Source organism: Palaemon carinicauda, chromosome 9 (assembly GCF_036898095.1).
Source record: "Palaemon carinicauda isolate YSFRI2023 chromosome 9, ASM3689809v2, whole genome shotgun sequence".
NCBI classification, from domain to species: domain Eukaryota; kingdom Metazoa; phylum Arthropoda; class Malacostraca; order Decapoda; family Palaemonidae; genus Palaemon; species Palaemon carinicauda.
In genome coordinates, this window is record NC_090733.1 from 113,578,737 (window position 1) to 113,718,736 (window position 140,000).

At 42.2% G+C, this 140,000-nt stretch overlaps 2 protein-coding genes across 6 annotated transcripts in view; both read right to left on the reverse strand.

Moving 5' to 3' along the window:
- Window positions 1-39,143: 39,143 nt before the first annotated feature.
- On the reverse strand, window positions 39,144-112,935 carry LOC137646835 (putative nuclease HARBI1). 2 transcript variants are annotated; one of them, XM_068379913.1, is made up of 7 exons: window positions 112,779-112,934; window positions 102,532-102,573; window positions 101,724-101,833; window positions 100,967-101,115; window positions 83,234-83,372; window positions 40,696-40,841; window positions 39,144-39,902 (listed from the first exon to the last, which is right to left on the reverse strand). In XM_068379913.1, the coding sequence occupies exons 3-7, from the start codon at window positions 101,733-101,735 to the stop codon at window positions 39,206-39,208; spliced, it is 1,143 nt and encodes a 380-aa protein (XP_068236014.1). In that variant the 5' UTR covers window positions 101,736-101,833; window positions 102,532-102,573; window positions 112,779-112,934; the 3' UTR covers window positions 39,144-39,205. The 2 variants fall into 2 exon arrangements, with proteins under 2 accessions (XP_068236014.1, XP_068236015.1); XM_068379914.1 differs by lacking the exon at window positions 102,532-102,573 and having other exon boundaries at window positions 112,779-112,935.
- Window positions 112,936-131,771: 18,836 nt separating this feature from the next.
- LOC137647056 (asparagine--tRNA ligase, cytoplasmic-like) overlaps window positions 131,772-140,000 on the reverse strand; it is an 18,381-nt gene continuing 10,152 nt past the window's right edge. For all 4 annotated transcript variants that reach the window (XM_068380214.1, XM_068380216.1, XM_068380215.1 and 1 more), the window contains 5 exons: window positions 139,813-139,970; window positions 139,288-139,440; window positions 136,140-136,336; window positions 133,370-133,958; window positions 131,772-132,780 (listed from right to left, as the gene is read on the reverse strand). In XM_068380214.1, the coding sequence (XP_068236315.1) occupies window positions 132,649-132,780; window positions 133,370-133,958; window positions 136,140-136,336; window positions 139,288-139,440; window positions 139,813-139,970 (1,229 nt within the window). In that variant the 3' untranslated portion in view covers window positions 131,772-132,648. The remainder of the gene's footprint in view (window positions 132,781-133,369; window positions 133,959-136,139; window positions 136,337-139,287; window positions 139,441-139,812; window positions 139,971-140,000) is intronic.

Here is a 140,000-nt window from a genome sequence, read left to right on the forward strand (position 1 = left end):
TGAAGGAATACAATGTGGAATGTCTTTTTAATGTGTGAATGATTGGTGTGATATTTGTTTTCAATTAAAGAGGGTTTATGAATCTTTATATCAGGTTAGACAAGATAACTATTTTTTCTTCCTAAAGTTTACGTATAAGAAAAAAATCCTTAATATTGAATTATTTCACTATGATTTATAAATTTTAGTCATGAGTTTTACGTTGTAAATAGTTAATGCTTTAGAAAATATTTTAAGGAATCAGAAGTCCGAAAGTCTTTACCTTTGTTCCTGCTTTCTTTCGCCCTGCTGTCCAACAACTTGACCTTTAACTTTAAAATGCCACTTAGGGTTTCCCAAGTGTACGTGGACGCTGACTAGCCTCCCAGGTTCCCTAAAAGTAGTCGACTTTGGCCTGGACTCCAGTCCCAAGTAGATATTCAATGGAAGGGAAATCCGTTTTTATAAGTTTTAAATACAGTAAGAAAAGGAATACTTTTTATATAAATTTTAGATACAGTAAGGAATAGAATACTTTTTCTAAGTTTTAAATACAGTAATGCAGGGAAATAAGTTTTCTATACGTTTTAAATTTAGTAAGGAGGGGAAATACGTTTTCTATAATTTTTTAATACAATAAGGAAGGGAAATACGTTTTCTATAAGTTTTCTAAGTTTTAAATACAGTAATGAAGGGAAATACGTTTTCTATACGTTTTAAATTTATTAAAGAAGGGAAATACGTTTTCTATAAGTTTTGAATACAATAAGGAAGGGAAATACGTTTTCTATAAGTTTTCTAAGTTTTGAATACAGTAAGGAAGGGAAATACGTTTTCTATAAGTTTTAAATACAGTAAGGAAGGGAAATACGTTTTCTATAAGTTTTAAATAAAATAAGGAAGGGAAAAAGGTTTTTCTCAAGTTTTGAATACAGTAAATGAGCAATCGATTTTCACGTTTTAAATACAGTAAAGGATGGGAAATATATTTTCTCGTTTTAAATGCAGTGAAGGAGTGATGATAAATTTTCACAAGTTAAATACATTAAAAGAAGGGTATAAATAATTAACTCTGGCCAAGTCAATATGTCGGTCGTAAGTTTATTTGACAATAACTTTAGTAGAATTCATTAATACAAAATAAAATTTTTGAATATTCTAATACTGACCCTAACTTTCATCGAGAACTAATAAGATTAGAGAATAATCATAAATTAATTCCATTTAAACCAAGATGTTCTCTGGCAAATGCCTTTTAATGGCAAATTTATTCCTTTCTATTAAACCTTAAGAATGTCATTTTAACAATTCAGAAATTATTTAGTGTAATAGAATTATTTAAAAGTATACTTTCAAATTCAAATATAATTTACAAAATATAATCTACTAACAGGTTTTTACAGACTCTCTCTCTCTCTCTCTCTCTCTCTCTCTCTCTCTCTCTCTCTCTCTCTCTCTCTCTCTCCTCTCTCTCTCTCTCTCTCTTTCATATATATATATATATATATATATATATATATATATATATATATATATATATATATATATATATATATATATATATATATATATATATATATATATATATTAATTTTCTATAAGGACTTTCGAAGTCGAATTAGGAGAGTACTTATCAAAAAGTTCAATAAGATTTTGTGTATAGATAGTGTTTTTTTCATGCGCAAATAATGAAATGCATCATATTTAAGAAAAAGTAACTTTTCCATAGATGTCATAAACTCGTGACAGTTATACTCATTTCAACTATGAAAATAATTTCATTTCTAGATTGCAGCTTTGTTGTCTTCATACATTAGGCTATTTCATTATCATTTTTAGTTGTCGCCGATCTGATAACTTGGGGGTAAGGAAACGGTTTTCCCAAGATTTTTTTTTTCAGTCGTTGGTAAATAAAAGGAACAAGGCTGTATATAGATAATTGTATTATTGGAGAGAAATGCGTGTTCTATATAGTAAAGAAAGAGATATACGTTTTCTTTTTCTTAACTTTTAAATACTTTGGGTAAGGAAACCGCTTTTCCAGGAATTAATTTTTCCATTCATGGGTAAATATGAGGAACATAGCTGTATTTAGGTAATTGTATTTTAGTCCTTTTTAATTAACTTAAAGTTAGTGTATCCTTAAGGGTTGGGATTTGAGACTTATTACACAGCAAAGCTAATGAATGATCTAGTGGTGGTCCACGTACAAGGTGAATGTGTACTTCGGTCCGATCTGACTTATCTGCTGGGAGCGAAGCATAGGGTAGTCAGGGCAGTAGTCTTGTATGTCTCATTTCCTTTAATCTGACTTAATCATGTGCAAAATGGGACGGGATCAAGATAGGCCTAATGGACCTTCGAGAATCTTCGTCTGCTTTTGAGAGAACCTCTGGTGTCTTGAGTTTTGGATCGTGCTGGAATTACACGTGAGACTGATGGTGACCCTCTCTTTTTGGAGTTTCATATTTGTTTCTCCTAACAAAAGTTAATCATTCTCAATCAGATGTAGATAGCCTTTTGCTTATTCCATGTAAATATTTTATTAATGCGTTATATACTCAGTGATGTAAAGTTAAAGTACGTTGTGGTAATGACAAATGTTTTAGGCTTAGCATTAACTTCTAAAAATTTTGATACTATTCTTGGTGTCTTTAATCACAATCATTGCATAATTCGATGTAAAAAAAATGAAATAAAGCAAAAAAAAAAAAAGGATATGGAAAGCATTCAAGGACCTAGTAACTTTGCTTCTTCAAAAAGAAAAAAAAAGTTAAATATTTTGTTACTAGGCGGGATAGGGGATGGCCTTGGTGGGCTTTCCATTTCCTTTTTATTTATTTATTTCATTTCTTTAAATGAAAGCACTACTTAAATCACACAACCATGACTCAAGTAATTTCGACTTCTGAACTTCAAAAGCATTCCAAATTTTAAAATGATGAAGAAAATAGTCAAGTCCATCCTTCAATGTTTTCATTGTAGGATGGAAACTTCCGTTTTCTGTAAATTTTGGTGATTGGAGCTTACAGAAAATGGTGTTCAGAATGATGTTACTCATTTTCTGTCATTGAATTTGATGTACATTCATATTTCTAATGTATGACAAAATGTATGTATTGTACTAAAAATAATTCTTGTGAATGACATTAACTCTTCTACAATAAAAGATGTTAAGAAAATTTGCTTGTTTCCTTCAGTAACATTTTGTTGATAGCGAGCCCTAAATATGTATGACATGAGTCTACTCACGTAGAAGTCCAAACTAGAAAGTCCTTAGATTATGAATTTGAAAATTTCCTAAGTTTTAAAATTTGAAGTTTTAAGCAATTATAAAATTAAGGCATAAAACTACCATTATTGCCATGACTTTGGTGGTCAGGATAAAGCATGATTAGCAAGCAGCTGGATACAAAAATTGCATACAATATAGTTGTCCAAAACTGAATACAAGGATACAGGTCAGCCATTTTGACAGTATAGTACTTATTCATTATGCACGTTATGGAACGGCTCTCCTTCCATCAGTGGGAAAATGAGCAAGCTCTGTATATGTGGATAGAAAAAAAAACAGCCTTATATGGACATGTGTGACCAGTTAAAAGTGGGGTCTATTTCGTGGGTCCTTTGGCCCTTTCTTGGTGAGGACACTGGCATTTCAAGGTGCTAGAAGAGGGAGGGGGGCCGACTAGGGAGAACACTCTGTCACATGAACGTTGAGTGGGGAGAATACTATGAGCAAGATATTTTTTCTTTTTTTTTAAATAATTTTTTCTTCATATTTTTGTAAACTATAACTTTCTTTTCCGCGGTGTAAATAAAGCAATGTTCTTTTACTTGTATTTTATTTTCTCATAACTTACAAAATTGTTTACAAAAGTGAAAATAAAAACTTTGTTCCTACATATCTTGAATTGATAATTAATGTATTCCATATTTAAACTACTCGATAATGTATATTGCCTATGGAAAATGGGTAAATGAAACTCAGCAATGGGGAGCGGCAATGAGTAAATGAAACTAAGCAATGGGGAGCTGATAAACTATGTCCAAAGTAAATCTTTTAAGTCACTGACTACTCTTCCTCGATGGCTAATAATAAATAGTGAAACTAGAGAACAAATCCTAGATTAACCAAAGATTGGCAGTAAAAAAGTGACATCTCGTGCGATAAAACTAAACTTAAATGCAAACTGTAATTAAGAAACTGATATTTATCTTTGGAGATTATTAGTCTGAGACAAATTTTGGACCAGTAAAATCAATTTCTTGATTACAGTTTCCATTAAATTTAAGTTTGGCTTTATCGTATGAGATGTCGCTTGTTTACTGTCAATCTTTGGTCAATCTAGGATTTGTTCTCTAGTTTCTCTATTTATTATAATCCATCCAGGAAGAGTAGTCAGCGACTTCAAAGATTTACTATGGACATAGTTTATCAGCTCCCCATTGCTTAGTTTCATTTACTCATTGCCGCTCCCCATTGCTGAGTTTCATTTACCCATTTTCCATAGGCAATATACATTATCGAATACATAAATCCTGTCTAACAAAATACATAAAAAAAAAAATTAGCTGAAAAGAATCTTTTGGCAAATTCTAACGTTCTGCTGGTTTATATTATATAATGAATTGGTATTTACAATTTTGAGTAGTAAAGTGGGTAAGTTATACATATATAATCAAGATAATGCAGAATTTACAGAATGGCTAAGATATGCATTAGAAATTGTTTACAAAAAGCAAAATACTTGAAATGGCAAAGCTAAAATAGCTAGGCGACGAACACATTTAATATACTGTTGGTTTTTAGCACTATATAATTCCAATAGTTTTACAAAATCTAATTATCCACTCTCTCAACACAATTGCCTTACACTTAAGAATTTGACCTATATGGAAGGTGCAACGGGTAGGAAGAACACCCCCACCCCCACACACACACAGAAAATCCTTAAAATCTGTATTTTAAATACTTTAAAAACTACAACCCTATTATCAAAACTCCTTCAAGCCTTATGAATAAACTATCCCTCTTTTACCTAGAATCTTTTACTAAGCATATTTTTAACTTTGAATAAATAGCCCTCCTTTCATTAAGCATCCGTTATGCTTTGTGAATAAACTAGCCCTCTTACCAAGCATCCATCCTTTAAGCCTTATGAATAGACAAGCCATCTCTAACCAAGCATCCTTAAGCTTCATGAATAAACTAGTCATCTTTTACCAAGCATCCTTAAGCTTCATGAATAAACCATCCGTCTTTTACTTAACATCCCTTATACCTGATGAATAAAGTAGCCTTCTTTTATTAAGAATCCTTTAAGCTGTGAATAAATTAGCCCTATTTTACTTAGCATCATTCAAGTTCCATGAATAAACTACCCCTCCATTACTCATCATCCTTCAAGCTTAATGAACTAGCCCTCTTTTATTAAGCATCTTTTATGCTTTATGAATAAACTACCACTTTTATTAAGCACCCTGTAAGCTTTATGAATGAACTAGCCCTCCTTTACTAAACATCTTTAAGCTTTATGAATAAACTAGACTTCTACTATGCATCCTTTAAGCTTTATGAATTAGCCCTCTTTTACAAAGCATCTTTTATGCATAATGAATAAACTAGCCATCTTTTATCAAGCATCCTTTAAGCTTTATGAATAAACTAGACCTCCTTTACTAAGAATCCTTTAAGCTTTATGAATAAACTAGTCCTCCTTTCCTGAGCATCCTTTAAGCTTTATGAATAAACTAGCCCTCCTTTACTAAGAATCCTTTAAGCTTTATGAATAAACTAGTCCTCCTTTCCCGAGCATCCTTTAAGCTTTATGAATAAACTAGTCCTCCTTTACTAAACATCCTTTAAGCTTCCTGAATAAACTAGCCTTCCTTTACTAAGAATCCTTTAAACTTTATGAATGAACTAGCCTTCCTTTACTAAGAATCCTTTAAACTATGAATGAACTAGCCTTCCTTTACTAAGAATCCTTTAAACTTTATGAATAGAATTGCTCTCTTTTTCTGCCAAGCATCTTTTAAGCTTTATGAATGAACTAGCCCTTCCATACTAAGCATCCTTTTAGGTTTTATGAATAAACTTTTCATAGGGTTCCATCAAGCTTTTGAAAACTACTTTTACCGAGGTTCCATCAAGCTTTATGAATAAACTATCCTTATTTTACGAAGTATCCTTTCTATTTTGAATAAAATATCCCATTTATTAAAATGCTTCCTTTAAGCTTATGAATAAACTAGCCCTATTTTTCTATGCATCCTTTAAGCTTTATGTATAAAAAGTACTATTTTCCTAGAGCGCCTTTAAGCTTTATAAATAAACTATCCTTTTACTAAGCATCCTTCAAGCTTTATGAATAAACTAGCATTCTTTTATCAACCATTTTTATCAAGCATTCTTTTATTAACCATTTTTATCAAGCATTCTTTTATCAACCATTTTTATCAAGCATTCTTTTATCAACCATTTTTATCAAGCATTCTTTTATTAATCATTTTTATCAAGCATTCTTTTATTAACCATTTTTATCAAGCATTCTATTATTAACCATTTTTACCAAGCATCCATTTAATTAACCATTTTATCCATTTAATTATTAACCATTTTATCAAGCATTCTATTATCAAGCATCCATTTAATTATTAACCATTTTATCCATTTAATTATTAACCATTTTATCAAGCATTCTATTATCAAGCATCCATTTAATTAACCATTTTTATCAAGCATTCTTTCATTAACCATTTTTATCAAGCATTCTTTTATTAACCATTTTTATCAAGCATCCATTTAATTATGAATTAACTTTCCCTCCTTCACTAAGCATCCCATAAGTTTTAAGAATAACCCAGCCCTCCTTCACTGAGGATTCATTAATCACTTTTACTTAGCATACTTTATGCTTTATGAATAAACTAACCCTCTTTCAATTAATATTTCTAAAACTTTCCTCTTGAGCGTTACATAAAACGCACTGGCTCAATCCTATATTAATTCTTCCTCCTTAACAACATCGTTATGACTAATTTTTTGTTTTAATTCTATTTTTTTTTAGACTACAAGTCTTCCATTCAAGAAATTCTTCTTTCTTCTGAGTTTATTTTTCTGTTTCTATGCGTTTATTCACAAAGCTATCCTAATTGCTCCAATTATATTAGACTGAAAACTTTATATATAATAATTCAGGTTTTTTAGCAGTTCATTATATGTAATTCATCTTTACCTAGAGAAAAGTAAAAACCAGCAGAAAACTGGCATAAAAAAATAGGTATAACATAAGTTTATCATTCAATGGCAAAATAAATTCATGAATATTATAAATTTTCTATAAACAAGAGTTTAGCATACTATTTGTGTAATGATGAACGAACAGTAAATTTACAGCGAATCACTATACCATTCTGACGGTTAGTTGGGATCATTTGAAATTACAACAATGCTTTTAAGAAATGTAGCAAATGTATAGGCTTCATGAAAAATAATATAATAAATTCTAACCTTTTGATACTTTGTGAAATAAATATACCCTCAAACTCGTGGTTTTCTATAAGGCTCTATTTTAAAAACAAATTTCCTTTTATTTTGTAGGATAGCCGAAAATTAGGTACCAACATTTCCATAAAATTTAACAAGAACAATCTTTTAATTTCTGTTGCAAGGTTCTGGATATTTCCTGGTAGTAATGTGGCTCTCATGCACTAAGAGGTATAAACTTACTTGAATTTCAGATTGTATGCTGAACAACCTTTTGAGAAATGTGTCCACCACAATTTATTACAAAAAAGAAAATAAATTAAAAAAAAAGAAAAAAAAAAGCCGAGGAGGAACATGGTTGTCCATGGAGCAACTTGTATTGTTGCATAAGGAAAAAGACATTTACTTAAAGGAAAATGTATTACATGAAGGAACTTTTACAAGAATATTTCTGAAATATAAATTATAACCTATCGTCCTGAGAGATATGAATTATAACCTAACTAGTCAACACGGGAAAGAGCAGATACTCTATAGGCTACTATAATTCTGCAGGTATCCTTTACCCACTGTTTGGGCTTCTGGTCTATGATCATATTTGAGGATTCTTCGTAACCCTGTCCGGGGTTTAAAGAGGAAATCAGTCTCTCTCTATACAGTATGCGAAGACTGGAACCATAGTCAGAATCCAACACTGCAGTGATACTGCCCTTGCAGCAAAATCACTTTGTATAATGATTAACAATCCCGTTCTTGGTTTATAATCATTACTGGACATTTCAAAACAAATGTTTCAAATATCATGTAGGTTATGTGTTATTTACCAGAGCATTTCAATATCTTAGTAATTTAGAAAAGTTTCTGGCTTTATTCTAACCTATACAAGCATTTACATGTAATTTGTATCCTTGCAGAATGGTGAATGAGCTACATCATCAGGCGTGTTGCCAAGCAGTCAATCTGAAGCCCACTAATTCCCTCTTTGCAAAGTAAGACACTGAAAGATCTTTTTGAAGGTACACTTCCACGCAGCAGTGAGGTGTAGTTTGAAAAACAAGTAATATTACTGGAGGAAATTTACTGAAGGTTTTAGTAAATGATCAACAAGCAGAGTTGCTTTTTGACCAAAGGACAGTACCTGTTTCAGAAGTCATAGCATTGCTAACTTGTAAATGCACACTTTTATATAAAGGGTTCCTACATTAATAGTGGGCTTTGGTGAGCAGATTTTCATATGACAACTTGTTATTAACTAAGAAATACTAGCTGAAAACTTTTTATATTTAAGTAATTATTTATGGTTGTTCGTTTATGTTAAGGATATAATTACTATTTAATGTTGCTTTATGCCAATGTGTAAATGCCTCACTGCTGAAATAAAGTGCTCTAAAATTACTACAATCAACATTTCTATAGTTTTATTTTAATACGGTTGTGCTAATTTTGATCAAGTGTCTTCGTTTTAATACGAAATTACAAATTCTCACACCTTTTTTATCTCTTAATTGGGGACATTTATATTTTGATAATGCAATATAGTTATATTACATATGGGATAAAGATTCTGAAACATGCATCCCTACTTGAATTATCCAAGTTTAGCAGGAAGGGGCGAATAAAAAATATATACAAAAAAAAAAAAAAAAAAAACTGAGTAACCTATTTATAAAGCTTCTGTATTATCCAAAGATGTTAAACTGATATCTATGGATATACGAAGTGTTAATTTTCAAACAAAGGTGGAAATGTTTTTACAGTAAGTTTTTATTTCTATGGTTACAACTGAAATCAGTCAATTGGCCATGTATAAAATTCTGCTGCAATTCAGAATCCTCTACTGCACATTTTTGTAAAATCTGTAAAATCCAGCTTGATACAAGGAAATATCTTTCAAATTACTTAAAAGTAAATGGAAATGTTGATACCCAAACTGGAGATCTGAAGGGCTAGTTTAATTCCTATTTGATCCTTTACTGGGCCTTATCAGACAACACAATCTCCATTTTTTTTATTTGCTATCATCGCTGTCTGACAAACTTATTCAAGTTGTGAAATGATTTACCTGACCTTGAGGAATAGATTGGAATCTAATGTATATAATTCGGAAAAAAAGGTAATCTTTCATTATCTATGGAGACCATTATATTCATAACCCTTTTAAAACATGTGATGCTATTTTATGTGTTGGTTATACATAGTACGAGAAAACTTCCCCAAAAATACACTGGGAAAAATAGTAGTTTTTAACCAATAACTAACATACAAGTAGTTTGGGAAACATTTGCCCGATCGGATGAAACTAAGCATTCGGCTCATATGAACATCTATTTTACAATTTTTCTTTAAAGATCTAACGAATTGTGAAGCTGTAGTATGAAACTATAAAACAGATGCTATGATCAGATAAAAAAGGGGGGAACAGATGCAATGGTATAGAAATAAGTTGTAAACAAAAGATATAAATTGAAATTCCATTATTAAATTCAAAATTTTCACAATAAGCTACAATCTATTTACTTGTCAATCACAATTTGATATCTTGTTTATAGCATTTAAACAATTTAACAAAATTACCAATAGGAAATAATTTTCCCGTAGTCATAAGGAAATTGAACTTTTATTCAATCATTTTAAGGATAAAGATCAGCTATGGAAAACTCAAGTGGCAAAGATCTATGAAGATATTTTTGGCTAGCAATAGTTTCTCAAGCTGATCATTCTTATGTTCAATTTCCTCATCTAACAGACATTCAATTTCCTCATCTGACAGACATTAATAAGAATAAATAAAGCAAATCAGTTATTTAGCTTAAAGGTTTTACATTCAAAAGACTAAATTGCAAAGTTTTTCACAGCAAAATTCTAGTCAGTTTTTGAATGATAGATAATCTGGTCTGAATATTACGCTCCAACAATTTACTCTGTCAATATGCTTCGAATTACTGAATATTTATTTTTCTCATTTTTGTGATTAGGATTAAATATTGATCATCAAATAGGAAGTTGCTTATTGATTGTTTTCAGAGAAAAAAAAAGGATAAAAAGTTCCTGCTTTAAAAAACCTACATGCAAAAATGGTAAAGCAAAAATGGTAAAAACCTAATGTACTGTTTAGATTATGAACTTATGGAAATTCTTACACCCACAGAACTCTGAAAACCTAACTTAAAATTTTTTCCAGACTTCAACTATTTCTGTTATGGATAACGTGGTTACATCCATACTATAAAATGTTATTTTTTAATAGTTATCAACTTAAGATTTTTGTTTTGCATCATAATAATCCGCTGATATGACAAGTTCAATTTAGCGAATGTAACTATGGCCCAAAAAGGACTGAGGTAAGATTAAAGTAATTAGAATGAAATTTGTGCGCTATTAACACTATCGACAACTAAAAAGGTATTGTTATATTATGTAATAGCTATTTACCTAATTATGGCCTTAGTGAAAAAGTACAAGTGTGTTTTTTTAGGCATCAGATATATAATATTCGTATAGTAGATAAAATATAGTTTCAAAGGAGATGGAGCTTTGATAATTCTCAAAAGTACATTATTATACCAAAGTCTGATACACTGGATTGCCAGTTGCAACAGGAACAATGTAGGGCTTCATGTGGTGTTATTTTCAAATTAACGCCAATCCAGTGGTGATTATATCTTCATTCCCCTGAGGAACTCTTCAGGATGTTTCTTCCAAGGTAATTCACGGGTTGTCTATTTTTGTTGATCTTTTGTTCTCAGGAGCCCCTTCATTATGAGCATCATTATCTGTGAAAAGAAATAATCATCTTGAGACATGCTATTATCCTCATTACAGACATCTTAATCTGCTCCCAATTACAAAATTAGATGCAATACTGGCATGTAGCCTATATAATATGAAGTGCATAAGCATTAAAACTATTTAAAAATCTTTTTAGAAATATGGCATTCCCAGAATGCCTTACAAGTTCATACAATATTATATGCAAGATTAACATGTAGCCTATTCAGTATGATGAAATGCCAGTACATTGAAGAATAGTTAATTACACGAGTACTTATATTGCTCCAGTATTTATGAGCATTAACACGAATACGCTAACCTGCCTACTTTACACTAAACTACTAACCTATGGGCTAATCGACATACTGTACTAATAAGGGCTACCTTAATCGTTCAGCTTTTCTATAAAAACAGCGATAATCTTAATCCAATTAAAATACAGAACTTTATTTACTGAGTAACCAGTGCTATCTTGCCCGATAGACTAACCTGTCCTACCTAAATACAATGAATTATCATAGACCTTATCCTGCTGACCGAGTACCCAACTTGAATAATTGACTGCCATATCCTATCTCAACACATTTGCTACAGCTTCGTATAATAGCCCATGAACTAGTTCACCTCCACACTATATCCTAAATTAAACCACCGATTGAAAAATCTATTAAAAAAAGTGACTGACTTAAGCAACTGTTCTAATATCATCCACTTATATATCACTCTTGATTAAATGAGATAACCTTAATACTCAGATTAACCTTAACCTGATCTACCTACCTTATGAATGATTTCGTGTCTTCTGTCACAGTGACCAAACTATTGTCTGAGGACAACTGCTTTTTACTGACAACCGTAATTCAAGCTTCTTTCATACCACCTCCAAACTTCCAATTACTAAATCTCAAAACCAGTCTTTACAAGGCATGGAAACCACTTAAGACATCTTGTGGTAATGATTGAAAATATGCTACCTTTCAATCTTTAAAGAAATAGTTTATGCTCTGCTGATTGTAGATCAATTTTTGTAACTACTATATTATCCAAGTTTTTAATTCCTGCTGTCAAAGTATGAATGCTAATGCTGAAAGTAAACATATGCTCCCTGGCTTACTATTTGACTTTTGTAAGAGGCATGGATACTTGAAAGGGCCTTATCTCAATCTCTAGAGGCATATATAAATCCATAGACTTAAAGGGGTACTGTTAGGTGTGTTAACACTAAAGGCATAGTATTTTCAACTGAAAAAAAAAAAAAGTGTGGAGAGCAAGTGATAGACATTGTGGTCACTAAAATATAATGTCTGGAGTTTCTGGTTGCCCCAATTACCATCTATAATAAACATTTTATAGCTTTGCTTTTAAGCTTTTACTTATAAAGATTTGGCTACTTATTTTCCACCTAAATTCTTCCCCTGACTAGATATACTGTCACCGATTCGCTTAGAGATTTTGTTTAAATTAGTGAATGGCAAAAAATATGGTGAATTAAGTTAAATTCTAGATAACAAATCTTTAATTTTAGTGGGGTTAGGACAGTGTATCCCACTTTTATGTTCTTTACACTGACATTACTACTACAATCACACAAAACTCGTAATGAGGTATGGCTATTGACTTAAAACTCATTATCTTACGGTCAATCCCATCTTCAATTGTAGAAAAAAATGGTACATTGGCGTACCTTTCAATGTCCTTTTTTATTTACTGTAAGGGAATTATATTTACCACGCTGTTCGAATATTTCTCCCTGGATTGGACACCAAAAGCTGGCCAGAAATTTAAAAAGATCAGAGTTCCATTAAATTATTTACCTAAGACCTTAGTATCAATCTCTGGCAGTCATTCAGTCAATTTGTTATGACTGCTTTATAGAAAGGATTTTTTTTTATTATTGTGACTATCCTATTGCATTAAGATCCCAGATTATAACATCCAGATAATTCCTCTATATACATTAATTTCTTAAAACATTAACTTTCCTTTCAGAAAGCTCCTAATCCAGACGAGATTCAAAAGTCTAAATTTTTAATGTGATGGTTTTTATATTATAAATCTCTAATTTCTATTATGTAATTTCATTTCTAAATTTGTTTTCCTTGCTGGGGTGTTTTCCTCATTAAGCCCCTGGACTGTAGCATTTGTTTTCGAGTTCCAGCTTTTATTATACTAACAATTAAACATATCTACTGTAATATTACATTATCATAATTTAAAGATTATAAATGTCTAGCCCTTTATTCTTGTTGGTTAAGATGTGTGGCAACCTCTAGACGTTCAACATGTGTTCAGGAAAGCTATCAACTTGAAAATACAGATATACAATATAGAGGAGTTTAACAAAGAAAATGATAGTTTGGGACTGGCTTGCAATAAGTGAATTTTCCAGAATTCTCAGATACTGATAAAAACATTTAATTTCTATTTTTTTTTAACTTCAATGGAATAATTAGACTTTAAATATCCTTTGCTTTAATTCTTGAAAATTCTAAATTTCCACCACTTTATCTGCTTAATATTTCTATGTATGACTACTACGGTATGTTTGATTGGTTGTTTCTTGGCAATCAACATAATTAGCATGTTAAATATTTTAATCTATGTCAAATTTATTTTCTATTGTATTCCTGTAATAAACAATTTATATACACTTTTGTTTCTAAGTGTTATGGACAGCAATAGGGCAACAGTGGTCTGGTGACTGCAAATACTTGTTACGCATACGATGCTTCTGCTGGTAAATTGCTCCACTGTTCTAATGCTTGCGTGTGCTTCCAGAAAACTGTACTAACCCATTTGTTTCTTAATCAATCAGTTTATTTCTACTTATAACAAAACTAGCATATGTTCAACCACTCATTACGCTATAAAACTTATACATATGTTAAGCTACCAAACATTTTAAACAAAAACGTTGGATACCATAGTTTAGCTTATAAATAACCATTTCACTTGGGAAACGTACCGTAATTTTCATTCTCTTACCTTAAAGAGACAATAGTTCCCGCACCAACTGTATTCTTGAGAGGAATTCGGCTCTTAGTAAATGGCTGGAGAATTTTAGTCCTATATTTTATTCTTCTAGATGAGATTTCAACATAACCTGAAAGAAATTATCCTTTAATAAGAGTTAAATCATAACTAAATACGGTAATTAGATTTTACTAATATTCTTATCAATTCTCAACATACAGTGCAGTACCATTAGGTGAAAAACTGAATATTCTTTGTTTAAACAGGGCATATAAAAAAAGTTTGCTACTTATTGATTATACTGAAAAGAAATTATTATTATCATTACGTGCTAAGCTACAACCCTATTTGGAAAAGCAGGATACTATAAGCCCATAGGCTCCAACAGGGAAAACAGCCCAGTGAGGAAAGAAAACAAGGAAAAATTAAATATCTTAAGAACAGTAACAAAATTAATATTTCTTATATAAACTATAAAAATTTTAACAAAAGAGGAAGAGAAATAAGACAATAGTGTGCCCGAGTGTACCCTTAATCAAGAGAACTAACCCGAGACAGTGGAAGACCATGGTATAGAGGCTATGGCACTACCCAAGACTAGAGAAAAATGGTCTGAGTTTGGAGTGCCCTTCTCCTAGATGAGCTGCTTGCCATAGCTATAAGAGAGTATGAAGTTTCATAAACCAGGATATAACTGATATTTTCTACTGGACACAGAATATATTAGCCTTTTATCACCATCGGCGTAACCTTACGAAACTAACAATAACTGGTTCTCATACCATGAGCTAATAATAATGCTAAAAAAGTTAATTATTTTACACTAAGTTAATATCCTCTCTATAGTTAAGATGCATTATTATTGTTTTAAGCAAATGACAAGCTAACCTACTTCCAGTGAACAATTTACCAGAGGGTTTAAGAATCACAAAACCCAAATATGGCAAAAGCTCAAAAGTCAAAGTTTCAGAGTTTACAGCATTTAAGAATTTTTCTTCCACAAAAAAATTAAAAAGGACATTTTAATCATTAAAATTAATTTTTCATTTACCATTGATTTTTTGATAAGATTGAAAACCAGGACTTTTCACTATTTCAAAAGACTGGGTACTATCAGTAGTTTCTATTCCTAGTTATAGTCTACTATTGAAAAACCATCAATGAAAATTTATTATCAAAGGAGCTTCGGAGTGAATAGATTTGTAAACCCTACAGTGCAAAAACTTTAAGGTAAGGATTATTGAATTTGGTCGGGTGATATTTTAATGATCTGTGCAGGTAGAAACTTATATCACAAAGATTTTCAATATCCTCTACAAAACCCATATGAAATTTACATTACGGCATCTTTGCTGATACTAACGCTAGCAAAAGGACAGCCTTGAGAGTCAAATCTGTCAAACTACCTCCTCAAAGGCCTGAGTGGGGTATGCGTAAGAGACTAGGACTAAAGTTACATCCAACTAAGGGTGCCCGAGATGCAAGGGGGCCAAAGACTGCTCGAAGCTCCTCACGAACACGGACAACTCCCAGAAAACCTAGGCGCCTATACTGTACCATTCATTCTAAACTTTCGACTGAATGCTACAGTATAGTCTTGAGACTAAAGACTATACTGAAGTCTCAGTGTGTGCCTTTGACGACTGCGACCAAGATCGCTTCTCTTGGCAACGGCGGACTAGAGAAATCCGCCATCTGGGAGCATCCAAAAACCTGATGTAATCAACATCGCCCGGATCAGGCTGAACGGTGTTAAAGCATAGACATGCAGGTGAACCCACGAGTGTTACGAGGAGTCTTCAAACACTACCCATAGGTCAGGAATGCGGGGAGCAGAACATGAGGGGCTTCATGCTTAGCCACGTGGCAAACAGGTCAATCCACAGGCAAGAAGTCTTCTTGCTACCACAAGATTTAGAGACCATTGCTCCTACAACATATCGCTACTACATTCCTCTTGCCCATAATGTATCTTGCTGACAACTCCATGGCATGAAGTGCTGCCCAAATGTGTATCTGCTTTGTCAATTCACAAAGTGGGTGAGAGACCTTGCTCCCTTGCTGTTGATGTAAGCCACTACTGTGGTCGTGTGACTCATCACTACCTACTGTCTCCTCTAACATTCTTGGAATTCTTGCAACCCTAGGAAGGATGCTTACATCTCTAGGACATATGCATATTTATGCCTTCCTTGCTCTATAACCCCTAGACGGCTAGGTCATTTAGGTGTGCTCCCAACCCCTCCTTCGAAATATCCAAGAACATTAGCATTTCCAGAGGTATTAAATCGAGTGGGACTTCCCTGGTGAGGTTGACTTCGTCAAGCCACCGGGACATAATCCAAACCCCTTGTCCCACTGGAACAAAATGGAACTAGGAGATCCCTATCTGCATACCATTGATAATGAGACACCATGAAAGTTATTTCAGGGAGGCGCTAGTGTGGAATGAGCTTCTCCAAGAAAAGGTGACCAAGAAGACATTACCAGTGCCGAGCTGGTACTTCTGTCCTAAACAGGAATGGTCGCACAACCTAACTGACCATGCTGATCTGATCACCTATTGGGAAGACTCACTGTTGCAATGTCTATCAGATGCCCGAGTACTTCAAACCTCTGCTGCGAACCGTATGCAGTCTGAGCCACACACTCTTGAACTGATACACAGTATCTTAGAGAGAAAAATAGAAACTTTCAAGAAAACTGATGAATACACACTGAAAAGGACGCATCCCTGTCTACTAATAGGATGAAGTGAGTGAGAAAAGGGCACAGACTGTCCAGTTTCCATCCTGAACTTTGATAAATAATCTTGTTCAAAGGAGAGAGGTAGATGACCAGACTCCAGCCCCCTTGTCAGCTAGAAGAGTCAAAAGTATTATCCCGGAGATTCATCTAGGGACTTCGAGCATGTGGTTCTCCAACATACTGAACTTGCCACTTCTTCCAGCAGGGCCAAAACTTTCGTGGGTGTCTGGTGCTTCACCAGGAACTCAATCTGAACTAGGATAGGATAGAAAAAGTAACAGTCCCAAAGGGCATTTTCTACCCTAGACTCAGAACGTGCCATGGTTAAGTCGTCTAGTGGCAAGAGTCATCCCCTACTCTTGGGAGCAGGAGGGGGGGGGGGGAATGCTGCAATCAGTGTTTCCCCCATTCCCACCATCACCAACTAAGGGGCTGAGGTGCTTAAAAAGGCTGTGCTCACACAGGCTCTGTTTGGGATAAGGCCATGGGAATTGCGGATAGGTGTCTCCGAATGGGTGCTGGGCTCTTCCTCAATACCAATCCTACAGACTTGGCTGAACTAGGTTTGGCTGCACTTAAAAAGACAACGCAGCGGATCAAAGAGTCCTGCAAAACCGTTCTCAATTATTCCACTTCTGGAATCCTACAAGGAGGAGGAGGACTAACTACTTCTCCTGATCTTACTCCTGGCAATACAAGAGCAGCAATTGAGGTCTGCGTAACCATCGACAACAATGTAGCTCACGAGGGAAGAAACCACAGGTTGCTCCAACAGTAGTCACAAAACTGGGACACTTATCACAGAGTGAGAGGTAGGTGTACAGACAAGGTCCTGAGACTCCACAATGATTAGAGCCAGAGGCACAACCATTGACTTCAGCAGAAGGATAGGGTGAGACTGGCACCGGGTCAGTGATCGAGGTATCCTTGGGGATATCCAGGTCAGTGATCGGGATATCCCTGGGGACAGGGGCAGTACTTTTATTCCTCTGCCTTTACCGGCTCCTGACTGGCACATTCCCTGTTGGGCCGGAAACTAATTTAATACACTTACCATGCATTTTTGTTTATGCTTATGGGGAACCACCATGCCCTTCACCACAGGACTCACCGGGCACATTTGTTTAAGTTAAATACTCCTGTGGGTATCAAGGGAGTGGTAATATTAGCTACCAACTCCTCAAAGCCATGAAGGGCCTACATGAAAGACCTAAGGAAGCCCAAGACTTCCCGAGGTCAAACTCTTCAACAACAGACTTCTACCAAGTGGTACATGGATGTGATGTGCACATCACCTGCATGGATCACTATCAATGTATCAATTATCTATGATTTATAATATCCCTCTAATGGCTTTTGCTCCACTGTGGCTTTATTCGTTGAGATACTACCGCTAGAGAGTTATGGAGTCCTTTGACTGACCAGACAGTACTACGTTGGACCCTTCTCTCTGGATACGGTTCACTTTCCTTTTGCTTACACATACACCGAATAGTCTGGCCTATTCTTTACAGAAACTCCTCTGTCTTCATACACTTGACAACACTCAGATTACCAAAATTATTCTTCACCCAAGGGGTTAACTACAGCACTGTAATTGTTCAGTGGCTACTTTATTCTTGGTAAGAGTAGGAGACACACTTAAGCTATGGTAAGCAGCTCTTCTAGGAGAAAGACACTACCAAATAAAACCATTATTCTCTAGTCTTGGGTAGTGCCATAGCCTCTGTACCATAGTCTTCCATCGTCTTGTGTTAGAGTTCTCTTGCTTGCGGGTACACTCGGGCACACTATTCTATCTAATTTCTCTTCCTCTTTTGTTAGTTTTTAGTTTATATATTGAATATTTATTTTAATATTACAGTTCTTAAAATATTTTTTTCCTAGTTTCATTTAATCACCGCGTTTTTTCCTTGTTGGGGCCCCTAGGCTTATAGCATCCTGTTTTTTCCAACTAAGGTTGTAGCTTAGCAAGTAATAATAATAATCATTCTCATTGCTCCTCTGGAAAGTGATACACACCCATGCCATCCACACAAGTCATTAAAATATTACGTATAATTTATATGTCCTTCTATTGGTCTTTGCTCCACAATAGCTAGTCTCTCAAATAAACTTTCCTTATAGAATAGTGCAATGTTAGTTAGGACTTAGGAATTTATATAATTGAGTAGTACTTTGCAACTACATTTTTGCAATACCATATACTACTCGCAGAAACCTGCATGAACTAAGTTAATAATACTAATTTTTTTAAAAATCCCGTTTTGCTCATTTTGTCATTTGGCACCTTCCACAGGAGCCTCCTTCCTCCCAGTAGTAAGGAAAAACTAGTAGTTGGCGCTTCGGTTGCAAGTTAATTTTTCAAACAAAATGGTGGGCCAAAGTACTTGATATTTTAAACCTCTGTTACAGAATATGTAAGATAATTACCTTACTGATCATGTCAATAATGAATGACTAGGGTAAAAACATGTGGTATTTACTGTGATAATGGGAAATTGAAGCCAAATCATGTTCAAACAGCTGTGGCACAAAGCTACAACAGACCCCTTTGTTAAGTGAGTATTCACCCGTTTGTATATCTTATTCAGTCACTTATACAATATTTCAGGTATTATGATATAAATGTATTGCAGTTTGTGGTTCTGTTTAGTGTTTTGTCCTTTTCACGTCAACCAAAATTGAACTTGGAACATATCTTTTTGAAGTAAATTAAGATAACAAAAAAAAATTGAAGATAAAAAAAAGCTAACTCATGGGGAAAATTCTTGTAGTGAAACATTCCGCTTGCCAGAACAAAGAATGTTAAATTGAGAGCACAGAGCTACAACGGAGCAAAAACCAATTGAACTAAGTGATAAGATTCAAAATTCAGTAATAAAATGCGATCGAACCGGGGAAATTCACAGCGTCCATATTCGCTTACCATTAAACAGGCACAATAAATACTATGAGGGGCACTCAGAGAGCAGACATTCGCCTCAGCAGTTTATTTCTCGATTTTTTGCTTGACCTTGACCTTAACTTGTATTAACTGGTATGGATTTTCATACACTCAAATATGAACCAGGTCTTAAGTCTCTTTGACAAGGATGTTCAAACTTATGGTTGAATATGTGATATGGACGTTTTGATCTTCCAACATTTAATCATTTCCAGCTCTTTGCACAAGTTTAAAATCTCTGCAGGTTTCATTACTTTACGATTAAAATTGTGGCCGTAGGGTTGATGACCAGAATTTTACCTTTTGCTAGACCTTAACCGACTTGACCTTGACTTTAATATGTATTAATTGGCGTGGGTTTACATATACTAATATGAACCAAGTTTGAAGTGGGACATGGATGGCCAACCTTACGGCTGATTACGTGATATGAACGTTTTGTTCGTCCATGATCTTGACATTTGACTTTCTTCAATTTGATAATTTCTAACTCTCTACATAAGTTTAAAATCTCTGCAAGTTTCATTACTTTACAATTAAAATTGTGTCCATATGGTCGATGACCGGAATTGGACCTTTTGCTTGACCTTGACCTTCGACCTTAACATTTATTAAATAGCGTGGGTTTTCATACACTCAAATATGAACTAAGTTTGAAGTCTGTGACAACGACGTTCAAACTTATGGCGAATTACGTGAATTTGACATTTTGCTTGACCGTAACCTTGACCTTCCAAATTTAATATTTTTTTTTTTTTTTACATAACAGTTAATCCCTGTAAGTTTCAATACGATTAAAATTGTGGCCTGGAAGGTGTTTACTAACAAACACAAACAAGAGGTAAAACAACCTCCTTCCAACTTTGTTGGCGGAGTTAATGAGAATTTTAAATCGTAAGGTGTGGCGTAACAAAAACCAATGAATAATTATTATTAATTTGGCGTACTAACCTACAGGTAATGATTTTTTTTTTTTTTTTTTTTTTTGGGGGGGGGGAGTTGTTTACGATGCATACAGCTACGAACGACTATAGAAATTAATTAAAAAATCCTGTTTTCTAAGCACTTTTGTCTTATTTCCTATGCGTCCGTTAGTACTGAAAACCACGAGCCCGTGTTTTACGGTAAATACTTTTGTTTATTACGGATGCCTAGCTTTTCGTGATGATGATAGGCAAAAACATTTAAAAAAAAAAAAAAAGTAAATTTAGATATATAATTAGACTTAATACACTATACTCTAAGAAATTTCCAACGATATTGACTATGTTTAGCGCAAACCCATAGCTTTCAAGTTTTGGTAGTTAACCCACACAAATATCAGCCAATAGTACGTCAAAAACTATGGAATTCCACCAGAATCTATTATAAAAGAATTTTTTAAAAAGACATCACAAAATACAGGCACACTTATTTTCTACAAACCATCCATTGCACTATTCTACAATTAATTATTATATACTTTTATTACGGTACGAGCGAAACTGGATTTCGCTAGTTTGTCATTTTTTCTCTATGTTTAATTGGGGCTGGGGCATAACTTAAGTATCGGTCAATTAAAATGTTTAGTCTTTCTCATCCAGTCCATTGTTTACTCTTGAGACAGATTAGGAGTTAATGCACATACATTGTTTGCATTAGTTTTTGCTAGATGTTCTGCTTTTTGTAAGAAAATAGCTGGCTTTAACTAATTGCGAGCATCAAAAGATTTTTGCACAAATTCCACGGGATGTTTTTCTACAATAGTCATTTTATTTTACCCTCCCTTTCAGTTCCACACTGACTATCACAAAAAAATAAATCTTCTAGAGAGAAGTGCAATGTAAATTTTCAATATTTAGTATAATTTCATCTAATCAACTAATTTATATGTTGTAAACGCTCTCCGTTCAGCAGGCTATATAGAAAGTTAAAAAAATATATCCCTCAAAATTAATAACCAGCGGGGTTTATGCGCGCTTACGAGAACAGCAGCATTTAATATAATAAGGCTTAAAGGTCGCTCATGAATGGCAGAGGCAAGGGGCAGTGACATTGCCCTATTAAGTACGACAATGCCCTAGAGACTAACCATATATACATATGATCAGCGCCCAAGCCCCCTCTTCAACCAAGCTAGGACCAAGGCGGTCCAGGCAATGGCTGCTGATGACTCGGCAGATAGACCTATTGGCTCCCCCAAACATCCCATCCTTAGATCACAAGGATGGCGAGGTTGCAGCGACCACAGGAACTAAGGAGTTTGAGAGGGACTAACCCAGTCTGGCTATCACCTGTCAGGGACGTTGCCCCATCGGCCACCACAACCCAAATTGAGGTAATTTTAATTTTGCTAGCAAAAATCTTTAAAAGGACGTGATATGAATTAGACAATTATGGCACTAATATTTCTTATAAACTAGTTATCTTAGTGTTTATAATGCATTTCCGGCCACCATTATTGATGCAAATAACTTTTGGGGAGTTTCCCCACACGAAACCCCTATTTCCCATTGGGATCCCCAACATCGCTTCATGGTGGGTGGGGCGGGTATAAAAACTAAGTGGCGGTTAATAATGGGGAAAAAAAAAAATACCCAGACAATTTTCGGCATAGAATTGGCCAATCTATCAGGATAAATTTCCTAAATACTAAAAATTTAAGAAAAAAAAATAATAAACTGCCGAATATAAACCTTAAATCAGGTTTGTTTTGATACCGTGCTGGATTTCATTGAATATACTGAAAAAGACCATTCAGAGTAAACGGTATTGGCTATAATTCTAGTATTCAGACAAATTAACTGAAAATTTGAGATGGAGGAAAACCAAGTTTAACACCAATTGGCCAATTCGTTCAAGAATACATAGAAACACGGCTAGGTATAATATTAAGCATGTAAATGACGGTAACGATAACAACACGGTAATAAGCCACTTCTACCGTTCTACGGTTTTGGAAATATGGATTAAATTATAAGTACTTCACTAACGCAACTCTTGTCTTTCAAGAATACTTTATTTAGCCTACATTAGCTCTTATACCCTCTATGTGGACAAAGCACTGGTTCACTGTCAAATACCATATATTTGTCTCCTTATCAAATATCCTTAAGCAATTCTATCCAACTCACTTCATATAAAAGACAATTAGAGTAGCAAATACATCTTGAAAGACAAGGATACCGTAAGATGCACGACTATAATCACATTTTTTAGAGATCGCCACTAGGAGCACTATGACAAACTGGGTTAAATTAGGTAAAAAGTAATATCACTGGAGCATAGATAAGTTTTGATGACCTCTTCGACTTCGACTTTTATGAAGTTTTAAGCCCATTAATATAGAGAGGTGTACTGAAAAATTCGGTTATTTTTTTCCCCAGCACTTAATAACATTGCCGGTGATGATTTCGAATATTGAAGCAAATTAGTTTTTAATCCTTTGAAATTAACAACTATAATATCAACTAAATATTACCTTTATGTTACATGTAGGATGATGTCACCGAGGGTCACCAAAGTAGTGTAAATCATAATCAAAATAGTATCCATTTTGGGCAGCTACCACGTCCTTCCACCGTCGTCTCGTCGAACTTCACTGTCAAACACCAACTCTCAATTTGTCTCACTACCCGAAAATAACAAACGAGGAACCACGCCCACTCAACAAATGTCACGTCATAGCCAATTCGGTAATTACCTCGGTTAACAGGACAATTAAGGAAAAATTATCTAATTAAAAATTCAATCAATAAGATTTTTTTTTTCTAATTTTCTGAAGATTTTATAAATGAGTTGGGTATGAGTTGAATCAGAGCATATTTTAACATACATAGTTTGGGCAACCATAAAATTGTCGCCCAGAAAGAATTTTTGACGACTGGGCGACCAAACAAATCCCCATAATTGACAGGAATTATTAAGATATAAAATAGAAAAGTTACTCTTGCAGTAGATAATGATGCCCAATTTATTTAAAGAAAATTTCGTTAGTGCTATCATTTTCGTCTTACTTGTTTAAATACTAATGCAAATATATTTGTAAGTTTATTATTGCATAACATTATTGGAACCAAGATATATGTCTACTGTAGGTTTTATAGCTTTCAAATAAGCGACCCCAAGACTATACAACAAACTCCCATTTTAGACATCCGAAAGACTGAAGATATTAAGGCTTTCAAGAGGAAAAACGGAAGACTTTCTTGTTTGCTAAGCGCTTCGATAATATGGGTTGGACAATAAATGAGGAATTCTGTTTGGAATGCTGAATACCTTGTTATGTATAAGATAAACTCATTCATGAAAGCTCTTATAGAGAGTAGGGATCCCTTGCAGTATAGGACCTGGAAAGGTAGCCCTTAAAGTCAAAGACATTCTATCATGCCTATTGTCAATAACGCCTCCCAGTATTAGTTCTCGGCGGGCTGCTTAATGCAATATACCATTATCAAAAGGTCCAAATAATCAAGCAATTAACAGCCAGATTTATATAGCCTACTGGCGTGGTGTGGCAAAATTTCTTAAAAAAAAAAAGAACCTATAGACAAAATTTTCTAGAAAATTTTATCAAGATAGACCTTTCAATTAAAAAATTTTCTTTTTTGCTGAGCAATGTTCGGTGTGAAAGATGATTATGAAAGCTTCGATATCATTCTTTTATTTTATTTAGTCCACCATATTTTTAATTCAGCATGTAATTTTTGTTGTATTTATTTTCATACTTTTAATGAAAGCAGCACAATTAATCTTTATGTTTTATATAGTATATTACCGTTTTTACAACTTTATTGATTGAGGTTACGGAAAATCCTATTAATGATATAAGATAATTTAGTTAGTTTCTCCTGTATTGCGTATAGTCTACTTTATTCTTTTAATGCACTGATCAATATATTTCATATTGTATAATTTTTCAATTTTTCGCAAAGAAAGGGGAACTTCTATTATATCATGAGGTTTTTTTGTCTTTTCAAATGTATTGGTTTACTATTGGCTGAACCCTAATTTAAAGGTAAATTTTTTCTGTATTTTCGTGCATATTCTAAAGATTGTACACATTTGAAAATGTAAATAAATTTCTTTATTATTGAAACATTTCTCGGTAAAGAGGTTTCCTATTTCTTTCCATTGAATCAGTACAAGACAGTTGTAGACTTATATATTTTTTTCTTGTGTAAATAATGCCTACGAATAAGACTTGATAATGTTGAACAATTACAGTTGAAATTTTGACGATTGAAGATGTGTTTTATATTTAAACAATAGATAATTTGCTTGGTTTCATTTCTACAAAATCTTCACATATAACATTATTGCGGTTAAAATGTTTCACGTCATACAAGACCAATATCATTTATTTTTACCTTGACCTTTCAACTGTTAAGGGTAGGAGGACAATATGAAGGCAAAGGATTGGTTAACTTGATGAGGGTGGATGACTTGGATTAAAGGGGTTTGTTGGAATTTTTTGTTCTATTTATAAGAAATAGCTGGGGGAAATCACGACAACCTACCTCTAGTTTAGTCCAGGGTGCTCCAACTCCAGTGCCCAGCGGAGAAGCAAGCATAGATATCTATGTATGGTATCTGAGAAGCCCGCTGGTTGATTGTTTTGTGATGGCACACGATCACTTATCAAAAATTTACTTTGAGAAAATGCAACGTTTTTCTGTGTCTATATATGAAATAGTAAAATTTATGGTTTACTTACAGTGCTCTCTCTCTCTCTCTCTCTCTCTCTCTCTCTCTCTCTCTCTCTCTCTCTCTCTCTCTCTCTCTCTCTCTCTCTCTATTGCTGTTATGACACCATTGGTACTTGTATCAAAGTACAGTGTTTAGCAAAATATTCCCACCAAGAAGTAAGAAGTTAACATTGCCATCTAAAAATGGACGGGAAATTTGTGTTTTTTTTTTTTTTTTCCCACCAAAGAGTTGCAGGAAGAGTAACTGATCCTAATGATCATTTTCTTTAAAACTGAAAGGTATAATGAGTACTGCAAATACCGCATTTTTCATTGGCTTTAGATGAGAGTAAAGGTATAGCCGTATAGGTGACATCAGCCAGTTAATCGTATTCACCCGCACTGTAGACAAGAATTTCGTGGTACATGAAGAGATAGTAAAGACGAAGTTCTTGAATGGTGGTACAAGAGGCTTAGATATTTATGCTACACTCGAGTCATTTGTCAACGCATTTTTGCAAAATGCTCTTGCATTGTAACAGATGGTGCAAGAGCTTTGATTGGTTGTAATATGAATTTGGTTGGTATACTGAAGCAAAATGGAGACTGGAATCGATTGTATCACACTGCACAACATCCACCAAGAATCATTGTGCCAAGGTATAACAGAACTTTAGAAGAGTGATGTCCTGCAGTGTGTGGTCAGGATCGTGTATTCAATGAGAGGTGTTGATAATACGACACAACGATACAGACTATTTATATCTTTCCTCGAAGAAGTGAATGCAGAATTTAGTGATGCAGGCCCTACCCCTGCAATCAGTATCAGGTGCTTTAGAGCAGGAATATTTTTTTTTTTTTTTTTGCTCATGGAAAGATATGGTTTCCTTTCTTCAAAATAAACAACCTGGCAATACAATTGTGCGAAAATCGGCTACAGCTATTTCTCACAGACAACCCACCCGCTTGAATGTACTTAATCTGAGCGTACAAGACGAGCAAGAAAATTTTTCTCAACTGGTTGGGTACATTGAAGCTTTCCGTAAGATGCTGTTATTATTCATTGTTTACCTAATGATATTGCACACTTTTTATCATGCCATGAGCTCATGAAATATAAGTATAAAGTCAGACTTTTCACTCTGTAAAAAAAAAAATTAAGCTCATTTCTGGAATTTGAATACAGATTTACTGACTTAGAGAAGCTGAAACCCAGTTTTCTGATATTTTACAAATAATTGGAAGTTAATGTGGAGACACTTATCAGAACTAAAGCTTTAATTGTGTGAACTATGGTACCTATATGATATAGGTACTCTAGTGTGAACTACATTCTGACTCAATATTGCTTGCAAAGCCAACTGAAAAGCTGGATAATTTCTGGAACCAGGTTTGCAGACATTTCCCAAGCTGAGAGACTTTGCCTTTAAGCTGTACTCCATGTTTGGTACTTCATTTTGTGAATGCACCTTTTCAACAATTAAGCAAGATAATTCTTAAACCAGAAATCTATTGGAGAATGAAAAACTGGATGCGATTCTTGGGCTTGTCACTACCAACATTGGTATTGATATGGAAGCCCTAGTATAAGATCTAGTAAGCAGCACCACCAGATTTTTCATTAGCAGGCAAGGACTACCACCACTTTTTTCATTCGTTCACAGCAGTTATAGATGTACCTGTACTTAGTTTAATTGATAAATCTATTATAATTTTTCTTATATATATAATTTGTGTAGCACCTTAAGATTACACAGTATTTTTTATATTAATTTTTAGTCTTGCCCTGGTTCTTAAAGATAATATACTGTATATATATATATATATATATATATATATATATATATATATATATATATATATATATATATATATATATATATACTGTATATATATATATATATATATATATATATATATATATATATATATACATATATATATATATATATATATATATATATATATATATATATATATATATATATATTAATTTCTGAATTTTTATTGGTCCTCCATGAGAAGACTTTATGATACTGATATCTATAAGTTTTATGGGCTTGTATCTGGTGAAATGTGGGTAATGAAAATTAAAAATTTGCTGGAAACATTTTCATGTGCATATGAGCCAAGAATAAATGGATGCTTTTGTTATTCAAATCAGTTTATTGAATTGAAATAAAAGGGAGGGGTAATTTTGGTGCTCCCAAAGTGACAAGAAAAAGTCAACTTTTTTTCCGAGAATGAGGTAGCTAGTCACACATCCTTCTACATCTTAGCTATGTGACTCATAACAATACATAACACAGCCAGGCCAGCATTATCCTGACCTCCTGACCTCCTGGACTCTTCTAAAAGAGGCTTTGAGTCTCTTGCTACAGTCAGCTTTTACACAATGTAGTTTATGTAAAATCTAATGTAATGCCTTATCGTATTCCCTTACCATAATAGTTGATTTAGCAAAGAAAACAGCAAAACTGTAACAGTGAAAAAAAAGTAATAGCCAGCAAACATTAACAATATGTTATTTTTATAATAAAATAAATTTTTGAATATACTTACCCGGTGATTATATAAGCTGCAGCTCTGCTGCCCGACAAAAAAACTCTACGTTCAAAATCCGCCAGCGATCGCTATGCAGGTAGGGGGTGTACTTCAACAGCGCCATCTGTCGTGCAGGTACTCAGTACTCAATGTAAACACAGAACTCAATTTTCTCCTCGGTCCACTGGGTCTCTATTGGGGAGGAAGGGAGGGTCCTTTAATATATAATCACCGGGTAAGTATATTAAAAAATTTATTTTATTATAAAAATAACATTTTTCAATATTAAACTTAGCCGGTGATTATATAAGCTGATTCACACCCAGGGGGGTGGGTAGAGACCAGCATTAATTGTTTACATTATTATGAGCTAAGGATTTTGTATTTCATTTTAGCAGTTATTCAAAATAACAAACATAAAATAAATAAGTACCTGGTAAGGAAGTCGACTTGAACAATTACTCTGCCTTTTTAAGTACGTCTTCCTTACTGAGCCTCGCGATCCTCTTAGGATGCTGAGCGACTCCTAGGAGCTGAAGTATCAAGGGTTGCAACCCATACTACAGGACCTCATCAAAACCTCTAATCTAGGCACTTCTCAAGAAAAGAATTTGACCACCCGCCAAATCAACCAGGATGCGAAAGGCTTCTTAGCCTTCCGGACAACCCAAAAACAACAATAAAAACATTTCAAGAGAAAGATTAAAAAAGGGTATGGAATTAGGGGAATGTAGTGGTTGAGCCCTCACCCACTACTGCACTCGCTGCTACGAATGGTCCCAGGGTGTAGCAGTTCTCGTAAAGAGACTGGACATCTTTAAGATAAAAAGACGCGAACACTGACTTGCTTCTCCAATAGGTTGCGTCCATTATACTCTGCAGAGATCTATTTTGTTTAAAGGCCACTGAAGTTGCGACAGCTCTAACTTCATGTGTCCTTACCTTCAGCAAAGCATGGTCTTCCTCATTCAGATGGGAATGAGCTTCTCGTATCAACAGTCTGATATAATAGGAAACTGCATTCTTTGACATAGGCAAAGAAGGTTTCTTAATAGAACACCATAAAGCTTCTGACTGTCCTCGTAAAGGTTTAGTTCGTCTTAAATAGAACTTAAGAGCTCTAACAGGGCATAAGACTCTTTCTAGTTCATTTCCAACCATATTTGAAAGGCTTGGAATATCGAACGATTTCGGCCAAGGACGAGAAGGTAGCTCGTTTTTGGCTAGAAAACCAAGCTGTAAAGAACATGTAGCCGTTTCAGATGAAAATCCGATGTTCCTGCTGAAGGCGTGAATCTCACTGACTTTTAGCTGTGGCTAAGCAAACCAGGAAAAGAGTCTTTAAAGTGAGATCTTTAAAGGAGGCTGATTGCAGTGGCTCGAACCTTTCTGACATAAGGAATCTTAGTACCACGTCTAAATTCCAACCAGGTGTAGCCAAACGACGCTCCTTCGTGGTCTCAAAAGACTTATGGAGGTCCTGTAGATCTTTGTTGTTGGAAAGATCTAAGCCTCTGTGACGGAAGACTGCTGCCAACATGCTTCTGTAACCTTTGATAGTGGGAGTTGAAAGAGATCTTTCTTTCCTCAGGTATAATAGGAAGTCAGCTATTTGGGTTACAGAGGTACTGGTCGAGGATACTGATACTGACTTGCACCAGTTTCGGAAGACTTCCCACTTCGACTGGTAGACTCTAAGAGTGGATGTCCTCCTTGCTCAAGCAATCGCCCTGGCTGCCTCCTTCGAAAAGCCTCTAGCTCTAGAGAGTCTTTCGATAGTCTGAAGGCAGTCAGACGAAGAGCGTGGAGGCCTGGGTGTACCTTCTTTACATGTGGCCGACGTAGAAGGTCCACTCTTAGAGGAAGAGTTCTGGGAACGTCCACCAGCCATTGAAGTACCTCGGTGAACCATTCTCTCGCGGGCCAGAGGGGAGCAACTAACGTCAACCTTGTCCCTTCGTGAGAGGCGAACTTCTGCAGTACCTTGTTGACAATCTTGAACGGGGGGAATGCATAAAGGTCTAGATGGGACCAATCCAGTAGAAAGGCATCTATATGAACTGCTGCTGGGTCCGGGATTGGTGAGCAATATATTGGGAGCCTCTTGGTCATCGAGGTTGCGAAGAGATCTATGGTAGGTTGGCCCCATGTGGCCCATAGTCTCTTGCACACATCCTTGTGTAGGGTCCATTCTGTTGGAATGATTTGACCCCTCCGACTGAGGCAATCCGCCATGACATTCATGTTGCCTTGGATGAACCTCGTTACTAGAGAAAGGTTTAGATCTTTTGACCAGGTGAGGAGGTCCCTTGCGATCTCGTACAACGTCATAGAATGGGTCCCTTCTTGCTTGGAGATGTACGCCAAGGCCGTGGTGTTGTCCGAGTTCACCTCCACCACTTTGCCTTGAAGGAGGGACTTGAAGCTTTTCAAGGCCAGATGAACTGCCAGTAGCTCCTTGCAGTTGATATGTAACGTTCTTTGATTCGAGTTCCAAGTTCCCGAGCATTCCCGACCGTCTAATGTCGCACCCCAGCCCGTGTCCGATGCGTCCGAGAAGAGAACGTGGTTGGGGGTCTGAACAGCCAGGGGCAGACCCTCTCTGAGGTTGATACTATCCTTCCACCAAGTCAGTGACGACTTCATCTTCTCGGAAATGGGGATCGAGACCGCTTCTAGCGTCTTGTCCTTTTTCCAGTAAACAGCTAGGTGAAATTGAAGGGGACGGAGGTGTAGTCTCCCTAACGAAACGAACTATTCCAGTGATGAAAGCGTCCCTATCAGACTCATCCACTGTCTGACTGAACATCGTTCCTTCTTTAGCATGTTCTGGATGCATACCTGGGCTTGACTTGTTCTGGGGGCCGACGGAAAAGCCCGAAAAGCTTGACTGTGAATCTCCATCCCTAAATACACTATAGTTTGGGATGGGACCAGTTGGGACTTTTCCATATTGACCAGGAGACCCAATTCCTTGATCAGATCTAGAGTCCACTTTAGATTCTCCAGACAGCGACGACTGGAAGAAGCTCTTAGAAGCCAGTCGTCCAAATAGAGGGAGGCTTTGATATCCGCTAAATGCAGGAATTTGGCAATATTCCTCATCAGCCTCGTAAACACAAGAGGAGCTGTGCTTAGGCCAAAGCACAGGGCTTGAAATTGGTAGACAACCTTTTCGTAAACGAATCTCAGAAAAGGTTGGGATTCTGGGTGGATGGGGACGTGAAAGTATGCGTCCCTTAGGTCTAAAGAGACCATCCAGTCTTCCTTCCTGACCGCTGCTAGAACGGACTTTGTGGTCTCCATGGCGAACGTCTGCTTTGTGACAAAGACATTCAGCGCACTGACGTCTAGCACCGGCCTCCACCCTCCTGTCTTCTTTACCACTAAGAAGAGACGGTTGTAGAAGCCCGGGGATTGATGGTCCCGGACTTTGACTACCGCTCCCTTTTCTAGTAAGAGAGACACCTCCTGCTTCAAAGCTAGTCTCTTGTCTTCCTCTCTGTACCTGGGAGAGAGATCGATGGGAGACGTTGCTAGAGGGGGTTTGCGTACAAACGGGATCTTGTACCCTTCTCTGAGCAACTTCACAGATTGTGCATCTGCGCCCCTTTTCTCCCATGTCTGCCAGAAGTTCTTGAGTCTGGCTCCCACTGCTGTCTGAAGAAGGTGGCAGTCAGACTCTGCCTTTAAAGGACTTGGTACCTTTCTTCTTCCCACGTCTCCCTTCGGCACGAGCACCTCCTCTGCTGGAGGCTCTGCCACGAAAGGGCGGAATGAATCTGGACGCTGGAGTGTCCATCCTGGGTCTAGACAAGGTAGGCAAAGGGGTGGCTTTGCGGGCAGAGGACGCAACCAGGTCATGGGTGTCTTTCTGAATTAAGGAGGCAGCAATCTCCTTTATCAAGTCCTCTGGGAAAAGGCACTTTGAGAGAGGAGCAAAAAGAAGTTCCGATCTCTGACACGGTGTCACTCCAGCTGACAGGAAAGAGCAAAGGTTTTCCCGTTTCTTGAGGACCCCGGATACGAACGAAGCCGCAAGCTCACTGGATCCGTCACGTATGGCCTTGTCCATGCAGGACATAATGAGCAAGGAAGCTTCCTTGTCAGAAGGGGAGATCTTCCTGCTCAAAGCTCCCAGACACCAGTCCAAAAAGTTAAAGACCTCGAAGGCTCTAAACACTCCTTTCAACAGATGGTCTAAGTCTGAAGGAGACCAACATATCTTAGAGCGTCTCATGGCTAGCCTGCGGGGAGAGTCTACTAGACTTGAGAAGTCGCCCTGGGCAGAGGCAGGAACTCCCAAGCCGAGAACTTCTCCCGTGGCATACCAGACGCTCGATCTGGAAGAGAGTCTCGCAGGGGGAAACATAAATGCTGTCTTCCCTAGGTTCTTTTTGGACTGCATCCAATCTCCTAAAACTCGTAAAGCTCTCTTGGACGAGCGGGCGAGGACGAGTTTCGTAAAGGCAGGCGCGGATGACTGCGTGCCTAAAGCAAACTCTGACGGAGGAGAGCGTGGAGCCGCAGACACAAACTGATCAGGATATATCTCTTTGAACAGAGCAAGAACTTTTCTAAAGTCCAAAGAGGGTTGCGTGGTCTTGGGTTCGTCGATGTCCGTATGTGGGTCGTCAATGTGTGCAGCGTCGTCATCATCAGAGAGTCCATCATCTGAAAATTGAGGAGGAAGCGGCAAAGGAGTAGGAATCGGCTGGTCAGCTGAGTCCGGCAGCACGGGTGCACGCGTGACTGAACCGGACGCAACGTCATGGAACTGTTGCCCAGTCTGTGAACTGGCAACAACCATAGCAGCGCGGGGACGCAAAGCGTCTACTCCAGACTGTCTAGTCTGATGTGGGCGAGTAGAGGTAACCACACTGGGTTGCGGAGGTTGACGCACCGCGTCAAAACAAAACAACTTAGGCTGTTGTTGTACCTCGCGAACGTCAACGGAAGGTTCCGTGCGTCGCTGAACGTCAACATGCGGCTGGCAGGGTACACTGGAACGCATGGGTGGCGGGACTCTCACAGCTGGAGTGCGGGAGAAGGTAGCCACAGCGTCCACCGGACGCACAACCGTTGGTGGTTGTAGGCTAGAGGTTGGTGCAGCGTCAACCTTCTCCGCACGAAAGTCCTGCATCAATGACGTTAACTGTGACTGCATGGTCTGCAGCAAAACCACTTAGGGTCTACAGGAGCAGGTGCGGCAACAGACGGTGTTACTGCCTGATGCGGTACCGCTTTGCCTCTCTTAGGAGGTGAGCAGTCGTTGGAAGACTGCAGCGAGTCCGAACTGACCCAGTGGCTACAACTGGGCCGTTGGACTTGCGCGGAAGGGACCGACTTGCGCTTAAGAGGCCGCGAGACCTTGGTCCATGGTTTCTTACGAGAAACCTCTTCCGCAGACGAGGAATAAATGGGCTCTCTCGTCTTCGTGTGGGTGGGGCGATCTTGGGTAGATACGCCCGAAACCACGGAGGGAACGTCTGTTCGCTGATTAAAGCCTCTCGAACCCTTTGGTCGTACGACATTGCTTCTCCCCTGGGCTTGGGAGCTTGCAAGAGGTCCCGGACTGGGAGGACGACAGGCACGAACAGACGAACCCTCAAGCGCAACACTATCCACAACACTACCACTCACTTTATCACTACCCACTGCACTCTTACACTTCAGCTCCTTGACGTCTGCCATGAGCTGGTTACGGTCACTAGCCAAGGACTCGACTCTCTCACCCAGAGCTTGGATGGCACGCATCATATCTGCCATCGAGGGTTCTTGAGTGCAAGAAGGGGGATCAGGAGCAACCACTACAGGGGAAGGAATAGGTTGTGGGGCATGAGGAGAGGAAAATTCAACGGAGCAAGATGAACTTCTCCTGACTCTATCTCTCTCTAGCCTACGTGTATATTTCTGGAATTCGATAAAATCGAATTCCGAAAGCCCAACGCATTCCTCACATCGATCTTCCAATTGACAGGTTTTATCCCGACAATTGGAACAAACGGTGTGAGGATCGATAGAGGCCTTCGGAAGACGCCTTGAACAGTCCCTAGCATTACACTTCCTGAATTTAGGGACTTGAGAAGGGTCAGCCATTTTGAATTAGTCAAAGGGGAATTCAAAAACTATCCAAAGTCATCAACAAATAATCCGATCTCAACAAAAGAATGCAAGGATGTATTGAAGATAAAGCCTGCAAAGCGAAAGCTCAAAACTAGAAACGTGTACTTCACCAAAAAGTTGTGAAAACCAATCCAGTTAGCAACAGCGAATTTAGTAGGTCTTGCCGGTGGCACGACAGAGAGAAAATTGAGTTCTGTGTTTACATTGAGTACTGAGTACCTGCACGACAGATGGCGCTGTTGAAGTACACCCCCTACCTGCATAGCGATCGCTGGCGGATTTTGAACGTAGAGTTTTTCTGTCGGGCAGCAGAGCTGCAGCTTATATAATCACCGGCTAAGTTTAATATTGAAAAAACTATATTTAAAATTAAATATAAGTACTGTACTGTACAATATTTACAAGATTCACAGAATACTTGCATTTCACTAGTTTTAATAATGGTTTACAAAAAAAAAATTGTATGGTGATGTAGGCCTTTGCTTTACGTCTCTATGAAGCGAGATATCTTAGATGACAAAAATCAGCTCCAGATTTTGAAGGATTTCCCAGATCGTAGTTTCAGATATAAAACATGATAAACAGGAACAAAGCTTCTGGTGATATTTTATCTTCCAAGGTTTCCTTATTTATTTAGTATATCAGCAGTGTGGAAATAATGGAAGATATTTATCAGTATCAGAGCTAGTGTCTAAGAAATGTCTCCACAAGATTAATGTTCACTTCGAGAAAAACGAATCATGTCTCTCATCTCTAACTCGTTGCTCGTCCTTTATATCGGGATCCATTTTCTCAAGAAAGTTCCTGATGGATTCTAGAATGTTCAGCATTATACTATTTTATGCAATACACATGATGTCTGGCAGCTGGCAACTTAGAATAAGTTACTATAAATATCCAGAAACTTTTGTTCTAGATTGAGCTACAGTACAATGACATCTTTGAGTTACAAATAATTACAATGTTTTAATCTTTACATTAACATTTAATATGTAAAAGCAACATTCCTCACGGGTCCTATAACATAATTACATAAAATTTAATCTATGTATAACACTTGCACTCTTTTATTATGATACCATCCATGTTGCATTCCTCTTTCACTCATGACGGTAACACATCCTTAAAGGCAGGGTTGAAGGGCAAGGAGCTGGACCATAAGGTTCTTCTTCCAGCTGCAAATACAGTATCTCTGTCTTGTATAGAGCAATGTTGGGGTATAAAATGTATCCCTCCTGACATCTTTCCTTTGCTTGTTTCCTGACTCACTGAGTAGCTAACTCCAAAAGCTCAGACAGTGTCCATTTGGGTAGTCTGTCCAACATTTGATTCTCTAGATCGTGAATAACGCGATTCAGGGTAGGCTTAAAGGAAGCCGATCCCTCCTTCACTTGATGAACAAACTGTGGGAAGATATTTTCAGAAACGAATAATCAATTCCCTGAAGGAATTAGTGATCAAGGTCTCAAGAGCTATGTCATCCATGCTGTTGTCCTGAAGAACTCTAAATCTCTCCAAAGTGTCTTGGAGAAATCTGCATCTCCATCATTGGTTGAAGATCCTATAGAGGGAGACCTGTCACCATGCCAGAGCCTTCGCTGTGAATGGAGATATCTTGAAGTGGATGAAAGACGGTGATGCAAAGACTTGTGACTCCTGGTAGGCGAAGTTGTTGGTTTACTCCTGGGAGGGGAATGGCTTTGGGAGTGACATTTTCCAACGCCACTGGATACTGAACAAGAACGTCTGGAAAACTTGTGGATATTGCAGGCGATGCAGAAGGAGATCTTTGGCAGGATCTAACAGGCAAATGGCTAGATCTCTTGTCCTCCTACTTTAAAACTTATTCTCTGGCCAAGGCACCAGCCACCCGTTGAGATACTACCGCTAGAGAGTTATTGAGTCCTTTGAAAAGCCTGAAAGTACATTATTGGATCCCTCTCTCTGGTTATGACTTATTTCATCCTTGCCTACACATACACATAATAGCCTTGCCTATTCTTTCCTCATACACTTGACAACACTGAAATTTTCAAACAATTCTTCTTCTCTCAAGAGGTTAACTACTGCAATTGTTCAGTGGATACTTTCCTCTTGGTAAGGGTAGAAGACTTTTTAGCTTTGGTAAGCAGCTCTTCTAGGAGAAGGACACTCCAAAATCAAACCATTGTTCTCTAGTCTTGGGTAGTGCCATAGTCTCTGTACTATGGTTTTCCACTGTCTTGGGTTAGAGTTTTCATGCTTGAGGGTACACTCGGGCACACTATTCTATCTTGTTTCTATTCCTCTTGTTATTTTCAAGTTTTTATAGTTTATAGTTTTTCCTTATTTCCTTTCCTCACTGGGCTATTTTCCCTGTTGGAGCTCTTGGGCTTATAGCATCCTACTTTTCCAACTAGGGTTGTAGCTTAGCAAGTAATAATAATTATAATAATAATGATGAGTCCTGGAGTAAGAAGAATTGCAGTCTGAGGAATGATGGGATCAACTGCAGTTGTTTCTCTTTGAAAAATGGCATCTAGACCTGCAGTCAAAGGAGATGAATGAGTCCCTCGAGGAGCTGAAGAATGATGAGAGCCTAGGTGTCTGGCATGAGGAAGTATGGTGCGACAGTCCTTGGAATCTGGGTCTCAAAGTAGATCTGCCCTTGGGAGACATGCTTGAGGTTGTCAGTCAAGAGGTTTGTCACCTTCGACGAGATGAGTGGCTAGTGCTGCATCTAGAAGGATGTCTCCTACGACTAGATCTCAGAGAAAACCTCTTAGGATTTGAAGGTTCCGTGTCCTATGAAGATGCCGGGGTGCTCCCTCGCTGAAGGAGAGGAGAACGAAGTCTTGACCTCTTGGGACTCAGGCGTATAGGATCCTGCAAAGGTTTAAGGATGCTCCCTCGTTGGTGATGCAGAGAACGATGTTCCAACAGGGTTTATTCATCCAAGGTGTGCGTACACCTATCAGGGGTGATGGTGCACTGGACCTGCAGCCTGCCCTGCTTTTGGGAGATCATCTCACGATGTTCGCTTACCTCAGCGACTGACGTACCAAGTTCAACTGCAGACATGGAAGGCAATACAGGTACATTTAAAGCACTAAAGGAATTCACTAAAGGGGAAATGTCCCCACTCACCTTTGAGAACTTGGCCTCCCAGATTGCCTGCATTTTCTCAAAACAACATGATAGCAGAAGTAGTATTAGAGGTAACCATTGTAGCTGGACAAATGGACTAGGCAACGTCTGCAGAGCTATAACTACCTAACTCTCCTTCTGAAACAAAGTCCTTTTGAGGTTCTACCCCCTCACCTAAGGCTAAACTAATCTCCTTGCAAGGTAAAAATCCAACCTCGTCCTCCAGTGGACCACTCTTTATGGTCTTACTCAGTACCATGCTCCTTGACTAAAGAATCCATATACTGTACTTGACATATAACTTATGGTCTTCTTTAGGCCAAACCTTACATAAGTAACATCACCGTCACACATAATACCCCTGCAGGGTTGACAAAAGAGAATGTAGAACAGTTACTGCAAGAGTGTCGAATCTCAGATTCATAAGTCATACTTATATTTCACTAACACCATCAAATGATCCAAAATCCACTGAAGGCAAATACTCCAAGGTGTAGTCAAGAGTGGATAGGTGTAACCAAAAACCAAAAAGAATGTTGGAGCAACAGCACAAACATGCTGCTGTGACAACAGATGATTAAAGAATGACTCCGTAACTGGTTGGTGGAGAGACCTCCACCAATGGTGGGGGAGAGACAGAGGATCACGTGACCAACTGTCAAATTTTTTCAAACTGACAATCAGTTACCTGTAAAACCAAGTTAAAGCCGACAAAAAGCTAAAGATTTTGAAAAAAGTTTGTTCCAAAAAGTTTATTGGTATGGTTCTAGTTTCCTTCTTTGTTGAGGTTTCCTTAATTTAATCAACTCTATAGACTTGTTATCAGTTGGCACAAAGTTCCTTTTATTTTCCTTAGACTGTCCATTCAGGATACCAAGTTTTTTCCAAACTTTTTCCAAATGGCCAACCACAGGATTCAAAAAAAAAATCATGTTTCCACAATAATCCATGCATGGTCAAATTTCAAATAAAAAATTTAGTAGCATTAGTATAATTGTCATAAAACAAATATGATAAAAGATAATATAATGCTTTAAGTCACTACAGTATTAAGGAAAGTATCAAAGCGATACAAACCAAGGAGAAAATTAAGTGCCTGCCAATTAAAAAAAACTTGCAAAGATCTCTCCTCTAACTACATGGTATCAGAAACTTTGATCAAAGCCCATCATGCTTCTATGACTAGCTTGATATAAAGAAACCTGTTCAAAATTACCTCCAATGGCTCACTGCTAGTCCTTATGTTCCAAATTTATAAATCCTATCCAAACATAGAAACCAAGAAGTTATACACAACTGAAAATTTATTAAGCAACTGAATGAGCAAGACTATCCACAATTAAAATTTGTAATGTTTCATCCTCATAACATACAAGAGAATAAGCTTTAAAAATAGGTACCTTTAATTAATAATTTGTACTAATGAAAAATTGATAAAATTACATTCCCTTAGGCAAATACATGTAATTGTAGAATTGTCAATAACAGAAATAAGAGGCATGGTTAGCTCAACCACTACCTACCATTGAAAAAGGAAGAATGTAAGAATGAATTTTATCTTCCTCAAACTGAATTCCCACTTAAGCTGATGAAGATTTTATCATATAGAAATCTTGTCATCAATTAATGGTGAGATGCAGAAAAATATCAGCAATACTAAAATATGGTACGTAGTTCCCAAATAATATCGTGTAGTTATGCAAATAATGTGTATTATTGGTTTACAGTACTACGTTATGGTAAAATTTGCCTCCACTTTTTAGAAGATTTAGTAAAGGACCATTGTGGTATATTATAGTGATACAACTTTTACATTTCTTATTTATTTAAACATTACTGCCATGACTGCTGACTGTCACATAACTCATCTTCTTGTTGGAAAGTAACATTAGGTGTATCATTGCTAAACCACTCATAAATTATATGCTGGCGATATGATTCACCCTCAGGGTCATAATCTCCTGTGTACTTATCTTGGGGACTGTCATCGGGTGCATATATGGCCTCCGAATCATCTGGCAGTCCTTGTCGCTCTAAAGCAAAATTATGTAATGCAAAGCAACTCAGAATGATGGCACAAGATGTCTTTGGATTTGACCTCAATTCCTGATTTGTGCATGGAAATCTTCTTTTAACCATTCCAAAAACACGCTTAACTTTTCGTCTTGTTGATGAATGAGCACGATTGTAGCATTTTTCTGCTTGGGTGGTTGGATTTATAACAGGAGTGAGTAAGTATCGCTGACACTGATATGCAGAATCTCCCACAAGATGGCCATACTCACCTTGCTCTAAAACCTGCTTTAAACGAGAGTTGTCATATATTTGCCAGTCTGGTACGCTGCCTCCCCAGCGAACTATAGCTGTCTGAATTTTCAGGTCTGGACCAGCTACTACTTGACAGTTTACTGAGTACCAACCCTTACTATTCTTACACTGCTCGGCCATAGCACCCCCTGGATTAGAGATTCTCATGTGAATGCAATCTATGGCACCAATCACATTAGGAAACTGTGCAACTTCATAGAATCTGAAAGACAAATAATCATAATTTTCAGTCTGAACATAAACTGTCAGGACATTTAAGCAGCATTATGTATATTATGTAAAACTGCAAAACCATTTGGAATATACAATAAATCTTCACAATATTTTTCAATGAATTAATAGTAAACTAAGAAAAAATATACTGATACTTTTCTAGGATGATGCAGCTAATTAAATGTCCTTTGCTAAAATACTGACCCCTACAATGATGATTTCATTAAATTTTTTAAAAATACCTTGCACGACATATCCATCATAAAACAATCATTTTAGCATCAATGAATTTCTTCCCTTACTGTCTTAACATTCTAACAAGCTAACCTTATTTCTTCTATTGAAAAAATTACAATTTATAAAATATCTGAAAGCCTTAAGGAAAATGTTCCCTACAATGAACTCCAAAAGTTCCGAAAGAGAAAATACTAATGAAACATTGTAGATAGACAAAATAAAGAAGCTACTATTGTACACTTTCCATTATTTTGGATATTTTTACTCGAAAAAGCAAGTTGGCATTTGAATTTCCCCTTTACACAATTACATAAGAGTTTTGAGGATATACTTTTAAATACCATTATTGTAAATAGTTTTTGGTATAATGATATTTTTCATAGGATACATTTTCCATCAACTTAGGATGTACTGTATGTACAAGTACACAACTACAGTATAGTGTTAATCTTAAACCAAACATTTTTTAATTTCTTATTAAAGTTTATGAGTGTTTAACTTAGGCAATATTTTTTTTATTTCTTATTATTTGTATTATTACTTACTTGGCATGTATGTCAGCAGCCTCAGCAATAGACGGAAAAGTTATAAACTGACTGTATCTTTTAGCAAGAGCTTCTGATACTCTGTGGATGGTTCGACACACAGTTGGCTGGCTTACCTGCAGACCATGTTGATCCCCCACAACTTTCTGAAGACAATGCATCATTACCACATAAAATCAAGCTATGAACTTAGCATGGGTCTTTTTTGGGGAAAATGGCTTAGAATGGGATACACTGCACAGTAGTTATAGCTGACCTCTGCACTTCTTTTAATGTAAGACATGGATGCGAATCCTTAAGAAATTTGTCTTACCTTTGAAAGAAATTTCCCTTTTAAATCTGATAAATCTCCCCATACTTACAAAGCAAGTTTCCCCAAAATGGACATCCCCATAAAATGAAAATGCAAAAATAAAATAGCATAATAAGTTAATAATAAATGTGAATAAACCAAGAAATAAATAATCAATTAAATAGGTTAGAACAGCAAAGGCAATGATGACTACCAGTTCAAACAGATATATCTACAAAATAGCCCTTAGAACTTGAAGATTTTGTAATATTGTCCCTTCATCACCAAATGATTAACCCCGTGGCTCATTAAATACTGATTAATGTATATTAATTCTATGAAGCTCCCCTGATTTTAATATGGCTTCTCCAGAAGCTATTTAATTGACAATTATCCATAGAATCTTAAAATGTTCCCATTTTATTTCCCTTTAATAAATACATGCCCTTACCAAACGAAAAGAACTTTCAATTAGCGAGTGGCAAGAATCCTAAAAATGCCACACCAGATACTCTTTGTCTCTTCAGTTTTCTCTGTTGTATCGGCTACAATCAAGCATTCTCCAGATTGTTTGCATACTGTGCATTAAGATGTCTTCCCTTGGTTTTGTTAGCAATTATTGCTTAAAATGTGCACGGGAATTCTTTATAGGTCATGATCTGCACTCTGTTTGTTTGCCGTGTCAGGATCAATACTTTAATGTACCTCGCTGATTCCCTATAAAATGAACAGTTCTAAGTGCAAAAGGAAACTTGCTGGTAGGTCAGGGGAAAAGCCATCAAAGACTAGGCTAGGTGATTATAGAAGGATGATAACAACAATCACAATCCTCCATCTTTGGACAATACAGGTATTGTGATAGAAGAGATCATAAACCTTTTCCTAGGCATCTACAACAGGTTATTCACAGTCCCCCAAAAGCTCAGGGCGTTGAAGACCAATTCTAGATGTCTCAGTACTCAACAAGTTCACTATATTCATAAATTTCTCGATGGAAACTCCCTCCACACTACTCGGCGGAATCAAATAAAAAATTGGATATTCTTGATAAACCTCTTAGATGCATATTTTCACATTCCAATTCATTTAAATTTAAGGAAATACCTTCGTTTTGTCAAAGGATCAGTTCAAATGTCTATGAAACATTCACCAGAATGAGGACCACAATCTCAAAATGGTTAGGGGTACTGGGACTACAAGTTCTTTTGTACCTAAACAATTGCATAATTTTAAGAGATTAATTGAATAGGATCAGAGTTAAACAAGTTTGGTTACTTAGGTTGTTGGATTAGTCGGGGTCAATCAATTTCAATTTTATTATTAAAAGGAGGTTAAGCAGCCCAATGAATCAAGCTTAACTTAAAGAGATGGCCCAATTAAATTTGGAAAGAAAAAAGGGATTTTGACGAAGGAAAAATCTATTTCTGGGCGAGGGACCTGTGTCGCCCAGTGAAATGCTCCTTACAGCACCATTTCTAAGGTATAAATACTGCTAAATATACCAGAGAAAAGAGTTGCATGGAATGCCAGGAATAAACCCAGCTCGCTCACTCTAATTGAGTGTCGGTATAGTAACTGGGGCGTGTTAGAACCACGACCTGAGGTCCCTCACCAGTTAGTCCTCTCCTTCCTCAATATCCCCCGATACTACGAGGTGCCGTTCTACATCCGACTACTGCCCTCTACTACGACTACCCTCCCCCCACCCCTACCCCTTCCCACGCTCCTTCCCTCATTCCTACTAGCACCCCAAGCTTGGACCAGCCTAAGGTGAGGGAAAAAAGGGGTGTGGGTTCACTGGGCGACACAGGTCCCTCGCCCAGAAATAGATTTTTCCTTCGTCAAAATCCCTTTTCTGGGCTCGACCTGTGTTGCTCCATGAAATAATAACAGAGAATTGGTCCTAACGCTTGGGAACACGCACAAAGGTAAGGAACTGAAATAAAATAGAATATTGAATTAAGAGAGTTTAATAACAAATCTTAAACTACTAAACTCTTAAAGTACAATACTCAATCAGAGACCCAAAATTAAAAGTTAAAATTTTTTTGGAAAAACTTTTAACAAACAAAGACCATGAGATGTTCAATTATAACAAGAAAAAACATAAATAAATTATATACATCATAACCATGGGGTAGGGTCATAACCAAATGAATGACAAAGGTACGGTAGGGAGAGTAGGCAAGGCAGGTGACAGCCCGCTCCTTATAAGGAGACAAGGCACTAAAAGAAAAAAAGAGATAAGAAGATAGGACCTAGTTATAATGGTTCCACTATATCTGGAGGAACTACGTTCCCTGCTGCCACTGTTGCAAACTTAAGGTCCTCCAAAGATTTCAAATAGTGGTGCTTGAAGACTGTTGGTGATTTCCACCCTGTGTATCTTTTTAATTCTTCAAAATTCATGTGATGGAAATAATTAACTGAAGTTGCCACAGCTCGGATATCATGGGCATGTGGGATTGAAGCAGGATTGGCTTGCTTAATAAAATAAAGAATCTGCTGCCTAATTCCTTTCAAGGAAATAGTTCCTCCATGTTCTCAAATAAACAAAGGGCCTGAAGATGTACTGTACTAGTAGTTTTATTCAAATAAGCTTTCAAAGTGTTAACAGGGCACAAGGAGAGATCCTGAGAAAGTGAGACAATCTTCCACAGGGTCCATCTATTCTGTGGATCCTCATTCTTTGCTAAGAATCGTCTATCTGGTGAGAGTAAGACCTCACCAGAAGAAAGAAAGTCAAAGTGACCTGGCTCTCTAGATAATGCCGAGAGTTCAGATATTCTGGCTCCTGAAACTAAACTTACCAAGAATAACGTTTTTCTGAGAATCGTTATATAAGAAACATGAGTCATTATCAGTTACAGAAGCCAATTTAAGGACATCATTTAGAAAAAAAGAAACCACGTGTGGACGAGTTGCTGGTTTTAGCCTAGCACAAGCTTTGGGGATAGATGAAAAATACGAATCCGTAAGGTCAATATTGAACCCGAACTGAAATATTTTCTTCAAAGTGGACTTAATCGTGGTAATAGTACTGGCCACTATTCTCCCTTCAAACAAAGTTCTGAAAAAGGTAACTGCCAGATTGGCAGTCATCGTCTGAACATCCGAGTTTTTCAAAAACTTTGCTAACTTCTTAATAGCAGAATCATATTGCCGAAGGATGGAATCCCTCTTGTCCAACTCCAGGAACAATGTGTTAAGAGGATCGATATCAGCATCCTTCTGAGCCGCAAATTTCATGAAGTCCATAATGTTAGGGCACTCAGAATTCTTGAGGAAGCTGACACATTGCGAGTTTGTACTGTTTGCGTTAATTTCGGGTTGGGGATCCGCCAAAGACAGTCCCAGTTCCGCCAAGAGAGGAAACCGGTTGCTTTTTGGCCAATTGTGAGCCACTACAGCAATCTGTCCTTTGAAAGTCCTGAGTCTGTCCAGAACTTTCATCAACATGTTTATAGGAGGAAACAGGTAAATCCCCCGCCAGGTGTTCCAATCGATGGACACGGCATCCGTGGCATAGGCCAGAGGGTCCAGGTTGGGGACTACATAACATTGTAGTTTGTGATTTAATTCTGTGGCGAATAGATCCACTTGAAGATCCGGAACTTTCTGGCAAATCCAACGGAATGACTCTTGGTCCAGGGACCATTCCGACTCCAGTGGGGTCGTCCGTGAAAATGCATCGGCGACTACGTTCCTTACGCCCGCCAGGTGAACGGCTGACAAATGCCAATGGTTCCTTGTTGCCAATGAAAATATTGCAATCATCACCTGATTTATGTGACCTGATATGTTGATTCTTTGACGGAGAGAGCCGTTTTAGAGTCAAGAACACTGCCATGGCCTCTAGAATATTGATGTGCAACTGACGGAAAGTCACTGACCACAAACCTTGGACCTTTTTGAATGGGGAGTAACGCCCCCAACCGCTTAGGTAGGCGTCCGTATGGACTACTAATGCCGGCGGAGGGAAATGAAGAGGTACCGACTCTGCCAAGTTCCTGACCTTCGTCCATGGGTGAAGTCTTTTCCTTAGGATAGATGGAATCCGAAAAACCTTGTCTCGACTTTGGTTGTTTGCCCTGGACCTCCAAACTCGATTGATGTCCTTTAATTTGGCTTTCAGTAGAACGTCTGTTACGGAAGCAAATTGAAGTGAACCTAAGATCCGTTCTTGATTTCTCCGAGATGTTACTTTGTCCTTGAGAAATCTTTTCATGTTCTTTGCTATCTCTTTCCTCTTCTTTGGAGGAATCGACAGTTTGTGAGTGGTCAAGTTCCAATGTAAACCCAACCACCGGAAGCATAACGCCGGAATCAGTCGGAACTTTTTGAAATTTACACGGAACCCTAAGCGTTCCAGAAACTTTATTACTTTGTCCGTCGCCACACGACACACTTGTCGTCGTTGGCTCAAATAAGCCAATCGTCTAGATAGGCCACCAACTGTATTCCCTGAGTTCTCAGCTCCTGGATCACTGTCTCCTCCAACTTCGTGAATATTCTGGGAGCGATATTGAGACCGAACGGCATCACTCTGAAGGTGTATGCCCGTTGTCACAACTTGGGTGTTAGAATGTGAAATAAACAAGTTAAATATAATTGCATACCGAATACCCAAGGTATAACAAAATTAAAAGTGAAGATAAGCAAGGGAAACGCAGGTAACTGTGGTATGCTGGGAATGGGAAGTTGAACAAGTATTTCAGTAACATAACATTAATTTAATTCAGTGCACAGTAAACATATACATATAAAGTAAATATAATACACACAAAATAATACACACAAATATAAAGATAATATAACTGTCCTAACACTGAACAACACACTGGTGAGATAAGGGGATTACGAGGTACATGTTACAAAATACTTAGCCGAAAAAGCCGACTAGCAGAGAAGTTCACAAAAACGATACAAAGACGATACACAATACAGGTGAGGGAGGCAGACTTGTAGAAGTGGGTAGCAGTAATGAGATGCCAGTGACTACCGACCCAGCTCAGACCCTGTATATATATAGGCCAGAAGCAGTCACAGCATATCCTGATTGGCTTACGTTGAGGTGGGAGCAAACAATCCCACTTGCGACTGCTAATTAGAAGACGTGACAAGTGCTCAAGTAATTAACAAACACCCTGCTTGTTGTACAGGGAAGGCAGGCGGGGGGAAGGAGGATGGTGGCCGTGACACCGTTTTCCTAGCTTGAATCCAAGAAAAGGACGAAAATGTCAAGCTATCGGAACGTGATAATAAGCGTCTGTAAGATCTATAGACGTGGTGACAGTCCACGGGGAAGTAAGGTCCGTACCTGTGAGACGGTCAGCATAGGGAACTTGTCACATTGAATGAATGTATTCAAACGAGACAGATCTAAGATGACTCTTCGCTTGTCGGAGTCTTTCTTTGGCACGCTGAATAAGCGACCTTGAAACTTTAAATGCTTTACCTCCTTTATTGCATTCTTGAGAAGGAGATCTTGTGCGAAAAGCGTGAGATCTGCCGTTGGACTATGATAAAATCTGATCGGTGGAGGGGGCCTTGAATCCAACTCCACCCTAGGCCCTTTGATACCATGCTGTGTGCCCATTTGTTGAACGTCCAACGGCTCCGGAAAAGGTATAGCCTCCCCCCTACCTGAGGAGTCTCATTGGTTCGCAGAAAGTCTGCTACCATGGCTCCCTCGGAATCCTCTGCCCCTCCCGGAAACCCGACCGCCTCCTCTGTGGCGAAAAGGTCCCCTAGACCTACTCCCTCTCGCCTGCCAATTATACCCGTGAGCCAGGCCTTGGGAAACAAAGGCAGAGTTATAAGCAGGTGAAGTAGAGAACGAAGTCGATGGTTGAGGTGGCTGGCTTACCAACACAAATTGTTGTTGGGGCTAAGGTTTAGAGATGCAAGGATGACACACCTGGAGTACAGGCAATGCCAGCACCACAGGTTAGACTTGTGAACTCTGGAAGGTGAGAAACCTTCTCGGTCTTTTCCTGCCTCGTAACTGCGTCCCTGCGGGTTCAAATTTCCTCTTAGGGATGAGACCCCACCTAACCCTGAGGGTCTGATTGACCCTAGCTGCTTCACTGAGGACGCTGTTCACCACATCATCTGGGAAAAGATCTGCTCCCCATACTGAGGCTTTAATCAGCCAGTTAGGCTCATGCCTGATGGAAGCCTCCGCTAAAACGTGCTTCCGGCACGAACGACGAGCTACTGCAAAGTCGTATGCATCACACTGAAGCGTGTGAAGCAAAGACTTCGTCAAGATCTTAAAAAGAGGCTCATCGGCGTATACCAACGAAGACATCTCCGGCATTGTAGCCGAGTTGATAGACCTACTCAGTCTGACTCGTGCCTCATACTCCATCCTAATAAGCGAATACGGTAACTGGGGAAGACGTTCACTGAACTGTGCGATCGCACAGTCCGGATTCAACTTACCCGTCGTGAAGGTAGCCGGGGCATCAAGCCAGCAGTCTTGGTCCCCTGGGAACAGCAAAGAAGTCAGGTTAGTCTCTTTAAGTTGTGGCATAGGCTTGTCCTTCATAGCCGCTTGCAAAGTAAGGTCCACCACCTTGGTGGTGCATGGAGTAGGGGTCTGCTCTTCGACCACGAACATGGTATACGCCCCTTTATGAGGGGTTAACTTCGTAATTACACACTCCCACTCTGTCAGGGTCCGGACCCAGGCAGACTGAACCTGCTCTTTTGGGAATATGACAGTTTCTTTTGGAACTTTATCTACCCTGACTAGCACGTCCTCTGTCAGGAGCGCATAGCAGGGAAAGGGGAATTGCAAACCCGCCGGGTAGAACTCAAAGTCCTCCACCAGACGGGTACCACACCTCTTGATAGTCAACATGCCCTCGGAAAACGGGGCATGAAGGGCCAACCGCCACGGGTTGCTCTTAACAAACGCCAGAAGCTTTGACGCATCCAGGACCACAAACTGTTGTTGCTGCGGGAGCCCTGATCTCAAAAGATTTTCAAGCATGTTCTCTTGGTTCTGCAGTCTTAGGGCGAAAGAGTCCATCGACTGTAGACGATCGGCAATAGGGCCAATCTGGGATTGAACAATACTCCCCACCTGCTCCATGAGCTGGCTCGAAAAAGTCACTGGATCAAAAGCCAGTTCCGGCAACTTCGCCTTTGAGCTACTCGCTCTCGAGCCCTGGGTTGGCGGAGGGACCTTTGCTGAGGCCGTCCGACGCTTAGAGACCGAGGATGGCCTGGCGGGGAGAGATTTGAGTATTTTAGAAGGCTTGTGAGCCTTGGGTAACGCCTTCCTGAGATGCTTTATTCTAAGGACTACTGAACATGACTTGTCCCCAGCCATGACACTTCCAGTAAATCCCAGGAAAGAAGAGGCAGACGAAGAAATAGAATGCGCCGGACTAAGAAAAGGAACCTTAGACCGGACGCTACCTGCCTCACCTACCACCCTACCTTGACTGGTTGAGTCAACAACCATAGGTTCCACATCTAAGTTAATGGCAGCGACATCTCCTAAAACATCTTCTCCTAGGACCTCTGAATCTTCAGGGCGAAAGAGTCCATCGACTGTAGACGATCGGCAATAGGGCCAATCTGGGATTGAACAATACTCCCCACCTGCTCCATGAGCTGGCTCGAAAAAGTCACTGGATCAAAAGCCAGTTCCGGCAACTTCGCCTTTGAGCTACTCGCTCTCGAGCCCTGGGTTGGCGGAGGGACCTTTGCTGAGGCCGTCCGACGCTTAGAGACCGAGGATGGCCTGGCGGGGAGAGATTTGAGTATTTTAGAAAGCTTGTGAGCCTTGGGTAACGCCTTCCTGAGATGCTTTATTCTAAGGACTACTGAACATGACTTGTCCCCAGCCATGACATTTCCAGTAAATCCCAGGAAAGAAGAGGCAGACGAAGAAATAGAATGCGCCGGACTAAGAAAAGGAACCTTAGACCGGACGCTACCTGCCTCACCTACCAACCTACCTTGACTGGTTGAGTCAACAACCATAGGTTCCACATCTAAGTTAATGGCAGCGACATCTCCTAAAACATCTTCTCCTAGGACCTCTGAATCTTCAGGGAAGGCTTGGGTTTCCTCACGAATCCTGGCGATGATTGGGGCCACCACATCTGATGCTACCGCCGCCGACATCTTAGCGTTGGGATAGAGGAGGGAGCACATCTCCTCCGCCAAAATATATGGCTGCTTGGCTTTTACGTTCCGGCCAAAGCCACCAACCCAGGTCTTGAGGGTCGCAAGAGAAGCGCTCTTGATGGCAGGAGAGGTCTGAAAGAGAAATCGACATTTAGAACGCAAACCATAAAAGGGATTTAGGTAAAGAAAACATTAATACTCAAATACCGGTATGTACAATAACTATTTTCTACAACAAAGGAGAAAATTCCATACCAAATTTGTAACATGTACCAAAATATTCCCAAATAGACTAAAAGTAGCAATAGGGGAAAGAATATAGTACATACCGAGTTACTCGTAAGGTCAGAGACCAGAGCGTAACAAATGTCACATCCATCCGGCTGCCAGACCAAAAGATCGTCCACCTGGACCGCACAACCGGCATGGGAACGGCAAACCTCATGCTCGCAAGGTTGCTGCAACACAGCAGTGCATGCTGTCTCCTGACAGCGTACCACCTGCAAGATAATTTGGTATATGAGTATTAAATTAACTTGCGCCGGGAAACCCGGCGAAATACTTATAGAAATTAAAATCCGCCGCATAGGCTCGGCAGAAAAGCATGCGTGCTTAAGGACTAAATAAAAATAATATGTAATAGTACCCTATATATATTCCATCCTTCCGTCATGTAATGTTAGTCAATAAAATGTAATCAGAAATATTCAGAGCGCTCGGGAACGATGATTGGATTAACAGTGAACCAGTCCGCCAGCCCCGGAGATTCATTACATTAAAAATATACCAAAATGAACAAAAACTTTAATCACAAGACAGGAAGGGAGTATAGAGATACCAATAAAGCGCAGGAATACATGCGTAACTCCGGCGCGAAAAATCAAATGCTATTGTAAATATATTTACCAGTAAACAAAAAGCTCTGTCTAAGCCCCTCTCCTGGACCAACCATCCATAAAATTTCGTTAACAAATATTGGATAAATAATGGATCAGAACAGAGTAAAATATCTGAATCCAATCAAAGAATCACAGCTACTATTCTATAGATACGATTCTCAAATTATCCCTGCCCTCCCTGAACGGAAGGATAACAAGGATGGAGTACCAGGGAAATGAGGGAGGGGGCGAGGTACGAGGCGAGAAGCACACTCAGTCCTGCACGCCTGGTGGCCAACCATGACGAGACGAGGAGAGAGCGCTACTCGTGTCGACGCACGGAGTGTATGAGCCAGCCTCCACCTCGGGTGACTTCCCATTTTCTATAAAAACACGTGACCCAAGCCTACCACCCGATGTAGGAGTGGCGAAAGGCCTATAGGGGGAGAGGACACCCAAGGAGAGTGACTGGCTCGAAATCAGGTCACCAGTGTTGTCGGGGGGGTGGGACTACCCTTCGAAACACAAAGGAAAGACCCAATGGCTTCCCACGAAAGCACGCAGATAACAATAACAACAATAATAATAATGTGGCAGACGTGATATACAATTAAGTAGGCTATAACGACATACTGAATAAAAAAGGGAGAGGAACATGGCGTAAAAGTAATGTATAGCCTAACCCTCCAAAATCGGGTAGTTGCCGACCTGGACAGGAAACTACACTACACAATAACTAGCCCTCCAAAATCGGGTAAAATACCGACCTGGTCAGATAGTCCCTATATAAAGTAAAAACGTGTTCCGATTCGCCGTAAATACTCAAAATGAACAAGTTAACTAAGATATAAAATAGATATATCGAAGAGGAAGCTCACGGGGTAGGCTACCGTCCAAAGCCGCGTACTGCTCAGTCGGGTAGGCTAACTAACTGACCATCCAAATAGCCTAAATAAATGTCAATAACCATGCCAAAACATTGTATAAGATATCTAAAAACAACTAAATGAGACCACAATTAGTATGAGGAACTAATTGAAAGTTGCACCTAACAGAGATCAGGAGGTAGCGACACCAAAATGGCCGCCAATATACCTGTAAGGGAATTTTGACAAACATTATCTTTAAGGAACAAGGTTTGCTTATAAAGACCACTGAGCTTTAGGCCCCATGTAGTTCACTCAATTTATTACACTCTTCTCTATGAATATGAGGTTGTATTTATTATTCTACTTAGAATCATCAGGAGTATCAGTGAGATCAAAAGTAACATTTAAACAATCTAGTTAGTTATTCTAAATATGACAAATTTGTAGATAATTTGTATTTTTCCTAACCATACAAACCTTAGCTATTTAATTAGGGTATTACTTTTGGCGTAGCTGAAACGAGCCATTAGATTTTTAACGAGGGTTTACTACCCTCTCGCTAGTTAGTGAGGGGGTAGGGAGGGGTAGCTAGCTACCCCTCCCCCCCTCACACACTGGTGAATAGCTCACTTTGCTTAGAGGTAGGACTTCCTGGGGGAGAGGGCTGGCGGGCAAGTTTGATTAAATAGCTAAGGTTTGTATGGTTAGGAAAAATACAAATTATCTACAAATTTGTCATTTGTTCCGTAACCGAAATACAAACCACGCTATTTAATTAGGGTGACTTAACCCTTAGGTAGGGTGGTAAGTCCCAGGTGTACTGGCTTTGGCTTTTGCCCGGGGAATCAGTATCAGAGTGTGTAGAACTCAAGATAAGGAGTCCCTGCACCTCGCAAGTGCCTTGCTCTGCAAGGACCACGGCCTACGTAAGCTAGTGTGTGAAGGAGTGAAGTGTGACTCGTCCTAGGAAGTTGACCTGGAGTCCTTTAGATGGAAATCTAGGTTAGGACGATCCCAATACCACCTCGTAAGGGTATGGGGATATGACAGTATTAACTTAATACTAGGAACACAAGGAAAAATGGTTTACCTGCAGTGGTTTGAGGTCAGCTGTGCAGAGAACCCAGGATGCTGCTTTCCCCAAGAGAGGGGAGAATGAAAAAAAGAATAAGGGCCAGGCATACCTTTTCATTCATGCAGACTAAAACCGGGTAACAATGCCCTCAACCTTCTGCTACTTGTCCATTAAGGAGCCTGAGGTTTAAACCAGCTGTTGTGCTGCCACCACAGGGCCGATAGAGAATGTATCGAGCCTCCTGTGGGTCACGTCTTGCAGGTAGTGGGCTGTGAAGGTCATTTGACGCTTTCACACCCCTGCTTGTAGAACCTGCGTCACAGAGTAATTTCTCTTGAATGCCAGGGACATGGCGATGCCTCTGACATCGTGCGCCCTAGGGCGACGTGACGGAGGGGGGTCAGGATTCAGGGAATGGTGGATAACCCTGCGAATCCCAAGCTGAGATTGTATTTTTAGTGACCCTCCTCTTCGTCCTTCCTGTGCTCACAAACAATGCTTGCACTTGAGGACGGATTGCAGCTGTTCTCTTAAGGTAGAGCCTCAGACTCCTTACTGGGCACAGTAGGAGATGGTCTGGGTCATCTGTTACAGAACGGAGACTCGAGATTCGGATGGAGTCAAACCGGGGGTCCGGACCTCCTGGATTCTGAGTCTTAGCTACAAACTCAGGGACGAATCTGAACATTACCTCCCCCCATCCCCTTGAATGGGCGATGTCATGCGAGAGACCATAAAGTTTGCTGACTCGCTTGGCCGAGGCCAAAGCAAGCAGGAACACTGTCTTCCAAGTCAGGTGGCGATCAGAAGCCTGGCGTAATGGTTCGAAAGGAGGTCTCTTCAGAGACCTGAGGACTCAAACCACGTTCCATGGAGGAGGTCTCACTTACGACTGGGGGGGCAGGTAAGTTCATAACTTCGTATGAGTAAAGAAAGTTCCAGCGAGGAGGAAATGTCCATTCCTTTGAGCCTGAAGGCAAGACTTGAGGCTGAGCGATAGCCTTTCACTGCCGAGACTGAAAGGCGCATTTCCTCCCGCAAATACACGAGGAACTCCGCTATTGCTGGAATAGTGGCATCGAGGAGAGAGATACCCCTTCCACGACACCAACCACAGAACACTCTCCACTTTGCCTGGTAGACACCTGCGGATGACTTTCGCAGGTGTCAAGACATCCTTTCTGCAATTTTTTGCGAAAAGCATCTCTCTGTGAGGAGACGCTGGATAGTCTCCAGGCGTGAAGTCGTAGCGATGCTACGGCTTTGTGGAAGATGTTGGCATGTGGTTGTCTGAGTAGCTCGTGTCGAGGAGGAAGTTCTCTCGGGAGTTCCGTTAAGAGCTGCAGAAGGTCCGGGAACCACTCTGCGTGATGCCATAGCGGAGCTATTAAGGTCATTGAAAGGTTGACTGATATTCTGGTCTTGTTGAGTACTCTTCTCATCAGACAGAACGGGGGAAAGGCGTAGACGTCGATGTTGTCCCACCGTTGTTGAAAGGCATCTTGCCAGAGTGCCTTGGGGTCCGGGACTGGGGAGCAGTGCAGCGGGAGCTTGAAATTCAAGGCTGTCGTAAACAGATCCACCGTCGGGGAACCCCACAAAGTCAGGACTTTGTTGGCTACTAGACGATCCAAAGACCACTCGGTACTCACTATCTGAGATGCCCTGCTCAGACTGTCGGCAAGCACATTCCTCTTGCCTGGAATGAAGTGAGCAGATAGTGGAATCGAGTGGACTTCGGTCCATCTCAGTATCTCTACTGCAAGATGGGATAGCTGTTGTGAAAAGGTACCTTCCTGCTTGTTGATGTAAGCCACTACCGTGGTGTTATTGCTCATCACCACCACGGAGTGACCCGCCAGGTATTGTTGGAACTGCTGAAGTACCAGATATACGGCCTTCATTTCTAGCAGGTTTATGTGGAGGCACTTTTCTGATTCTGACCATAGGCATGAGGTCCTGTGGTTCTGAACGTGGGCCCCCCACCCTTTTTTTGAGGCGTCCGAAAACAGCATCAAATCCGGGGGGAGGACGAGAAGATCCACTCCCTTTTGTAGGTTTTCCTCTGTCAACCACCACTGGAGATCCGTCCGTTCCGCAGGACCCATTAGGACCAAGATGTTCGGGGAATTGTGACCTTGATTCCACCGGGACTTGAGTCGCCATTGCAGGGATCTCATCCTAAGGCGACCATTTGGAACTAGACGGGCCAGAGAAGAAAGGTGACCGAGGAGACGTAACCACGATTGGGCTGGGAGTTCTTCTCGTCTGAGGAAAGGAACTGCGACCCTCCTCAGCCTTGCTATCCTGTCATCTGATGGGAAGGCTTTGTGGAGATTGGTGTCCAAGATTATGCCTAGATATACCAGTCGTTGAGTTGGCAGCAGAGAACACTTCTCGAGATTTACCATGATCCCTAGATCTTGGCAAAGTCCCAGAAGCTTGTCTCGGTGTCGAAGAGGGGTCGACTCCGAGTCTGCCAGGATCAGCCAGTCGTCCGGATAGCAGAGGAGACGGATGCCAATCCTGTGTGCCCACGAAGAAATCAGTGTGAACACCCTGGTGAAAACCTGAGGTGCTGAGGAGAGACCGAAGCCCCGCACCTTGAACTGGTAGATCTTGTTGTCTAGGCTGAATCTTAGGTACTTCCTTGAAGACGGATGGACTGGGATCTGGAAGTACGCGTCCTTCAGGTCCAGTGTACACATGAAGTCCTGTGGTCTCATCGCAAGTCTGACCGTGTCCGCCGTCTCCATGCTGAACGGGGTTTGTTTGACAAACCTGTTCAGGGCTGAGAAGTCGATGACTGGTCTCCAGCCTCACGCCTTCTTTACAAGAAAGAGTCGACTGAAGAAGCCTGGGGAACCATCGACGACCTCCTGGAGAGCACCCTTCTTCAACATGGTCTGGACCTCTGCCCGAAGGGCTTGGCCCCTTGCCGATCCCATGGCAAAGGAGCTCAACGACACTGGATCCGCTGTCAGGGGAGGAAGAGATGTTATGAACGGGACGCAGAAACCCTGACCGATTACGGAAATCGTCCAGGAATCGGTCCCGAGTTGGTGCCACCTGTCTGCGCAACTTTGTAGGCATCCCCCCACTGGTGGACATGCAGGGGGACTTCCAATCCTAGCGTTTGCGGCCTCGGCTGCTCCCTCTAGGATTCTTTCCTCCCCTGGAGGACTTTTTACCTTTCCTGTCTTTGACAGGAAAGGGCTTCGACACCGTTGCCTTCGCTGCCACAGCCGGTTTCGTTGTCTTGGGCGGGCGAGGTTGTTGAGGTGCCGGAGGTTTATAGGGCTTAGATGTAAGAGCCCTATGGAGGAGGGAGTCCTGGTTGGACTTCCTCCACCTCTCGGCTGCCTGTTCCAAGTCTTTAGGCTCGAACAGGTTCTTCCCTAGAAGGGAAGAATGTCTGAGCCTGCTGACCTCGACGGCCGGGACCTTCGCGTGGAACCTCTCAGCCACCGCATCACGACGTTTCAGGATTGAGTTGGCCCACAAGTTCGAGACTTGATGGGCCAGAAACTCAATGGTGTGTGCCCGAGAGGAGGAAGGTCTCCAAGGCCTTCCTGGTGCTCTCCTTAAACAAATCTTCAGATCGCAACAGGATGCCAAGAGATCCCAGCCAGAGGTCAAGCCACGAAGTAGCCTGCATGGCACACTTCGGGACTTTCTCCTGGCTTATGATCTCCGTTGCCGAGAAAGTCACCTGCCAGCTGAAGTCTCTCAAGAGGGACTCCCTTAGTAAGCTCTTCCACAGAGTGGAAGATCTCAAAGTACCTCCTCTGACCCCTCCCCCCTCACTGCAAACTTTGCCCTTGTCACACCGTTGGCCCCTGCAGAACGGACATGAGGTGTGGGGGTCAGTTTCGACCGTCGACATATAAGTGCCACAAGGGCGGTCAGGTAATCCGGGGCACTTCCGCATAATGGTAGAGGCAAACTTACAAACACACACTGAAAGAAAAAGCAAAAAAATTAAGGCTGTCAATAAGCGAGGGTGAGAGCAGACACGTCTGTTCATCACCTGAGCCAAAAGCAAAGTGAGCTATTCACCGGTGTGTGAGAGGGGGGGAGGGGTAGCTAGCTACCCCTCCCTACCCCCTCGCTAACTAGCGAGAGGGTAGTAAACCCCCGTTAAAAGCTAATGGCTTGTCATTTCAGCTACGCCGAAAGTAATACCCTAATTAAATAGCGTGGTTTGTATTTCGGTTACGGAACAATTCTTCAATAAACAATCTGGAGATTTGTATTTCAAATAGTTTGTCAGAAGTATTCTAGAGCAGGTTAGCAATTCTTAACCATGTTGCGCTACTTGTACCATATATTTCCACGTATAAGAAAAGCTTTAGTTAAGGTAAAAAATTAGGGAAAATTTTAACGAATTAAGGTCATCTCTGTTGTATATGATGACTGATGAATTACACAGCCATCAATATAAAGGCTAGCCTTTGTTGTATCATAAGAAATCTAAAATAAATATGATATTTTAATTATAAAATAAATTTTTGAATATACTTACCCGGTGAATATATAATAGCTGCAACTCTGCGGCTCGACAGAAAACATACTAAAAAACTCGCGAGCGATCGCTATGAAGGTTGCGGGTGTGCCCACCAGCGCCAACTGTCGGCCAGATACCACTCTTGTATGTAAACAAAACCTTCAATTCTTCTCGTCCCGCTGTGTCTCTATTGGGGAGGAAGGGAAGGTCATTTAATTTATATATTCACCGGGTAAGTATATTCAAAAATTTATTTTATAATTAAAATATCATTTTTAAATATTTAACTTAGCCGGTGAATATATAATAGCTGATTCACACCCAAGGAGGTGGGTAGAGACCAGAGTTAATTATGTTTACAGCGTATAAGCTAAGAGTTTTTTCATTTTGGCAGTTATCAATATAACAAAACCAAAATAAATAGGTACCTGGTGAGGAAGTTGACTTAGACGATTACTCTGCCTCGTAAGTCTGTCTTCCTCACGGAGCCCAGCGATCCTCTTAGGATGCTGACAGACTCCCAGGAGCTGAAGTATCAAGGGCTGCAACCCATACAACAGGACCTCATCAAACCCCTAATCTGGGCGCTCTCAAGAAATGACTTTGACCACCCGCCAAATCAATCAGGATGCGAAAGGCTTCTTAGCCTTCCGAACAACCCATAAAACAATATTAAAAACATTTCAAGAGACAGATTAAAAGGATATTGGAATTAGGGAAGTGTAGTGGTAGAACCCTCACCCACTACTGCACTCGCTGCAACGAATGGACCCAGTGTGTAGCAGTCCTCGTACAGAGTCTGGACATCTTTTAAGTAAAATGACGCGAACACTGACTTGTTTCTCCAAGAAGTCGCGTCCATAATACTTTGCAGAGATTTATTTTGCTTGAAGGCCACGAAGGTTGCTATATCTCTAACTTCGTGCGTCTTAACCTTAAGCAAACATCGGTCTTTCTCATTCAAGTGAGAATGAGCTTCTCGTATTAAAAAAATCTGATAAAATATGACAAAGCATTCTTTGACATAGGCAATGAAGGTTTCTTAACTGAGCACCATAATGCCTCAGATTTCCCTCGTAATGACTTAGTACGAGCTAAATTGAACTTAAGAGCTCTAACAGGACATAATACTCTTTCCAGTTCGTTGCCTACGATCTCTGATAAGCAAGGAATATCAAAAGATTTAGGCCAAGGACGAGAAGGCAGTTCATTTTTGGCCAGGAAACCAAGTTGAAGTGAACAAGTGGCTTTTTTCTGTAGAAAAGCCGATGTTCTTACTGAAGGCATGAAGTTCACTGACCCTTTTAGCCGAAGCCAAGCACACTAGGAAAAGTGTCTTGAGGGTGAGATCCTTCAGGGAGGCTGAATGTAATGGCTCAAACCTGTCTGACATGAGGAACCTTAGGACCACGTCTAAGTTCCATCCAGGAGTTGCCAAACGACGTTCCTTAGAGGTCTCGAAAGACTTAAGGAGATCTTTATTGTTGGAAAGATCTAAGCCTCTATGTCGAAAGACCGAAGCCAACATGCTCCTGTAGCCCTTAATCGTGGGAGCTGAAAGGGAGCGAACCTTTCTCAGATGTAAAAGAAAATCTGCGATTTGGGCTACAGAGGTACTGGACGAGGACACAGATGCTGACTTGCACCAGTCTTGAAAGACTTCCCACTTCGACTGGTATACTCTAATGGTAGAAGCTCTCCTAGCTCTTGCAATCGCACTGACTGCCTCCTTCGAAAAACCTCTAGCTCTTGAGAGTCTTTCGATAGAGTGAAGGAAGTCAGACGAAGAGCGGGGAGGCTTTGATGGACATTCTTTACGTGGGGCTGACGTAACAGATCTACCCTTAGAGGAAGACTTCTTGGAAAGTCTACCAGCCATTGAAGTACCTCGTTGAACCACTCTCTCGCGGGCCAGAGGGTAGTAACCAACGTCAACCTTGTCCCTCCGTGAGAGGCGAACTTCTGCAGTACCTTGTTGACTATCTTGAATGGTGGGAATGCATATAAGTCCATAAAAGACCAATCCAGTAGAAACGCGTCTATGTAGATTGCTTCTGTATCTAGGACTGGAGAGCAAAAGATTGGTAACCTTTTGGTCAACGAGGAGGCAAAGAGGTCTATGGTTGGTTGACCCCAAGAAGCCCAAAGACTCTTGCCCACGTCCTTGTGGAGGGTCCATTCCGTGGGTATCACCTGACCCCTCCGACTGAGACAGTCTGCCAAGACGTTCAAGTCCCCCTGGATGAATCTCGTCAACAGGGAGATGCCTCGAATTCTAGACCATAAGAGAAGGTCGCTTGCGATCTCGAGCAGCGTGAAGGAGTGTGTGCCTCCTTGCTTGGAGATGTACGCCAAAGTTGTGGTGTTGTCTGAGTTGACCTCTACCACTTAGTTTCGAAGACGCTTCCTAATATCATCAAGGCCAAGTGGACTGCTAATAGCTCCTTGCCGTTGATGTGCATGCTCTTCTGACTTGAGGTCCACAGACCCGAGCATTCCCGACCGTCCAGGGTCGCACCCAACCCAAACCCGACACGTCTGAGGACAACACGTGGTTTGGGTTCTTGACTGCTAGGGAAAGTCCCTCTCTCAGACTGATATTGCTGTCCCACCATTTCAGGCATGCCTTTATTGGTTCGGAGACTGGGAATGATACCGTCTCTAATGTCTTGTCCTAGTTCCAGTGAGAGGCTAGATGGAACCGGAGAGGCAGAAGGGGTAGTCTCCCTAGTGAGACAAACTGCTCCAGGGATGAGAGAGTCCCTACGAGACTGTTCCAACTCCTGACTGAATAAACGTTTTCTTTTCAGCATTAGTTGGACTTCGAGCAGGGCTTGACTGCGAATCTCCATCCCCAAAAATAGAATAATCTGGGATGGGATCAGTTGGGACTTTTAGGTTGACCACAAGTCCCAACTCCCTGGCCAGACTCAACGTCCAATGTAGATCCTGCAGACAGCGAAGGCTGGACGATGCTCTGAGAAGCCAGTCGTCCAAGTACAGGGAGGCTCGGATCCCCGATAGCTCGAAACTGGTACCCCACATTCCTGTAAACAAACCTCAGAAACGGTTGGGAATCCGGGTGTATAGGAATGTGGAAGTATGCCTCCTGAAGGTCGAGAGAGACCATCCAGTCGCCTTCCATAAATGCTGTCAAGACAGCCTGGTAGACTTCATCGTGAAGTTTGTCTTGACAATGAACACATTGAGCGCACTTGCCTCTTACGTACTCCTGCAGTGAACATGGCTGCCAAATCATGGAGCCATCCCTGAGGGACTTGTTCCTGCAGAGAACGTGGCTGTCAGATCATTGGAGCCATCCCTGAAAGCCTTGTTTATGCATGACATAATTGTACAGCAAAACTTCAAAGGCTCGAAAACAGCTGTGAAGTTGACCTGTAAAATCTTGGAGCGTCTCATGGCCAGGCGCCAGGGAGAGTCTATGAGGTTTGAGAAGTCTATCTGGGCAGAGGCAGGAACTCCCAAGCCGAGAACTTCTCTCGTGTCATATCAGACTCTCGCTCTATAAGCCAGTTTAAAAGAAGGGAAAGCAAAGGCTGTATCCCCCAAACTCCTCCTGGTGATAAACCAGTCACCTAGCAAACGTAAAGCTCTCTAGGAGAGCGAGAGAGCACTAGCTTATAAAACAACGGCTTCGAAGTAGCTAGGCCTAGTGTAAACTCTGACGTTTAGGCGAACGAGGAGCAGCAGTTACAAAAAGATCCGGACAAAGATCCTTAAAAATCAGCATGATTCATTTAAATTCCATAGAGGGCTAAGCAGCTTTAGGCTCCTCTCCGTCTGACAGAGTCCTCAAGGGAATATCAGTAGGAGGGGGAACAGCAACTTCCTCATCTGAAGGAACCTTGTCCGATAATAGCTGAGTCTCAAGCAAGGGAGAGACCTACCGTGGTGGCAATGCTTTACAAGCAGAGTCCACACGCACTGGTGCATTAGTAGCGGACCAGGACGCAACGTCATGTAACTGCTTGACAGTCTGTGAACTGTCAACAACAACAGGTGCGAGAGACCAGGACGCAACGTCATGTAACTGCTTGACAGTCTGTGAACTGTCAACAACAACAGGTGCGTGAGGACGCACAGCGTCCACTCGAGACTGCTTTGACCGCCTAGACTGAGCAGTCAAAACAACTCTAGAATGCGGAGGTTGACGCTCAGCGTCAAAACAAGACAACTCCGATTGTTAGCGAACGTCCTAAACGTCAACAGGAGCATCAGCAAGTGGCCTAACGTCCAAATGTGGCTGAAAATCCACACGAGACCGCATCGAGTGTGGTTCTAAACAACCTGACGTGACTTAGCTACGCCAACGTCAACAGGACGCACAAAGGAACGTTAGGGTGGCTGAAAGCCAGGATCTCGATGAGATAAACGGCTAGGCTCAACGGACTTATCGGCAGAATAGTCTTCCATAAGGGAGGCAAGCTTATTCTGCATGTCTTGCCGTACAACCCATTTAGGATCATCGGAAATGGTTGCGGTAAGAGACGAGGGTAACGTCTGTGACCGCAAAACCTTGCCAACAAAAAGACTCTCGGAGTCTGTGTTACGCTTTTGCTAGGCGGCGAGCAGTCTTCCGATGACTGCATAGGGTCAGAGCTGTCCTAATGGCTACAACCAGGACGCTGGACCTGTCCTGAAAGGACTGACTTTCGCTTAAGGGCCTCGAAACCTTGTTTCAGGTTTCTTATGCGAAAAGCCTTCGGATGACGAGGAGAAAATAGTCTCTCTCGGCTTATGGTAAGGGTGATCTTGGTAAGATACACCCGATACCATAGAGGGAACGTCTGTTCGCTGATCAAGGCCTCTCGAACCCATAAGTCGTACGACATTACTTCTCCCCTGGGCTTGGGAGCTTGCAAGAGGTCCCGGACTAGGCGAACGACAGGCACGAACAGACGAACCCTCGGTCGCAACACTGATAACACTTTGCGCAATATCACTTTATCACTACGATTTTCTGTTTTGCACTTATTTCACTGAAATCGAAACTTTTATTGATTTCTACCTGAAGCACGCAATTCTACCCTCATCAAAAGGTAGTAATTGCGAAATCAGTCGTATAATGCAAGCACATTAATACCAGCAAAAAACAGTAAACATATTTTAAGATAAAAAATTCAGTGGCTGGGGAAGAGACTAAACACTAGTTCATTCAAAACTACGTTTTCAATCTCTCACCGTACATTGCCTGGGGACGAGAATAAAAAACTAAAAACGTTTTATCCTTTCTCCCCGTACAGAGACTAGGGACGAGAGTAACTCGAGAACAACGTTACCCGCTTGAACGGAACGTTTTCTCTCCTCTCTCTCCCTCCGTCTCTATCTCTCTCTCTCTCTCTCTCTTGATTTCGCACCTAAGAGAAGAGCCCACTTACGTTTCGTCAAAAAAACATGTTATTTGACCAAAGGAAAAAACTGAAAGGTTTTTCAATTAAAAAGTTCCTTTAAAATAGAATTTAAAACATTTAAGCTTTGAAAGTAGAATGAACAAAACGTCAGAATCGATTTACTCTTTCTGCAAAGTGAAACCGTGATACTCACTCTCTCTATCGTAACGATAGAGCGCAAACTGCGTAGCATAAATAAACTAAACGTTAGTTCATTTTTGAAACAGTACGAAGACTATTCAAAGAAAATCTTTCATAAAATATCTATTAAAAAATATTCATTTAAAAAGTTTTAAATCATTAGCTCTTTAACCCTGGGTAGGTACGCTCCTCGGACACCCCTTTAAGGGTATACTCGGACGCGAACGACCCCGACGCCAAATAAAATTCTTGAAAAATCAGTTTTTGCAGTAACCTCCTTTGTTCTTTTGCCAAAAAAAACTTCAATGAATGCTTAAAACAACTGTAAAGATAAATACTACTCATCTGCAGAAAAACTATTTATTATAAATATTTTTAAAAATTAAGTAGAAAAAAAAAGACCTGACATAAAAATTCATAAAAAAAAAGTTTATACATATATACACAAATCCTTTTAGGAATTGATTCTTGAATGTTTAGGACACATCTTGATGTATTTTGGATGAAGTCAGACCCATGGAGGTGAAGATCTGAAATGAGAAAAAAAGGGTAACTTCTTTTGGCCAAAAAAATTTGTCCAAATTTCATGAATTTTTTTGGGTACCCAAATGAAATAGGAAGTGGCTAATTTTTTTAGGGAATAAACATATGTTATCCTAAAATAGAAATATGTAAAAAAATCTTCATTATTTTGTAAATTACATTTATATCAGGGGCCATATCTAAAGGTAATTTTTTGAGTACTTAGAAATTTCGTAAAAAAATACATATTTAATATATAATATGATATTTATGCAGGTAAAAATATACCAAAATATCACAAATTCTATAGGGAACAAGAATATATATAGATAGGGCAGCTTACGCTTCGGATATGTCCACAAAATGGCCGCCAACCACACTGACTCAGACTCCCTAATCTGCCACTTGAAATGTAGGAAGGGTATGTCAATTTCAAGGTGTTATTTACTAATCTAATTATTATTGGATATGCATAAAAATTGTATGGTGGGTTGCTGGATAATTGTCGATTATTTTACGACTATAAAATTAAAATTCTGACCCAAAAAAAATTTTTTGAAGGGAAATAAAATCGAAAAAAAAAAAATGTAAAACAATATAATATTTTAGCTAAAAAAATTTGATGATATTCAATCAAAAAAAAAGTAAACAAAATTTTCCGACAAATAAACATCTAGAGGAATCATTACTCTGTGATAGTTCCTTAGTACGTAGTAATTTTGAAAGAATTGGGAAAAAACGAAAAAATGGCAATCACCGGAAAATCGAACACATACCTATATATACGCCATATCTGGCTAAAAAAAGATAGGCATGGGTAGCCAGATCATCTAGAAACACTTTCCAACACTATAAAAATATAAGTTTTGCGACACTACTTGCCAATTCCTTACGGTAACATGACTAAGCGAAAAAATGTAAAACAAATAAAAAGGGGCACTCGCGGAAAAATGGCTAACATTCTAATATACGGCATTTCAGAAAAAAAAAATTCAGCCACGTGCTAGGCAAACCATCAAGGCACATTTTCCGACAAATAAACATCTAAATGAATCATTACTCTGTGATAGTTCCTTAGTACGTAGTAATTTTGAAAGAAATGGGAAAAAACGAAAAAATGGCAATCACAGGAAAATCGAACACATACCTATATATACGCCATATCTGGCTAAAAAAAAAAGATAGGCATGGGTAGCCAGATCATCTAGAAACACTTTCCAACACTATAAAATTATAAGTTTTGCGACACATCTTGCCAATTCCTTACGGTAACATGACTAAGCAAAAAAATGCAAAACAAATAAAAAGGGGCACTCGTGGAAAAATGGCCATTCTAATATACGGCATTTCAGAAAAAAAAATTTCAGCCACGTGCTAGGCAAACCATCAAGGCACATTTTCCGACAAATAAACATAAATGAATCATTACTCTGTGATAGTTCCTTAGTACGTAGTAATTTTGAAAGAAATGGGAAAAAACGAAAAAATGGCAATCACAGGAAAATCGAACACATACTTATATATACGCCATATCTGGCTAAAAAAAAAATAGGCATGGGTAGCCAGATCATCTAGAAACACTTTCCAACACTATAAAAATATAAGTTTTGCGACACTACTTGCCAATTCCTTACGGTAACATGACTAAGCAAAAAAATGCAAAACAAATAAAAAGGGGCACTCGCGGAAAAATGCCCAACATTCTAATATACGGCATCTCAGATAAAAAAAAGACATGCAAGTGTTAGCCCAACCATCAAGGCACACTTTCTAACACAAACATGAAAAAAAAATCAATAATATACGGCAATTCCTTACTACGTAGTAAATTTTTACAAATATTGAAAAAAAAACAGAAATTGGCAACCGCAGTTAAATACCCAATATACCAATAACTACGTCGTATCTGACAAAAACAAAATCACGCATGGGTAGCCAGATCATCTATACACACCTTCCAACACTAAAAAAGCAAAAGTTTTACGACACTATTTCGCAATATCTTACGGAAAAATGACTTGGCAAAAAAATGAAAAAAAATGAAAAAGGGGTACTCGCGGTAAAATGCCCGACATTCTAATATACGGCATCTCAGATAAAAAAAAAGACATGCACGTGTTAGCCCAACCATCAAGGCACACTTTCTAACACATAAACATGAAAAAAAAAAAATGAATAATATACGGCAATTCCTTACTACGTAGTAATTTTTACAAATATTGAAAAAAAACAGAAATTGGTAACCGCAGTTAAATACCCAATATACCAATAACTACGTCGTATCTGACAAAAACAAAGTCATGCATGGGTAGCCAGATCATCTAGACACACTTTCCAACACTAAACAAGCAAAAGTTTTACGACACTATTTGGCAATATCTTACGGAAAAATGACTTGGCAAAAAAATGAAAAAAAATGAAAAAGGGGCACTCGCGGTAAAATGGTCCTCGTGGTGATGAACGACATTTTAACTAAAAAAAAAATCATGCACATGGTAGCCAAACAATCCACCAAGACTTTCCACAACTGATAACCTATACAAGTTGCACCATTCTACGACAATTTCATAATACGTAATAACTTTGATAATTATGCAAACTACCTTAGAAGGGTAAACTCGGTCGCGCTCGACCCCGACGCGTCTCAGAAATCGGGGAAGGAGTACAGCTACAGCAATGCACATCTGGACACTACTAGAGCGTGTAGGGGAGACACCTCCTGCAGGTCGATCACCCACAAATTCAGTCACGGGGGTGAGTCACGTGAGAAAAACCTGTTTTTTTTTGACGCTCGGGGTCGCGAACGACCCACCGTACCTATCCAGGGTTAAAGGCTATTTACGATTGATAGGGCTCAACGTTGTTTAACTTCGGTTTCCAAGTTAGGACCGCCTACTCTCAGGAAAGGTCGCATATAAACAAATCATTAAAATTTATTTTTATGTTTATTATAAATGGAAAGTTAATCGAAGAGGCCTAATAAAGGTGGTGAGATATAAAATATATAGAGGAAAATCTATAATTAATTTATAACGTGATAAGATAATTGCTAAAAGCCTAAACACACTTCCGTCTAAGGGAAGGGTCGGCCATTTAAAAGTCAAAGAAAGTCCATACTCTCTTTGTCATCAAAAATTAAATCTATCCAAAAACGAGTTCAAGATTTAAGATGAAGATAAAACACCTGCACTGCGAAAGCTCAAACCAAAATGAAGTACTTCACCAAATATGTTGAGAAAACTCTAGGTTCTACAGCGAGTATTGATACGTCTTGTCGTCAACGTCGACAGAGAAGAATTGAAGGTTTTGTTTACATACAAGAGTGGTATCGGGCCGACAGTTGGCGCTGGTGGGCACACCCGCAACCTTCATAGCGATCGCTCGCGAGTTTTTTAGTATGTTTTCTGTCGAGCCGCAGAGTTGCAGCTATTATATATTCACCGGCTAAGTTAAATATTTAAAAAAAAGCCAATTCATATCAGGCTTTTTCTAAAAACTGCCAAAAACGTAAACCATTGTTTTATTTACATTTCACCACAAAATCATAACGAACAAAAGAATGCATTTACACATCTGTGTATAGGTAAGCTTTGCAGCGACAGATATCTTACCAAGTACTGTATTGGTTACGTAATGATGATGTTATTACTAATATTAATCTAGTTACTTTATCCTTAGAAATTGAAAATAGATGAAATAAGGGTGATTTTATATCGTATTTTTCTGAAATATGCTGTCTATGAGAGAATCCATTGTTTTGATAAGTTTCATCAACGATCAATACAAACAAATAAACAAATGCATTTACACATCCAAGTGATAACTAATGATACTACGAGCTTTCAGTAAAGATGATGTAATTACAAATAGTTTACGAAACAATTTGTTTGAGTTTGGTTGAAATAAAAAAAAAAAAAAAAAAAAAAAAAAAAAAAAAAAAAAAAAAAAAAAAAAAAACGATAATGACAGCACGATAATTTATGATAATTTTACAATCTTAATAATTTCTCTAAATTGTTACAAATGATAATTGTAATCTCTATTTCCAAAATATTTTCCTTACTTCATTTTTAAGTTGGTTTGATTTCTTATCAACTTGTATCCATATCGATTGTGAAACTGCCATAAAAAAAAGAAGCTACGAGGCTAATTCTAAGGAATCAAACAATTATGCTGCTGCTAGACCGTTTGATGTGACAGAGAAGATGGTTAGAAAGAGTAAGGATAATTTTAATCATGATGGATTTTTAATGACAAATGAATATTATGCTAATATGTTATTTTGATAAAATAAATTTTTGAATATACTTACCCGGTGATTATATAGCTGCAACTCTGTTGCCCGACAGACAACTCTACGGTAAAAACTCGCCAGCGATCGCTACACAGGTTGCGGGTGTGCCCAACAGCGCCATCTGTCGTCCAGATACCCAGTACTCAATGTAAATAAAGACTCAATTTTCTCCTCGTCCCACTGCGTCTCTATTGGGGAGGAAGGGAGGGTCCTTTAATTTATAATCACCGGGTAAGTATATTCAAAAATTTATTTTATTATCAAAATAACATTTTTCAATATTTAACTTAGCCGGTGATTATATAGCTGATTCACACCCAGGGGGGTGGGTAGAGACCAGCAATATATGTTTACACTTTTATGAGCTAAGAGTTTTTATTTCATTTTAGAAGTTATCAAAATAACAAAAACAAAATAAATAGGTACCTGGTAAGGAAGTCGACTTGAACAATTACTCTGCCTTTCAAGTACGTCTTCCTTACGGAGCCTCGCGATCCTCTTAGGATGCTGATCGACCCCTAGGATCTGAAGTATCAAGGGTTGCAACCCATACAACAGGACCTCATCAAAACCCCTAATCTAGGCGCTCTCAAGAAATGACTTTGACCACCCGCCAAATCAACCAGGATGCGAAAGGCTTCTTAGCCTTCCGGACAACCCAAAAAACAACAATAAAAACATTTCAAGAGAAAGATTAAAAGGGTATGGAATTAGGGAATTGTAGTGGTTGAGCCCTCACCCACTACTGCACTCGCTGCTACGAATGGTCCCAGTGTGTAGCAGTTCTTGTAAAGAGACTGGACATCTTTCAAGTAAAATGACGCGAACACTGACTTGCTTCTCCAATAGGTTGCGTCCATTATACTTTGCAGAGATATATTTTGCTTAAATGCCACGGAAGTTGTTACAGCTCTAACTTCGTGCGTCTTCACCTTAAGCAAAGTTCGGTCTTCCTCACTCAGATGTGAATGAGCTTCTCGTATTAACTATCTGATAAAGTCTGACCAAGCATTCTTTGACATAGGCAAGGATGGTTTCTTAACTGAACACCATAAAGCTTCAGATTGGCCTTGTAAAGGTTTAGTACGCTTTAAATAGAACTTAAGAGCTCTAACAGGGCATAAGACTCTTTCTAGTTCATTGCCTACGATCTCCGATAAGCTAGGGATATCGAAAGATTTAGGCCAAGGCCGAGAAGGCAGCTCATTTTTGGCTAGAAAACCAAGTTGTAGCGAACAAGTGGCTTTTTCTGACGAAAATCCTATGTTCTTGCTGAAGGCATGAATCTCACTGACTCTTTTAGCCGAGGCTAAGCATACCAGGAAAAGAGTCTTAAGAGTGAGATCTTTCAGGGAGGCTGATTGTAACGGCTCCAACCTGTCTGACATGAAGAATCTTAGTACCACGTCTAAATTCCATCCAGGGGTAGCCAAACGACGCTCCTTGGAGGTCTCAAAAGACTTAAGGAGGTCTTGCAGATCTTTATGTTTGGAAAGATCTAAGCCTCTATGCCGGAAGACCGATGCCAACATGCTTCTGTAGCCCTTGATAGTGGGAGCTGAAAGGGATCGTCCTTTTCTCAGGTATAAGAGAAAAACCGCTATTTGAGCTACAGAGGTACTGGTCGAGGATACAGAAACTGACTTGCACCAGTCTCGGAAGACTTCCCACTTCGATTGGTAGACTCTAATGGAAGAAGCTCTCCTTGCTCTAGCAATCGCACTGGCTGCTTCCTTCGAAAAGCCTCTAGCTCTCGAGAGTCTTTCGATAGTCTGAAGGCAGTCAGACGAAGAGCGTGGAGGCTTTGGAGTACCTTCTTTACGTGTGGCTGACGTAGAAGGTCTACCTTTAGAGGAAGACTACTGGGAACGTCTACTAACCATCGAAGTATCTCGGTGAACCATTCTCTCGCGGGCCAGAGGGAAGCAACTAACGTCAACCTTGTCCCTTCGTGAGAGGCGAACTTCTGCAGTACCTTGTTGACAATCTTGAACGGTGGGAATGCGTAGAGATCCAGATGTGACCAATCTAGGAGGAAAGCATCTATATGTATTGCTGCTGGATCCGGGACTGGAGAGCAATAGATTGGAAGCCTCTTGGTCAGCGAGGTTGCAAAGAGATCTATGGATGGTTTTACCCCAAGTGGCCCAAAGTCTCTTGCACACATCCTTGTGGAGGGTCCATTCGGTTGGAATTACTTGCCCTTTCCGACTGAGACAAGCTGCTATGACGTTCAAGTCGCCTTGGATGAACCTCGTTACTAGGGAGATGTCTTGACCTTTTGACCAGATGAGCAGGTCCCTTGCGATGTCGTACAACGTCAGTGAGTGGGTACCTCCTTGTTTGGAGATGTACGCCAAGGCCGTGGTGATGTCCGAGTTAACTTCCACCACTTTGCCTCGAAGGAGAGACTTGAAGCTTTTCAAGGCCAGATGTACTGCCAACAGCTCCTTGCAGTTGATATGCATGCTCTTCTGACTCGAGTTCCACAGTCCTGAGCATTCCCGACCGTCTAGAGTCGCGCCCCAGCCCACGTCCGATGCGTCCGAGAAGAGAACGTGGTTGGGAGTCTGAACAGCCAGGGGAAGACCCTCTCTTAGGTTGATATTGTCCTTCCACCAAGTCAGACAAGACTTTATCTTTTCGGAAACCGGGATCGAGACCGCTTCTAGCGTCTTGTCCTTTTTCCAGTGAAAAGCTAGATGGTATTGAAGAGGACGGAGGAGTAGTCTTCCTAGTGACACAAATTGTTCCACGGATGACAGCGTCCCTACCAGACTCATCCACAGCCTGACTGAGCAGCGTTCCTTCTTCAGCATCTTCTGGATGGATAGCAGGGCTTGATCTATTCTGGGGGCTGATCGTCTTGTTGTTCAGCAACGTCCTCATCAGAGGGTTCCTCATCCGAAAACTGATGAGGAAACGGCAACGGAGTGGGCAACGTCTGGCTCGCTGAGTCCGGTCGCACTGGTGGATGCGTGACGGAGCCGGACGCAACATCATGGAACTGCTGCACAGTCTGTGAACTGTCAACAACCATGGGTGCGCGAGGAAGCACAGCGTCAACCCGAGACTGTCTAGACCGTCTGGGTTGTGCAGTCAACACCCTACCGGGTTGCTGAGGTTGACGCACTGCGTCAAAACAAGTCACCTCTGCTGGTTGTTGAACGTCCTGAACGTCAACAACCACCTCCGAGCGTCGCTTAACGTCAACGTGCGGCTGGCAACCCACACTGGGTCGCATCGGTGGAGGAACCACCTCAACTGGCAGACACGAGTAGGTTACCTCAGCGTCAACAGGGCGCACAACCGACCGGTTGGAAGGTTGTTGGCCAGAAGGTTCGGTAGCAACCTTCTCCGCATTAAAGTCCTCTATCAAGGACGCAAGCTTGGACTGCATGTCTTGCAGCAAAGCCCATTTAGGATCTACGGGAGCAGGTGTGGCAACAGACGGGGTTAGCGACTGAGGCGGTACCGCTTACCATCCCTGAAAGCCTTGTTATGCATGACATAATTGTACAGCAAAACTTCAAAGGCTCGAAAACAGCTGTGAAGTTGACCTGTAAACAACTTGGAGCATCTCCTGGCCAGGCGCCAGGGAGAGTCTACGAGAATTGAGAAGTCTATCTAGGCAGAGGCAGGAACTCCCAAGCCGAGAACTTCTCTCGTGTCATATCAGACTCTCGCTCTATAAACCAGTTTAAAAGAAGGGAAAGCAAAGGCTGTATCCCCCAAACTCCTCCTGGTGAAAAACCAGTCGCCTAGCCAACGTAAAGCTCTCTAGGAGAGCGAGAGAGCACTAGCTTAAAAACAACGGCTTCGAAGTAGCTAGGCCTAGTGTAAGCTCTGACGTTTAGGCGAACGAGGAGCAGCAGTTACAAAAAGATCCGGACAAAGATCCTTAAAAAAATCATCATGATTTAATTAAAGTCCATAGGAGGCTAAGCAGCTTTAGGCTCCTCTCCATCTGACAGAGTCCTCAAGGGAATATCAGTAGGAGGGGGAACAGCAACTTCCTCATCTACAGGAACCTTGTCCGATAAAAGCTGAGTCTCAAGCAAGGGAGAGACCTACCGTGGTGGCAATGCTTTACAAGCAGAGTCCACACTCACTGGTGCATTAGTAGCGGACCAGGACGCAACGTCATGTAACTGCTTGACAGTCTGTGAACTGTCAACAACTGAACTGTCAACCACAACAGGTGCGTGAGGACGCACAGCGTCCACTCGAGACTGCTTTGACTGCCTAGACTGAGCAGTCAAAACAACTCTAGAATGCGGAGGTTGACGCACAGCGTCAAAACAAGTCAACTCCGATTGTTAGTGAACGTCTTGAACGTCAACAGGAGCATCAGCAAGTGGCCTAACGTCCAAATGCGGCTGAAAAAACCACACGAGACCGCATCGAGTGTGGTTCTAAACAACCTGACTGACGTGACTAAGCTACGCCAACGTCAACAGTAAGCACAAAGGAACGTTAGGTTGGCTGAAAGCCAGGATATCGATGAGATAAACGGCTAGACTCAACGGACTAATCGGCAGAATAGTCTTCCATAAGGGAGGCAAGCATATACTGCATGTCTTGCCATACAACCCATTAAGGATCAACGGAAATGGTTGTGGTAAGAGACGAGGGTAACGTCTGTGACCGCAACACTTTGCCAACAAAAAAAAAAGACTCTCGGAGTCTGTGTTACGCTTTTGTTAGGCGGCGAGCAGTTATCCGATGACTGCATAGGGTCAGAGCTGTCCTAATGGTTGTAACCAGGATGCTGGACCTGTCCTGAAAGGACTGACTTTCGCTTAAGGGCTTCGAAACCTTGTGACAGGTTTCTTATGCGAAAAGCCTTCGGATGACGAGGAGAAACAACATCTCTCTCGTCTTATGGTAGGGGAGATCTTGGTAAGATACACCCGATACCATAGAGGGAAAACGTCTGTTCGTTGATCAAGGCCTCTCGAACCCATAAGTCGTTTGACATTACTTCTCCCCTGGGCTTGGGAGCATGCAAGAGGTCCCGGACTAGGTGAACGACAGGCACGAACAGACGAACCCTCGGACGCAACACTGTAACACTTTGCGCATATCACTTTATCACTTCGATTTTCTGTTTTGCACTTATTTCACTGAAATCGAAACTTTTACTGATTTCTACCTGAAACACGCAATTCTACCCTTCATTAAAAGGTAGTAATTGCGAAGTCAGTCGTATAATGCAAGCTCATTAATACCAGCAAAAAACAGAAAACATATTTTAAGATAAAAAAATCAGTGGCTGGGAAAGAGACTAAACACTAGTTCATATAACTACGTTTTCAATCTCTCACCGCACATAGCCTGGGGACGAGAATAAAAAACTAAAAACGTTTTATCCTTCCTCCCCGTACAGCGACTAGGGACGAGAGTAACTCGAGAACAACGTTACCCGCTTGAACGGAACGTTTTCTCTCCTCTCTCTCCCTCCGTCTCTATCTCTCTCTCTCTTTCTCTCTTGATTTCGCACCTAAGAGAAGAGCCCAATTATATTTCGTCAAAAAAAACATGTTATTTGACTAAAGGAAAAAACTGAAAGGTTTTTCAAATAAAAAGTTCCTTTAAAATAGAATTTAAAACATTTAAGCTAAGAAAGAATGAACAAAATGTCAGAATCGATTTACTCTTACTGCAAAGTGAAACCGTGATACAGTGATACCTCGGTACTCGACCATAATCCGTTCGAGATCCGTGTTCGACCTCCGATTTGTTCGAGTACCGAATTTTTTTTCCCCATAAGAAATAATGGTATATATTCTATTCCGTTCCCAAGCACTCGAACAGGCCCAAAATATTAATAAAACGTGTACCTAAACAACAATAATTATCTAAATGTGTATGAAATTGGTCAGAAAATCCTATAAAACAATTTTAAACCATTTACTGTACTAAAATAAAACAATTTTAAACCATTTTCTGTACTGTAGTGAACATACCTTTGAGCAGCGGTTCGATGGCATACAGGGATGGATGTGGAGAGGATGGAAGGGGGAGGTTACTGCTTGGAAGGAGAGTCCCCCTTCCATGATGTGGCGGGGTAGTTCTCCTTCAGGAGTTGTTTCTCTCTCCAATGAAAGGGTGGGCAGATCTATTTCAGGGGTTTCTTCTCTTCTTTGTCTCTTCTTTGGAGGAGAAACAGGCTTTGATGTAGCAGCTTTCTTTTCTTTTGTGAAAAACTGGTCTATTGTTAATTGTTTCTTCCTCCTCTGCAGTATTCTTCGAAAATGATACATGACACTATCATTAAACATATGCACTGCCCGGTTTGCTACTGCAATTTCTGGGTGGTATTTTTCAGCAAAAGCCTGCACATCTGCCCACTTGGAACAAATTTCATTGATGAGAGAACTTGGAACATCCTCCCTTACCTCATCCTCTTCTGAAGATTCCTGCTCCACAATCAGATCCTGCTGCTGTTGTTGTTGCAGGTGCAACAATTCCTCCACAGTCAACTCGGTAGAATGGCTTTCTACAAGCTCATCAATATCATCCTTGTCGACCTCAAGCCCCAAACTCCTGCCCATGACAACAATTTCCTCAACGACATCAGTGTCATCAGAAATTACAGGGGTAGCAGTGCTTGGACCCGCCTCTGGTTGGAAACCTTCAAACTCCCTCTCTGTGACACATGATGGCCACAGCTTACGCCAGGCAGAGTTCAATGTCCTATAGGTCACACCTCGCCAAGCTTGGTCAATCATGTTAACAGAGTTGAGGATGCTGAAGTGTTCCTTCCAGAATTCCTTTAGGGTCAACTTCGTGTCACTGGTCACTTCAAAACACTTTCTGAAAAGGGCCTTGGTATAGAGTTTTTTGAAGTTTGAAATGACCTGTTGGTCCATGGGCTGGAGTATGGGAGTAGTATTGGGGGGCAAGAATTTGATTTTGATAAAGCTGTATTCTTCTTTCAAGTCATCCTCGAGACCTGGAGGATGTGCAGGAGCATTGTCCATAACCAGAAGACATTTCATTGGCAAGCTCTTTTCAATGAGGTAAGCCTTAACCTGGGGGGCAAACACTTCGTTTATCCACTCAGTAAAGAATTGTCTTGTGACCCAAGATTTAGTGTTCGAGCGCCACATAACTGGTAGTGCACTTTTACAAATATTATTTCGTTTGAACACCCGGGGGTTGTCCGAGTGGTACACTAACAAGGGTTTGATCTTGCAATCGCCACTTGCATTTGCACACAGCAACAATGTTAGCCTATCTTTCATTGGCTTGTGACCTGGCATCTTCGTCTCGTCCTTGGTAATGTACGTATTGGCTGGCATTTTCTTCCAAAATAACCCAGTCTCATCACAATTAAAGACTTGTTGTGCGATCAAATTTTGTTCATTTATGTACCGATCGAATTCCCCCACGTATTTATCGGCTGCAATTTGATCCGAACTAGCTGCCTCCCCATGCCTAGTAACACGATGAATACCTGTTCTATTACGAAACTTTTCAAACCAACCCCTGCTCGCTTTAAATGTAAATGAATCACTTTCACTGGTACTCGGACTTTTCTTCACTAATTCTTCATAGATATGCAACGCTTTTTCACAAATGAACGCTTCACTAACACTTTCCCCGGCCAACTGTTTTTCTTTAATAAATATTAAAAGCAACTTTTCCATCTCCTCAATCACTTGTGGCCTTTGCTTAGTTACCGCCGTAACTCCCGTTGCAACATTCGCCTTCTTAATCATTTCTTTATGCTTTAAAAACGTAGAAATGGTCGACTTCGCCATTCCGTATTCTACCGCTAAATCGGACACTCGTACACCATTCTCATATTTCGCTATAATTTCCTTCTTCAACTCGATCGTTGTTCGCACTGTTTTCCTCTTCTCCTTCCCCTTAACACTCATTACTTTCTTGGGACTCATTATGAAAGCTAAAAAAGCAATTAAAAGCACTGAAAATCACTAAATCACAACGAATGCTGATCGCGCGTTGTCTGAGTGACGCTCTCGAGAGAACTGATGCTTCCCGAACAAGCGAGAGTGGCCGAGATGGCGCGATCATCACAAAGCCCATGCGGTCGTCACGTGTTCGGCTGGTCGAGTACCGAATTTTTGGTCGAGCACCGCAGCAAAAATTTCTCGAAAATTTTGGTCGAACTCCGAATTGTTCGAGTATAGAGTCGTTCGACTACCGAGGTATCACTGTACACTCTCTCTCTATCGTAACGATAGAGCGCATGTTGAACGTCCTGAACGTCAACAACTGCGTAGCATAAATAAACTAAACGTTAGTTCATCTTTGAAAACAGTACGAAGACTATCAAAGAAATTCTTTCATAAAATATTACATTAAAAAAGTTTTAAATCCTTAGCTCTTTAAAAGCTAATTACGATATAAAGGGCTCAACGTTGATTAACTTCGGTTTCCAAGTTAGGACCGCCTACTCTCAGGAAAGGTCTATATAAACAAAACATTAAAATGTTATTTTCATTAGTAAAATAAATTTTTGAATATACTTACCCGGTGATCATATAGCTGTCAGCTCTGCTGCCCGACAGAAAAACCTAAGGACAAAATACGCCAGCGATCGCTATACAGGTGGGGGTGTACATCAACAGCGCCATCTGTCGAGCAGGTAATCAAGTACTCCATGTCAACACAGAACCAATTTTCTCCTCGGCCCACTGGGTCTCTATTGGGGAGGAAGGGAGGGTCCTTTAATCTATGATCACCGGGTAAGTATATTCAAAAATTTATTTTACTAATGAAAATAACATTTTTCAATATTAAACTTAGCCGGTGATCATATAGCTGATTCACACCCAGGGGGGTGGGTAGAGACCAGCATAATATGTTAACATTAAGAGCTAAGTATTTTGTATTTCATTTTAGCAGTTATTCAAAATAACAAACATAAAATTAATAAGTACCTGGTAAGGAAGTCGACTTGAACAATTACTCTGCCTTTTTAAGTACGTCTTCCTTACTGAGCCTCGCGATCCTCATAGGATGCTGAGCGACTCCTAGGAGCTGAAGTATGAAGGGTTGCAACCCATACTAAAGGACCTCATCAAAACCTCTAATCTAGGCGCTTCTCAAGAAATGACTTTGACCACCCGCCAAATCAAGTAGGATGCGAAAGGCTTCTTAGCCTTCCGGACAACCCAAAAACAATAATAAAACATTTCAAGAGAAAGATTAAAAAAGGTTATAGAATAGGGAATTGTAGTGATTGAGCCCTCACCCACTACTGCACTCGTTGCTACGAATGGTCCCAGAGTGTAGCAGTTCTCGTAAAGAGACTGGACATTCTGGAATTGTAGTGGTTGAGCCCTCACCCACTACTGCACTCGTTGCTACGAATGGTCCCAGAGTGTAGCAGTTCTCGTAAAGAGACTGGACATTCTTAAGATAAAAAGACGCGAACACTGATTTGCTTTTCCAATAGGTTGCGTCGAATATACTTTGCAGAGATCTATTTTGTTTAAAGGCCACGGAAGTTGCGACAGCTCTAACTTCGTGTGTCCTTACCTTCAGCAAAGCTTGGTCTTCCTCATTCAGATGGGAATGAGCTTCTCGTATTAACAGTCTGATAAAATAGGATAAAGCATTCTTTGACATAGGCAAAGATGGATTCTTAACTGAACACCATAAAGCTTCAGACGGGCCTCGTAAAGGTTTTTAAATAGAACTTAAGAGCTCTTACAGGACATAAGACTCTTTCTAGTTCATTTCCAACCATACGATAAGTTTGGAATATCGAACGATATTGGTCAAGGCCGAGAAGGCAGCTCGTGTTTGGCTAGAAAACCAAGTTGTAGAACATGTAGCCGTTTCGGATGAGAATCCGATGTTCTTGCTGAAGGCATGAATCTCACTGACTCTTTTAGCTGTGGCTAAGCATATCAGGAAAAGAGTCTTAAAGGTGATATCTTTCAGGGAGGCTGATTGTAGCGGTTCGAACCTGTCTGACATAAGGAATCTTAGTACCACGTCTAAATTCCAACCAGGTGTAACCAAACGACGCTCCTTCGTGGTCTCAAAAGACTTAAGGAGGTCCTGTAGATCTTTATTGTTGGAAAGATCTAAGCCTCTGTAACGGAAGACTGATGTCAACATGCTTCTGTAACCCTTGATAGTGGGAGCTGAAAGAGATCGTTCTTTCCTAAGATATAAGAGAAAGTCAGCTATTTGAGTTACAGAGGAACTGGTCGAGGATACGGATACTGACTTGCACCAGTTTCGGAAGATTTCCCACTTCGATTGGTAGACTCTAAGGGTGGATGTTCTCCTTGCTCTAGCAATCGCTCTGGTTGCCTCCTTCGAAAAGCCTCTAGCCCCCGAGAGTCTTTCGATAGTCTGAAGGCAGTCAGACGAAGAGCGTGGAGGCCTTGGTGTACCTTCTTTACGCGTGGCTGACGTAGAAGGTCCACCCTTAGGGGAAGTGTTCTGGGAACGTCTACTAGCCATCGAAGTACCTCGGTGAGCCATTCTCTCGTGGGCCAGAGGGAAGCAACTAGCGTCAACCTTGTCCCTTCGTGAGAGGCGAACTTCTGCAGTACCTTGTTGACAATCTTGAACGGAGGGAATGCATATAGATCTAGATGTGACCAATCTAGTAGAAAGGCATCTATATGAACTGCTGCTGGGTCCGGGATTGGTGAGCAAAATATTGGGAGCCTCTTGGTCATCGAGGTTGCGAAGAGATCTATGGTTGGCTGGCCCCAGGTGGCCCAAAGTCTCTTGCATACATCCTTGTGGAGGGTCCATTCTGTTGGAATTATTTGTCCCTTCCGACTGAGACAATCTGCCATGACATTCAAGTTGCCTTGGATGAACCTCGTTACTAGTGAAATGTCTAGACCTTTTGACCAGGTGAGGAGGTCCCTTGCGATCTCGTACCATGTCAGAGAGTAGGTCCCTCCTTGCTTGGAGATGTACGCCAAAGCCGTGGTGTTGTCCGAGTTCACCTCCACCACTTTGCCTTGAAGGAGAGACCTGAAGCTTTTCCAGGTCAGACGTACTGCCAGTAGCTTCTTGCAGTTGAAATGCATTGTCCTTTGACTCGAGTTCCATAATCCCGAGCATTCCCTACCGTCTAATGTCGCACCCCAGCCTACGTCCGATGCGTCCGAGAAGAGAACGTGGTTGGGAGTCTGAACAGTCAGGGGAAGACCCTCTCTAAGGTTGATATAGTCCTTTCACCAAGTCAGACCAGACTTTATCTTTCCGGAAACCGGGATCGAGACCGCTTCTAGCGTCTTGTCCTTTTTCCAGTGAAAAGCTAGATGGTATAGAAGAGGACGGAGGTGTAGTCTTCCTAGTGACACAAATTGATCCACGGATGACAGTGTCCCTACCAGACTCATCCACAGCCTGACTGGGCAGCGTTCCTTCTTCAGCATCTTCTGGATGGATAGCAGGGCTGGGGGTTGATCGTCTTGTTCAGCAACGTCCTCATCAGAGGGTTCCTCATCTGAAACTGATGAGGAAACGGCAACGGAGTGGGCAACGTCTGACTCGCTGAATCCGGTCGCACTGGTGGATGCGTGACGGAGCCGGACGCAATATCATGGCACTACTGCACAGTCTGTGAACTGTCAACAACCATGGGTGCGCGAGGAAGTACAGCGTCAACCCGAAACTGTCTAGACTGTCTGGGTTGTGCAGTCAACACCCTACCGGGTTGCTGAGGTTGACGCACTGCGTCACAACAAGTCACCTCTGCTGGTTGTTGAACGTCTTCCTAGTGACACACTGAACGTCAACAACCACCTCCGAGCGTCGCTTAACGTCAACGTGCGACTGGCAACCCACACTGGGTCGCATCGGTGGAGGAACCACCTCAACTGGCAGACGCGAGTAGGATACCTCAGCGTCAACAGGGCGCACAACCAACCGGTAGAAAGGTTGTTGGCCAGAAGGTTCTTCTCCGTATTTAAGTCCTCTATCAAGGACACAAGCTTGGACTGCATGTCTTGCAGCAAAGCCCATTTAGGGTCTACGGGAGCAGGTGTGGCAACAGACGGGGTTAGCGACTGAGGCGGAACCATTTACCATCCCTGGAAGCCTTGTTATGTGTGCATAATAGTACAGCAAAACTTCAAAGGCTCGACAAAAGTTGAGAAGTTGACCTGTAAACAACTGGAGCGTCTCCTGGCTAGGCGCCAGGGCGAGTCTACCAGAATTGAGAAGTCTACCTGGGCAGAGGCATGAACTCCCAAGCCGAGAACTTCTCTCGTATCCTATCAGACTCTCGCTCTATAAGCCAGTTTAAAAGAAGGGAAATCAAAGGCTGTATCCCTAAAACTCCTCCTGGTGCAAAAACCAGTCGCCGAGCCAACGTAACGCTCTCTAGGAGAGCGAGAGAGCACTAGCTTAACAACAATGGATTCGAAGTAGCTAGGCCTAGTGTAAGTTCTGACGTGAGGCGAACGAGGAGCAGCAGTTACAAGATCCGGACGAAGATCCTTAAAAAATCATCATGATTTAATTAAAGTCCATAGGAGGCTAAGCAGCTTAAGGCTCCTCTCCAAATGACAGAGTCCTCAAAGGAATATCAGTAGAAGGGAGAACAGCACTTTCTCATCTACAGGAACCTTGTCCGAGAAAAGCTAGGTATCTCAGTGAGGGTCTCACTGGTGCATTAGCAGCAGACCAGAAGGCAACGTTATGTAACTGCTTGACAGTCTGTGAACTGTCAAAAACTGAACTGTCAACCACAACAGGTGCGTGAGGACATACAGCACTGGTGCATTAGTAGCAGACCAGAAGGCAACGTCATGTAACTGCTTGACAGTCTGTGAGCTGGCAACAACCATAGCTGTGTGGGGAAGCAAAGCCTCTACTCCTGACTGACTAGTCTGCTGCGGGCGAGTAGCGGTAACCACAGTGGGTTGCGGAGGTTGACGCACAGTGTCAAAACAAAGCAACTTAACTCCACCCTCCTGTTGTTGTGGCAACTCGCGAACGTCAACGGAGGGTAGCGTGCGTCTGTGAACGTCAACGTGCGGCTGGCAGGGTACACTGCGCATGGGAGGTGGAACTCTCACAGGCGGAGTGCGGGAGCAGGTAGCGTCAGCGTCTACTGTACGCACAACCGTGGTTGGTTGTAGGCTAACGGGTGCAGCGTCAACCTTCTCCGCACGATACTCCTGCATAAAAGATGCTAACTGTGTCTGCATAGACTGTAGCAAAGACCACTTAGGGTCTACAGCAGCAGGTGCGGCAACAGACGGTGTTACTGCCTGTTGCGGTACCACTTTGCCTCTCTTAGGAGGTGTGCAGTCATCGGAAGACTGCAGCGAGTCCGAACTGACCCAGTGGCTACACCTGGGCCGTTGGACTTGCGCGGAAGGGACCGACTTGCGCTTAATAAGCTGCGAGACCTTGGTCCAAGGTTTCTTACGAGAAACCTCTTCCGCAGACGAGAAGTAAATGGGCTCTCTCGTCTTTGTGTGGGTGGGGCGATCTTGGGTAGATACGCCCGAAACCACGGAGGGAAAACGTCTGTTCGTTGATCAAGGCCTGACGAACCCATAAGTCGTTCGACATTACTTCTCCCCTGGGCTTGGGAGCTTGCAAGAGGTCCCGGACTAGGTGAACGACAGGCACGAACAGACGAACCCTCGGACGCAACACTGTAACACTTTGCGCATATCACTTTATCACTTCGATTTTCTGTTTTGCACTTATTTCACTGAAATCGAAATTAATACTAGCAAAAACAGAAAACATATATAAAGATAAAGAATTCAGTGGCTGTAAAAGAGACTAAACACTAGTTCAAATAAACTACGTTTACAATCTCTCACCGCACATAGCCTGGGGACAAGAATAAAACCCTAGAAACGTTTTACCTTCTTCCCCGTACAGCGACTAGGGAGGAGAGAAACACAAGAACAACATTACCCGCTTGAACGGAACGTTTTCTCTCCTCTCTCTCCCTCCGTCTCTATCTCTCTCTCTCTTTCTCTCTTGATTTCGCACCTGAGAGAAGAGCCCAATTATATATCGTCAAAACAAGTTAATTGGCTAAAGGAAAAAACTGAAAGGTTTTCCAAATAAAAAGTTTCTTTAATTTAGAATTTAAACCATTTAAGCTAAGAAAGAATGAACGAAACGTCAGAATCGATTTACTCTTACTGCAAAGTGAAACCGTGATACACTCTCTCTCTATCGTAACGATAGAGCGCATGTTGAACGTCCTGAACGTCAACAACTGCGTAGTCTAAAAACTAAACGTTAGTTCATCTTTGAAAACAGTACGAGACTATCAAAGAAATTCTTTCATAAAACATTAAATTTAAAAAGTTTTAAATTCTTTAAAGGCTAAATACGATATAACGGGCTCAACGTTGATTAACTTCGGTTCCAAGTTAGGACCGCCTACTATCAGGAAAGGTCGCATATAAACAAAACATAAAAATTTATTTTTATATGTTTATAATAAATGGAAAGTTAATCGAAGAGGCCTAATAAAGGCGGAGAGATATAAAATATATAGATCTATAACGTGTTAAGCAAAATTACTAAAAACCTAAACACACTTCCGTCTAAGGGAAGGGTCGGCCATTTAAAAGTGAAAGAGAGTCCATACTCTCTTTGTCACCATAATTAAATCTATCCAAAACGAGTTCAAGTTTTGAGATGAAGATAAAACCCCTGCATAGCGAAAGCTCAAAACTGGAATAGTGTACTTCACCAAATAGTTGTGAAAACAAATCCAGTTAGTAACAGCGTATTTAGTAGGTCTTGCCAGTGGCACGACAGAGAGAAAATTGGTTCTGTGTTGACATGGAGTACTTGAGTACCTGCTCGACAGATGGCGCTGTTGATGTACACCCCCACCTGTATAGCGATCGCTGGCGTATTTTGTCCTTAGGTTTTTCTGTCGGGCAGCAGAGCTGACAGCTATATGATCACCGGCTAAGTTTAATATTGAAAAATTATTTTTATATGTTTATAATAAATGGAAAGTTAATCGAAGAGGCCTAATAAAGGCGGAGAGATATAAAATATATAGAGGAAAATCTATAACGTGATAAGATAATTACTAAAAGCCTAAACACACTTCCGTCTAAGGGAAGGGTCGGCCATTTAAAAGTGAAAGAAAGTCCATACTCTCTTTGTCACCATAATTAAATCTATCCAAAACGAGTTCAAGATTTAAGATGAAGATAAAACACCTGCATAGCGAAAGCTCAAAACTAGAATAAAGTACTTCACCAATTAGTTGTGAAAAAACTCCAGTTTAGCAACAGCGAGTAAGTACGTCTTGTCGATAGCTCGACAGAGAGAAAATTGAGTCTTTGTTTACATTGAGTACTGGGTATCTGGACGACAGATGGCGCTGTTGGGCACACCCGCAACCTGTGTAGCGATCGCTGGCGAGTTTTTACCGTAGAGTTGTCTGTCGGGCAACAGAGTTGCAGCTATATAATCACCGGCTAAGTTAAATATTGAAAACTAAATGTTATAACTCCCATCATTAACACTACCATTAGAATTATCGGAAGGTTTGATAAAGAGAAAGATGAAGGTTGCTGAGAATGCTACTATATCTTGATGTTTATATTTTCTCAGCTGGACTCACATAGATAAAAGCTGATATCATTGTTGATATGGAATTTTTCTTCAAATAGGCACACTTATCTGAACTTATGCCAATACGTAAGGTAAAAATGGTTTGGTTACCAATACACATCACTTGGAATTCAAGGTATGATTTTCATACCAGCTGTATAAGATGACCCACAGTTTTCAAGGGTGACTTAGATCTTAAGGGTAGTCTTATGTGCAGAAATATACGGTACTTAAAATCATCCCTCTCTTTCCTTCAATTGTGCTGCAACACTGAGTGTGTGGGAGTCAGCAATATAAACATCAGGGAGGTTCATAAAAATAAACAGAATTTTAATAATAAAATTTCTTATTTCTATACTTACCTAATGTTCATATACATGTCCCTCCCCCCCACTGATTCATGATATCAAGTGGAAAGAATAATTTCAACTTCAAAACTGAAAAGACAAAAGAGTATCTGGTGATAATTCTATGCTTCTTACCACTTACTGGTAGATAGTTCCATTCCTTTGTTAAGGGCATGTATTTACGGAAGGGAAGGAAAATGGGAAAATTTTAAAATTCTATGGACAAGAGTCAATTAAACTAAGCTTCTGTTTTTCAACTATAATAGCCATATTAAGTCTTTCTTTTAAACATTAATGCATGTGCATTTGTACTTTAACTGGTAATAATTTGGTATAAACATTACACTTATTTCCTATAAATAAATATATAGTTTCTCATATTCAAATCTAAACTGATAGAAACCTAATCAACATAAGTTTAATTTATTGTAATGTAAAATGATCAACACAACTGCTTTGTCAGTCCTGAATACAGTGTACTAACCTGATAAGACCCACTACAATAAAAATGCAAGGCAATTAAAAGCTGATATACTGCAGGAAGTGGTCTGCCACGATTATCAGTTCTCTCAATGTCATTCTGAATCATGGCCAGAAGTTCACAAAAGGATTCTTTTGAGAACCTGAAACCAATTTTAAAATTATTGACAATAGTTTAAGGACAGTAATAAAGAATTAAAATGCAATTTACTAAAATAATTCCAATCAGTCTTTCAATGTTTACTCCCACTAACAAGAAAAATGTTATTTTCATTAGTAAAATAAATTTTTGAATATACTTACCCGATAATCATGTAGCTGTCAACTCTGTTGCCGACAGAAATCTACGGTCGGGATACGCCAGCGATCGCTATACAGGTGGGGGTGAACACCACAGCGCCATCTGTGGTCAGGTACTCCAGTACTTCTAGTCAACACCACCTCAATTTTTTCCTCGGTCCACTGGTTCTCTATGGGGAGGAAGGGTGGGTCAATTAAATCATGATTATCGGGTAAGTATATTCAAAAATTTATTTTACTAATGAAAATAACATTTTTCAATATTAATCTTACCCGATAATCATGTAGCTGATTCACACCCAGGGTGGTGGGTGGAGACCAGCATACATGTTAACAAAGAAGCTAAGTATCCCGTATTTTATTTTATTAGTTATTCAAAAATAACATAAAATAAATAAGTACCTGGTAAGGAAGACGACTTGAACCATTACTCTGCCTTTATTAAGTACGTCTTCCTTACTGAGCGTAGCGGTCCTCTTAGGATGCTGAACGACTCTTAGGTGCTGAAGTATAAAGGGCTGCAACCCATACTAAAGGACCTCATCACAACCTTTAACCTCGGCGCTTCTCAAGAAAGAATTGACCACCCGCCAAATCAACAAGGATGTGGAAGGCTTCTTAGCCGACCGTACAACCCATAAAAAGTATTCAAGAGAAAGGTTAAAAAGGTTATGGGATTATGGGAATGTAGTGGCTGAGCCCCCGCCTACTACTGCATTCGTTGCTACGAATGGTCCCAGGGTGTAGCAGTTCTCGTAAAGAGACTGGACATCTTTGAGATAGAATGATGCGAACACTGACTTGCTTCTCCAATAGGTTGCATCCATAACACTCTGCAGAGAACGGTTCTGTTTGAGGGCCACTGAAGTAGCCACAGCTCTCACTTCATGTGTCCTTACCTTCAGCAAAGCAAGGTCTTCTTCCTTCAGATGAGAATGTGCTTCCCTAATCAGGAGCCTGAATAGGTAAGAAACTGAGTTCTTAGACCTTGGAAGAGAAGGCTTCTTGATAGCACACCATAAGGCTTCTGATTGTCCTCGTAAAGGTTATGACCTTTTTAGATAGTACCTAAGAGCTCTAACTGGGCAAAGTACTCTCTCCAGTTCGTCCCCCACCAAGTTGGACAGGCTTGGGATCTCGAACGACTTAGGCCAAGGACGTGAAGGAAGCTCGTTTTAGCAAAAAACCGAGCTGCAAGGAACATGTAGCCGTTTCAGATGTGAAAACTATGTTCCTGCTGAAGGCGTGGATCTCACTTACTCTTTTAGCTGTTGTCAAGCACACGAGGAAAAGAGTTTTTAATGTGAGGTCCTTAAAAGAGGCTGATTGGAGAGGTTCAAATCTTGATGACATAAGGAACCTTAGGACCACGTCTAGATTCCAGCCTGGAGTGGACAACCGACGTTCCTTTGAGGTCTCAAAAGACCTAAGGAGGTCCTGTAGATCTTTGTTGGTGGAAAGATCCAAGCCTCTGTGGCGGAAAACCGCTGCCAACATACTTCTGTAACCCTTAATCGTAGGAGCTGAAAGGGATCTTACGTTCCTTAGATGTAACAGGAAGTCAGCAATCTGGGTTACAGTGGTACTGGATGAGGAAACTGCATTGGCCTTGTACCAGCTTCGGAAGACTTCCCCTTTAGACTGATAGACTCTGAGAGTGGATGTCCTCCTTGCTCTGGCAATCGCTCTGGCTGCCTCCTTCGAAAAGCCCCTAGCTCTTGAGAGTCTTTCGAAAGTCTGAAGGCAGTCAGACGAAGAGCGTGGAGGTTTGGATGTACCTTCTTTACGTGAGGTAGACGTAGAAGGTCCACTCCTAGAGGAAGAGTCCTGGGAATGTCGACCAGCCATTGCAGTACCTCTATGAACCATTCTCTCGCGGGCCAGAGCGGAGCCAACCAACGTCAGCCGTGTCCCTTTGCGAGAGGCGAACTTCTGAAGTACCCTGTTGACAATCTTGAACGGCGGGAATGCATACAGGTCGAGATGGGACCAATCCAGCAGAAAAGCATCCACATGAACTGCTGCTGGGTCTGGAATCGGAGAACAATACAACGGGAGCCTCTAGGTTATCGAGGTAGCGAACAGATCTATGGTTGGCTGACCCCACAGGGCCCAAAGTCTGCTGCAAACATTCTTGTGAAGGGTCCACTCTGTGGGGATGACCTGACCCTTCCGGCTAAGGCGATCTGCCATGACATTCATATCGCCCTGAATGAACCTCGTTACCAGCGTGAGCTTTCGATCTTTTAACCAGATGAGGAGGTCCCTTGCGATCTAGAACAACTTCCACGAATGAGTCCCTTCCTGCTTGGAGATGTAAGCCAAGGCTGTGGTGTTGTCAGAGTCCACCTCCACCACCTTGTTAAGCTGGAGGGACTTGAAGTTTATCAAGGCCAGATGAACCGCCAACAGCTCCTTGCAATAGATGTGAAGTGTCCTTAGCTCCTGATTCCATGTTCCCGAGCATTCCTGTCCGTCCAAAGTCGCACCCCAGCCCGTGTCTGATGCGTCAGAGAAGAGACGGCGGTCGGGTTTCTGAACAGCCAAAGGTAGACTTCCTTGAGAAGAAAGCTGTTCTTTCACCACGTGAGAGTAGACCTCCTCTCTTCGGAAACAGGAACTGAGATCGTCTCTAGCGTCATGTCCTTTATCCAGTGAGCCGCTAGATGATACTGAAGGGGGCGGAGGTGGCGTCTCCCTAACTCGATGAACAGGGCCAGCGATGAAAGTGTCCCTGTTAGACTCATCCACTACCTGACTGAGCATCGGTTCCTTCTCAGCATGCTCTGGATGCAATCTAGGGCTTAGTAGATCCTTGGGGCCGACGGAAAAGCCCGACTCTGAAGATCCATACCCAGGTAGACAATGGTCTGGGATGGGACGAGCTGGGACTCCTCAAAATTGACCAGGAGGCCCAGTTCCTTGGTCAGATCCATAGTCCATCTGAGAATCTCCAGACAGCGACGACTTGTGGGAGCTCTTAAAAGCTAGTCGTCTGACGGAGCCGGACACAAGATCATGGTACTGCTGCACAGTCTGTGAACTGTCAACCATGGCGAAGCGAGGAAGTACAGCGACAACCCGAAGCTGTCTAGACTGTCTGGGTCGTACAGACAACTCCTTATCGGGTTGCTGAGGTTGCCGCACTGCGTCACAACAAGTCACTTCTGCTGGTTGTTGAACGTCTTCCCAGTGACACACTGACTCCGTAAACAAAAAATCCTCTAACAAGGACTAAGCTTGGACTGCATGTCTTGCAACAAAGCTCAAGGTCTATGGGAGCAGGTGTGGTAACAGACGGGGTTAGCGACTGAAGTGGAACCATTACCCTCCCTGGAAGCATGTTATGCTTAAATAAAAGTCCATAGGAGGCTAAGCAGCTAAAGGCTCCTCTCCAAATGACAGAGTCCTCAAGGGAATATCAGAAGGAGGGAGAATAGCACTTTCTCATCTACAGGAACCATATCCGAGAAAAGCTAAGTTCTCTCAGTGAGGGTTTCACTGGTGCAAAAGCAGCAGACTAGAAGGCAACGTTATGAAACTGCTTGACAGTCTAGTGAGTTGGCAACAACCAAAGATGTGTGACTGAGGAGCATGCGGTAAGGTATGCAGAGCATGCTGTATGCAGAGCATGCTGTATGTAGAGCATGCTGTAAGGTAAGCAGAGCATGTTGCATGGCGTGCGGCTTATGCTGCATGGGATGAGGCTCATGCTGCATGGGATGAGGCTCATGCTGCATGGTATGAGGCTCATGCTGCATGGGATGAGGCTCATGCTGCAAGGGATGAGGCTCATGCCGCATGCGTTGAGGAGGATGCCGCATAGTATGAGGCTCCTGCCTCATGGGTTGAGGCGGTTGCCGCATAGCATGAGGCTCCTGCCTCATGGTTTGAGGAGGATGCCGCATAGCATGAGGCTCCTCATAGCATGAGACTCCTGCCTCATGGGTTGAGGAGGATGCCGCATAGCATGAGGCTCCTGCCTCATGGGTTGAGGAGGATGCCGCATAGCATGAGGCTGCCTCATGGGTAGAGGAGGTTGTCGCATAGCATGAGGCTCCTGCCTCATGGGTTGAGGAGGATGCCGCATAGCATGAGGCTCCTGCCTCATGGTTTGAGGAGGATGCCGCATAGCATGAGGCTCCTGTGAGGTTCCTGCCTCAAGAGTTGCGTCTGCCTCAAGGGTTGAGGAGGTAGCTGCGCAGAGAGAGGCTCATGCTGTGAAGAATGCGGTTGCTGCATGCGTTGAGGCGGCTGCCTCATAGCATGAGGTTCCTGCCTCAAGAGTTGCGTCTGCCTCAAGGGTTGAGGAGGTGGCTGCGCAGAGAGAGGCTCTTGCCTCAAGAGTTGAGGCTCTTGCCTCAAGAGTTGAGGTTCTTGCCTCAAGAGTTGAGGCTCTTGCCTCAAGAGTTGAGGTTCTTGCCTCAAGAGTTGAGGCTCTTGCCTCAAGAGTTGAGGTTCTTGCCTCAAGAGTTGAGGCTCTTGCCTCAAGAGTTGAGGTTCTTGCCTCAAGAGTTGAGGTTCTTGCCTCAAGAGTTGAGGTTCTTGCCTCAAGAGTTGAGGTTCTTGCCTCAAGAGTTGAGGCTCTTGCCTCAAGAGTTGAGGTTCTTGCCTCAAGAGTTGAGGCTCTTGCCTCAAGAGTTGAGGTTCTTGCCTCAAGAGTTGAGGCTCTTGCCTCAAGAGTTGAGGCGGTTGCCGCATAGCATGAGGCTCCTGCCTCAAGGAAAGTGGAGGTTGCTGCATAGCGCTGGTACCTGGCAACTCCCAATGCGGCAGCTCACGCATGGAGGCAGGAGGAGCCTCAACATCATACGTCTGGCAGGGTGGACTGCGCAGAGGTGGAGGAGCGCTCGCAGGAGGAGGTGTGCTAACCTTCTCTGCCTGAAACTCCTGCATCAAAACCGCAAGCTGAGACTGCATTGTCTGCAGCATAGACCACTAGAGTTTAAGAAAGACAACAACAAACGGAGCTACTGTCCGTTGAGACTGAGGGTCTAAAACAGCTGGTGCGGCAACAGACGGAGTTACTGCCTGTTGCGATACCACCTTGCCTCTCTGGGAGGTGTGCAGTTGTCGTACTGCAGCAAGTCCGAACTGACCCAGTGCTAATGGCACCACCTAGGAGTTGGACTTGCGCGGAAGGGACCGACTTGCACTTAAAAGCTGCAAGATTTGGTCCATGGTTTCTGCGAGAAACTTCTTCCGCAGACGAGGAATAAAAGGGCTCTCTCGTCTTTGTGTGGGTGGGGTGATCACGTCGGCTACGTGAGTTGGTTACACCCGAAACCACGGAGGGAAACGTCTGTTCGTCGATCAAGGCCTGATGAACCCATAAGTCCTTCGACGTTACTTCTCCCCTGGGCTTGGGAGCTTGTAAGAGGTCCCAGACTAGGCGAACAACTGGCACGAACAGACGAACCCTCGAACGCAACACTGTAACACTTTGCGCTTATCACTTTATCACTTTTGATTTTCTGTTTGCACTTATTTCACTGAACTCGAAACTTTAAGTGGTTTGTACCTGAAACACGCAATTCTATCCTTCATTAAAAGTTAGTAATTGCGAAAACAGTATTACAATGTAACAGAAAAACATAATGAAAGATAAATAATTCAGTGGCTGGAAAAGAGACTAAACACTAGATCAAATAAACTACGTTTAAAATCTCTCACCGCATAAAGCCTGATAACAAGAATAAAACTCTAGAAACGTTTACCAGCTTCCCCTAAAGAGACTAGGGAGAAGAGCAAAAACGATAACAACGTTACCCGCTTGAACGAAACGTTTATCCTCCTCTCTCTCCCTCCGTCTCTATCTCTCTCTCTCTCTCTCTCTTGACTTAGAACCTGAGAGATGAGCCCAATTATATATATCGTTAAAACATATTATTGTTAAAGGAAAAAAACTGAAAGATTTCCCAAATAAAAAGTTCCTTTATTAGAATTAAAACCATTTAAGCTAAGAAAGAATGAACAAAACGCTAGAATCGTTCTACTCTTACTGCAACGTGACACCGTGAATACTCTCTCTCTATCGTAACGATAGAGCGCAAGTTGAACGTTCTGAACGTCAACAACTGCAGAGACAAAACAAAACGTTAGTTCAACTTTGAAAACAGTACGAGACTATCAAAGAAATTCTTTCAAAAACATTAAAATAGCATAATATGTTAACAGGTAAAAACGAAATGACGGGCTCAATGTTAATTAACTTCGGTTCCAAGAAAAGACCGCCTACTATTAGGAAAGGTCGAATATAAACAAATATAAAAATTAATTTTAATAAGTTTATAATAAAAGGAAGTTAATCGAAGAGGCCTATAAAAGGCGGAGAGATATAAAATAAATCTATAACTTTTGTTAAGCAAAATTAAGAAAGAGAGTCTATACTCTCTTCGACACCAACACTTCCGTCTAAGGGAAGGGTCGGCCATTAAAAGTGAAAGAGAGTTCATACTCTCTTCGTCACCAAAATTAAATCAAAAATTAAATCAAATTAATTCCAAAAACTTGCTAAGCTAATGATAAAGCTTCCTGAATAGCGAAGGCTAAACTCTAGAGCAAATACATCACCAAATCGTGAGCAATAACTCCAGAATCAACAGCGTATCCATGTAGGTCTAGCCGGAGGCACGACAGAGGAAAAATTGAGGTGGTGTTGACAAGAAGTACTGGAGTACCTGACCACAGATGGCGCTGTGGTGTTCACCCCCACCTGTATAGCGATCGCTGGCGTATCCCGACCGTAGATTTCTGTCGGCAACAGAGTTGACAGCTACATGATTATCGGGTAAGATTAATATTGAAAAACTTATTTAACAACATTATATGCATGTGGAGGAGTAGCCAGCGATTTTAGCCATCTGGAAGCCTTCTCAACATTTTAGAGGGTTTATAATAAGCACAAGTAGGGGTGTAGACAGTAAATGTAGCCTTCTGGAAGCATTGTAAACGTTATAGAGGACTGGGTATATTATGACTTCTGATGCAAGTTACTATAGTGTTATAAAAATGGAATTCTCAAAATAAAACTTATAACTTCAATACTTACCTGGGATTCATAGGCTATCCCTTCAGGGAAGGAAAAGCTTTGTCTACAAAACCAAAATAAGATTTTTTGCCATGACTTCTGCAAAACCTCTTTTCATAGGAAAGGGAAGGTGGAGAAACTAACTAGTGCGTAATTATCACTCTCTATCCCGCTGCCATTTTCATTAGATCTTTCAATAGTAAAAGCAATTGTAAAAAAGTCATACCCACTGTGAGAGGGAAGGGGATTGGGAACTTAAGAGAGATCACAGGCAAGCATTGAAATAATTTTAGCTTGAAAATTCCAGTATGTCTATTTCAATGACACTACTGTAATTGGGATTCATATTCTGAATACCACATTTAATTATCATTATTGCTAAGCTACAACCTTAGTTGGTAAAACTTGATAGTATTAGCACAAGGGCTCCAACAGTGAAAATTAGCCCTGTGAGGAAAAGGAATAGGGAAATAAATAAACTCCAAGAGAAGTATTGAAAATAAATCTTACAAATAAATCCTTTTTCAAGATAGAACCCTCGCAACCTCTTGCTGACCTCAAGAACCGGATCTCTTCATAAGGCCTGCCAACGCAAGAGACTATGGGGCAATCTTAACGAACAAATCGACTGATTTAGATGAAACTAAGGGACAAATTTCTCCAGACCCCATGGTTCTTAAAAACTCATCGAATTGTGGGCCGACAGAACTTTTGATTCCTTGAATACTTTTACCATACTGTATGTAGAAAGTTTTGAATTCTCTTCTCGGAGGGTAAAACCTGAATACTTTCACCATACTGTATGCAAAAAGTTCTAAATTCTCTTCTCAGATGGTAAAGCCAAAGAGGAAACAAGGCTATTGTCATTCCCAAATAAAAAACAGACAGAGATGGAATCCATCAAGACTTCTGGAAATTTACTACAACCCCCAGCCTCAATAAAAGTTTCATCAGAAACTTCTGGTTTAGAAGAAGGGCGTATTGACCAACTACTGTAATTAACAAGGCAAATAATATTTCAGATCCTAGGTGTAACGACTTTCCTACAACCGGCATAACTATTACCCTTGTTTAGACTGGAGGAGCTGTCCTCAAACTAATATATGGGCAATTGAACTGATAAATTCAGTCTTGAAACAAACCCAAGATATTTCTGTGAGTTTAGCCAAGGCAGAACATTAAATAAGTACATGATTTCTCATAAGAAGGTGCAACTCTAGAAGTTGCCAGTATGCCATTATGCCACCTGTTGATGGATGCTAACAAGGAGAATCAGGGATATAAGGAGACCTAAACATCACACTTCATCATTAAAAAAATACATAATACTGTATGTTAATCCTTTCTTAGGAGTAAATCCTAGCCTTCCCGAATTAATGAACTACAGGTAGTAGTAAATTCTGCAAAAGAAACTATTATGACTCTAGAGCTTAACATTAGAAGAAAACTGTTGGTGAGCAGAGTTTAATACACCAGTTTTAAAAATGGAATCATCCATAATTCTTTTAAAGTTCTTTTGAAAGATAAAAGTTTTGGCCAAATTCTTCCCCTGAAGAAAAGAGAGAAACTTTTCTACTATTAAAGTCCAGTAATCAACATAAACACTTGTCCAAAATACATAGGCCTACAGGGTCTGTTCTGAATGGGTAATTGATAAGAACTGTTTTGATAAACGAATATTATTATCCGAAAAGCAGGATGCTATATGCCCAAGGATTCCAACATGGGAAAATAGGACAGTAAGGAAAGGAAATAAATAAGCTACAAAAGAAGTAATAAACCATTAATATATTTCAAGGACAGTAACAACACTGAATTACATCTGTCATAAATAAACTATAAAGAGATCTATGTCAACCTGTTTGCAGAACTTCTGAAGTTCCACTGATTCAACTGCTTGATTAGGAAGAAACAGGTATATGCTTTGCATAGGAGACTGCCATAGTCCCAAAAACTCAAAGTGGAACAAGTTCCTGCTAAGTACAGTATAGGGCATTTCAACAACATGACAAATTCGTAGATAATTTGTATTTTTCCTAACGATACAAACCTAGCTATTTACATGGGGTAATTACTTTGGCGACAGCCGATGACGAGCCATAAAGTTTTAACGAGGGTTTCCTACCCCACCGCTAGCTAGCGGGGGGGTAGGGAGGGGTAGCTAGCTACCCCTCCCCCTCACACACAACGGAGAATACTCCACTTTACTTAGAGGTAGGACTTATCTTGGGGGACAGGGCTGGCGGGCACATAACTGTAAATAGCTAGGTTTGTATCGTTAGGAAAAATACAAATCATCTACGAATTTGTCATTTGTTCCGTAACTGAATACAAACCACGCTATTTACAAGGGGGGACTTAACCTTTAGGAAGGGTGGTAAGTCCCGGCCATACTGGCTTTTGGCTTGCCCGGGGATTCCATATTCGAGTGGTCAAGTACTCGGACAATAGGGAATCCCTCCTCCTCACTGGCGGTTGTGAAACTGCCGCGGCCTACATAAGGAGTCTGTGACGGTGAAAAGTGACTTGTCCCAGGCAGTTGCCCGGGAGTCCCTCAGAAGGAAATCCAGGCTAGGACTCTCCCAATACCACCTCGTCAGGGTATGGGAACATGACAGTATTACACAAAATACTAGGAACACAAGGAAGCATAGTTTACCTGCAGTGGTTTGAGGTCAGCTGTGCAGAGAACCCAGGATGCTGCTTTCTCTGTGGGAGGAGAGGATGAAGAAAGGAATAATGGCCAGGCAGATCTTTCCATTCATGCAGACTAACACCAGGTAACAATGCCCTCAACCTTCTGCCACTTGTCCATCAAGGAGCCTGAGATTCAGACCAGCTGTTGTGAAGCCACCACAGGGCCGATAGAAACGTATCAAGCCTCCTGTGGGTCATGTCTTACAGGTAAGGGGGGTGAGAAGAAGGTCTGAGGCTTCAACATCCCCGCTTACAGGACCTGCGTCACTGAAGATGCTCCATGAAGGGTAGGGTCGTATCTAAGTCCCTGACATCATGGGTTCTAGGGCGATGCGACAGAGAAGGGTCAGGATTCAAGGCAGGGTGTAGCACCCTGCGAATCCAGGCCGAGATGGTACTCCTGGAGACCCTTCTCCTAGTTACCCAGGATCCATGAACAAGACTTGGACCTGGAGACGACCTGCAGCTGTTCTCTGAAGACACCAGGTCGGACTCCCTACCGGCAAGGTAGGAGATGGTCTGAGTCATCTGCTACAGGACGGAGACCCGAGCCCTGGAAGGAGTCGAAGCGGGTCTCGGCAACAAACCTTAAAGACGAACCTGAAGTTGTCTGCCCTTAACCCCCTGAATGAGCGATGTCATAAGAGAGACCATGTGACTCGCTTGGCTGAAGACAGGCTAGCAGGAACAATGTCTACCCAGAAAGGTGGTGGTCTGGGGACTCTTAGTGGTTCGTCAGGGGGGGTCTCTTTAGAGACTCGAGGACTCGAACCACGTTCCAAGGAGGAGGTCTCGCCTTCGACTCAGCGCAGGAGAGGACAAGGCTTCGCATGCGAAGGAAGAGTTCCAGCGGGGGAGAAATGTTTGTCCCTAGAGCCAGGAGGCAAGCCTCAAGGCTGGGGGATAGCCTTTCACAATTGAAACTGAAAGGCACACTTATCTCGCAATCCCACTAGGGGCTCCGCTATGCTGGAAGCGGCAACGTGTGGAGGGATGCCCTCTCCCCGACACTGGTTACAGAAACTCGCCCAATCGCCTGGGAGATTACTTGCGGAAGACTTGCGCAGGTGTCCAGGCCTCCTTTTCGCCACTTGTTGCGAAAATTCTCTCTCTTTGAGAAGGTGCTGGATAGACCCCCGGCGGAAAGAGGAGTAAGCTACGGAGGCAACACATCGATGGTGTCCCACCGTTGCTGGAAGGCCTCCTACCAGAGGGCCTTGGGATCCGTGACCGGGGAGCAGTACAGCGGGAGCTTGCAGCTCAGTGCTGTAGCGAACCGGTCCACCGAGGGAGCCCCACCGAGGCAGGACTTGTAGGCTACTTGAGGATCCAAAGACCACTCGGAATGTGGTGTTGGTGACACACTGCTCAGATGGTCGGCGAGCCCATTCCTTTGCCTGGAATCAAGCGAGCTGCCAAGGAGACCGAGGGGGACTCGGACCATCCCGGTATCTCCACCGCAGGATGGGATGGTTGTACTGAAAAGTACCTCCTTGACTGAGCCAGAAAACCATCACTGTGGTGTTGTTGATCCTCATAACCACAGAGTAGTCCGCCAGGCTAGGTGGAGATACTGAAGAGCCAGAAAAAACAGTTTCCGTCTCTAGTAGGGCTAGAGAAGGTTCTTCCTGGTTCTGACCCCCGGGCTGAGGACCCATGTATCAGAACGTGGGGCCCCCCCCCCTTTCCTTTGACGCGTCCGAAAACAGCATCAAGTCAGGGGGAGGACGAGAAGGACCACTCCCTCTTGTAGGCCCTCGTCAACTTCCCACCCCTATGGGTTCGTCTGTACCGGTTGTCCCCTAAGGGCCTCGGCGTCTGGGGAGACGCGCCCCCGACTCCCCCGCGCCCTGAGTCGCCACTGAAGAGAACTCAACCTGGGGCGACTGTGGAAACCAGACGGGCCAGGGAGGGGAGACGAAACAACCTTGGGTTGGAGGGTCTTCTCGTGTGAGGAAAGGTCTCGCGACCTTCCTCTGCCTTGGTACCCTGACGTCTGAAGGGAAGGCTACGGGAGATAGGCGCCTAAGAGCAGGCTCGGTATACCAGACTCTGAGAGGGCTGCGGGGAGGACTCCTTGAGGACCACCATGATCTTTAGAACTTGGAAAAGTCCGAGGAGCTTGTCCCGATGACGAAGAAGGGAAGCCTTCGAGACTGCCAGGATCGGCCAGCCACCCAGGAACGGAGTGGCTGGATGCCGATGCTGAGCGCCCGTGAAGAGATCCGAGAGTAAGTATCGGAGAACTGTTGAGGTGCCGTGGAGAGGCTGAAGCACAGCCCTTGAACTGGTATACCCGCCTTCCAGGCAGACTCCAAAGTACTTCCTTGAAGATGGGTGAACCAGGACCGGAAGTACGAGACCTACCGGACCAGTGTACCCATGAAGACTTGTGGTCTCACAGCAAAGCAGACTGAGTCTGCTGTCGCTATGCTGGACAGAGACTATTTGACAACCCCGTACAGAGTCGAGGAGGGAAGGAGGCGACTACGGAGGCCTCGAAACCCGTTGGCCTCTCCGACCTGAACTGGACTTCCGCCCGGAGGACCCGTCCCCTCACCAATCCCTAACTAGGGAGGAGGGAGATGCTCGAAACCAACCGGGACTGTTGAAGGAGACAAGCCCGGAGAGCTGGCCCTTGGCCTAGTCTCTGGCGTTCTCCATCCCTAAGACTAGGGCAAGCTGCACTGGCGTAAGGGAGCCCTTGGGTGAGTAGAACTCGGTCCAGGACCGAATCCTTCCCTTACCGAAGAGGAATCTCTGAATCTGGGATCCCCTTGAGGTTTTCTCCTGAGCGCCAGAACCCGCCAGAACGCAAGTTCTGACCCCTGGAGCTCATCCTCCTGATGGACTGGCAGCAAGGTCTCCCATTCCCGGAGGCTCTTCCTGGGAGACTCGTAGACATGCCCCAAGGGTCCAACTGGATCCTGTCGGATCCTTGCGGAAGACAGGACCTCAGGATCCCTCCTAGAACGGAAACAGGATCCCAGCGATGAAGGATGTAAGACTTCGCCCCCTCAGCACGATAGGACCCTCAGGAAGAGGCGGAGATTCTCCCTATGGAGTGAAGGGGTAGAAGACCGGGTCTTCCGACCCTCCTGGGGATGGGCAAAGCTCATCCGCGGGGGAGGGGAGATGGAGACTGAGGAGGGCTCATCGCCTGCGTAAGGACTTGCGAAGGGATAGGATAGTCCTTGGGGAAGATACCATGCCAGGGATTCCTCTCACCCCTTTCAGGGGGAGAGGAAGCTGCCACTGATTAGTGACCCCAGTCAGAAGGCACACGCTCATTGCCTGTTTGAGCGCTCTGACTACAGCATCCCACCAGGGATGCCGACCAATCCTCGCGCTGACAGGGAGTCCCTCTGGAGGGAAGAGGATCGTTCGATCCTCTGGGGGAGATGACACATGAGGGTTCGCCCGTAGAGAAACTGCAGTGAAGGGAGAAGAGACCTTTGACCTGACCGGAAACCTCCCCCCCTCCGGAGATGGCGCTACTCTGCGCTGCGGGGGAGGGAAACGCGGAGGTGGCCTGACTGCTATAAGCCCTGATGTAAACAGGGCGTGGCCGTGTCGGAGAACGGAGCGCCGATCACGCTGACGATCGCGCAAAAAGCACAGATCTGGGTAGCGCGTGAATAAAGCATGCGTAGCAGATAACCGCGCCCGCATGCCCGCGAACCCACGAGCGCGTGGGAGTATCGGCGACCGCGTGAACGATCCCCGCGTCTCCGCGCGTATGAAAATCGCTGGCGCTTGCGCATGAAAGATTGTGGGCGAGGGAAATCATCCCACGCGTGAACGATCTCGGCGAAAAGAGATCGCCGGTGCTAGCGCCGACGGCGATTGCATGTGGGGAACCATCCCAAGCGCGGAAGAATAACGCAGAAGAAACGCCGACGATCTTCGGTGCTTACGTGAGTACGAAGATCGTCGGCGCTAGCACGAGAAAAACCGTAAAAGACAGTGGGCGGGGACCCATAGTGCCCGCATGCGACAGATCTCCAACTATTTAAGGCGATCGTCGGCGATTCGCGCGAGCCCGGACGATCTCCGACGCTCCCGCGTAAGCGACGATCGTCGGAGCTCGCGCGCGAGAGAAGATAGTCGGCGATCACGAGCGGGAACCTCGGTGCCCGCGCGCGGATGATCTACGACGGTCGCGAGCGGGAAAACCGCGCGCAGACGATCCGTGCGATGATTGCGTGAGCCTCAATGGTCGCACGCGGGAAACTATCCCGCGAACAGAACGATCTTCGGCGCTCACGCGTACCGCGAAGATTGTCGGCGCTCGCGCGCCTAGCGCCGAATCCGAAGATCGGCGGCGAACGGCCGTAGGCGATCGCGTGCGGAGAACCGCGCACGGATGGCCTCGTTGTCGTGCGCGGGAACCATCCCGCGCACAGAATGATCATAGGAGTCTAAGCGTACTAAGAAGATCGTCGGCGCTTCCGCTTAGCGCCGGATCTGAAGATCGCCGGCTAACGGCCGTTGATGATCGCGTGCGGAAAACCGATTCTCGGCGCTTACGCACACTAAGGAGATCGTCAGCGCTTGCACGCCTAGCGCTGGATCCGAAGATCGCCGGCTAACGACCGTTGCCGGGATGACGATCGCATGCGTAAGGCCCTGAAGGTCGCGCGCGGGAAACTATCCCGCGCGTGGGCGATCATCAACACTTACGCATTAGCGCAAACAGAAGATAGTCGGCTAACGACCCTCGACGATCGCGAGAACGCGCGCAGGAAACCATCCCGCGCGCGGGCGATCATCAACGCTTACGCATTAGCACGAACAGAAGATCGTCAGCTAACGATCGCGCGTTCTTCGACGATCGCAAGATCGCGTGCGGGAAACCATCCTGCACGCGGGCCATCATCAACGCTTACGCGTTAGCGCGAACAGAAGATCGACGGCTAAACCATCGACGATCGCGAGGTCGCGAGCGGGAAATAATCCCGCACGTGGGAAACCATCCCACGCGCGGGCGATCATCAATGCTTACACGTTAGCACGAGCAGAAGATCGTCGGCTAACCGTTGACGATCGCGAAATCGCGCGCGGGAAACCATCCCGCGCGCGGGCGATCATTAACGTTTATGCGTCAGAGCGCATCAGAAGATCGTCGGCTAACTCGTAGATCAGGAACTGGGATATGTCCCTAAAAGGGAGGGCATCCCCTGAAGAGGACCCGGACGTCTACTTCAGTGCCGACGATCAACTGAGGGACTGCTAAATACTCCGAGGAGTGGTCTCTGTGAGGTACCTTTCCCGCGAACGGGAGAGGTGTCTTTCGTAGAAAAGACTTAGAGACACCCTAGGCTGAAACGCTGGTGAGCGCCAGTGCGCTAACTCAGGAACCCCAACGATGTGCGCAAACTGCACAGGGAACGTTGGTAGCAGCCTAACTGAATACTGGAACAGGGTGTCTCTGAGGGCAGACTCAGGAACAGCAGTCGAGTGCAAGCGCGTAGGGAACGTTGGCGCGCAGGTGATACCTGGCACTTAAGGGACTTACTCAAGGTGTGAGAAAGTCTCTCCTGCCCCGAAGGAAGGAGCCCGTTAGATAACGGGGGCGTGGGCGCCCAAGGCGCGTCTGCAATCAGGAACGGATACAGCAGGCAACAGGGTCAATGCAACGAGAAACCGAAGTTTCTCCGTCACTAATCACCGAAGTGTAGAAGTGACTAAAGTTACGAAAACCCGAGGGAACTGCGTAACTAAGCTCCGAGACCCCGAAGGGTCAGGGAAAAAAGGAAACATAAGTTTCCCTGTCACTAAACACCGAAAGTGTTAGTGACTGAACAGTCGTAGAAGAGACTGTCGATGGAGCCCCGAAAGGCCCTGAGATCAGCAGACGTAACAGGAACAATCCTCCGAAGAGGAGTCTCTGTGAGTGTCCTCTCACGCGAACGGGAGGGGACACTTCGTAGAAGAGACAAAAGGAGCAATCCTCCGAAGAGGAGCCCTTAGTGAGGCCTCCCTTGTGAACGAGAGAGGGCCAGACTGAACCTGCAGCTGCTCAGCCCCTTGAGCGTGTCACAAGGGCGGCTGCTCAGCCCCAAGAGCATAACCGCCTAAAGACCAAGGAAGTAAAAAAGGGAAGTTAATTAACTACCCTGGAGGCGAACCTCCTTATCGTTCTAGGATGCAATGAAGAGCTGGCAGTAGTCATGGGGGAACTTCTAAGAGAAGGAAACGCCCCTGACGAACGCCTTGAGACGGCGGAGAAGCCGACTCCCCAGGATAACAGGACAGCTCTGCTTCGAAGGCACACAATAGGCATGAAGAAACAGCATCGCAAACTGGAAAATAAAACAAAATAATTATTTAACAGAAATTCCCCCGGGTGAAACTCCGAAGAGAAACCCCGAGGGAAAAATTATAAGAACGAAAGAAGGTATGCGCTCCCCCTCCCCCACCCGGCATGCCCAGGTGAGGGGAGGGGGAACGAAGTTAACAAACAGAATTATAACATTATAATTATGCAACTGACTTTGAATGTTCCAAGGATCACCGACCCCCCGAAGGGACGTGAGCCTTGAACTGAAAAGTTAAAACACAATTATGTTCATAAAATAATTGAGACAAATAAACGAAACGGCGACTCGGGCTGAGAAGCTATCGTAGGCGTAGTACGGAGTAAGAGGTGAACGACCTCAAGAGAAGGGCCAGACTCCACGAAAGAAAACCATGGTGGCCTAGAAGTGCAAGGCCGTGATCACGGAAAGATCGCGGTGGCCTAAGCCAGCGAACTCTAGCAGACGTACACAATACACACCGCACAACACCGAAAGCAAAGGAAACTTACATTTTCTATACACAAAAATATATATAAACATCAGTAATGTTTAAATATATCCAGTATAAGAAAAGGAAAGTTAAAAGACAAAACAATAATGGCCGTCCAGAGAACATAGGAGCGGAAACCTCCGATCACTATGCGAGCCAAAAGTAAAGTGGAGTATTCTCCGGTGTGTGTGAGGGGGAGGGGTAGCTAGCTACCCCCCTACCCCCTCTAACCCCCCCCCCCCCCGCTAGCTAGTGGTGGGGTAGGAAACCCTCGTTAAAACTTTATGGCTCGTCATCGGCTGTCGCCAAAGTAATTACCCCATGTAAATAGCGTGGTTTGTATTCAGTTACGGAACAAACTCTGTTCAGGAACCAAAGGATGTTCAGTTACTCGTGACTGAAGATATTCCAAAAAATTTCAATATTCTCAAGCCTGTTGTTTAACAAACCAGTAAAATCAGACTTAAGATCCTTTTTGGATCACAAATGACCTAACATTTCTACACAGGGTACTCTAAATGGAATAAATTTCATATAAGGATCCACTTTTTCCAAGAACTTACTGTATTTAAATTGCATTCTTTACAGAATCTAGGATTTACAAATTTGGAACACATACCTCTATTATTCCTAAAAAGGAAGTGATCACTATACCTTCTGAATATGAGGAAAACTTAGAAAACTAGAAAACTGCTTATAGCCAAAGCTACGACTTTTGAAAGAATAAAAAATGGAGGCAATTTCAAGAAGGAACAAAGTATTCAGTACATCATATTGAAAATCTTTATTTTACTCTAGATTTAAACTGAAAATTTCTTATTTATGAATGAATCGCATATTAAAACTAAGTAGTTTCATGGAAATACAGTACTAAAATTGCTGGACAATACAGTTGAACTACATGGAAAACATACAAACCTATAAATTTTCTCAAACTCATGACTATCATATTTTGATAAGGGATCACCAGGGTCCTGAAGTTCTGTATTCAGCAACAGAAACTGACGATACCTCCTCATACGTACTTCGCGCCTTAACGTTTCCATACCAGGCCTTCTGGAAATCCTCTGAAACATGTTGAAAGGATTCTGAGATCCTACCAGATGGTTTTTCTTTAACTTGTAACCCGTATTTTGTTATTCTTTGATATCACAGGTAGAATTTCTCAACAATTTAAGGAAAAAAAATTATACTGTATACTGTACTGTAGTTTGTTGATGAAGGATAAAATTAGTAAAAACTTACTATAAAGGTAGAAAAGAAAACTGGGTCTGAAGATTAATATCTAATTCATTTATAAATACTGTACTGTAAAAGACAAAAATAACAAATTTTGCATATTAGCAATGAAAAACTGCAAAAAAAGTTAGACTGAGTGCCTTTTGAGGAGATAATTTCCAGGGACTTATTTTTCTCATTAGGCAACATATCTAAATTATTTTATGTCAACTTTTTTTTTAATATCCTTTACATTTATATAGATCCAAATGGGAACTTTTGATTAGTCTTAACTTCATAATTGATTTAATATATCTACATACAAGTACACAGAATATAACCTTGTCCATCAACTTAATAAATATTTTAAAAAGATACAGAGGAGATAAACTCCACAATATTTTACAAGTATTTTCTTTACTTTCAAAATAAGAATGCAAAAGACCAATTAACATACCTGAACAATCATTTTAGTAGCTATATAACTTTTATACTCATGTAATGCAATCTACCATCAATTTTTGCTTAAATGTTTCAAAGTCTGCATCTTGAGGATTTCCCATAGTTCTGCAAGTGTAAATCCTGTTACAATACGTCTTATTTTCAATATATTAAAAATTATGAGAACCAATATATATATATATATATATATATATATATATATATATATATATATATATATATATATATATATATATATACAGTATATATATATATATATATATATATATATATATATATACAGTATATATATATATATATATATATATATATATATATATATATATATATACTGTATATATATATATATATATATATATATATATATATATATATATACTGTATATATATATATATATATATATATATATATATATATATATATATATATATATATATACTGTATATATAATGTATGTAGCAAACAGAACAGATATCTGTTAAACCAAAAATATGTATGAAACATTAACTTTAACTGGACAATGTTCATAGTGCTGTAGACTACTATGTTTTAATGTTAATTGACATGTTTATAGTACAGTATACATTACTGTACTACATTCTAAAAATAAAGCAGTGCAATGTACTGTACTGCCCGGTATAAACTGTAAAACTACAGAATAGAGCCATTACAAACAGACTAACATGATCTCTCAAAAGCAAAGGTAGCCTTACAGTCAAATTAGAATTTGAAAATAATGTACTTTATACACTACTTTATATTACATTGAATATTTTCAAACACAATATATATGGTTTCTTACTTTTCTGCAAACTATAAGTGCCAAGGGCAATCACGTCCATTGCTGAGGGAATACAAGAACATGCGATTTAATTACAGAATGCTACTCTGTACAAACCTAATGATGTCAAGAGTCCTGTAAAAGATTTAATAAGATTAATTATTAATGAGACACTTTCCTGGGAGTCAAATAGTTATATCTTTCAAAGTCAGTGCTTTCTCATTTATAAATCTTAAAAAATACAAATAATTCAGTCTCTCAGTGCGATCCGCAAAGATAGAATCCTCAAATATCACGGGCTGACTGTGCTGTACACAAATATTCTCTTTAATAAGAGAACCAAAGGAAGCTATACTCAAGTGAACCAAATATTCATTGATATAAAGCTCCTTCACTATCAAGAACTACAGGTATAAATAACCCCAAAAACTCAAAAAAAATCCTAAAACTACTCTTTCCATATTTTTAAGAAACACTAAGTCAGGGAAATTACTCAAACTTTTATCTTATTACATCCCAGCAGAAACTAAATAACTAAAGTCCAAAAATCAACTATTGGAGAACAAAGTTGACTTCAAATAATGAGAAAAATGTTATTTTCATTAGTAAAATAAATTTTTGAATATACTTACCCGATGATCATATAGCTGTCAGCTCTGCTGCCCGACAGAAAAAACCTACGGGCGGAATACGCCAGCGATCGCTATACAGGTGGGGGTGTACATCAACAGCGCCATCTGTCGAGCAGGTACTCAAGTACTCGATGTCAACACAGAACCAATTTTCTCCTCGGTCCACTGGGTCTCTATTGGGGAGGAAGGGTGGGTCCTTTAATTTATGATCATCGGGTAAGTATATTCAAAAATTTATTTTACTAATGAAAATAACATTTTTCAATATTATACTTACCCGATGATCATATAGCTGATTCACACCCAGGGGGGTGGGTAGAGACCAGCATATATGTTAACATTAAGAGCTAAGTATTCCGTATTTCATTTTAGCAGTTATTCAAAATAACAAACATAAAATTAATAAGTACCTGGTAAGGAAGTCGACTTGAACAATTACTCTGCCTTTTTAAGTACGTCTTCCTTACTGAGCCTCGCGATCCTCACAGGATGCTGAGCGACTCCTAGGAGCTGAAGTATGAAGGGCTGCAACCCATACTAAAGGACCTCATCAAAACCTCTAATCTAGGCGCTTCTCAAGAAAGAATTTGACCACCCGCCAAATCAACCAGGATGCGAAAGGCTTCTTAGCCTTCCGGACAACCCAAAAAACAACAATAAAAAGCATTTCAAGAGAAAGATTAAAAAGGTTATGGGATTATGGGAATGTAGTGGCTGAGCCCTCACCCACTACTGCACTCGCTGCTACGAATGGTCCCAGGGTGTAGCAGTTCTCGTAAAGAGACTGGACATCTTTAAGGTAAAATGATGCGAACACTGACTTGCTTCTCCAATAGGTTGCATCCATTACACTCTGCAGAGATCTGTTTTGTTTGAAGGCCACTGAAGTTGCGACAGCTCTAACTTCATGTGTCCTTACCTTCAGCAAAGCATGGTCCTCCTCATTCAGATGGGAATGAGCTTCTCGAATTAAAAGTCTGATATAATAAGAAACTGCATTCTTCGACATTGGTAAAGAAGGCTTCTTAATGGCGCACCATAAAGCTTCTGATTGTCCACGTAATGGCTTAGTCCGTTTCAAATAGTACTTAAGAGCTCTTACCAGGCATAGTACTCTTTCTTGTTCATTTCCAACCAAATTAGCAAGGCTTGGAATATCGAACGATTTGGGCCAAGGACGAGAAGGAAGTTCGTTTTTGGCTAAGAAACCAAGCTGTAAGGAACATGTAGCCGTTTCAGATGTAAATCCAATGTTCCTGCTGAAGGCGTGTATCTCACTGACTCTTTTAGCTGTTGCTAAGCAGACGAGGAAAAGAGTTTTCAACGTGAGATCTTTTAAAGAGGCTGATTGAAGTGGTTCGAACCTTGCTGACATAAGGAACCTTAGTACCACGTCTAAGTTCCAACCTGGTGTGGCCAACCGACGCTCCTTCGAGGTCTCAAAAGACTTAAGGAGGTCCTGTAGATCTTTGTTGTTGGAAAGATCTAAGCCTCTGTGACGGAAGACTGCTGCCAACATGCTTCTGTAACCCTTGATCGTGGGAGCTGAAAGGGATCTTTCCTTCCTTAGGTATAAAAGGAAGTCAGCTATCTGAGTTACAGAGGTACTGGTTGAGGATACTGATTTGGACTTGCACCAGCTTCGGAAGACTTCCCACTTCGACTGGTAGACTTTGAGAGTGGATGTCCTCCTAGCTCTAGCAATCGCTCTGGCTGCCTCCTTCGAAAAGCCTCTAGCTCTCGAGAGTCTTTCGATAGTCTGAAGGCAGTCAGACGAAGAGCGTAGAGGCTTGGGTGTACCTTCTTTACATGCGGCTGACGCAGAAGGTCCACTCTTAGAGGAAGTGTTCTGGGAACGTCTACTAGCCATTGCAGTACCTCGGTGAACCATTCTCTCGCGGGCCAGAGGGGAGCAACCAACGTCAACCTTGTCCCTTCGTGAGAGGCGAACTTCTGCAGTACTCTGTTGACAATCTTGAACGGGGGGAACGCATAAAGGTCTAGATGGGACCAATCCAGAAGAAAGGCATCTATGTGAACTGCTGCTGGGTCCGGAATCGGTGAACAATAAATTGGGAGCCTCTTAGTCATCGAGGTTGCGAACAGATCTATGGTGGGCTGGCCCCACAATGCCCATAGTCTGTTGCATACATTCTTGTGAAGGGTCCACTCTGTTGGGATGATTTGACCCTTCCGGCTGAGGCGGTCTGCCATGACATTCATGTCGCCTTGAATGAACCTCGTTACTAGGGATATGTTTCGATCTCTTGACCAGGTGAGGAGGTCCCTTGCGATCTCGTACAACATCATCGAATGAGTCCCTCCTTGCTTGGAGATGTACGCCAGGGCTGTGGTGTTGTCGGAGTTCACCTCCACCACCTTGCCTAGAAGGAGGGACTTGAAGCTTCTCAAGGCCAGATGAACTGCCAGTAGCTCCTTGCAGTTGATGTGCAACTCGCTTTGAACCGCATTCCCGACCGTCCAACGTCGCACCCCAGCCCGTGTCCGATGCGTCCGAGAAGAGAAGGTGGTCGGGGGTCTGAACAGCCAGTGGCAGACCCTCCCTGAGGAGAATGTTGTTCTTCCACCAAGTCAGTGACGACTTCATCTTCTCGGAAATAGGAACCGAGACCGCTTCTAGCGTCTTGTCCTTTCTCCAGTGAGCCGCTAAGTGAAATTGAAGGGGGCGGAGGTGGAGTCTCCCTAACGCGATGAACTGGTCCAGTGATGAAAGCGTCCCTATCAGACTCATCCACTGTCTGACTGAACATCGGTCCTTCTTCAGCATGGACTGGATGCATTCTTGGGCTTGACTGATTCTGGGGGCCGACGGAAAAGCCCGAAAAGCTTGACTCTGAATCTCCATTCCTAGGTAAACTATAGTTTGGGATGGGACGAGTTGGAACTTTTCTATATTGACCAGGAGACCCAATTCCTTGGTCAGATCTAGAGTCCACTGTAGATTCTCCAGACAGCGACGACTTGACGCAGCTCTTAAAAGCCAGTCGTCCAAATAGAGGGAGGCTCTGATGTTTGCTAAATGCAGGAATTTGGCAATATTCCTCATCAGTTTGGTAAAAACTAGAGGTGCCGTGCTTAGGCCAAAGCACAGGGCTTGGAACTGGTATACAACCTTCCCAAAAACGAACCTTAGCAAAGGTTGGGAATCTGGGTGGATGGGGACGTGAAAGTAAGCGTCCTTTAGGTCTAACGAGACCATCCAGTCTTCCTTCCTGACCGATGCTAGAACCGACTTTGTCGTCTCCATGGTGAACGTCTGCTTTGTGACAAAGACATTCAGAGAACTGACGTCTAGCACCGGTCTCCACCCTCCTGTCTTCTTCGGCACTAAGAAGAGGCGGTTGTAGAAGCCCGGGGATTGATGGTCCCGGACTATGACTACCGCTCCCTTTTGTAGTAAGAGAGACACCTCTTGCTGTAAAGCTAGTCTCTTGTCCTCCTCTCTGTACCTGGGAGAGAGGTCGATGGGAGTTGTTGCTAGAGGGGGCTTGCGTAAGAATGGAATCTTGTACCCCTCCCTGAGTAACTTCACAGACTGTGCGTCTGCGCCCCTGTTCTCCCAGGCCTGCCAGTAGTTCTTGAGCCTGGCTCCCACTGCTGTCTGAAGAAGGTGGCAGTCAGACTCTGCCTCTAGAGGACTTGGAACCCTTCTTCTTGCTCCCACGTAGACCTCCGGCACGAGCACCTCCTCTGCTGGAGGCTCTGCCACGAAAGGGCGGAATGAACCTTGACGCTGGAGTGTCCATCCTTGGTCTAGGTACGGAGGGCAAAGGGGTGGCTTTGCGTGCGGATGACGCCACCAGGTCATGGGTGTCTTTCTGGATCAAGGAGGCAGCAATCTCCTTGATCAACTCTTCAGGGAAGAGACACTTCGAGAGTGGAGCAAACATAAGCTCCGACTTTTGACATGGGGTGACTCCAGCTGACAAGAAGGAGCAAAGGTGATCTCGCGTCTTGAGAACCCCAGACACGAAAGAAGCCGCAAGCTCACTAGAACCATCCCGTATGGCTTTGTCCATGCAGGACATGATGAGCATGGAAGTTTCCTTATCAGAAGGGGAGGTCTTCCTGCTCAACGCTCCCAAACACCAGTCCAAGAAGTTAAAGACTTCGAATGCGCGGAAAACTCCCTTCATAAGATGGTCCATATCCGAAGGAGTCCAGCAAATCTTGGAGCGTCTCATAGCCAGCCTGCGGGGAGAGTCTACCAGACTTGAGAAGTCGCCCTGGGCAGAGGCAGGAACTCCCAAGCCGAGAACTTCTCCCGTGGCATACCAGACGCTAGATCTGGAAGCAAGCTTGACCGGGGGAAACATGAAAGAATGTCTTCCCAAGTTGCTTCTTGGACTGCAACCACTCTCCCAGTACCCTTAAAGCTCTCTTGGACGAGCGAGCGAGTACGAGCTTCGTAAAGGCAGGAGCTGCTGACTGCATGCCTAAAGCGAACTCAGAGGGAGGCGAACGTGGTGCTGCAGACACAAACTGATCCGGATATAAATCCTTGAACAGCGCAAGCACTTTCCTAAAGTCTAAGGAGGGAGGCGAGGTCTTGGGTTCTTCGATGTCCGAGTGTTGGTCGTCAAGATGTGCAGCTTCGTCATCATCAGAGATACCATCGTCTGAATGTTGAGGAGGAAGAGGCAACGGAGTGGGCTGGACGGCTGAGTCCGGCAGCACGGGTGCATGCGTGGCTGCACTGGACCCAACATCATGCCACTGTTGGTCAGTCTGAGAACTGGCAACAACCAAAGCAGAGTGGGTGCGCAAAGAGTCTACTCCCGACTGTGGAAGGATAGCGGAGACCACCGTGGGTTGCGGAGGCTGACGCACCGCGTCAAAACACGGCAGCCTAACTCCACCCTCCTGTTGTTGTGGTAGCTCACGTACGGCAACGGAGGGTTCCGTGCGTCTGTGAACGTCAGCATGCGTCTGGCAGGGTCGACTGCGCATGGGTGGAGGAGCTCTCACAGCAGGCGTGTGGGAGCAGGCAGCCTCAGCGTCTGCTGGGCGCACAACCGTGGCAGGTTGTGGGCTAACGGGTGCAGCGGCAACCTTCTCCGCACGAAACTCCTGCATAACAGCAGCTAACTGAGTCTGCATAGACTGCAGCAAAGACCACTTAGGGTCTACAAAAGCGGCAACAGACGGAGCTACTGTCCGTTGTGACTGAGGGTCTAAAACAGCGGGTGCGGCAACAGACAGAGTTACTGCCCGTTGCGGTACCACTTTGCCTCTCTTTCGAGGTGTGCAGTCGTCAGAGGACTGCAGCGAGTCCGAACTGACCCAGTGGCTACACCTGGGCCGTTGGACTAGCTCGGAAGGGACCTTATGTTTAAGAGGCCGTGAGACCTTGGTCCATCGTTTCTGTCGAGAAACCTCTTCCGCAGACGAGGAATGAACGGGCTCACTCGTCTTCTTGTGGGTGGGACGATCTATGTGAGATACGTCCGAAACCACGGAGGGTACGTCTGTCCGCTGATTAAAGCCTGTCGAACCCTTTGGTCGTACGACATTGCTTCTCCCCTGGGCTTGGGAGCTTGCAAGAGGTCCCGGACTGGGAGGACGACAGGCATGAACAGACGCACCCTCATGCGTAACACTGACACTTTTCACTGCACTGACACTCACTACACTTCCCACTGCACTTTTACCTTTCAACTCTCTGACGTCAGCCATGAGTTGATTGCGGTCATTCGCCAATGACTCGACTCTCTCACCTAGAGCCTGGATGGCACGCATCATATCTGCCATTGAAGGTTGATGAGAGCTAGCAGGGGGGTCGGGTGCAACCACTACAGGGGAAGGAATAGGTTGAGGGGCATGGGGAGAGGAAAAATCAATTGAGCGAGACGAACTCCTCCTGATCCTATCCTTCTCTAGCCTACGTGCATATTTCAGGAATTCTTGAAACCCGAATTCCGAAAGCCCAGCGCATTCCTCACATCGATCTTCCAATTGACAGGCTTTACCCCTACAATTGGAACAAACGGTGTGCGGATCGATAGAGGCCTTCGGAAGACGCCTTGAACAGTCCCTAGCGCTACATTTCCTGTACTTGGGGACTTGAGAAGGGTCAGACATCTTGAATTAGTCAAAGGGGGGAATTCAAAATCTATCCAAGTCGTCAACAAATAATCCAAAATCCAAAAAAGAATGCAAGGAAGTATTGAAGATAACTTCTGCACAGCGATAGCTAATAACCAGAAATGAATACTTCACCAAATAACGTGAAAATCAATCCAGAAAACAAGAGCGTATTCAGTAGGTCTTGCCGGTGGCACGACAGAGAGAAAATTGGTTCTGTGTTGACATCGAGTACTTGAGTACCTGCTCGACAGATGGCGCTGTTGATGTACACCCCCACCTGTATAGCGATCGCTGGCGTATTCCGCCCGTAGGTTTTTTCTGTCGGGCAGCAGAGCTGACAGCTATATGATCATCGGGTAAGTTTAATATTGAAAAAGCCAAATTAGAATGCTATGGGGCCAAAAATTCTCAAGGAAATTCAACGAGGTGGCTACTGCTCTATCATGAGCTCTAACTTTCTAAAAGGAAAACCAATTATAGCTTTAATTCTGCAGGGGTTTCAATCAAAGAGACTTAATAAGAAAAAAAAAAAAAAACAGCATTCTTGGATAAGGGAGAGCTAGGACCCCTCACTCAACAAACTAAAAAAAAAAAAAACAGCATTCTTGGATAAGGGAGAGCTAGGACCCCTCACTCAACAAACTAAGTTTCAGATTCCATCTAAAAGATTAACTGTCCTTTTCAAAAAAATCTTCAATGCTTTTGAAGTACATAAAAATCTGTCTTCCAAATCACTTTTCACCTAACCCTGTAAGGAAAGAAGAGCAAAATGATACAATAAATATTTTCAGCTTTAAACAATTATTTTTTTTCACTCTAATCTGGCTACAGGGATAAAACACTAGACTGTATGCAGAGAAAAGGCTCGAAGCTCTCTATTTAATTTGCCTAGAGCAAGGGTCAATAGGTAAGGGGGTCTAATAGTCTGCTATTTTTAATGAATGTTCTTCAGTGGCTCATAAATAGAACCTTTCAAGTATATAAAAACCCAATCAAGATTCTAATGAATAAAATTACAGACAGTTTCTCTATAATCCCATATACAGTACTGTGATCCCATCCCTGATGACCTCACATTGATATGACTAAACATATGTTATGTACTTAAGTACTGAATTGGGCATATCTATATAACATTTAACAACAGCTACTGAGTCTCACTTCATTACCACACCCCCCAAAAAAAGAAAAATAATAATAATCTTTTCCAAAAAATACTTAGGTGCAGAGACACCCATGTACCCACCCAGTAATCATCCCAGCTTTATAGACTCACAAATCAAATAAGTATGCAACTACTCATGATAAAAATTTAGTTGGTTTCTTTTTAGAATGTAAAATAAATAATCTAGAGGGTAATAATTATTTATGAAATTCTTGCCAGTGAGGCAATGGCAGCCTTGCATGGGAAGTTTAGCACAATATTTATGGAGCTTTACGATAACAAATTCGACCTCAAGCTATACTATATCTCCTAAAAAGAATAGCTCAATACCAATGTTATGATGGAGTTAATTTCAGTTTTCTTTGACTTCTTGAGTTCTGGATTTGGTTGGGGGTTCCAAGTCATACAAAGTTAGGACACATCTCTGTAATTTTCTATGATTGTGGCACTTCATTGTCAGGTTAGGCAAAGAAGTCCAAACGGGGAGGAGAAAGCTTTGCTGATCATTTAGCATACTGTTAGGTTAAAATGCATCATTATCATTACTACATTTTAGTTTTATACATATAGCCTATGTGGGATTATTATCACTAATGAACATTAATTATGTCTTTCTGACACTGATATAGTGAGATTAATTTATAGCATTATGTCTCTTAAGACTGGTGCAATATGCTAATCTTTTGAGTTTCCACTACCCTAAAAATTCTGATTTCCCACTGGGAGCTCACATGTGTTATACATTTTACTATCTAGAAGAAAAATAAAGTGGTTTGCACCAGAACAGTAAAGAAATGCATGTAAACAAAGACATCCAGTTGGAAACACAGTTGATTCATGCATTTGGCAAGAAATTAAAACCATTATTCTATTACTCCAATTTAAACCCTAAAAGTGCATTAACTCCTGACTATTTCTTAACATCCATATTATCCAACTCTATTAGAAGGGGCCAGCTTATTGATTTTTGTCCTCAGCCTACATCATTCTAGAAACATTAAAGTCCTTCAATTTCACATCAAACAGGAATTCACTAAGTAATGGATCAATGCTGGCCATTTATGTAGGTTTTGTTTCTAAATAATAAAAGAAGCCTGTGAATAATTTACTTATCAATGATTAAAAGTGTAGACAACACTGGTGTTTTCAAAGTCCATTGTTAACAGTTGATAATGTACAGTACTAGTAACTGTGACGTATGAGCTAACATCTTACCATTTTAGAAAATTCTCAATTTTTCCTCCAACATAATGATTACCCACTGTTTTCAAATAATTACAACCTGCTAAATCTTTAGTACTGAAGTTCCAGGATAAAATTTTGATACTTCGGAAATATTGATATTTCATTTTTTCAGTCATTTATTATAACACTTTATTAAACAGTCAACTCATTTTGCTTAATCACCAAAGTATGTATATTTACAGAAGAACTTAATGTAAGAAGAAATTTTAATTATATTTATTCTGTGATAAGTCATCATCACTGAGGTTATGTTATTGTGGTGGACTTGCAAGGAACTTCAGTAAAGAAAAAGAACTGACCCCTGGGTTTAGTTACAATGAATTTATGAGTTTGGGTTAAATAGGCTGGCACTGAGCCCTGTAATGCCATTTATTGTCCGATGTGCACCTAGGGTAAAACAATAGTTACACCGAAGAAAAATTTGCAAAACGTTGGTCAGCAAGGTGGATGAAACAAAGGATGGAGGTAAAGTCGAAAAACTTGAAGCATGTGCAGCTTGGGGGCAAAGGAGTGCACTGATGGCACTAACCACCACAGACCCTAAGTTAGGTTAGAATCCATACCCATTTTTTCCTAGCTCTGTTTTCCCTTATAGGAAAACCAAAGCAGCAGTTTCCAATAAAACTTATGTCACCTATGCATTTTCAATAATGATTTTGTGCGATTTATAGAAATCTGCTAATAATGCATGATGTATTATACTAGTTTTGTGCCTTTCCTCAAAAAGAAAAAAAAAAAACAATTTCCCCAAAACTATAAATAATATTGTGGGGATACGTAACAAATACTGGTTAGTACAAACAATGATAAAAAAATATATAATCATGTGGATAATATGTTATGTATTTTGTGTGGAATCTAATTATTATACAATTTCCAAAACTTTATTCAAAATGCGTAAAGCTCTCAACAGTTTAGAGCAGGCTTGGCTTATATCCAATAAAAAACCCATCAACGACCGTTTAAATTTTGTTGTAAACAATATTATAATTTTAATTTGTATCATTGACAAAAACTGAAATACGAAACATTAACCATAATGACTATTGCCAGCCTACCGCTTCGTTGATTGGCCTACACATGCTGCAATGGCTAACCTGAAACTGAAATATACTTACGATTATTCAGTTATCTTGCCAATACGTAAACGTTTTTAGCCATTTTGAAATATCCTACGACTGCCTTTCATATCGCAGGTAAAAATACTTATAGTATCACTGTACATCAACACTAGGAACGTTCATCGGCACTCAGAGCTCAGCTGTTTCTGACAGATTCAGCTTCAGGTTCTGGGGTGAGGCATCATAGCCTTTGCAACGGCGCCTCCAACGTTTATCTTCTTGAACTGTTTTGTCTTTTCCTCCACACCAGGTTTAATACTTTTTTTTCTTTTCTATATTTGTTTCACTAAATAAAAATAAGCCTACTATCTTCTTTAGGTCTTCTCTTCCTCGTATGGTTGTTGTAGCTCAATTAATTCATTCCTTTTCTATATTTCTGGTAAAACAAAACAAAAAATGTATCAAATCTTCCCCCCTTTTTCACAAAAATTACAGTTTACATTCCCACAATTGTGTCTATTTACAATATTTAGTTTTAAAGTATCAGTTATTGCTCTAAAAAATATCACTGAAGCAAATGTATTGTCATAAAGTAACTCTTTAATTTCTTTCTTAGACGTTCTATACTTTTCTAAGCTCACACTACTTTCTATTTCCTCTTTCCACTTTTCAGTATCCCAGTTTCAGGTTTCCGATTTTATTTCTTCCTTGTTCATTCTTCTTATCTGTCTTATGCATATACTTAATTCTTCTAAGTACATTCACAAAGTAAACAAACATGAATGACGCCATCAATCTTTTGGACATTACTTGTTGGTAGACACAATTATTAGGTTTTCCCTGCGTGACAGGATTAATGCTTAAAAAAACATTGAAATTAATATAGATGAAATAAATTGCACATTTGATATTTCCATTGGATATATGTAATAATTAATTTGATCTAATTTAAATTATGCAGAACTTCAGTGATTCAAACTTGGAGCAAATGCTTTTCTGTTGAGCAAGTATCATTTAATCTTAATAGGCTATATACGCATATAGGGTATATATATATATATATATATATATATATATATATATATATATATATATATATATATATATATATATATATATATATATATCAATTTATACCTTATATTCCAAAGATTACCATTCCTTTCACCTCTTTACATAAGGCGGCTGAACTTGTACTGTAGGATCTCTCTCTCTCTCTCTCTCTCTCTCTCTCTCTCTCTCTCTCTCTCTCTCTCTCTCTCTCTCTCTCTCTCTCTCTCTCTCTCACACACACACACACAAATATATATATATATATATATATATATATATATATATATATATATATATATATATATATATATATATATATATATATATATATATATATATATATATATATATATATATTATATATTTTATATATATATATATATATATGTACAAAAACACACACACACAGTGTATGTGGTTTCCATTGCGTGCCATTGTAAAATATAGTGGAATTGATAAATTCCAGTCTTTACTTCTCCAGCTTTACAAAAATTATTTCATATTTTGGGATTGAAGTGCATTGAGGTTTGCATTCCTAATTTAATTTCAATCTTCACTTCCCCTATGGTGAATTTCTTTTATTTCAGTGTTCAAAAATTTTGGATCTTTTTTTCCACTTTGTCTTTAATATTTTAGCAAAATTTTAGTTTGACCACTTTAGCAATAACTTAATGGCTCCACACATTGAATATGACAAATTCGAAGATAATTTGTATTTTTCCTAACCATACAAACCTTAGCTATTTACAAAGGGTTTACTTTTAGCGCAGCTGAAATGACGAGCCAATAGTTTTTAACGAGGGTTAATTACCCCCGCGCTAGTTAGCGGGGGGTGGGGAAGGGTAGCTTGCTACCCCTCCCCCCTCCACACACCGGTGACTTGCTTCACTTCACTTAGAGGTAGGACTTGACTTGGGGGTCAGGGATGGCGGGCACATATGTGTAAATAGCTAAGGTTTGTATGGTTAGGAAAAATACAAATTATCTTCGAATTTGTCATTTGTTCCGTAACCGAAATACAAACCACGCTATTTACAAAGGGTGACTTACCCCTTAGGAAGGGTGGAAAGTCCCCAGCCTTACTGACTTCGGCTTGCCCGGGGGCTCGATCCCTTAGTGAGCAGCACTAGAGAGAGGGAGCCCCTGTACCTCACAGGTTCCTAGCATCGCTAGGAACGAGTGGCCTACATAAGTAGTGTGAGGAGGAGAGTGTGACTCGTCCTATGAAGTTGACCTTGAGACCTTCAGATAGGAATTCTAGGATAGGACGTTCCCCATACCACCTCGTCAGGGTATGGGAGACGCAACAGTATTAAGCTTAATACTAGGAGCACAAAGAAGCATGGGTTACCTGCAGAGGTCGAGGTCAGCTATGCGAGGACCAGGATGCTGCTTCCCCAAGAGAGGGGAGAATGAAGAAAGAAGTAAGGGTCAGACATACTCTTTCATTCACACAGACTAAGACCGGGTAACAACGCCCTCAACCTACTGCTACTTGTCCAAAAAGGAGCCTGAGGTTAGACCAGCTGTTGTGCAGCCACCACAGGGCCGATAGAGAACGTATCGAGGCTCCTGTGGGTCACGTCTTGCAGGTAGTGGGCTGTGAAGGTCGTTTGACGCTTCCAGACCCCCGCTTGAAGTACCTGCGTCACAGAGAAGTTTCTCTTGAAGGCCAGGGATGTAGCAATACCCCTGACATCGTGGGCCCGAGGGCGACGTGACGGAGGAGGGTCAGGATTCAGGGCATGGTGGATAACCCTACGAATCCAAGCAGAGATGGTGTTCCTTGTGACCCTCCTCTTTGTCCTGCCTGTGCTCACAAACAAAGCTCGCACATGAGGACGGACTGCAGCCGTTCTCTTCAAGTAGTACCTCAGACACCTCACTGGGCATAGTAGCAGCTGGTCTGGGTCGTTTGTTACAGAACGGAGACTCGCGATCCTGAAAGAGTCGAACCGAGGATCCGGCACTCCAGGATTCTGAGTCTTGGCCACAAACTCAGGGACGAACCTGAACGTTACCTCCCCCCATCCCCTTGAATGGGCGATGTCGTACGAGAGACCATGAAGTTCACTAACTCGCTTGGCCGAGGCCAAGGCGAGTAGGAAAGCCGTCTTCCAAGACAGGTGGCGATCGGAGGCCTGGCGTAATGGCTCGAAGGGAGGTCTCTTGAGAGACCTGAGAACTCGAACCACGTTCCAAGGAGGGGGTCTCACTTCCGACTGGGGGCAGGTAAGCTCATAGCTACGTATGAGTAAAGAGAGTTCTAGCGATGAAGAAATATCCACGCCCTTCAATCTGAAGGCCAAGCTTAAGGCTGAGCGATAGCCTTTCACTGCCGAGACAGAAAGGCGCATTTCTTCTCGCAGATACACAAGGAAGTCCGCTATTGCTGGAATAGTGGCATCGAGTGGAGAGATACCCCTTCCACGACACCAACCACAAAAGACTCTCCACTTCGCTTGGTAGACTCCCTCAGAGGACCTTCGCAGGTGCCGAGACATTCTCTCCGCAACCTGTTGCGAAAAGCCTCTCTCCGCGAGGAGACGCTGGATAGTCTCCAGGCGTGAAGCCGAAGCGAGGCTACGGCCCTGTGAGGGACACCGGAGTGGGGTTGTCTGAGAAGCTCGTGTCGTGGAGGAAGCTCCCTTGGGAGTTCCGTCAGGAGTTGCAGAAGGTCCGGAAACCATTCCGCGTGATGCCATAGCGGAGCTACTAGAGTCATGGAACAGTTGACCGATAGTCTGGTCCTGTTGAGCACCCTTCTCATCAGACAGAATGGTGGGAAGGCGTACACGTCGATGTTGTCCCACCGTTGCTGGAAAGCATCTTGCCAGAGTGCCTTGGGGTCCGGGACTGGTGAGCAGTACAGGGGCAGCTTGAAGTTCAAGGCTGTCGCGAACAAGTCCACCGTCGGGGAACCCCACAAAGTCAGGACTTTGTTGGCTATCTGAGGATCCAAAGACCACTCGGTACTCACTATCTGCGAAGCCCTGCTCAGACTGTCGGCGAGCACATTCCTCTTGCCAGGAATGAAGCGAGCTGATAGTGTTATCGAGTGGGTTTCGGTCCACCTCAGAGTCTCTACTGCAAGATGGGATAGCTGTTGCGAAAAAGTGCCTCCCTGCTTGTTGATATAAGCCACTACCGTGGTGTTGTCGCTCATCACCACCACGGAGTGACCCGCCAGGAACCGTTGGAACTGTTGAAGGGCCAGAAAGACGGCCTTCAATTCTAGCAGGTTGATGTGTAGGCACTTTTCTGATTCTGACCAAAGGCCTGAGGCCCTCTGGTTCAGAACGTGCGCCCCCCACCCTTCTTTTGACGCGTCCGAAAACAGAGTCAATTCCGGGGGAAGGACGAGAAGACTCACTCCCTTTCGCAGGTTCTCGTCGGCCAGCCACCACCGCAAGTCCGTCTGTTCCAGAGACCCCATTGGGATCAGAGTGTCCGGGGAATCGGATCCTTGATTCCACCGGGACTTGAGCCGCCATTGAAGGGATCTCATCCTGAGGCGGCTGTTTGGAACCAGACGGGCCAGGGAGGATAGGTGGCCCAAGAGACGCAACCACGATTGGGCGGGGAGTTCTTTTCGCCTGAGGAAAGGTTCCGCCACCCTCCTCAGCCTTGCTATCCGGTCGTCTGATGGAAAGGCTTTGTGGAGATTGGTGTCTATTAGCATGCCTAGATAAACCAGTCGCTGGGACGGCTGCAGAGAGGACTTCTCGAGGTTTACCACGATCCCCAGATCCTGGCAAAGATCTAGAAGCCTGTCTCGGTGTCGAAGAAGGGTCGACTCCGAGTCTGCTAGGATCAGCCAATCGTCTAGGTAACGAAGGAGACGAATGCCGTTCCTGTGCGCCCAAGTCGAAATCAGGGTGAACACTCTGGTGAACACCTGAGGAGCTGTGGAGAGACCGAAACACAGCACCTTGAACTGGTAGATCTTGCTGTCTAGGCAGAATCTCAGGTACTTCCTGGAAGACGGATGGATTGGGATCTGGAAGTACGCGTCCTTTAGATCCAGTGTACACATGAAGTCTTGTGGTCTCACCGCAAGTCTGACTGTGTCTGCTGTCTCCATGCTGAACCGGGTTTGTTTGACAAACCTGTTCAGAGCCGAGAGATCGATGACGGGTCTCCAGTCTCCAGTAGCCTTCTTTACAAGAAAGAGTCGACTGAAGAAGCCTGGAGAGCCGTCCACGACCTCCTGGAGAGCACCCTTCTCGAACATGGTCTTGACTTCGGCCTGAAGGGCCAGCCCCTTTGCCGATCCCATGGCATAGGAGCTCAACGACACTGGATTCGCTGTCAGGGGAGGTTGAGATGACGTGAACGGGACGCGATAACCTTGGCCGATCACCGAGATCGTCCAAGCATCGGCCCCGAGATGTTGCCACCTGCGGACGCAACGCTGAAGGCATCCCCCCACAGGTGGACACGCAGGGGGACTGCCACCCCTAGGGCTTGCGGCCGCGGCCGCCACCCCTAGAAGTCTTGCCTCCCCTGGAGGACTTACCACCCCTCTTGACCTTGGCTGGAAAGGGCTGGGGCTTAGACACCACTTTCTTAGCTGCCGGTGCCTGTTTTGGAGCCTTACGAGGCTGTTGCTGCTGTTGTGGCGGGGCTGGAGGCTTATAGGGCCGAGTTGTAAGGGCCCTGTGGAGGAGGGAGTCCGTGCTGGATTTCCTCCACCTCTCAGCCGTTCGCTCCAAGTCTTGAGGCTCAAACAGGCTCTCCCCCAGGAGGGAGGCATGTCGGAGCCTACACACATCTACGGCGGGGACCTTCGGATGGAATCTCTCGGACACAGCATCGCGACGCTTCAACACCGAGTTGGCCCACAGGGTGGTAACCTGGTGCGCCAAGAACTCGATGGAGCGGGTGCCCGAGAGCAAGAAGGTCTCTAGGGCCTTCCTATTGGTCTCCTTGGACAAGTCCTCAGATCGCAATAGGATGCCCAGAGATCCTAACCAGAAGTCCAGCCACGAAGTGGCCTGCATGGCACACTTAGCGACCTTCTCGTGGTTAAGGATCTCTGCCGCCGAGAACGACACCTGCCGGGCAGAGAGTTTCTCCAAGGGAACTCCCTTCGCCAGCTCCTCCACAGAGTGATGGAGCGGAAGAGCGAGGTTGTGCTCACCCAGGATCTCGAAATACCTCCTCTGCTGAAGGCGAGGAGGAGGGATGAGTTTGTTCCCGGCAGTGGAACGACTGGAGGAGGCAAGAAGTGCGAGCTGAGCATTGGCCCTAGCTCTGGCACTCTTCAGCCCCCGAGACCAGGGCAGAGCTGCACTGGTCTTAGGGGCCTTCCGAACGTCGAACACTTCATCCAGAATTGTGTCTTTGCCTTCACGGGGGGGGATGACTGGATCCGTAAGACTGTTAAGTTGCCTTATCAGGCTTAGGACCTGCCAGAAGGCATGTTCGGACTCTTGCTGTTCTCCTCCCTGTGGGCTGGCAGCTAAGTCTCCTGCCCCAGGAATCTCTTCCTGGGGTGATACGTGGACATTCCCCTGGGTAGTCATGGGTTCCTGTCGAATCCTTGCAGAGGATTTAGGGATGGTCTTGGAATCCTTGGGCTCCCTCCTAGGAGGGATACAGGATCCCAACAACGAGGTTCGAGGGGCCCCTTCCTCACGAGACAATTCTCCTGCCTGAAGCGAAGTCTCCCCCCCTGGTGCCGGGGGGAAGACTACCGGTCCACTGGACTCACCTGAGGACGGAAAGGCCTCGTCCACGGGAGAAGGAGAGAGTACTCGTGCAGGAGAGGGAACCCTCGAGACCGACCTCTTGGGAACCAACTTCGCCCTGGGGGAAGTCACCACGAAGTCCACTCCTCTCTTTCTCTTCAGCGAAGGAGAGACAGCCGCTGGTTTGTCACCCTGGCCGGCGAGTGCTGGTTTCATAACCCTCACTAACGCCCGTGCCAGCGGACCAAACCAAGTCTGCTGCTCAAAGGACACAGAGTCCGAAATCCTCGCTAAGGTGAAAGGGATCGGGCGATCCTTTGGAGTGGACACGACGGTACCTGCCTGAAAAGAAGGTGGGGAAGAATGTTGTAATGACCTGTCCTCGTCCTGCAATACCAACCTGTGCTTGGATGGAGGTGATCCCGAGTGCCGTCTAGGAGCACGCGTCCCTGCTGCTACCACCGGCTGTGGAATTCGCCGCGAACTATGGTCGCGCGAGGGTGAACGGTCGCGCAAAGGCGAATGGTTGCGCGGGCGTACAGGCGAGCGGTCGCGCGGGCGCGCAGGCGAGCGGTCGCGCGGGCGCGCAGGCGAGCGATCGCGCGGGCGCGCAGGCGAGCGATCGCGCGGGCGCGCAGGCGAGCGATCGCGCGGGCGCGCAGGCGAGTGGGCGTGAGGGTGGGCAGGTAAAGGAACACGTGTCCGAGGCGACGAACGCAAGCGATGGCGCGACGGCGAGGGATCGTGCTGCCGCGTAGGTGAAGAAGATCGCTGGCGATAATGATCACGTGATGGTAAGCGATGGCGAGCAGCATGTGAAGGTGAATGATTGCGCGCAAGAGGGCGATCATTCAGGGTTGAGCGATGAGGAGCAGCATGCGTAAGCGGGCGATCGTTCAGGGTTGTGCGATGGCGAGCAGCATGCGTAGGTGAATGATCGCGTGAAAGGGTGCGATGGTGATCAGCATCCGCAGGAAGGCGATCGTTCAGGGTTGTGCGATGAGGAGCAGCATGCGAAAGCGGGCGATCGTGCAGGGTTGTGCGATGGCGAGCAGCATGCGCAGGTGAATGATCGCGTGAAAGGGTGCGATGGTGATCAGCATCCGCAGGAGGGCGATCGTTCAGGGTATTGCGATGAGGAGCAGCATGCGAAAGCGGGCGATCGTGCAGGGTTGTGCGATGGCGAGCAGCATGCGAAAGCGGGCGATCGTGCAGGGTTGTGCGATGGTGATCAGCATCCGCAGGAGGGCGATCGTTCAGGGTATTGCGATGAGGAGCAGCATGCGTAAGCGGGCGATCAGGCAGGTTCGTGCGATGGCGGGCAGCATGTGAAGGTGATCGCTGGCGAACTGGTGATCGCTGGCGAGCTGGTGATCGCTGGCGAGCTGGTGATCGCTGGCGAGCTGGTGATCGCTGGCGAGCTGGTGATCGCTGGCGAGCAGAAGGTCGACGCGTGTCCTGTGAGAGGATAGGTTCACGAGCAGGAACGGGAAGATCGCTGGCGCGTTGGCGAACATGTGTTTCTGACACACGATGGTGAGCAGGGAGTTCAGCAGGAACTAAAGGGTGGTCAGAGACCGCAGGGCGATGGTCCTCAAATGAGCGCTGACGCTCGGAAGAGAGCTGACGAGCAGGAGAGCGCTGGCGAGGGGGGCGAACCTCAGGAGAGAGCCGACGAGCAGGTGAGCGTCGGCGAGCAGGAGAGTCTTGGCGAGCAGGAGATCGTCGACGAGCAGGAGATCGCTGGCGAGCAGGAGAGCGCTTGTGCGCTGGCCCTGCTCGCGTAAGGGAAGAATCCCTTAGCCCCGAAGGGACCGTTGCCCGTCGGGTGACGAGTTCTCCAGAAGGCGAAGATCCGGCAGGAGATGGAGAGCGGTCCGCAGAGAGGTTCAAGGAGGGCGGAGTAGTCGGTTGAGGCTGACGAGGAGAGTCCCCCCCGGAGGACGAAGACCCAAAAAGGCGCCTCTTAGTCCCCCTGTAAGGGGAAGGGAGGCCCTTGTGGCGTAGAGGGCGGTGAGCCTTACGGCGGAGGCGGCCTCGGGGGAGATCGTCGGGACCATCGGTCCTCCGAAGGGGAGTCTCCTTCAAAACACTTCCCTCAGAAGGAAGCTGGGCAGCAGTCGAGACCGAAGGACTCACTTCCCCCTTCGAAGGATGCACGGAAGGAGGAGGAGAGCCTAGGGCACCATCACCAGCAACAGCACCTGCGTCGGAAGGCCCAGCCACGTCGGAGGCCTCTGTCACCACGACGTCGACAATAGACAGAGGGTCTACCTCCGCTACCACCGGCGACTGTTTAACAGCGGCCCCCAACGAGACAAGGTCAATAAGAGCGACCCTGGAGGGCAAGCCCTTAAGCCCCAGGGACGACCAAATCTGCAACAGATCATCACTGGATAAAGAATTATTATCAATAACCTCCCCCGGAGGAGGAGGGGGAACCGCCTCGCTATGGGAGGCGACGCCCTCTCCCCCCACCGAAGGTAGGGAAACAGAACAAGGGCCTGCGCTCCCACTCGGACGACTCTCCTTAGGAGGCGGACGAGGGGGAGCTTCGGAGGAGGTTTGGGCGGCGGAAGAAGAGTCCCGAGAACCTTCCTCCTTCAAGGCTAACCCCGGAGGAGAACGGTCTCTCTTGGACTTCTTCTTACGCCGACGGCCAAACCTCTCCCACTGGGAGGCAGACCACTCCCTACACTCACGGCACATGTTATCCTGGTCGCACCGTCGGCCCCGACATTGAGGGCAGAGGGTGTGAGGATCCGTACTCACGTCCGACATGAAAGTCCCACAAGGACGGCCGGCAACTCCAGGGCATGTCCGCATATTAAATAAAAGAAAATAACTGAAGGTCAACTTCCAACCAATCACACAAGCTGTAAAGAAAAAGAAGAAAATTAAAGGCTGTCAGCGAAGGCGATGAACAGACACGTCTGATCACCGCCGAGCCAAAAGTGAAGTGAAGCAAGTCACCGGTGTGTGGAGGGGGGAGGGGTAGCAAGCTACCCTTCCCCACCCCCCGCTAACTAGCGCGGGGGTAATTAACCCTCGTTAAAAACTATTGGCTCGTCATTTCAGCTGCGCTAAAAGTAAACCCTTTGTAAATAGCGTGGTTTGTATTTCGGTTACGGAACAAATCAGAACTAAGTTGTCTTCAGCGCATATAGCCTACCATAAAAAGTCAATGAACTGTTGATACCCACCTACGGTTACGAGAACCTCACATTATCGTTCGGAAACGGTAAATTCAATTGGAAGTTTCGCGTTGCTGACGTCACAATGCCAATCCTCGGTGCGGATTTCCTTTCTCATTTCCACCTTCTGGTCGATGTCGCCCACCGACGATTGGTCAACGCAGACTCGTACTTGTCGACACCTCTTCAACCCGCCCCCTCTAACCTCGCTCTCCACATCAGCGCACCCAAGGATGCCTACGCCCACCTCCTCACGTCGTACCCGGAAGTTTTCCGTCCAGAACTTCGCCCAACGCCCACGGTTCCTGCCAAGCACGGTATTTATCACCATATCAAGATGACGGGACCCCCAGTCTTCGCAAAATTCAGACGTCTGGCACCGGAACGATTGGCAGCCGCCAAACAGACGTTCGCCGAAATGGAGGAAATGGGCCATTGCCAATAGGCCTCCAGCCTATGGTCGTCACCCTTACACATCGTTCTGAAGAAAGACGGCTCCCTCCGTCCGTGCGGGGATTACAGGCGCCTGAACATGCAAACAGAACTGGATCACTACCCCCTCCCAAACATTGCCGACGTGACCTCCTACCTGCACAAAGCGAAGGTTTTCTCTACCCTCGACCTCCTGAAGGGGTATTATAAGGTGCCTATGAACCCAGAAGACATCCCCAAGACTGCCATCACCACTCCGTTTGGTACATACACCTTCAATTACTCCTGTTTTGGCCTTCGTAATGCTGGGGCAACGTTTCAACGTCTCATGGATGGCATCTTAGGGGACCTCCCTTTCTGTGTATGTTATGTGGACGACATACTTGTGTTCTCCTCCTCAAAAGAGGAACACCTCCGTCACCTGCGCATCGTGCTCGACCGCCTGCAACAAAACGGCCTTGTAGTACGGTATGACAAGTGTACCTTTGGCGCCAACGAAGTGTCGTTCTTAGGGCACCGTATCATTCCTGAAGGAGTCCATCCTCTCCCTGAGAAGGTAGCAGCCGTTCAGAACTTCCCCACGCCCTCGACCGTCAAAGCTCTGCAGGAATTCTTGGGCATGATCAACTATTATCACCGTTTTCTGCCAGCCATCGCCGCCACTCTTGCTCTCCTCTACGCCTCCCTCAAGGGCAAGCCAAAGGACTTGAAGTGGGGTCCCCTTCAAGAAGCAGCCTTCTGCAATGCAAAGAAGGCCCTATCAACTGCTGCGGCTCTCACTTTTCCTATCCCACACGCCCCTCTCCTCTCCACCGATGCCAGCGACGTCGCTATTGGTGCAGTACTCGAGCAGGTGGTCAAAGGCTCGCCCCGCCCATTGGCCTTCTTCAGCAGAAAACTGTCCAAGGCAGAATCGGGTTATTCTACCTTCGATCGAGAATTGCTGGCGGTGCACTTGGCTGTCCGTCACTTTCGCCATTTCTTAGAAGGTACGCCCTTCGTCATTCGCACAGACCACATGCCTCTGGTGCACGCCTTCACTCGACAGTCTGACGCCTGGTCCGCCCGTCAACGCCGACATCTCTCCGCCGTGGCTGAATACAATTGCACCCTCCATTACGTCCCTGGGAAAATGAATCCCGTTGCCGATGCCCTGTCAAGAAACACGTTGGCTGCCGTTCAACTGGGATTGGATTACAACGCCCTGGCTGAAGCCCAACGACAGGATCCAGAGTATCAAGCTTGTAGGACATCCTGCACGTCCCTCCGTTGGGAAGATTTTCCCCTCGAAGACTCAACACCACCCTCCTCTGTGACGTCAGTACTGGTAGACCGCGACCTTGGATTCCTGCTCCCATGCGCCGACAGGTGTTTGATTTCATCCACGGCCTTTCACATCCCTCGTGCCGTTCTACTGCACAGCTGCTGAAGGCAAAGTTCATTTGGCACGGCATTTCTAAGGATGCTAAGGATTGGGTCCGCGCCTGTACTTCTTGCCAAACTTCCAAAGTACATCGACACACGGATTCAGGAGTGGGCACCTTTCCTCAACCTCAGCGTCGTTTCGCACACATTCACGTCGACGTTGTAGGCCCCCTACCCACATCACAAGAACATCGTTACCTGTTTACCGTCATCGACCGCTCCACTCGTTGGCCTGAAGCCATTCCCATGGAAACTGCAACATCCGCCTCATGTACATCTGCCTTACTCTCTGGATGGATTTCAAGATTCGGTATCCCTGAGCATATTACTTCTGACAGGGGAACCACCTTCACCTCTCAATTGTGGACGTCATTAGCGAATCTCCTGGGCATCACCCTACATCAGACAACGGCCTACAACCCCGCTGCCAATGGAATGGTTGAACGTTTTCATCGCACCCTCAAAGCAGCTTTGATGTCCCGCTGCAAGGATTGCAACTGGTTTACTCAGCTTCCCTGGGTCCTCCTTGGACTAAGGACCACTCCTAAAGACGCCCTCGACGTCCCGGCAGCTGAAATGGTGTATGGCGATCCGTTGGTCGTCCCTGCCGAATTTTTTCCTTCTACAACCTCCTCCGACGATCTCCAGCGCATACGTCACGTCGTGGGAAAATTTACTCTGTGCCGTCAGACTTACAAGCCCCCAGCGAAGCATCACATACCAACGGACTTGCACTCTGCAACGCACGTCTTCCTGCGCAACGACAACAGCAAGCCACCACTAACGCCCCCTTACACGGGCCCTTTCCTTGTGATCCGACGCAGTCCGAAAGCATTCCTCCTAAACATTCGGGGCAAAGAAGACTGGGTCTCCATTGATCGTCTAAAACCTGCTTATCTTCTGCCAGATGACCTGCCTAAAGTTCACCTCTCTAGATCAGGGCGCCCTATTTAACATGTACAGTATGTCATTTTTAGGGGGGGAGCCATGTACCAACCGTGTTTCACACAATTGTACATAATTCCTGTTGTATATATTATGCTTGTATCTTCGCTCTTCCCTCGCACCAAAACGAACATGAAAATTCATGTCTGGTTTTTCCTCTGTAATATTGTCTGTCTTGTGAACTTATGTCCTGTTGCCTTGAGGTTTTGTATATAAGGAGAATGTTCTACAATAATATAACTCAGTCGTTTCCAATCTGCCTTTGAGTTCACAGCCTTACTCGGCGCCGTCACAGAACCTCGTACTAAACATTTGTACATTCATTCTGTTTCTTTGCATCAGTACTTACATTTTATTGGGACCAGTGACCAGTGGTGAAGGGGATTGTCCCTGGAGAAGATGCTGTGAAATCTTCATAAAAGCAAGTTTGTAATTTAGACAAACATTACAAAAAATAATCTGATATACATTTCTTGCTATTATACTCTATTGTATTACATGGACCCATTCTTTGATTACTAACATATTAATGTAGTTTCATTATCTTTTAATGCAAAAAAGGAAAGTCCCACTCCAATTGTGGCTAAGTTTACAGATTATCCAAGTTTGGTTATTATGTACCGTATTAGTGTTGCTGGAAGTTAATGTAGTAAAAATAAATATATCAAAAATAAAATTTAACTAAGGTTAAGATGTCATCATAAAACATTTATTTCACAAATACATATAAATTAAAGGTTTAACAGCCAGTCATGAATGGCAGAGGCAAAGGACATTGACATTCTAGAGACTGACCATATACAGTATACTGTATATATGATCAGTGCCCAAGCCCCTCTCCACCCAAGCTAGAACCAGGGAAGGCCAGGCAATAGCTGCTAATGACTCAGAAGGTAGACCTATAGGCTCCTCCAAAAAACCATCCTTAGCTCACAAGGATGGTGAGGTGAGGTTGCAGCCACCAAAGGACCTAACGAGTTTGAACGGGACTCGAGCCCTGGTCTGGCAATCACCAGGCAAGGACATTACTAACATGCCACCAAAACCAGTAACATAAGATGGAAGGCAATCAATACGTGGAAGTATGGCACGCACTTAGGCTCTTGTAGTGAGTATATTGCACACATCCCTATTCAAATTTAAAATAAATCTGGGTTGAGGTAAACTATTCAGCAGACTGTGATGCAATTTGAGAAAACCCTGCAGGTGCACTCGAAATCTTAAGTCAAAAGAGCAAAATCAAAGTAAGAAGGAACAAAGGTTTAAGAGTTTAAGAAATAAGATAATGCAGCCAAAAAGACAAGAGAAACTGCTAAGGTTTTTAAGAATACATACATACATATACCAAGGCACTTCCCCCAATTTTGGGGGGTAGCCGACATCAACAAAGAAACAAAAACAAAAAGGGGACCTCTACTCTCTACGTTCCTCCCAGCCTAACAAGGGACTCAACCGAGTTCAGCTGGTACTGCTAGGGTGTCACAGCCCACCCTCCCACATTATCCACCACAGATGAAGCTTCATAATGCTGAATCCCCTACTGCTGCTACCTCCGCGGTCATCTAAGGCATCGGAGGCAGCAGCAGGGCCTACCGGAACTGTGTCACAATCGCTCTCCATTCATTCCTATTTCTAGCACGCTCTCTTGCCTTGCTCACATCTATCCTCCTATCTTTAAGAATGTCTATAGTAAACCACACGAGGCGATCTGATGGCACTAAACACCGCATGGATTATCCCATCTGTTAAAACTTGTCAACAATCTCTTAGACTGTACTATAGCCTACCTGTAAAATCAATGTCTGGAAATATTTTACCCTATTTAAATTTTCAACAATTAATGTATATATCCACAAAACCTTTCTTTCCCATTATTTTATAATCGATTATACACAACCAAGTTCTTGCGTTAGGCACCGTGCCTACATGTACTGAAGGTACACCAGAATACTATACAGCAAATATAAGCCAAAATACATGGAAATTATTTTCATTATTGTCCTCAGGAAATGACAAATGAGTTGATGACATTCGTACTTATAGGTACCCAGTTCCTTGGTTTAATGTCCTAGAAATGAGGCCTGTTCACAAAATCGGTTATGCCTGACAGGCAAATACTGATACCAGATCCGGTAATGCCAACACTCACACTGGGAGGTGTGGTCACGGTGACAGGCATAAAGGTAAGGTCAGAAGCGAGGAAATGATGGGCATACATGAACAGGCAGAAACTGTGGTGCTTTGTTGCCTTTCCTCACCGATGGTAACACTATTAAGATAGCACATGAGAGCTGATAGTTCAAGGAAAGTTTGGGAATTGACCATAAACTATTCAGTCTGATTACTATTAATAAAAACCAATTCAATTCAAGGCAGGTTCACATGATTTTCTAGCTAATTTTCTTACCAAAATACTTCTCTCATAAAACAAAAAGAAATCTCTCTCGTTCTCCAAACATGCCCCAATTCTGGATTCTCAAGCAATTTCTGCTGCCAATTTAGTAGTTTGAAGAATGTTTAGTTTTCTCATTATTGGTAGAGATATTTGTTTGTGTCCTCACTCAAAATTATGTAAATTCATATTTAAATGAATATGAAAGTACTGTACCCTTGTGTTAGGATATGAATTATCTCTCTATCTATATACCAAGGCACTTCCCCCAATGTTGGGGGGTAACCGACATCAAACAAATGAAAAAAATGGGGGACCTTTCCTCTCTACACTCCTCCCACCCTGACGAGGGACTTCGGCTGGTACTGCTAGGGTGCCACAGCCCACCCTCCCCCCTTATCCACCACAGATGAAGCTTCATAACGCTGAATCCCCTACTGCTGCCACCTCCGCGGTTATCCAAGGCGACCGGAGGAAGCAGCAGGGCCTACCAGAACTGCGTCACAATCGTTCGCCATTCATTCCTATTTCTACAACGCTCTCTTGCCTCTCTCTCATCTATCCTCCTATCACCCAGAGCTTTCTCTACTCCATCCATCCACCCAAACCTTGGCCTTCCTCTTGTACTTCTCCCATCATCTCTTGCATTCATCACCTTCTTTAGCAGACAGCCATTTCCACTCTGAACATGGTCAAACCACCTCAACACATCCATATCCACTCTAGCTGCCAAATCATTTCTTACACCCGTTCTTACCCTCACTACTTCGTTCCTAACTCTATCTACTTGAGATACACAAGCCATACTCCTCAGACAATTCATCTCAAACACATTCAATTTCTGTCTCTCTGTCACTTTCATTCCCCACAATCACTTTCTCATACAGAACTCTCTTTAAATTCATGCCTAACCCTCTATTCTTTACCACTCCCTTCACTTCCCCCAACACTCTGCATCCTCCGTTCACTCTCTGATGTACAGTACATCTGCTTCCACTTCCTCATTTGCTGCAACAACAGACCCCAAGTATTTAAACTGATCTACTTCAAGTAACTCTCCGCTCAACATGACATTCAACCTCGCACCAACTTCCCTTCTCTTACATCTCATAACCTTACTCTTACCCACATTAACTCTTAACTTCCTTCTCTCACATACCCTTCCAAATTCTGTCACTAATTGGCCAAGCTTCTCTTTCGAGTCTGCAACCAGTACAGTATCATCAGCAAACAACAACTGATTTACCTCCCATTCACGATCATTCTCGTCTATCAGTTTCAATTCTCGTTCAAGCACTCGAACATTCCCCTCTCACACCACTCCATCAACATACAAGTAAAACAACCATGGCAACATCACACATCCCTGTCTCATCCCCACTGTCAATGGAAATCAATCGCTCACTTCATTTCCTATCCTGTCACAAGCTTTACTACCTTTGTATAAAATGTTCACTGCTTACAACCACCTTCCACCAATTCCATATAACATCACATTCCACATCGCATCCCTATTAACTATCAAACGCTTTTTCCAGATCCATTAAGGCAACATACACCTCCTTACCTTTTGCTAAATATTTCTCACAAATCTGCCCAACTGTAAAAATCTGATTCATACATCCCCTACCTCTTCTAAACCCACCCTGTACTTCTAAGATTGCATTCTCTGTTCTAATCCTATTAATTAGTACTCTACCATACACTTTTCCTACCACACTCAACAAACTAATACCCCTTGAATTACAATACTCATGCACATCTCCCTTCCCCTTATAGGAATTATAAAAACTGTAAATATCATAAGGAAATATACTGTGAATCAAAATAAATAAAGCAAATATACTGTAAATCAAAAGAAATAAAGGAAATAAATTTAATGTGTTCCAAACGTCCACAAATACTGTACAGCACACACAATCATATAACTCATTTCTAAAAGTTTTTAATATAATTCAAGGAACAAATTATAACCATTAACATAATAAATTAACCCACATTAATAATTCACAATATAGAAATATATTGACAGACTAAGTCGTTCTTTAACTTTGATGAGAGCCATGGCTAGTGTGAGGGAGATGAGAGGAGGAGGAGGGTGTTACTTCTTGGAGGGAGAATCTCCCTCCATGAGATCTTTTGGTAAAATACAGTACTGTATTGGGAGTTTTCTTTCTTGAACCGCATTCACCATCACTAACTCAATCACATAATACGGTATTGTTTACACTCTTTGGTCAGTCATTTTCTTACACTATTACCTGTACATTCAACTTCCACAAGGAACGTATCTAAAGAAGACTGCTTTTATCTTTTCTTTAAAAGAGTATTGATAGATTTGCTGATTGTCCTTTAAAAGCCTTACCTGGGTGATTTTTCTAAATTATACAGGGTTTCCCACATTCTTAGTATCTTCCTAATTTCACTTGAAGCGAGCAATTTGTCCCTCTTTCTCTCCTCCTACTATAATGAAATTCCTTCTGCAACATCTTTTTGCTAATTCTTAGGCAACTCTTTACCTCCTCACTAGCTTATTTAGAAGAGTGTTTATGACATCATAGTCCACCTTCACCACCATTTTCTTACCCAAGGACACAGTATCACTGACAACTGCATATTGGATTGGTTCTAATTCCCCAAGCTCACGTTCAGCAATGAAATCGGGCTTCAGTTTCCTCTATGCAGAATTGAAGGTTCTGTTAGTGACCCCTTCCTGGATTTTATCAATCATGAAGCAGCTGACGATGTGGAAATGTTCTTTCCAAAACTCTGAGGGTGAGGTTGGTCCCTTCAGTGTTCTTGGAGCATTGCGTGTATAAAGCTTCTTGAATTTTGAAATTATCTGCTGATCCACGAGTTCAAGTTAGGAAGCAGGAACTTTGTTTGGATGGGTTTAAATTCTTTCCATTAGGCCCTCTTTAATGGATGGAGGATGGACAGGAACATTGTTCTTAAGCAATAGGGCTTAGAGTGAGTTCTCCATGAAGTACAATTTTGATCTCAGGACTAAAAACCTCATTGACCCATTCCAAAAACAAAATAAGTCACCCAACCCTTGTTTTTTTTACCTCTATGGATCTTTTAGTTGCTTCCTCTGCACACTGTACTTTTTCAAGACGTGAATTCTCCGAGTGATACACCATGGTTGGATGGTCTTTCAAGGGCTTGTGACTGGAAATTGTATTTTCTTTTGCAGTAATGAAGGTACTCCTGAACATATTCTTCCAAAAAACAGATTGCAGTTGAACAGTCTCTACAGCATGTAAAACTCATAATCCATGAACTTTTATATTCTAAAATGAATACCTCTGCTACTTTAACAAGAGCTTACAGCCTCAACATATTGCACGCTTTGGATGACGTTCTTTTCGAGGTTTCCAAACCTGGCACAGCTCACTTTAAATACTGTTATGTCTTTTTCTCTGACTGCTGACATACCTGGAAGCTTTTTAACAAGGTTAAGCATAAAATAACTTGGCTTTTTCATAAATTATGTTCTCAATAATTGTATTCTGATAACTGCTATCAATTGCTTTGATTCCTTCTCTTTTCTTGAGAATTGTATAAACCATGGATGTTGTACATTTTTGCCAGATCTGCACTACTCGTACCTTGATCGTGCTTCTCTATAATTTTTTTTCATTCTACTTTGCCAAAATGCAGCCAATTTTATGATCTTATGGTAAATTCTTACCTCAATATTGCCTTCTTTTCAGTCTCTATCATCCTTCCCAAATTGAGATTCATGTATCTCATGATTAATTGGGTTTGTAATGAACAAAATACTTTGTACAGCACATAATTTTTGTTTTTACTAATCAATTAATCATAGAATATACTGTGGTAACCTTCTCTCTAACCTTGCACACTCGCCTTTTCAAAATTTGAACATTAAAGGAAATTCATGACAATAAAATGCAGTTTTTACAATATATTTTATAAAATCTACTTGCTCCTCAAGTTTCCTTCAAACAAGTTTTATTCTCAATAAATAATTTAACCACACCAACTTGCCTCCATTCTGGAGATAAGCATTTGTTCTTAATGAAAACTTTAGATGTAATTCAATAAATGACAACTCTAACAATTAAAAATTTGGGTACACTAAAAATGGCGGGGGGAAGATTTTGATAAAATCTAGTTTTATAGATTAATTTGAAAAACTCTGTATTTTTTGCTGAAAACTACACAGTTAGAACACATGTAATTGTCAGAATTATTCTACAGTGCATTCTCCAACTGGGTCATGAGGTTATTTATTAAAAAGCCAGGAGTTGACTTTGAATAAAGGACAACATTACTACAATGTGAATCATTTGTAATGAGGTACATCTCAATCAAACATGTAGTTTCATTTCTTTAAGTTTGTTAATACTGCATCAGATTCATTGTTTTCAGTCAGGCATGGTTTTAGATATAATAAACCACTGAAAGAAACCTGAAAATTCACAGCTGTAGTTTTGCCTGTTTTATCAAGATCTTTATCTCCCCCTTACTTACAGGTGCAAGGACTCAATGTATTCTAACTTCAATAGTTGCTCTGTGTAATTTATGACTAATGCAGAGTGGAAGCTCAGCAAGGCAAATGTTTCTCGGTTCAAACAAAAAAAATCTGAGAGAGAGACCTGCTTCTCCATGAGCTACTTTCCTCTACTTACCTCTTGGGACATGACAGGTTGATGCCAGCATAGCAGTATTTGCACCACCTTACTGATTTTGTAACAAAACTTAAGGAGCAAACAGAATGTGGGAAGTCCAATTTGGCCCAGTGTATAAAATTTTAAATATTAAATCTAAGGTGTACATCGCCCAACAAATCTAGGGTATAGTGTTGCTTCTCTGATGTGATAACGATTTGCCAACCAACATAAGAACCGCTCCAGACCAAGACCATAACCTCCATGGGGGCAGGTTCCATAAAGTCGCTGAAAAGGGGTAAAAATTAATCAAATAAATAATCATGATCCGTTTAAGAATATACTACAAAATATTTAACAATCCTTACTCTATTCTATCTCAAGTCTCATAATTCTAAGAAAATTAAATAGTTTTAAGAATTAAGTGGAAAAATTAGTTTAGGACCTAAATTCAAAAGAATGGGTATCTTATCAAACCTACTTTCTACCCATAAAAACTATCCATGTGTATTCAAACAATACTTTAACCCTTTTACCCCCAACGCTATTTGGAACTTTCCAACCCTTTACCCCCAGGCGTTTTTTTTTTCAAGCACATTTTGCAATATATTTTTTTAAATTGAGCTAACAGCCTTAATTTTCGTCATAGAGAGGTCAGGTTTGTCGCATTATTTTGGAAAATGCCTGAAGTTTCTCATAAAGTTATCAAAAATGTGCAAAAAAAATGTAATTAGCAGTTTTTTGCAAGGACGTACCGGTACGTCCATGGGGGTAAAGGGATGAGTTTTGTGAAACGTACCAGTACGTCCATTGGGGGTAAAAGGGTTAATACATGTTATCTTTAGTGATTCTAATTCACTCAAACAATTTGCCTTACCTGATCAGTGTACCAGTAATAAGGCTTGGGATCAAGTTCATTTTCTTTGTAAGCATTCATCAACTCATCGTAGTCATACATCCTCATTGATCCTCCCACAATTTCACCCACACCTGGCATTAGCAAGTCGACGGATTCTGTGAGGGATCGGTCATCCTGACATCTGGCCATATAAAATGCCTTTATACCTGCAGGGAATCTGTTCAATAGTATAGGTCTCCCTATCTGATCTGTCATCTTCCTTTCAGGCATTTCAGGGATGTCTTCTCCATGTTCGTAAAAAGTGCCATCTTCTTTGGTTATGTTGTGTTCTTTCAAATACTTGATTGCATCTGCATACGGCATACGTAAAAACGGCCTCTCCGGCTTAACAAACTCGGGGTGTAAATCTTTCATAATTTGGGATCCCTGCGGATGCTTCAGTACTCTGTCGACAACATCACAAACTAAATCTTCAAGTCGGTCTAAAAGATCATCAAAAGATATGAAAGGACACTCTGCTTCTACGTGTGTATACGAAGCAAGATGGCGTCGAGTTCGACTCTGTTCAGCTCTATAAGACTGTTCAATACAAAACACATCCCCAAAGCTGAAAAAAAAAAAAAAATTTTTATTTAATTTCCACTTTATATATTAACATACATGAGCATCATACAAACAAGCTTTTATTTTCCTTAAAAATAAATTACGTTAGATCACAATCAATAAAGCAGAGCTGCATAAAATTTTACCAAAATGTATGTAAAGTGAAAAAACTATCTGAATATCCAGTAAGAAATTTTAATTTTGAAATTCTGTTACTCCTAGCAAAATAGGTAAAGATATAGCATGGTGCAATAAATTGTTGGTAGAAAATAAGATTGCTGTTTAGTGTATTTTAGGGGTGTATTGAATGTTTTTTATAATAGTTCTTGGCAGAAATACATAGTTTTTGAGTTATGGTGTGTCGACTACCATAACTAAAAAATTATAGCTCTGCCGTCGAGTATCATCATCAATAACATTCAAAACACTGGAATATATACCATGTACCAATCTAATTGTGTATTTAAATGAACTTTATTAAACTTTTTACCTTTCTGATAATAATCATAAAACCTTAATAATAAAACAGAGTTACTGTAATCAAAACCCAGTAATAAGTAATGAAATACGATCAAAACTAGAGCTGTTGTTTAAGCGCTTCTAAACGAAAAAAAAAAAAAAAAAAAAAAAAAAAAAAAAAAAAAAAAAAAAAAAAAAAAAAATTTTCAATCTTGTTATCTGTCTGGTGTTTGTTCTTCCACATAATTTTACTACTCCTCTGTACTGGCAAGTGGATCATGTTTCTCTACGTGCGTTAGCCCCGTGTGGTAGTACTTTGCCGATAATTTAATTATCTAATTAATCACATAGTTCCAACTGGTTTTTGCTCAGCCATAGCTTGCTACACTTGCATTTTAATAATTTTACTGCTCCTCTTTCTGGCAACCGGACCTGTTTCGCTACGCACGTTAGCCCCGTGTACTAGTATTTTGGTGTTGATTTGATTACCTAATACCAGTATTTTGGTGTTGATTTAATTACCTAATCAATCATATACTGTAGTACCAACTAGTTTTTGCTTAGCCTTAGCTAGCTATGCTCATGGTTTAACAAAGGGGTGAGTTCAATGGAAATTTTAGTTTTGTGCCTCACCCTGTGCTCAAACATGGACTTGGCTTCCATTTCCCATAATCAGACTAAATCTATCAAATATATTTTTACCGTAATTCTACCATAACAGTAATAATCAACATAATAAATAAAACAAGCGCTATAATTAAATTGTAAATTACAATACTTAAAACAAATAACCAAGATGTTTACAAAATAAAACGTTGGGCCTTTATTCTGTTCGAACAAGCAACTTAGCAAGGAAGCATTATCTATCAGTGTTTTTCTGAAGTACCGCGTGAACGGAGGCTTCTGTAGTATGCGCTGACAATGAATCAAAACGGGAATTTTTTTTTTCAAATCTGTAACTTTGTTAATAGAAGTTTCCGCCAGTAGTACTGTATATGGTATTCAAAATAGTGTACAGTATTTGCAAAGATCTGTTCAATTATGCGAGTTTGTGTACAGTATTTGCAAAGATCTGTTCAATTATGCGAGTTTCAATATCCTAACTAATATTGTTCCATTCAATGGCTGAACGGCAAAATACAGTAAAGGAATTTCCCTTCGGAATTATGATGATTACAGCATAATGTTGTTCAGCTAATTAATTCCCCTTGAACTGCAATAAGTTGAATATAGATATTCGTGCACTTTTTTAGACTAGTTTGCAGGAAAAGAAGGCTTTAATGAAACCTGTATGCTTCAACTGTCCCTATACAGTATAAGACCACAAGTGTTTTAGTGAGAAAACTTTGAAAAACCATAACTATTTAAACTAATGTATACTTACTTCAATACTCCGCAATATTAACATTAATACATATTGAACATGCCCAGTCTTTCAAAATATTGAATTAAACAAAATATCCATTAAGCAAAATGAGATCTAGGGGAAAACTTAAAAAGATTCAAAGCACTCATGGAATGTAACCGTCATGAACACTAACTAAAAAATAATACAAAACAACTAATTCAAGCTTCTTGAATAGCTTCTTAAAGAATTTTCAAAAATAATATAAAAATACTGTAAATTAATAAATTTACTGCAATCTTGATTAAACATACAGTGCATTATTTCAGATCAATACAAACATCAAATCTATCGACAAGATTAAATATGTACACTATTTACCTTGGAAGACAAGTTTCCAAATATAGTTGACTTGATTGCGTTAGATAAGCTTTCTCTCCAAAGAAGTTGAAATCAAAGAGAGTAGAACCACCCTCACACTGTGTCTGAACCATCGTTGGGGGAGACACCCACTCATACCCTCTGTCAGTGTAGTGATCCACGAAGGCCTTCATCAAGATAGATCGCAATCTCAGCACCTGGTAAATAACAAAATATAACTAAAAACAAAGCACTTCAGTTCTTTAATTGAAACATACTACTCTTGTATAATTGATTTGAATTTCTTACTTTGTTTTTCAAAACACTCAACATGGCTCTAATTTGGAAATTCATAAGGCGAAGTTATATTAGGATTATAGTCATACCTTGCCCTACGTCACTAACTCGTTCCTGGAGAAGTGACAATAGGCAATTTTTGTTGTTGCTTGGATTTTTGCCATCAAAAGTGACAAATGTCCCTATACGGTACACTAAAATGTACATGCGTACTTACAACCTGCTACCATGTTATAAAATCTGGATACAATACCTATGTTAATAAATTTTATGTCAAGTATAGTGTTATGCACTGCACAGTATAGTATTTCAATAAAATTTAAGGTAGAGAGGGAGAGGGAATGCATAAAATATTACGGTTCAAAAAACTTTTCTAATTACAGTAGTATTCTGTATTAACACATGAACCCCTATTATACAGATACAGTACACAAAGTTAGCATGCATGCCGTAATACCTATCTTCCTTTTCAGCTCTTACATTGTAACATTAAATATTGATGACTTAGTATATCTAGATTCGGATATTTGGATATAGTACACATATTACATACTCATACACTAGTCTCTCAAATAACATGACAAATATATAGTTTTTAGAGGCAAGTGTATAGTACTGTAAAACAATTTGACTGGCATAAAAAATAACCGAATAAGTTACTACAAGGCAACATGCCTAACTGGTCTCATGCGAAGCTGTGAAGGGCGTTCGCCACATTTTTCAGGCTCACATGATGTACCACCTACATGTTGCTGTGGTTATGGATGGCTGGGTTGAGGTCACCCTACTCATGGACCCTCTCAATTTAGCGGACTGGAAACAGATTACTGTACTGTATTGTGGCACAGCCACTGTGTATGCAATAAACCCACTTTCCAGTGCGCCAATCTGATAGGATGCCACTTTTTTTTTTTTTTTTTTTTGCTGGTCTTGCCAGCTGGCATATATAACCTAAATATACAGGCATGTTTTTTAAGCACATCAAATCATAATCATCCTAAAATGTCACTTTCAATTTCATTCCTCAACATTCAAGCATTTCACCATTTACAAAATTATCTAACGTCTTTCAGCTGTCCCCTTCTCTATAAGACAATGATAAGCAAAATTTTTTTAAATGTTACCAAGGCCCCTTATCTGTTTGTTTATGACATATGCCTTCTTTAAAAACTAAACATATACATGTACCAATAATAGAGTTAATTGTAATGTACTATATAATATTCAGACAGACATAAGTCATACCAAACATTTAAAGTACATTAATATAAAACATGCAAATATACCCCATACCTTTCACTACAACTGAGAAATTCAGTTTGGTACCTAATACAATGATTACATTGTATTTACAGCAGTGTAACATTTTATCTTGAACAGTCCAATATTAAGCATCAAGCTATCATACTCTTAACAAACACTCACTACATTAGTGGTTTGACTTAAAGTAACAAAACCAACAGCACTTAGGTCAAGATAAAGTGACACGCTTCAACCAGTACAGTACTGAATGGCATCGAGATGTAAAGAAATTTGTCAAAGGTAGCTTATGTTTCCCTTCGTAGCACGCTAGTCTTCATATTTTCTGTTTATGTGATAAATATAACTACTACAGTATTTTCAAAATATATGTATATTAACTGTATTTACTAATTTTACAAATAGAATCCTTTTCGGGTTCTCTTTTGTCGTAATAGTTATTTTCTGTTAATGTGATATATATAACTACTACAGTATTTTCAAAATATATGTACATTAATTGTATTTACTAATTTTACAAATAGAATCCTTTTCGGGTTATCTTTCGTCGTAATAGTTATTTTCTGTTTATGTGATAAATATAACTACTACAGTATTTTTAAAATATATGTTTATTAACTGTATTTACTAATTTTACAAAAAGAATCCTTTTCGGGTTATCTTTCGTCGTAATAGTTTAACTTCAAGACTGATGAAACATTGCGTAAAATGGTTTAAAGCGAATTTGATTTTTCCATTAAATATTTAAGGATGACCGATGTAAAGTCGGACTTGTCCCACTTGGTTACTGAGGTAGCTAAGAACCAAGCCACTGTGAGGCCGAGGCCTGTAACTGCTACCGAGGATTCTGGCTTAGTGTATTAGTCAAGGGGGCTAAACGCATAACCGTAAGTCCCACTTAGCTACCGGGGTAGTGAGGGGCATCAAGGCTCAAGGGCATGTCACTGGGTCACGACCCTGCATCTGCACCAAGAGGCCTAAACACAAAACCGTAAACAGTCGCACTTGACTCCCAAGGTAGCAGTAGTGGACTTGAGCCCAGTTTCTAGCTTAAAGCTGTGAAAGTTGGCATCGGGGAAAATAAAAAACAGGGTAGCTCCCTCCCAATGAGGTTGGGATCCTCTCGGGAGCTGCCCACCCCTCCTAAGGGATGTGGTGTCAAAGAAGCCCTTTCCTGAGACTACAGCTGACAAGCCCTCTTCAACTTTGAAGAAGTGACAGATTAGATGAGGAAGTGACATAGTCGGAAGTCAACAAGGAACCGAGACTCAAGGCCACAACACAGTCAAAGCCTCATGCATCATCTCCAGATGAACTGAAATAGAAGGCTATGGCTCCCTTCCCGTGGGGTCATAAACCATCCACCCTTCCTAAGAGAGGTGGTGTGAAAAGGTCCCTTTCTACTTCCTTATCTTAGAAGAAGTCACACAGTGAAATCGGAAGACCAACAGGGGCTGGCTCAAGGCCGTAACACTTGATCACAGCTCAAACTGTACTTTGACACCTTGGACATCTTCAATGACACTTCTACTGTACACCTCGGCTGTACATCAGAATAATTACAACATATAAAAATTTCTTTATGATAACTTTCACCAAAATTTCCTCTCACCTTTGAGCAGTTTTCTCCACGAATCATAAGATGCCTCTTGTCAAGTTGAACATCAGGGTTGGAGAGCTTGTTTATTTCAGCTTCAGCTCCTCCTGCTGGCGACTCTCCAATTAACTTCCAATAATCCACTTGCATTTCATGACCACCAGGTGCCTTTGGAAGATTCATACCAAGTTTTATAGTAAAATTTGAAAATTTGAACAAGTTCTATGAAGAAAGACGTAACTGACCCTATATGATATTGAAAGACTCGTATCAAAAGACACCTAAAATGTTTCCCAATTGTATAAATATGTTATTTTCTTGGAGATTAAACAAGGCTTATGATGTTAGCCTGACACTACTATTGTCTTCAAAACAAATAAATCTTTATATTTCTGAAATATATCATGATTCGTGTACATTCCAACTAATGTCAACTCTCAGTACTACTTCAGAAAGATTTATCAAAAACTTAATTAAAAAAATGAGAAAAAAATCTATTACTTTAAAAGCTGACCTGAAAAAATTACTCTAAATTCTTACCTCTTTCCCTTCTGGAACCTCTTGTAAGGTGCCATAAAGCAAAACAGTACTCTCTGTGTTCAGGATGACAGCCTCGTATGTTTGACAGAGCTTGTCACTTAAAACAGTCTGTAAGTATCCTGTTCCGTCACGAAGCACTAAAAACATCATGTTCTTACCTGAGGAAATATAAACAAAATGCTGCACAT

Bases quoted from the DNA above. Each gene is read 5' to 3' on its own strand.
- LOC137646835 (XM_068379914.1), bottom strand. The intron at 83,373-100,966 runs GTTTGTATGTTT...AATTGGTTTCAG, and splicing joins GAGTTTGAGAAAATTTATAG to GTTCTCAAAAGAATCCTTTT. The intron at 40,842-83,233 runs GTTAGTACACTG...CATTGTCTTCAG, and splicing joins ATTGTAGTGGGTCTTATCAG to AAAGTTGTGGGGGATCAACA.